The following is a 102,941-nucleotide window of genomic DNA, read 5'->3' as shown; positions in this document are numbered from 1 at the left end:
GCTTTGCTGGACCGCTGGACAACTGGACCAGTCGGATCCCACCGCTGCCACCAATCAATGTGACAAACCCAGACCTACTGGGATATGTCACACAGTTACACTAAGCTGCCACCAACCATTCCCTTTAAGAAGTCACACAGACCAGGGATGGATTTTTAAACAATAAAAAGAATAAGGTTTATTTAAATACACACAGGGAAAAATAAACAATCAGGTGAATAAGATAAAGTAACGTGGCTTATTCTCACTCATACAAGCATACAGTTTGGTTCACCCAGAACCCTTAACTTGAAGCACAGACCCTGAACCTATCAGTTCTGGCTAACCAACAGACACCTGAACCTATCAGGTTGGTACTCTGACACACAGAAGTACCCTGTCTGACACACAGACTCCCACAACAGCTTCTTCTTCCCAGCTGCTGCTTCGTCACATCCCAGTGTCTCACAGTGTCTCAGCATCTCCTATCTTCACCACCCACGCTTCACATATTTATACAGTACAGCCCCTCCTCCTGATGTCCCGCCTTCCACTCCCCATAGGATGGAACTTTCCCTCCAAACCCATGACAGACAGGTAACATCAGTGCTGTATGTAACACTCCGTTCTCTTGTGATTCTTCCTACAGCTGATCGCATACCGAAATCTACACTGGTCTTACTCTTCCTCTCTTCCCCTGTGTTGGTCTTATGACTATAAACACCTCAATATGGCTCCCAAGCTGGAAAGCTTCAGGGCCTAGCTAGGCCTAGTTCCACCTAACGTCCCCTTCAGAAAGGAAGTTGCTTCCCTGGTAGGCGGGAACTTCCTTTCTGGACAGGAAACTAGGCACAGCGAGATCCAGTTAGGCCACGAACCCTTCCAAGCTTAGGCCTTTCTCAAAGATGAGCTACATTTCGGTGTCCGACGGTTGGGAAGAACCGCCGGGACGGATAATGACGGGCTTTGTAATGCCAATGAAATGAAATAAAATAAATTCCAAAAATCTGATGCCTGGGGGGTCTTCAAATATTCGATGGATGGGTCAAAAGAAGACAGAGCCAAGTTGTGTCCTGTTTTCTCCACAGGGCCAGTGGGTAGAAATTTTAGGGGAGTAGATTTCGGCTAAACCCCGGTAGAAAACATTTCCTTAACGACGAGTCCTATTGGATAGGAGACCAGACCACCTTGGGAAGCGATCAAATTCTTCTGTGAAGGAATTTTAACAGAGCCTGGGTCGTGGTTGAAAGATGGTTTGCACTGAACAGGGGGTTGGAGTAGATGACCTCAAGGACACCCTCCCGACTTCCATTGGATGAATTCTCAGCGGTTCCAATTTCTGTCTCTCTCTCTCTCTCTTTTAAATGTGCGAATCTGGGTCTGTGCAGCTTCCCAACAGCTTACTGTCCTGCGAGTTCCATTCCACCTCTCACCGAAGATCCTGTGTACATGGATAAGCCGCCGCCGAGGCGGACACTGTGGGGGAGGCCGCTGCAAGGCACCCCAAGATTGCTTGGTGTGCAGGATGTGTGCTGGGAGGGGGAGAGGCAGAGGGGGCACCCCTTCTCAACTGAAGGACCTGAAAGAAGCAGAGGCAATGATGACCCCCCCGGGTGCACCCCCAAAGACTCATTAATTTATTTGTTTCTCTAAGCACACCTTTCCGGTAGTGACCCCAAGGCACAGACAGCAGGACCCTCCTATCCACTGGGTCCGTATCCGCTGATTCACTTATCCAAGGTCTGACAATATTAAAAATATTACATGAAAAATCCTAGAAATACATACTGTATTTCTAAAGGCGAAGTTACCAGAACTGGCTACTAGAGGGAGCCAGAGACCATGTTATGTATTATTAACCTAGTCCTTGCTATAATCTGCGTTTTTCAGGAAGACGTATTTAGACTGAATATCAGGAAAAACCTATCAACTGTTAGCGCAATATGACAACAGAACCCATGATCCCTTCAGCCTCCATGATTCCATGATTCTGTAATTCCAAAAGGAGGAGAGATACGAAGGACAGTGACCTCCTGACATCAGTCAGATAGCGAAACAGGGTGAGCGACGGGTGCTGGATCAGAATTCAGCTCCCTAAATCACTTCAAATTTGAACAAACAAGTTTGTAGTCCTTGTGAATCCTCCCTTTTTTTGAATTACAAAGTTACTAGCCCTTACAGTACCAGACGTACTGTAGGTTGGAAAATACTGAAATATCTGTAGTCAGAAAGGGACCTGGCAGTATAATTCCCTTTGTGTTTACTCAGAAGTAAGCTCCGTTGTGTTCAACGAGAGGTGAGTGAGATAACTGAAGACAGGACTATAGAAGGAAGGAAGGAAGGAAGGAAAGAAAGAAAGAAAGAAAGAAAGAAAGAAAGAAAGAAAGAAAGAAAGAAAGAAAGAAAGAAAGAAAGAAAGAAAGAAAGAAAGAAAGAAAGAAAGAAAGAAAGAAAGACCTATTTCCACATCTGGATTTCAAACACTTCACACAGAATATGAGAATATTCTAGGTTTTGCCTGCAAGAGGCTACAATATTCTCCTCCAAGCACCATCCATTTGGGCTTCTTAAAATGCCTTCTCTTTTGCTTTGACAGAACTTGGCAAAAGGCAAGAGGTTGTAAACGGCGTTGTAAATGGCTTCCCTTCTCCTTGTGTAAATAAAGCAAATTTATCGGTTTGACCTCCCGGATCCTCTCCGGCGTGAGCTCCAGGGAAGCCCCTCCACCGGAGGAAAGGTCAAGAGGGTAACCCTTCTCAAGGGCCGATCGTGGGCCCCCCCTTCCCAAAGCCAGACGAGGAGAAGCCGGAGTGGCCATTGACGGGTCGAGACGAGGATGGGCCAGAAGTTTGTGAGAACACAAAGCTTGTGATAGAAGCTAACGGTAAGATTTTTCTTGCAGGGCTAGTCCTGTCCATCAGAGACGGGCAACTTTCCCTGGGTCTCTGGTGGCTATTTTCAGCCTGAACTGCACCCCCTGACATGTCCATTTTTTAAAAAATTAGATATTTGCAGGATCCTTAGTTAGTGAAGTTGTCCGAATTGTCTGAGGGGAAAGACCTGGTCTTTTATAACCTCCTGTTTTGTACAAGCTCCCCCAGAATTTACTTACATGATTGTCTCACTAAGTGATTCACCGGGCTGTTATAGGAGGAGTCCTCGCTAGAGATGGGCATGAACCGCCGAATTGGCAGATTGTGCTAGTTCGTTTTTCAGCCGAACAGACGTTCATTGTTTTCCTGCCCCGCCTCCTCTAGCAGGCGCCCACTCAGAGGGAACGCCTTGGCTGCCCTGCCCCGCCTCCTCTGTCAGGCGCCCACTCAGAGGGAACGCCTTGGCTGCCCTGCCCCGCCTCCTGTCAGGCGCCCACTCAGAGAGAACGCCTTGGCTGCCCTGCCCCGCCTCCTCTGTCAGGCGCCCACTCAGAGGGAATGCCTTGGCTGCCTTGCCCCGCCTCCTCTGTCAGGCGCCCACTCAGAGGGAACGCCTTGGCTGCCCTGCCCCGCCTCCTCTGTCAGGCGCCCACTCAGAGGGAACGCCTTGGCTGCCCTGCCCTGCCTCCTCTGTCAGGCGCCCACTCAGAGGGAACGCCTTGGCTGCCCTGCCCCGCCTCCTCTGTCAGGCGCCCACTCAGAGGGAACGCCTTGGCTGCCCTGCCCCGCCTCCTCCGGGCGCCACCACTGAGTGGGTGCCTGCCAGAGGAGGCGGGGCAGGGAAACACCGGACACCTGTTCAGACCAAAAAAAAAAAAAATGAACTGGTTTGGCGGTTTGTGCCCATATTTAGCAAGGACTGTTCCCAGTGAATCACTTAGAGTGGATTTTTGGCCATCAACTTTGTAGTGGTCTTGCTACATGCTAACATTTGAAGTTGTAACATGTTTAAAATTAGTTATAACTGTGTTTGACACTGGTAAGGCATTGTAATTCTAATTACCTGTATTCTATTTGATTCTTTTTGTATTTGCTACTTTAAGCAAAATATGTTGCGGAAAAGTAGCCTGCTTGTACATGGACTCTGATCATTAACATAAATAAATATTAGAGTTAGCTTTGGGTTGTCTTCAACTCTGCTTATGAATTTGCAGAGACTTTAATCTGATTTTGGAACTTTTAATCAATGACCTGCGCTATTTATTGTTAAACCGATGAAACTTTAATTGAGCTAATCTAGCCAGCCGGTGCGCTTTTCTTTTTTCTTTTCAAAAATAACTTTAGCACTTTCTATAATTGAAAACAAACGGCTGCTCAAATCAACCTCTTGCTACTGGCATCTATTAAAATGACAAGATATGCTGGGTTTTTTTGGAGGGTTTTTTTCCCTCCTTTTAAAAAAATGCATTTAATCCTATATAAATTGTGTCGCCAAAGAGCGCGGGGGGAGGAGCACGCACCCCCTCCTCCGCTCCTGCCCTGGCGAAAAGGAAATTGCATTAATATGGATTGTTTTAATTTTTTTTGCTTTAAAGAAAGCAAGCCTGACCCCGACTTCAAAAAAAGGAGTCATTAGGTTTCCTCCACCAATCACCCAAAAAAAAAGGCCGAAAGGGGACCTTATTGAAAAACCCGTTAATTTCTCAATGACTTACTGTTTCAGCTCTCTTTTTCGAAAAGTGTAAAGAGCCAGAGAGTTAATTCCAGGGACCCCTGCTGAAAGGAGGTATAAATCTTTGTAGGACTAAAGAAACTTTACCAGCGGCCCCCTCCTTACCCCCTCGCCCCCCACAGCCCACCTTCCCCTTTTCCCCACTTCCTCCGCAGCTCCGATCCGCTTTGATCCTAAAAAGGTCGTATTTCACCTTAAAAATACCAGCAATCACCAGAGCCGAGGAAGTGAGGTCCTGAGGGAGCCGGACTGTTGATTATGCTCTCCATATAATTATTTTTAACGCCCCCGCCGTGGAGCAGCAGCCTGGTGGGACGGCTGCCCCCCCCTCCATCCCAGCCTGGCTCCACTCCCGGTTGGAAAAGGACAGAGTGACCCGGGTTCAAGAGTGGGTTGCAATGAATCATAAGGGCCGGATCCTTGGGGTCCTTTACGCCTGAAGGCAAGCCTTCTCCCCAGTCCTCTCTCTCTCTCCCCCCCCCGACACAGCTGGATGGAGACTCCAGCCCTCAAAAGGCCTTAATCATACCAAGATGGCGCCCCCCCAGTTAAGAGGCAGTCTTTGGGGCTGGAGTCGGCCCAAAGCGGAGGTCAGAGGTCAGCCCCCCCCCAGCCTCCAGTTCCCCCTCGGCTGGTGGTAGGGAGCGCCCTCGGCCCCGTGAGAGTCCGATATTTTTAGGCACATCTGGGTCCACCACCTTGTCCTCCCACTCCTATATCTTGAAATTGGGCCCAAGATGGACGGATGCCTGGCCGGTTCTCGGAAGGTCTCCGCCGGGCTTAGCCCCACGGAAACGTCGAGTTATAAGGGATTCTCGAGGGTCATCTGGTCCAACTCCCCCTGTCCGGAGGTTCTTCCTCTCCGGGCGAGCTGAAATTAATTTTTTCCCCCCGACACATTCAATCCTCTAGTTCCGGGTCGGACCCTGTGGAGAACATCAAGGACACCAGATTCTAGCCCAGCATGTTTGTTTTGAAGTTTTCTGCTTCTCCTTTCCATCCCCGTCGAATCCCCTGCTCAAAGCAGGTGTCTCTAAATCCAAGCCGATCGGACGGAGGGTGGTCCGATGTTCTCTGGAAGGCCTCCAGCGTTGGTTTCGTCGTCGTACGGCTCTAACAGTTGAGACGTTTTTTCCTGATATTCAGCTGAAATCGGACTTCCTGGCGCTTGAGCCCACTCTGACGTGTCCTGAAATCTGGGATAATATCGACAGAGGAAAAAATCATGTTTTTTCCACCACAAAGTCTTTTATGCCTTCAGATGGGTACAAGGGGAGTATAGCTTGGAAATACAGTTAAGTGTTAAGTTTAAAAATAGAGGGTTGTACGGAAAGCCGACGCGGTGGACACCCGCAGACACGCTGGCTGCCGTCTTCATTCCAGGCGAGCTTTATTTTTGATCAAATTCACGCGCTAACGAAAACTGCCAATAAAAATGCAATACGCCAGTGCTAGTAAAGGAAATTCGTGATTGTCAGCAACTGGAAACAATTCCAGCCAGAGAGTCTGGAAGAGAGAAACGGAGCAAATCCCATTTTAATCTGCTGCCGGTGGGTCGTTTCCTGCACACTGCCATTATTTCGAGTGGTGAGGAGTTGTGTGTGTGTGTGTGTGTTTGTGTGTGTGTGTGTGTGTGTGTGTGTGTGTGTGTGTGTGTGTGTGTGTGTGTGTGTGTGTGTGTGTGTGTGTGAGAGAGAGAGAGAGAGAGAGAGAGTTTGGGGCCTGTTCCACGATTTTGTGCACCAACCTTTAAAAGAGATGTTTAAAAAGTACGCATAAAAGTGATATGTACTTTTTAAACATCTCTTTTAAAGGCTCAACATTTTATTTGTCCGTTACTCGGTATCTGCTTTGAGTTGGTATAAAACTGTCCTCTAGACTCATACAGGAAATTTCTCCCAATTAGTCATGACGGCCCATTGCAGCTTCCAGGATCAAAGAGATCGTACCAGTAGATAAAGTTCCTTTTGGAAGGGGAAATAACAAGGGAGGGGGATGATGGACTCCATCCTGCTTTCTAAGAAACAGAATGCTGGAGTAGGTAGTCTTTGGGTCTCCTCCTGTTCTTAATTGAGGGTCAGATTGTGTGATTGAAAATTACAGCATTTTTAGAATCATAGAACGGTGGAGTCGGAAGGGACCCTGGAGGCCATCCAGTCCAACCCCCCTGCTCTGTGCAGGAATACAAATCCAAGCAGATCGGACAGAGGGTGGTCTAGTTTTCACTTGAAGGCCTCCAACATTTTAACCCGATGGGTTAAAAAAAAACACTTTTGTTTATCCTTACTTGAATCTTCCTCAAGTCTTCACACTTCAAATTAGATTCCTTCCCCCCACTTTTTATTTCCTCCTGGTAGTCAGGAGAGAAATACAGACTCCATTTACCAGTTGGATTACTCAGCCATGGGAGCCTGGAAGAAAGACGTCCCTAGAGGGATAATCTTTTAAGGTTGACCTCTCTGTAGAGTTTTTTCTTGGCATGCCAACGGGCCGTGGGTATTTCCTGGCACATCCGAGGGAGAATTCCAGGGCACAACAACTGGATTGTGTCAAATCCTGGAACCTTCCAGTGGGACTACAGCTCCCATAAACCACACCACCCAGCATGCTGGGAGTGGCAGCCGAACACCTCTGAAGGCCACTAGGTTTTGTCATGCTAGATGGACATATATTATAACTTGCCCGGAAGCGAGAGTGGCCCACTGGGAGGGTGATGATGGTTTGAGGGTGGGGGACCTGCAATTCAGGAAGGTTCGGTCCTCAGTAACATCGGCAGAACACCTTGCTCCGCGGATACCGATCCCGCGGATACAGGGGTCCTGAACCAGTATAATAAAAACTGAAGCAAAACGAGGCAACAAAACAAATAATAAAATCCATACTGGGGTGGTAGGTTTATGTTGCTATGCTAGAGCCAAATTACAGCCTCTTTAATCGAGCTTTGAAAGTAAAATGACATATTTAAGGAGTGAGTTTACCAACGTTACCCCAACCCGTGATTTTCTACAGCCAAGTGGGGATTTGAACCTGGGTGAGCGGCTTGCCCCTGGATGGGTGGGGGTCGACATCTAATAAAATCCACAAACTGCTCCTAATCCAATGAATTCTTCCTCTCTTCCACCCAAAACAAGTCATTTGGACCGAGGCTTCTCGGAAACCAGTGGAAAACCTTTCTCTTTTTTTATCCTTCCAGCTGGTCTGTGCAGGCCATTCCAGCAAGGGGTGGTCTGGTTTTTTTGGGGGGGGGAACTGGGTGCTATTCGCCCCACCCCAGCCGGGCTGGTCTACACAGAAGAAAAAAAAATACATTACAAATCCAACTTTTTTCAGGATCGGCCAGAGGGTTCCCTCCCTCCACTCCCCAGTAGGAAGTTTTTTTTTGTGTGTCCTCCCTCCAACCCCCCCCCCCCCCCGACGCGGATGCTCGTCTTTCACACGTGCTGGAGGGGAGGAGAGAGAAAGACAGAGAGGCTGAGAAGACGTCTTGCCGAGATCAAAACAACCACTTTTTTTGGGGGGGGGGGGAAAGAGAAGGGTTGGAGAGAAGACTCAGAGCGAGCGAGCGAGCGAGCAGCGCTTTCTCCAAAGAAACTTTCCTCTCGGGTTTAACCCTTTCCTTTCCCGAGGGAAGGAAAAAGAGAGAGAGAGAGAGAGAGAGAGAAGGAGGGAGGAGGAGGCTGGAAAAAAAAAGGAGGAAGGGAAGCCGGAGGGGGAGAGGAGGAGGAGGAGGAGGGGGGGTCTCCGCGACCCCCGAGGGGACGGCGGGGCCAGGAGTTCGGGGAAGCGCAGAGGGGGGGGCGGCGGCGTTGGTCCCGCTTCCGACGCCCAGACCAGGGGGAGGGGGGCCGGGCAGAGAGGCTGCGAGTCCGTCCGGGCAGGAGGAAGGCACGTCAGAAGCGGGCAACACGCGCGCCCGCCCGCCCGCCCGCCGGAGTTGCGGCGCCTTCCCTCGCCATCCCGAGCGCCCGCCTTCCCGGCCCCCCGACGTCGGATCGCGGAGCATCTCTGGATCTCTCTCTCTCTCTCTGTCCCCCTAATCGAGGGACCCCAGAAGTGGTGGGGGGTGGGGGTGGGGGTGGGTGTCGGCGCAGCTGGGCGCTGGGGCGGGGGCGGGAGGGGGCCTCCCTGGGGTCCTCGGAGGGCATGGAAGCGGTGGCGGCCTTCGGGCTGGACAAGCCCTTCGCGCCCACCCCGGTGCGGCTGCTGCCCGAGGCGCCGGCGGCGGAGAGCGCGCAAGGGCGGACCAACTTCAGCGTCAGCCACCTCCTGGATCTGGAGGAAGTCACCGGGGCGGCCGGCCTCGACGGGGACCCCGGAGCCGCCGCCGCCGGCCCCGAGGCCAGGGAAGGCGGCCGGGGCGCGCAGGAGCCCTCCGGCGCCAGCAGCGGCAGCGAAGGCGGCGCCCCGCGCGAAGGTGAGCCCCGGCGGCGGCGGCGGGATCCTGAAGGGTCCGGGGGTCGGGGGTCGGTGGGTGGGAGGCGGAAAACCAGCCTGCCCCCCCCCCCCCTTTGGCACCTCTGTGGCCCCTCTCTTCCCTTCCCCGGCCTTTGCGCGGGGGATCAGCCCCCCATAGGATCGGGCGCACGCGGCGCGCATCCCCGCCCGGCTGTATGGGGGTGGGTGGGGTGCGGGCCGGGACTGGGTGCCCAGGCTGGGAATGAGAAGGACGGGAAAGAGGATGATGCAGGCGAGGACGTGCGAGGTGGCGGCGGAATGGGAAGCCCCGGAGCGCGCGATCCTCTTCTGCCCTGGATGGCAGGCCGTGGGAGAGAACTGCTGGATCGCCCAGCGGCTTAGCGGGGAGTTCGATTCCCCCCCCCCATGGGTGTCTCCCTGACGGGGGCTGGACTGGATGATCCAGCTCTGCGGTTCTAAGAGGATGATGTTGTTGATGATGATGTGAAACATCCAAATCAGGGTTCAGTGATTTAGCTGGCTGGATCGCTCCGTGGTTTGGGTCTCTGGCTGGGGAGTCAGAGGTCGGGAGTTGGATACCCCTCCCCCCACTGGGCCTCCTCAAGAGGGGCTGGACTGGATGACCCCGAGGGTCCCTTCCGGCTCTGCCGTTCTAAGAGGATGATGAGAGAGATGAGAGCAGCATGGATCCCTTAATCCTAGAACACCTTGAACCGAAAGGGAACTTTATCCCAGCCGGTAAAACAGGTAAGAGCTACCAGGTAAAGGAAGGGCAGACCCTTCGCATCCAAAACTTGAGGATCGCCTTTTCGGTGCGTTTTCCTTTCTTTGGGGGACAAAGGCCTTCGGGGGGGGTGGCAGCTTGGGGGTCCGACCGGATCCCGTCTCCTTTTTCTTAAGACTAAAAGGAAGAGTTTTGAAGGGCTTCTGTCCTTCATTCGCGAAGCAATGAAGACTTCAGGCCTAAAATAATCTGTTTTTACCTTGTGTGTGCCTGAAAACCTGTTGCGTTGGTTGCTGGAGATGAAGAGGAAAATCCCAATCAATCAATCAATCAATCAATCAATCAATCAATCAATCAATCAATCAATCAATCAATCAATCAGCAAGCAAGCAAGCAAGCAAGCAAGCAAGCAAGCAAGCAAGCAAGCAAGCAAGGATGTCTCGGATCTTGGGGGAGCAGGCCCATCAAATTCATGGGGATTTGGCCCTTCATAAATGCTGTTGGTTCAGTGGGTCTACTCTAGCAGCCTCTCACGACACTGGCCAGCTAGGTTTCGGCAGGCATGATGGCCTCAGAACCCTAGGAGCATCCAAAGTGTGCTTTCACGCATGAAACACCGCCTGTGTTTTCCTGCTTGCCTGGGTGATTGGCTGGAATCTCCCTTCGAGGTGCGCTCTGCGGGTCCCTTTCCTGCTTCGTGCCTCGCATCGCCCTGCATGATGTGCAGCTGGGGTTTCGTCCTTATCTATAACTCTGCCTCGAACCTTTGACAAGCAAAGTGTGTCATTCGCTAGAAAAGCGATCGAAACGTCTCAGTGTGAACCAGACTCGGGACTCGTGATGGCAAAAATCGCCCAAAATTTAAAATTCAATCCGCTGTTTCCTGATTGATTGATTGATGATTGATTGGATTTCAATGTTGGTCACTGGTCAGGTTTCAACCGTGGGAAGATTGCCATCTGTTTTAGTCCCCTCCGTTGCCCTCTTGACATGCACGGGAGGTTGGGGGGAAGTGGGGTGATCCTCTGGTTGCCAACTGATCCTCAGTCGTTCTGAGGAAGAAACCAGGAATCGGAGGCGCTCCTCTTTTGTGCTTCTAGGGCTGGTTGTGTGTTCATATCGTCCATGGCTCGATTCACCAGTGCCGTTAGGGGTGAAAAGCAGGGAGCCCAGCCTCTGTGGATTTGGCTGGCTGCATGAAGAGGTATTCAAGCTGTCGGTGTTACAAAGATCTCTGTGTTACTTAGAAGCTTGCACACTTTCCCCAACTGACTCAGATGTTAAAGCCAGAGGTGGTGCAAAATGTGATGATAAAATGTTGCAAAATGTTTCTCACCCCCTTCTCTATCTATCTATCTATCTATCTATCTATCTATCTATCTATCTATCTATCTATCTATCTATCTATCTATCTATCTATCTATCTATCTATCTATCTATCTATCTATCTATCTATCTATCTATCTATCTATCTATCTATCTATCTATCTATCTATCTATCTATCCATCCTTCATGGTGTCATTCGTGAGGGTGAAGGAGCTAAAGACAACATCTTCCCCTTGGTGAAATGCAGTCTGTACGTTTAACGATAGTGATGATTGTTTAGAAGAAATGAATATCTTCTACAGACTGTGGGTAACTTCAGTATTAGATTAAATGTCATTAAAAACTGTATAAAGGATGTGTCCCCCACCCACCCACCAAGTGCTTTCATCGGTCCAAATCAAGACACACCAATTTGAAATACCTGCATTTTCATCATCCTACTTCACATCACCTCTGACTTTTAATATTATTTTCCTGGTGGAGTCCATGCCGACGTTCAGAGGCCAGACAAAGTAAGGTCGCTGCCTAAAACTGTGTCATAGGCTTCAGGGGCCCCACGGATCATGCATGTGTCCTCGTAAAATGGATTGGGGCCTTAGCCTGATGATGGGGGGGGTCATCATCCTTTTAGAGCTTGCAGCTCTGCTTCCTTTCAAAGGCAGAGACAGTGAAAGGGGAGAGCTTAGTTCTGTACTAAGAAGGAACTAACTGTTCTTAATACTCGTGCGGCTTGGAAGTAATGAGTTTGCCACGAGTTACTTTTGGGCAACAAGGGTGTAATGAAGTTACATTTCAAAAGGAATCCATTGAGCAGGGCCAGAGACACTCTTAAGTGCAATAAGGAACATTTTTCTCGTTACTTTCTTTTAAAGAGCATTTTGAGTCATTTCCCACCCATTTTGACACAAATATTTTAAGTTTCCTATTCATCCTCAAGAGTCCCTCCCCCCTTTTCCAAAAAAGTAACTTTTACATATAAAGAAATTCCTGAGGAGTTGACATTCTCCAGTTCTGAAGCGAGCAACGGCCGCGGATTCCTTTTCCGTCAAAGGAACAAATTACTTTTTGAAAGGAACTTTCCAAGCTCTGCTCTTTCTCTCAATCCTGGGGTGTCAACGCCATCTTCTCTTGATGCCTGGCTTTGATTCTGGAATGAAAGAGAACTTCATGCAGGCAGTTGTTCCACGCTTTCTATCTTTAGACATGGACGATCTGTAGATATGGGTGGATCATATTGTTTGCTGTTCCAAAGGGATAGCGTCGCCCCGTTTTTTTAGGGGGCGGTCTTGCTCGCATTTACACGAGTGTAACTCCCGTTGAATCGCATAGGATGGATGAAACATGCCCAGGGTGTAGGACCAACCTGAACTTCCTAGGGTGGCCCTCAAGGATGGAGAAGTCAAAGGACCATGTCCATAAACGGAGGGATCCTGGAATCATGGAAGGGGCCTTAAATGGCCTTGAGGCCAATCTCCTGCTCAAGTCAAATGATATTTTGTGCCTTCACTTATTTGAGGTGGTCATTTTCTCTTCCACGTGGAGTGTCGTTGGCTGACTATGCACGGATCTGATCTGTATTTCAAGCTGCTAATGAGAAGATCACGGCTTGATCGTGGTTGCCTGTTTTAATTTAATCCGCAAAGGAGACTGAATTGTCACACGTGATTTGAAACCAAGGTGGGGGGCGATTTCGCTCCTTCTCTAAGACCGCCTCCTCTCTCGTTTCTCATCCTCAACATCTATTCTTCTTGGTGTTTCAAGACACCGCGAAGCACCAGAAAAGGGCGTCTTCGTGTCCCTTAAATCCCAAGGTCAGCCACGAAAGTGACTAGATGAGAGAGTCTTCTGAATTAAACGCCCCAATTTTCATCTCCGAACATTATAGTATCCGAACAACTATTGTACGAATATTTGGTGTCAGTTAACCTCTACAAGTATTCGGCAGCTCACATCCTGATGGACCGTCTCGTTACCTCTGAGGGTCCCATAATTATAAGTGCAAAACCTATTTATGGGGTATGTCACCCTACTAAACATCTCTGAATATTGGCTGATGTATGTCAGATGTTTTTATTTTAACACCCAAATATTCTCTACTAAATATACGCGGAATTCGTGAGACGAAACCAGTAAGTTTCAAAGTTGGTGGTTTGGGTGTCTTCAGATTTATGGGGCGCTGAGTGTATATTTCAAGTTTGTGTGGGTCCCATCTCATCCGGGACTGAAGACCATTTATATTTGCCGATGTGCAATTTTGCAAAAAAAGAGGCCATATTGCATGCAGCAAGACCGTGTGGGAGGGGAGGGTGGTTTAAATTCTCCCCTCAACCAAATCCTCCTCAAGTAATTAGAGCAAGAAGAGAAAACTATGTCCAATAGCTGTGTTCCCCCCCCCTCCATCCCAAATGTAATTATCACAAGGGGGGAGCGATTTTACAGAGTTCTTGGCCGAGGTGGAAAGGTTTAAACTTCTCCGCCCCATGCAGGGTGGATTAAGTCACCTCTCACCCACAGCACTATTTAATTTAAAAAATATATACTGCAGTCCAGTGTGATCGCTAATTGTGATGTTAGTGTCATGTGTCGTTAAGGGCCTCAGGCATCATCCTGCAAATGAGGAGAAGATGGGGAAGCCGGGTTGCTCGCTCACAGCAGTAGGTGTACTTTGCGAAGACGTGCTGTGGAAAGATGACATAATTCGCACGAACGGTGCTGTGGAAAAGTTCGATTCTTCACGGAGCTTCAGCATCCTTAAAGCCTGAGAGCAGATTTATGTGTGATTATTTGGAGCGTACGAAACAGGACACGACGGACGACACCGTTTTCATGGAGAGCGCCGCGCTGCGTCGAGCGAAATACAGGATAATAAAAATACGAATTTGCTGCTTTCGTTTCCGAATAAAATGGAGCGCAACCAGAGAGGAAAATACCTGGCATATTTTGGTGGTAACTAGACAATGAGGGGCCAGCTTCTTCCTCTGAAAAGCAGTGCCTCTGTGCAGTTGGGCTGAGTGGGTACCGGCAAAGATTTTTCCTTTTTCTCTCTCCTTATGGGGATGAAGAACGGCTACTTGGATTTAGGAATGGCAGAAGTGGGACAGCTCGCTGCATAATTCTTTTAATGCAAAGCAAAAGGCGTTGATGCCAGCCTGCGGAGCAATAAAAGTCCATTCCATGCAGCCGCCCATATGTGGGGGGTGTGTGTTTGCAATTCCAAACACATTTTACCTGTCGTTAAGCGCCACTGATGGGAACAAGATGGGGCTTTACCTGGAAAAGCACTGCTGTGGAGTCTGTTTTACGAGATAGGCGGGCGAGAAATATCTGTGGGACCCATTTTGGGAAGCACTCAATCCTGGTGAGACACAACCAGTTTCCACAGATGGTTCCAAACTGCCATGGCAGAGCCCCCTTCTGCGGCCCTGGTAGCAAATTGCAAGATGCCCCCTTTCGTCAGATGTCGGGCGCTCAGTGTCGGGCAGGATCGTGTGGATCGCTCCGTGCCATTTTATACACCTCCGTCCGGAAGGAATCCCCTCTGAAATGAATCCGATTCCCTTCCGGATAAATGAGTCAAGATGCATATATTTTTTGTCCCTGGGCCCAGCGTTATCTGATGCAGAAGAAATTCACCGAAGATGCCAGGATATTGAGGCCTGGGCTTTCTGGAGGGGAAAGAAGGTGCCCATCTCGGCTGGACCAGATCGGAGGAGAGCCAGAAAGAAATGAAAACCATGCCTAAAAAACACATTTTCAGCACTTAGTTGGTTTAATCGATGGGTTTAATCTATTAAAACCCCACTTAACCTCTTCGCTTAATCTATTAAAAGCGTTTTCCTCTACTAAAACAGCGGCCACCGGCTGATACGTCCCCAGACTTGCTCGTTTATTTATTTTTTAAGATTTTAAATAAACTCCATTTTGCGTGCACATGCGTATAACCGCTGCAGACGCCATCGGATGCCCGAAGAGAGGCGTTTTCTGTCGTATAAGGCAGAAGGCCTTGTCCGGTTTTAGCTAAAACCCAAAATGTGCCGCTTTTCTCCATTAGTATCGTATGGGCTTACGTAGGGGTATAAGCATCATTGGGCCTGTTTGTTACTTTCTTCTGAGTAAATCTCTCAAAGCTTCCCCTTCCAAAGACCACCATCCTAAATGCAGTGATTAGGAATTGAGCCCCCCAGGAAGGCTGTGAAATTTGCAAATGAAGAAGTATTAGTTTACAGCGTGCTTAATTCATTAATAGAGTGAAATTCACTGGAGTAGCTGACAACTGGCCATTTATATGGACTACGACTATGGTTTGTTTATGTCTGTAGCAAAGAACGAGAGAGAGCACGTGGTATTTGGGACTGTATGCCAGCAAAGCACAGTTTAACCCGGGTGAAAAAGGGAGGTGCCCTGGTGCTGTTCAAAGAATTAATCATCATTTAAGATGTTGTTCTTCTGACCCTTTGCCAGGATCACCCCAATATAACCCTTTCCAACTTCATCAATCTGTGATGAAGGGGCCTCGAAGGCCATCAAGTCCAACCCCGTGCTCATTGTTTACCAAGCTTCCTTCCTGGGAAAATATAACCCAACTTCTCCTGTTTCCTCCCCCCTTTCTTTCTCTATAATCTCTCTCCTCCAGCACCATCCTTATTAGCAGGAAATTAAAAGCCTAGCTCATTCTTTAGAAGGAAGGCAAAGAAAGAAAGAAAGAAAGAAAGAAAGAAAGAAAGAAAGAAAGGAATAGAAAAGAAAAGAAAAGATAAATCTTTGCAATTAACACAAATGTCCCCAGATCTTCGGAACACTGCTATTCTATTGTGTGTGTTTTAAAAATTATTTTAGTTTTTCACCTGTAAAGCTATTTCTATGTCATTCTTCTGGGTTCTAGGAAAGGATTCCGACATGAGAAAGAATAGGATGGAACCTTAAAACTAGCTTACAGGAAACAATAAATGGCACTGAATTGATTTAGATTTATTATGGGATAGGCTGCAGTTTTACTTTTCAAAGGCTTGAGTCCTAGAGAGGAGGGGCGGGATCTGTTCTCACTCATCCAAGAGTGCAGGAAACGTACTAATGGGCTCAAGTGACAGGAAGCCAGATTTCGGCTGAATATCAGAAAAAAAAAATTCCTGACTGTTAGAGTAGTATGACAACGGAAATCATGACCTCGGGAGGTGGTGAGCGCTCCAACGCTGGAGGGCCTTCAAGAGAACACTGGACCAAAACATCTGTCCGATTTGCTTTGATGGGGATTTTTGCGTTGAGCAATTGGACTCGATCCAACTCCAAAATTCTGCGATTCTTTCTCCCCGTAAGGGAACCGAAGCAGCTGACGGGGAATTATAAAGCAGCATTGGCCAACATTGCTGCTGTTAATTCTTTCACATGCAGTGCCCTGGGATCTGTGAGATAAAGGTGCAGAAAATTCTTTTCTTATTTAAAATAAATAAATCACCCTTTCAAGCTTCAGTTATAATTATTGTTCCTCGCTTGCACATAATGCCCAGAATTACGAGTTGATCTCGACAGCTATGGCACCTTACAGACTGACAAATTTTATTTTATTTTTTTGCTGTCCAGCTTCCACGGACGGTTGGCCGGGTACAAACACGGCTAAGCCATCACCATTCCCCCCCCACCCCGCACCCCTGGAAATTATTATACAAGAGATGTTTTTCATAGTTATTTTGGTATTCTGGTAGGCTTTGGCCAGGACCCCAACACTTGCTTATTTGAAGGAAGGTTTGGAATTCCACCTTAGGTCAGAAATGCCGAACATGAGACAGGAGAAACTGATTCAACCCAAAATCCGTGACACTTTTTCCCGCCTATGGGAGGAAAGCCAGTTTTGCGAAATGGCCTCCTCTCAAACTTTGTTTGTCTAACTTAAGTTTTGATCTTTCAGCAAGCTTATTTAGGAGTAAGTTTCAGAGAACTCGGCCGGCCTTCTTTCCGTTTGGACATTCACAAGTTCTTTTTTTTCCTTGAAGCTTTCCACCGACCTCCTGTAAAAACGGCCGCTCTTTCTCGTGAAAGCAGCCATTTTGAATTTCTTAAAATTTGAAAAAGAGCTCAGAACAGGGCTTTTAACACCGTATTAAATATATGAGGGGTAGCTTTGAGGGTGTAGTCTTACAAGGGGTCCTTTAAAGCAGTGGCTCCCAACCTCGGGCCCCCCAGATGTTCTCGGACTACAATTCCCAGAAATCCTGGCCAGCACAGCCATTGGCGAAGGCTTATGGGAGTTTTAGTCCAGGAACATCTGGATGACCCAAGTTTGGGAACCACTGCTTGACACCAGGAGACTCCATCCTTGGGTTGGTACACGATGACCCCCCCAAAAAAACATGGTCTGGAGGATCATCTGAATCAAACAAACCAGGGTCTAGAGCAGAGGTTCCCAACGTTGGGTGCCCAGATGTTCTCGGACTATAAATCCCAGAAATCTTAGCCAGCACAGGTGTTGGTGAAGGCTTCTGGGAGTTTTGCCCAAGAACATCTGGGGAACCACTGCTTTAAAGTATGACTCCCTGCACAGACCCGTTGTACTGCTGGGAAAAAGATTTCAGCTAGATCCTTGGAGGTGCTTTCCAGATGGCAGCGGAAGAGCGCAAGTGTAACCACGGAGTACCTTATGGCCAGGGCAGGTGTTGAGTGCTTCAGGTGCAGAGCGTGCGGTGCTGAGGTACCCTCAGCCCAAGGAGACATTGGCCAACCAGGTGCTTGGAGAGGTCTTCTGGTTGTGCAGCAACGGGCTTGTTGCTCCTTAGGCACACAACTTCCTGCGGTGTCAGTTGTGTTCCCGCTTGGGCGACCAGTTGGCGTAGGGTGGGAACGGCATTGGAACATGGGCGTGGTTTGCTTCTGGTTTTCCGAAGGCTGCTTGAGAGCATGATTTGACCCAAAGTGATGGGTTTCAGGGTCCATGTGGACTTCTCAAATCCTCCCTACGCGCAAGGAGATGTTTTTCCTCTACCGTTTGAATGCTGCCCGAACTCCCCGTTCTGCAGAAAGATCCTGCACTCCCAAATGTTATTTCTGATTCATTATGGTTACTCTGACTTGTTTCGCTCCATCTTGCCTTTTGGGTTATGTTTAGGCACACATTTCTGGCATCGTGAAAAATCATGCAAAACATTGCCCGTAATTGGTTTTCTGACGATTACGGATGGAGTTTCTGAAGTGTAGACAAGCCATAAAGATCACAAACAGCCGTGTTAAAGTTGGTTTCACTTATAAAGTATCGAATACCCCATCATGAATGCAGCTGCGGAAGAACGCTCTTCGTAAATTTTGCTTTGAAAAAAAAGGGGCACTTATTTCTACTTTGCGACGGTTCACTTTAGCTTTACAGTGGTACCTCGCTAGACGACAACGCCGTAAAATGACAAATCCGCATGACAATGAGGTTTTGCCATCGCTAAAGCGATTCGCAAAACAGTCATTCCAATGGGGGATTTTTTGCTTGACGATGATTTGGTCCATGCTTCGCGAACCATTTGTTCGCAAGACGATGATTTTTACAGCTGATTGGCAGCTCCACAAAATGGCTTCCCTGTGTTCGCAGGACAGCCATTTTAACAGCTGATCGGCGCTCGCAAAATGGCTTCCCTATGGGCGATCTTTGCAGGACGACGAGGTATTTTCCCCATTGGAACGCATTAAACAGGTTTCAATGCATTGCAATGGGGAAACAGATTTCGCATGACGATGATTTCATTAAACAGCGATTTCTATGGAACGGATTATCATCGTCATGCAGGGCACCACTGTACGTTGGTTTCTGGGAATGGCACAAAATCTTTTACTTCCCCAAAATGTTCCTTCTAAGTTCTATTGGTGGAGGAAAGAGGACTCACAGCTAGAGTGGAAGATCTCATGAGCTACCAATCCCCCTCTATTTAGCACTGGTTAGGCCTCACCTTGAGTACTGTGTCCAGTTCTGGACACCACAATTGAAGAAGGATGCCGACAAACTGGACGGAGATCAGAGGAGGGCAACCCGGATGATGGGGTGGTGGTGGTGGTTTGGAAACCAAGCCCTAGGAAGAAAGATGGAAAGAACTGGGCATGTTTAGCCTCGGGAGGAGAAGAATGAGGGAGATAGGAGAGCCCTTTTCAAAGACTTGAAAAGTTGTCCTCCCGAGGAGGGGGCAGGATCTGTTCTTGATCATCGCAGAGTGCAGGACACGTCACAATGGGATCAAACCGCAAGAAGCCAGATTTCAGCCGATTGTCAGAAAAAAATCTTCTTAATGGTTAGAGCAGTACAACAATGGAAACCAGTGACCTCAGGGGGAGGTGGTGAGTGCTCCAGCCCTGGAGGCCTTCAAGAGAAATTTAGACAACCACCTGGCAGATATCTTTTGGTCTGGATTCCTTCCTCGATCCGCGGGTTGGACTAGATGGCCTTAGACGCCCCTTCCAACTCTGGTTGTGCAGCAACACACTTGTGCTCTCTAGGCACACAACATACTGCAGTATCAGTATTTTTTTCTCTCCCTTCCCTGTCGTGTCTTTCTGTTCTTTGACTAGAAGACTGTAAGGAGCCCTCCAGGGTTTACTGCTCTTGTTTCCTTATTGACATTTTTCTTGGAGTAGAAACGAGACTTTTTCGAATTGCGAAACTTCCGGGAAGCGTAAATATTTGTGGAGCTAAATAGTTGCGTCAAATATCTCTTAAATGTGCCATTCTAAGCTGAGTAAATGTAGACTATTGCCAGGGGAAACTCCCAGAATGAAGAATTATGGGATTTGTAGTCCAAAAAAAAATCTCATTCCTAGTCTTAAATTTTGGAAGAAAATCGCCCCAAACTTGCTATAAATGTTATCAGTCGTACACCGAGACAAACGACATGTATGCAACAACATGTATGTATTTCTTCTTAGAAATCTATGGCGATTTCTGAATTTGGGGGCGATTCGCCAGTTAGGCTGTCTGTTCTACACGTAAGAGCGAATCCGGTGAGATTTGGACCAGTTGATCAGTTTTGATTTCAATTCCCAACTGGATTTTGTTGAGGTTTTAATCAAGTTTACACACAGCAGATTAAGCATGAGTTTGAAAAACCTGCACAGATTCTGAATATTCAGATAAAAGAAGGTTCATTCGGTCCTAGTAAACTTTAACAATGTTTATTTAAGATCTGTTGAAGAAGAAGCTAACAATAATCGAATATTTGACTTGGTATAGACTTGGTTTGCGCCTGACAGACGTCTTAACGACAGTTTCGTAACAGATTCTTACCAGTTTCCTAATGGCTTCTTTATTAGAAACTGTTACGGACTAATATAACAAACAGACGAACAGACATTTAGTAGCAGACAAGCCCAAGAGGGAAAATAATCAACAAAGTCCCATAGGAACTGACACTTTATCTCTTGATTTTATTTATTTGTTTGCTCGTTTTATTTATAGGCCATCTTTCTCTGGATAAGAGAGAAAGAAACGATGTTAAAAGGAAGAGAATTCAAAACCTAGTAAGTTAAACATTAAAAAAAAAACCTATTAAACTATAGAGTTAACCCTCTAAGTGCCTATGGGCTGACACTAGACAGAATTGGATCCCTTATACGTGTTTTCTTAGGCGAACAGTACAGTGTATTCATCCTTATATGCTCATATAGACATGCATAATATTTGCATAATCTAAGAGAGTGAGGTCAGGATGCCTTTAGCAATTCTGAATGGGTAGACAGATGGACGGATCGCCTGGCTTAACTTTGTCTATGGGGCTTCTCGGTTGTCCGATCCCTGAGCCTCGGGTTGGGCCCACCGTAGTTTCCCCTTGACCCCCTTTTCTGGACCGTCTTAACCCAAAATGCCACGGGCCCGCATCGCTTATATTCCAGGCGTACCACCTATCCGGTCCGCGAGCGTTGCCAAAAGAGCGTTTGGACCTCGTCCGCTCTGGCCGTAATTGCAAGCAGATTTCATCGGGGAGAGCGAGCATTCTCTTTAAGCGCAAGAATACCTAACGAGAGGTTGCATGGCGCTGTAGATCTGGTTGCAATTATTAAGAGCAGAGCCACACGGCTCTTATCCGCATCCGAGGGGGCGGGAACGGGTGGGCGGGGGTGGAGGGGAACTCATGGATGTCTTGGAAAAAAAAGGAAATCGTACTGGAAAGCTAACCCACGCACTCCGATCCAGGAGCTGGCGTGGGGGAAGCTGCTATGGGGTGAAGATAATAATGGAACATGCAAGAGGCCAGACCTTAAGCCCTCTTTAGGAAGGTGTAAAGTCATGGACAGAAGGTTGGGTCTAATGGCCCGCCAAGCCTTGGATTGTATGATTCTGTCCATGGACAGTTCCTTGGATTGCAGGACGCACGGACAAGTTCGACCTAAGTCACACCAGCAACTTGACTGTTCCCCCCCCCCAAAGACTCAGACTTAACCCGTGACTTGGAACCCATTCACCTCTTCCTTTTTTTTCCTGGGGGGGGGGGAAGCTTGTTTTTAAGAGGGACTCAGTTTTAGAAACTGTCTCAGGACTTGGTAACAAAGACTCGAACTCAGGACTTCGTACCAAAGACTCGAATTCAGGACTTCATAGCAAAGACTCGAACTCGAGACTCGGACCGAAAGACCTGGCCCGCATTCCTGGTTCTCTCCCACGTTTCGATTGTTACCATGCCTTGTGGGGTAGATGGTGCCGAAGTGGTGCTGTCGGGGGACCCTCTCCGAGGTTTTTCTAGTTAGAAGGGACTCAGACCCAGTATACCATTTTCCTTTTACCAGGAGCTGGCTTTTCTCCTCCGAGCCAGAGCAGGGAATCAAACTCCCAAACTCCGGTTCTGCAGCTGGGTCCCAAACGCTCCGAACGAAGGAAAGGAGGAGGAGAAGCCCAGGGATTCCCACTAGGGCATGTTACCATAGCTCCCCAGGGAGAGGTCTAGACCCCCAAGGTCTAGCCGGCTTCATCTCCAGCAAGGGTAGGTCTTCTGTAAAGCTAACGGATCTTCATTGCCCGCTGAAGACCAAGCCACTCCAATTTGCACTATCGATTTGGGGAAGAAGCATTTCCATCACGTTGCCAAGTTGCCTTTCAAGCCGTTTCAGAGCAGCCAGTCTCAATAAACTAATTGTGTGCAGGGGAAGGAAGTAGCTCAGAATTATGGACCACAGAGGGAGGAGAGAACCTCCAAGCACCTCGCGATAACCAGTGGACTCGGACGTTTTGTTAACGTTTTAAGATCGTTTTATTGCTGGTTTGTATAGATTTCCGATTTAGAGCCCTCTTCACATCCTACAAGAGAGCGAGGTGGGGATTGGTTGTAAAAGCAATGCAAAAAAGCCAAAAATGTGCTATTTATAAATGCCTAAAACTCTCTATGGGCAGCTTACAACGTAATCATGAAGGCTACACATTGCCGCCCCCCCCCCCCCGGCAAGCTAGGTATTCAGCTGACCGACCTCGGAAGGCTGAGTGAACCTCAAACCGGCTACCGGAGCCGGCTGGGATCAAAGGCAGGCCGTGAGCAGAGTCTTCGCTGCAGTCCTGCAGTTTACAAGGCTCTCCTGCGACGCTGTCTGATGTCTTCTTTTTTTCATGTCTGGTTTGGACCTCGGCCAAGAAGAATCTCGCTGGAAATTACTTCTGGCCAAAGCTACTTAAGCCCGGGCTGAAAAATCTCCGGGTTTAATGTTTCAAAAAATTGTACACAGATTGCCTGGAATGAAAATCACGTTATCGAATACTCGCCGTTGATTAGCTTTCCAGCTTCGCAGCCTCAAACCGCAGCGGTTCACGTGGGTCAGGGCTGAGAGCTCAGGATTCTCTCCAGACATGCGCGCGCACACACACAGACACACACAGACACACACACACACACAGACACAGTGGCTTTGGTGATGGTCAGGGGTAGCTTGGCCTTAATCATCATCATCAAGAACAACAACTGCATGCATTAAAATGCACGATACATTTGGTTTTGAATTTTAGTATAGACCAGCCCTTTTCCAGTTGTTGTTGTTTTTGGCCACGGGTCTTTCTGGAATTCTTCTCAGGTTCCAGAACTCCCTCTCGAGCAAGGATGCACAACATGAACAGATCAAGAGGAAAAAACAGAATAGAAACGTTTGTGGTCTGTGGCCCCCATCGAATGTGCCACAAGGGAGAAAAGGGGCCCCTGTTGAGAATGGATGGTTTTAGACCAAGCATTCCCAAAACTAGGGGACACATTGAAGGAAGGAAGGAAGGAAGGAAGGAAGGATTATAGTCTTAGAGTTAGAAGGGGCCTCGAAGGCCATCCAGTCCAACCCCCTTGCTCAAGGCAGGGATCCCAATCCAAGCAGATCAGACAGACGGTGGTCCAATCTTCTCTTGAAAGCCTCCAGCGTTGAAGCGCTCACCATCTCCCAAGATTATGAGTTCCAGCGTCGCACTGCTCTAACAGTTAGGAAGTTTTTCCTAATATTCAGCCAACATCTGGCTTCCTGTCATCGGTTGCATGTCCTGCCCTCTGGCATGACCGAGAACAGATCCTGCCCCTCTTCTGCAGGACAGCCTTGCAAGTCTTTGAAAAGTGCTCTCTTATCCCCCCCCTCGGTCTTCTTTTCTCAAGGTTAAACAGGCCCAGTTTAAGAAGAAAGAAGACAGAAAGATAAAAATAGGTTTCTTCTCACAGAAGGAAAGTATTTCCATTCGCCCCTCTATTTCTGAGGAAAGCAAAAGAAAATAAAAAAAGCAGCTCCAGCAATCAAACTCTCCAGCCCTAGGTTTCCATTTCTTACCAAACTGCCGGCCATTAAAAAAAAAAAGCACCACGAGAGGGGGGAAATAAATTTTCTTCCTGAAGGTAAAACATGTAATTCTTCTCTCGATATGATTAAAAGAAACAGCGAGGGAGGGATTGATTTCAGCAGGTATAAATCAGCCGGAGGGCTTTTTTTGGGGACGGAGTCCAGGACTGGAGGGTTTCTTCCCGGCTGTGGGAGAAGCTGGTGATTATCCCGTCTCCTTTCCTTGGCCCAGACCAGGTCTGGAAGGAGCGATGGAGGGTTTTTTTTGGGGGGGGGGAGAGAGACAGGCTGTTTGTTAAAATGGAGAAATAAATCAAGGCCTGTTTTTTGGGGGGGAAGGGGAGCTTTCTGAAAGAGACACCGATCGATGTGGATAAAAGGGTACAGCGCATAATTTCTGTTTCCAAAACAAGGCACACATCCACGGCGCAGGCGGCCCTTCTCGGAGGGGCATCTGTGACTAATCAGGAGCCCCGAGAGTTTTCGTTTGAATCTCCAGTTTTAATTTACCCTTTGCTTAGCGATGTTGATAAAGAGACCTTATAATATTACATTTCCTATGGCCTGGGCGCTTGGCAGCAAATTAAATGTTATCCTTAAACATGAAATCAAGGAGACGCGGAGAGCGTCGGATCATACAAAGAGGCGGGGAAATGGTCCCCACCATAGAACGAGCATGTGAGGAAGGCGGGAGGCAGAGAACTTCATCGCCTCCAGAGAATTTCGAAACTGCTCCCTTAGTCAACGGAGGGCATGGTTACACTGACAATAAGAACTGCTTTTGAATCGGGTGTTGCGGAATTAAGATCCGTTTGAAGAATCCTGACTAAACGATGCGCGACCACGCCTCTGTTGTGTTGTTTTGTTTTGGCCACCGACTGAGTTGTTATGAAGAGGCCGGCGGTTTGTTGACGTGTTTGTTTAAATTAACACGCTTGTAAAAGCGATTCTTTATGAACCGCTCCGGGCGTTGAGAATGCTCGTTTTGTCTTCCATGCTGCCTTTGTGTGTGGGGTGATCGTGGGTTATATCACTGTAGCGCTATGTCATGTGGCTGGAAAGAGACAAGGGCCTATCAGGAGAAAGGTGATGAGCAGCACTCTCAAGGGTGGGTGCCCAAGGAGGAAGGCTGGGGGTCCTTCTCCCAGCTCTGTGGAGGGTGCTTTTTCTAAGTTCCATTCCCCCCCCCCCAAAAAAATCTTTGGGCCAGCTCGGCCTTGCCTTCCTGCCCCTTTCATCTCCTCCGGCCAAGGGTCCTCTCTCTGCTTCTTGCTCCGAGAGCAGTTACCCTTTGGCGCTGTAGCCCCCATCTGTGGGGAGCAAAGAGAGGGCCATAAAAAGAAATGAAACTACAATCTCTTTGGGCTGTTCTGTTTTAGGATCGCCATAAAAAGATACCGCTGCTAGTAAAAAAAAATGCTATGTGGGCTCTCCCTTCCTATCATCACGTCGTCTCCTCGAAAGAGGAAGCTTTCCAGATGGGGGGTGTGAAGGGGAGGGGGGCGGGCGAGGCTGCCAAAGACCCTCAGAGGTGGGGATCGAAACAAGGGGAGCTGGAATTCGAGTTTTGCTTCCCCTAAAACAGTCCTCCGTGGGAGAAGTCATGCGAGCGACTCTCCCTTGAGTCGTCGGAGGAACCGAACCTAACGGGGGACTTGGTTTGTTTGTTTTACGAGAGAGTTGTGTCCTCTGCTATCTTTCGTGCAAAGAGCTCATGGTGGTATAGAAGGATATGTACATTTGGTCCTCACAACAGTCCGGCGAGGTAGACCAGGCTGAGGTACCACCAAAGCATCGGCCCTCCTGCTGGGTTCTGTTTCCTTTGCTGGCTTCGGAAGCGCCACCGGACAATTAATAAGTGTATCAGCTACCTTTTTGCCCAGTTAACGGCCAGCGTACCTGGTGCAGCTACCATCAAACCTTCCCTAGTACATGCACAGAGGACGTAGACATGAGTGTGAATTTGCTCGTTCTTCTCCGCACTCACAAAGGACTCTGTTGGTGCAAAAAAAAAAAACTCCAAAAAACCCCCATCTTCTCAGATATATGAGCATATATGAGCATACGGTTTGTTTTACTGCTTAACTTATTATTTTTTTAATTCTCCTCTTTTAATATTGTGATCCGCTTTGGGTCCCTTTATCGGGAGAAAAGCAACCGATAAGTAAAACAAATAAATACACAAACACAACAAATAAATAAAGCCCACTGTCAGATATAAGAAAAAAGGTGTCAGTTACCATGAGACTCGTCTGCTGAAAAGTTAGTTTTTCTGTTAGGGCTGTCTGCTGCTAAGTGTCTGTTAATATGTTTGTTATTCGTCTGTAACGGTTATTAAAGAAGCCATTAGGAAACTGATAAGAATCTGTTAGGAAACTGTTGTAAGACGTCTGTCAGGCACAAGCCAAATCTGTATCGAGTCAAATATTTAATTGTGGTTAGCTTATTATGCAGCCAACAAACAAGTAAATAAAGAAAAAGAGGAGCCGGAACAAATAATGGAAATGAAATATTTTGTGCGGTAGGGGCTCCTCGGACTCCGGCACCCTCTCGATCAGAACATGTCTTCAAATTCCCCAATGTCAAGAGGTGCCCATTGTCCATCCTTGGGCATGAGTGCCCGAGGCCACAACTGCCGGCGGTGATTGGAAGCCAGCAAATCTCTCTCTGTTGCTCGATTTAATGAGACTGAAAAATTATAGTGCGGAAAGAGAACCCAACAGGCCGAGCGCCAAATCAAAAGCAGAAAAGGCCTGGCATGGGTGGCTGATATCTTGTTCTCTCTCCGAACAATGAAATAACCCTGGTGTATAAAAAACTTACAAGGGGAGGGGGCTTGAAGGGGGGAAGTGGAGGTCCCCAAAGCTTATTCACCTCCTTTCATTAGACTAACAAATAATGCTTAACACAAACCATCTGTTGAGTAACAGACCTGGCTGCTCTCGAGAAGATAAAACAGAAGGGTAATTTTAGCCAGGGGGAAACTCTCATCTAAAACCTTTTCAAACAGTGCCCGTTACTTTAGGGTCTCTTGGGAGGTGGGTTTGATGTTGGGGGGGGGGGGTTGGAGGACCAGGGATGGGGAGGGGAATGTGTGTGTGTGTGTGTAGGGAATTCGGCCTCGCTGAGAAGTTTGTACCTGGATAACGTGGCTGACATCTGGAAATGCTTCGGCAAGCTTAGTGGGAAGACCGATCCTATACAAGGGGCTGAGGTCCCGATCCTAAAAGTTCCACTCAAAACTGAACCAGCAGGCATTGTTTTTTTGTTTTTAAATACCTGTAAGAGGGATATTATGGACCTTATTTGGAGATGCAGATAAAGCTGGTCGTCCGAACCATAGGTGTCTAATCAATGATCCTGTATGTTTGAATGAGAATAGAATAAAATGACGGCTTTGTGGTTGTAGATTATTATTGTTCAAAAACACCGAACGCAATTAATTAAAATGATGAAAACATTGACTGGTATTATATAACAGATACAAGTTGTTGTTGCCATCGTCGTCATTATGATTAATTTAAAATTGATTTCAGTTATTTATTTTATTAGTTTAAAATAGTTTTTACCATGTCGTTTCTGAAGCCCAGGCGGCTTACAGAATTAGAAAGACCATTTTAAAAAGCTCGAAACAGTGAGCATAGAAATATCGAAAAAGAACGAAACAAGTATTACATTTAAAACAGTAAATACTGTAAAATCAAAACTAAAAATATGGTTTATGGCAAACACTATTTTAATAGCGAACGCTACACATGGCATGGTCTCCGGCCCCCTCTAGTGGCCAGTTCTGGTCACTTCATCTTTAGAAATATATATTTCTAGGATTTTTCTTTTAATATTTCTAATATTTTCATGGCTAAGTGAATCAGCAGATATTGATCTCGTGGCTATGGGGACCTTACTAGTCAGTGTTGTCCTTAAAATATGGTGCACCAAACTGGGCCCATTTCTTTCGATGTGCTCTGACTAACATGGAATAGGGTACAAATTTTACTAATGATTTAAAAGTACAGTGGTGCCTCGCATAGTGAGGTTAATTCGTTCCGGATTAACCTTCGCTATGCTGAAGCATCGTTGAAGGGGGCAGGGAATTCCATTGGAACGCATTAAACATGGTTTAATGCGTTCCAAATGGGCCAAATACTCACCGTTCAGCGATGCTTCTTAATGGCCGGCAGCCATTTTCGCGCCCTCGCCTTGCTTAACGAGGGCGCGAAAACGCTGCGCGCGGCCATTTTGGGCCATTTCTGGGCTTCCGGCGGCCATTTTGGCCACCGAACAGCTGATTGTCGGGCTTCGTTTTGCGAAGATCGGTAAGCGAAATGCTTACCGGTCTTCGCAAAGCGAATTTTGCTCTAATAGAAAAACGTTGAGTGATCGCATTAGCGATCTGAAAAAACGGATCGCTATGCGATTTCGTCGTTATACGGTGCGCTCGTTAAGTAAGGCACCACTGTATAAGAAGTTTCCTATTGGACAATGCAGGTCTTATGACACCAAACTCTCCTAAACTGTTTAGGGCTTTGTAGACCAAACCCCACTGTATTTACCATTTCTTGGGGTTGGGGGCCAGACATGGGTCCTGATCTTTATTCTGTGACTTGTGTATCTCTGGCATTCCTGGAGAAGAGAAAGAAGAGTCGTGAGATGGACGGACAGCCTTAAGGAAGCCACAGGCTTGAGTTTGCAAGAACTGAGCAGGGCTATTCTGGACGGGACTTCTTGGAGGTGGCTTATTCATCGGGTTGCCGTGAGTCGGAAGTGACTAGGTGGCTGGGTCAGTGCCAAAGGAGAGAAAAGATAGTGCTGGAAGATGTGACTCTCAGGGCAGGGAAAAACAAAGGGGCGTTTTGGAGAGCGCTCGTCCACAGGGCCACTGTGAGTCAGAGGGGACTTGACAGCACACAACAGCAACAACAAACCATTCTGAAACAAACGTTCTCAAAATACACAATCGCAATCATATGTGCCTTAGGGGTGGTGTGATTTCCAAACAACAACAACAACCCACAACTCCTGTATTATTTCAAACAGCTATAGAAGCACAATTTTGAGAATCTGGCTTAGCAAAGCAAACTTGGAGTATGGTCTTCTCATCAGAGAAGACGCGCCCCTGAATTCTAGAGATTTCTACGCTGACCACAACCGTTCTCAATTGATTTATTTCTAAGATTATTTGTACAATGTATTTTTACAAGCGAGGAGCCCGGCCTTCCTAACACCAGCAGCAGCCTGGCATCCAGTTCACATCCCACTCCAGAATAAACATACAATACACGATCTGGTTTATTAAACGCAGCCGCTTTTCCTCGTAGGATGTGGAATGTTCCTCTTCAGGAGATGTGTCAGCTTTCAAACAATCCAGCTAACAATTTAAAATATATATATATATATTAAGGGTTTGTTCGAAAGGTGGTGCTGGAGGAGAGCTTTGCAGATACGACGGCCTGGCAGAAAGACGAACCAGTGGGTGCTCGATCAAATTGAGACGGGATCATCTCTGGAGGCAAAAAATGTCGAGGCTGAGGCTGTTCTTACTTTGGGCACTTCTTTTCTCAAGGCTAAACCGGCCCAGTTCTTTCCGTCTTTCCTCCTAGGGCTCGGTTTCCCGTCCCCTGATCATCCTTCTTGCCCTCCTCTGAACTTGTTCCAAGTTGTTGTTATCCTTAAAGTGCGGTGTCTGGAACAGTGTGTTCGAGTTCAGGCTCGATGTGATCTAGCAGCCACGGGTTCGTCTTTCTGGCCGTCCGTCGCATCCGCAAAGCTCTCCTCCAGCACTACTTTTTGAACAAATCCGTTTCCTCTCGCCCACGGCAGCTTTTTCCTTTTTCTGCCCAGCCTTCCCACCTGTACAATCTTTTACTAGCAACCTTCAAAAGGAGGCCTTTGAGCCTTAGAAGGCATGTTTTGTTGCTTGCTCTCCACCCCCCCCCCCCCGTGTGCCACAAACGAGAATAATACATGTTGGCACTTTTGGAAGGCAACGCTTGTCGATATGAGCTGAAAAATAACCGGTCCCCTTGCCTCTCGTTTCTAGTCTTCTCCTTTTTAAAAGGGTGGTGATAGTCAAGAGGATTGAAAAATAAGAAAGCAGTTTTTCAGCTGAGGCCGCAGCAGTCATGGGGAAGAGAATTGTACGAGTCTATTAAAGTTTCTCTCTCTCTCTCTCTCTCTCTCTCTCAAGTGAAGTCTGTGGCTTCGGCCGGCGCCAGCCTCTCGCACTGAACCAGATGTGCAGAGGCGCCATCCCTCCCAGCAACCGAATCTGGGTTTTCGGCAGGCCTCACACGCAAGGAGAACTGGAATGCACGTGGAAAGCCATGGGTCTGCTGGCGGGGAGGGGGGGGGAAGAGGCTCTTCCTCCCACGAAGTGCATGGCAGCTGAACTTGGGTTTTTTTTAAAAGTAAAAGACTCCAGGGGAAGAAAGGAATGGGGTGAGAGAGAGAGAAAGAGAGAGGAAAACAGTGGTTTTGTCATCACAGACCAAACCTCTGCAAAGTTAGTCTCTGGACTACAGTTCCCAGAATCCCACAAAAACCAGGGGGGATTCTGGGATTTTTAATTGGGCTACTCCGGGAGTCATCCAGATAACGTATTTCGTTCTAGGGAGTTCCCAGAACTGGCCATGAGAGGGAGCCAGAGGCCAGGCTCTGTACGTATAGCGTTCGGTAGAGAAATGTATTTCCACGATATCATTCCCAAAACTTGCCACGAGAGGGAGACAGAGAGCAGGCGATGTATGGAGTAGCTATTAAAATAGGGTTTGCTACCATCCGCGTTTTTCAGCATCCGCGAAGGGGGCTTGGAAATGACCCCCTGCAGATAAACAGCTGCATGGAGCTGAATCCCAGTGAGCCCAGGAATCAAACCTAACTGGGGTCTTGACGTTTCTGCAGTGCAGTTGCCCACGTAAATGGAGAATATACATATATGCATGTAATAGAGCTAAGGAAAAGATGCAAAATGCTTCTGCCATTCTTCAATGCTGTTTCCTCTTGCTCAAGCCGGCTCAGTTTTTCAACAGCGTGCACCGCCGCCTCTTCAAGGTACAGCCTGCCCCCCCCCTTCCCGCCACCCATTTCCTGTGAGGGTCGGATGCAAAAAAAAAGGCTTCCACTTCAGCCGCCTCTTGACAGTTTGAATGGATCTGAAGGAAAACTGAGAGGCCAGTTAAATGTTTTCAGATGGGGCACTTCAGAGGAAGCAGGTCACCTCGTGTTAGCTTTGCTCGTGGCCCTCCTTGGCCGACTCCTTTGGCCTTTTAAAATGTCATTTATTTATTTTTTAAAAAAACCCTTTTTTTTGCATTTTCTGAACCCCTTTCAGAAGGGGCAAAAAGAAATCAGCCAAAATGTTTCAAAGTTCTCATGGCCTCCTGGGAAGTTGGAAAGGGACGTATATATATTAAAAATATTTATATCTATCTATCGATCGATCGATAGATAGAAGGAAAAGGGGAAATCGCTGGTTTAGTCAATGAAGCGAGCTATCTGTTGTCCACGATGGATGATTTGGGGGGAAAATGTCTTTCCCCCCCCTCTTTTTATTGTTGGTTTTAGAGGACCCCATTTCTCCTCAATTATTTCAGACTTTTGACTCATCCATGCCCTTCATCATTTGAGCAGCGTGCTCTAAGACTGCAGACTTGGAGTTGCGCACGAAAACGTAATGTCGGGAACGTCGGTACGGAAAGCAAGGATGATGGGCAAGTCTTTGGGTCGAAATCCCAAGTCCCGGGTTCAAGTCTTTGGGACCTGGGGGGGAAAACCCTTTCAGATGTATGTAGTCACTTTTGGTTGAGAAATAATAGCGTCTCTTGAACGTGATGATGATGAAGGAAGTAGCTAGGCAGGGTGAAGCTCTTTGGGACCTCCAAGGCATTATGGGCCTGGTAGTTTCCTGAGAGGCGCACTGTATGAAGAATAATAAGTAGGGAGACTACCAAGGCTATAATGCCATGCAGCTCCCATGGAATTTAGCTCTACCCGGCCACTTTCTCCCTCTTTAGCATGTCTAAGAGTAGTTGTTATTTTCCAACTGAAAGTGATTACAAACACCTGACTTTTTAAGATGTATTTGGCTAAAAAGTCCTCAGAATTTTGATTCGAGCTGCTCTCGAGAATATCGGCCATTATCTGTTCATAATAAACATTCCCCCCTCCCCCAAAAAATCAGGTTGTTTGAAGATATGGTGGAAATGGCAAAAAGGAGAGGGTTGTTTGTTTTTACCTTATAAAAGGAATGAAAATATTTCATGAAAATATTTATAACAAAGGCAGCACACAAGGAGCCAAGCACCTCGATGCTAAGACAATTTTAACAAGCCTCTCCCAAAAGACAACAAGAGAGTCGAGAATTTAGCAGGCGCACGGCCCTGCCCTGCCCAATAAGACATGCGGAGCATGCACAGTTTTGTGGGTCGGTTTTCTGTTTTTGCATATCTGTTAAAGAAATCTCAGGAGATGACTGGCTCTTTCTTAAAACCGGGGAAACGAATTTTGCACCGTGCTTTTTTGCTTTTAAAGCAATCTCTGAGCAGAAATTCGCTTGTCCTTCCAAATGTTTGTTCCTTCGAATTTTTGTGGGAGGCGGCCCTGTCATGTCTGTGGCAGGAAAAGAAAATAGACAGCACGCTTGTGGCACCTTGGACAAGAAACAGGATTTATTTGGTATCCCCATTTCCTGGAATGCAGCCCAGTTACTCCGACGGATTTGACTGGCTGCAGTCCTAGAAAAGTTATGCCCAATCAGACCTGTTAATCTGTGAGAGCCAGCGTACCATAGTGGATGGAGGGCCAGAGACAGAACCCAAGAGACTTGAGTTCAAATTTCCCCGTGGAAACTCATGGGGGTGAAATAGTGGTAATGAGCCCCTCCTTAAACATCTCACGCATCTCGAAAACCTTATTAGGTCACCCGACATCAGAAGTGATTTGATGGCATTAAACACAAACTCTTTCAAACAACACAAGACCCCCTTGATAGTTTTCCTTCTTTGCAGTGGGCTTCTCCCATCAAAAAACAGATGTGGAAAATAGACAGTAAGACCCCTGTATCTGTGGGATCAATATCCACGGTTTCACTTATCCACGTGACCTGAAAATGTTAAAAATATTTGAAACCACGCGTCATGGGGGAAAGCCACAGTTGACGTCACGTTTTGTTCCGCGTGTTCCTTCCTAAGGACAGCTAGAGAGGGATTCGATCGGAGCTGGAAAAGTGAAGGGAGATCTTATATTTGTTTTCCCCTGCAACCGTGGTCATACCCTCATCCCTCTCCCCTGTCCAGTCAGGGAGGTTCGCCCCTGCCACAAATCCAGCCACGCGACAGTGGCTTGACTGTCTCCCTTTTTGTTGCCACCGCCACCGAGAAAGCTCCCGGCTAGCCGGCCCGGAAGGCCACTTCCTGTCTGCACAGGAAGCTAGGCCTAGGCTAGGCCACCATGTTTTCCCAGCTAGGCCTTTCCTCCAGGCGAGCCATAGTGAGGTGCCTGTCAGCATGGGCCTGCCAGAAGAAGCTCGTTGGATGGAGAAGGATGGGATGTGTGGCCCTCCAAAATATCTGGAAGCCCCACATCTAATGAGGACTGTGGGTGCAAACCACGGCTGCACCCTCGCCCTGTCCTTTTCCCTGGGAATGGAAGGAGCTCCCCATTGCTTTCTTCTTGGCGTCTCCCTCATTTCCTGAGTGATCATCCCACCCACCTCCTATCTTTTAAAAGCCAACAGAAGTTATAAAGACGAGAGAGAGAGAGAGAGAGCACGCCTCCCTTGGCTTCCCTCTGAGTAAAAAAGCATGGCCTTCCACGATACGCCATGTGGCGTAGAGAGAGAAAGACGGAGCACCGCTTCCCACGCAGAACAGACTCTTCCGTACACATCTGCTGCCCATCCAGAGAGATTTCGCCAGTTTGGCTTCGTTCACAGACAACGTGTTTGTTTATTTATTTATTTATTTATTTTGAGGGGGGTAAAAAATTCTTTTCTAATTTTAAATCTCTCTGAAACACGCAGAGCAGACGGCGCAAATGCTGCCAAACGAAGGCGGGTCGCAATTAAACCCAGGCGGCAGGGCGATTTGTCTTCTTCTTGCAGGAAGCTCGGGCGGGACGAGTTGCGAGCGGTTGAAACGGAGGGCAGAACAGATTAATAGCAAAAGAGAAGCATGAAAGCCATCGCCTCCCATGTAGACCACAAAAGGGATCATGTTTTTACTGACTTACTTATGTACTAAGGACCTAATCACATGGACTATCTGATTCATTTCTGTTTCCTCCTTTTTTATGTCAATATATTCGTACCTATAGTCACGTGGTAGATATACCGCTGGGCCTGTTCACATGGCTGTCAGTTCAATAGGTGTTTTTTTTTTTGCTATTTGTACCATTTTTGTAGGCCAGAGGTCCCCAACCCCCGGTCCGTGGCCTGGTGCCGGACCGCGCTGCGGAGACCTCTCCCCACACATGCACCCCTGCACAGCCCATTTGTGCCTGTGCGCGAGCATGCCCGCACGAGTGCTGCGCCACCCTTTACGCATGCGCACGAGTGCGGGGGTGTGCCCCGCCTTCCTCAGCCGGTCCACGGGGCTAAAAAGGTTGGGGACCGCTGCTGTAGGCGTCACGAGCTATCTCGTATAAATCCGTTCATTTTTCTGTCCTATTTCTGCGTCCTCACAGCCCTGAACGCTTCATTTTTAAAAAATTGCAAGCGATATATCGCTAAAGTGGCATATACATGCCATTTTCCTGTCACTTCCAATTGTTAGTCGACGTGCCACCTGGTGGGATATGCCACTAGACAAATTACAATGAAGAGTAACTTTCTCGGTAAAAACTGCCAAGAACTTTTGGGCTTTTAACTTCCTCCCACTGGTACCAACCTGATGATGTGGCATTTTGATCCACGAAATCTCATCAGTGGTTATGATGATTTTTTTTTAGTGGTTTATTAAGGCACCACCTGCTTTTTTGCATAGATAAATGTAGGGCAGCATTAAAAACAACTTGAACTGTGGTTGAAAAGATTTCTGGGGACCCAAAGTTGGGAACCACCGCTGTAAAGAAAGTTATTGTTTCTGCGTCAGGAAACGGTCTCTGGAGCCTCCCGCTGGCTACGGCCGAGTGCGAATTTGTTAAATCCTCATCAAGATCCGTGAAGTGCGGTTTGATTTTTCTAATCCAGGCCGCTGAGATCAAATGGGGATTCCACGTGCTAAAGATGCACATTCATTAATAAAACCTATTTATTTGCTTAGGGATGTCTACTGCCCCGGGGTCACATTTACCTAATGGTTATTTGCAACCAAAACAGACCCGTGTCTTTAGATTCTTTGAGGGAGAACGTTCGAAGGGAGGGGCCTTTATTTTTCTTGGGAAGAATTTACAGCAAATGCCCTCCGGGCTATTCAGCCTCTTCCGTTATACGGGATAAGGTGAAACTTGGAAAGGAATTGACGAGGAGCAGGAAAAAGGTCCCCATAAGTAAGAACTGACTCAACAGCATGTTGTCAAGAGGTTTTAGAGAGGAGGAAACTTATCAGAGAGAGCAGGGGAATGGATCGCGAGAACCAGCTATACTGACAGAAGTCAAAATCGTTGGCTTCCTCGTAGGGGATGATTGTAAATCTTGAGCTTGAGCGCCCTTGGCATATACTTGTGGTCTTCACAGAAGCAACTGGCAGACCTCTGTGGGAAACAGGATGTTGCTTGCCCTGATTGAGCCTTGGAGGTCTTCCTGTGCTCGGTATTGTTATGTGCTTCCAACTCGGAGCCCTTAATATTCGTTCGTTCGTTCATTCGTTCATTCGTTCATTCAATGTATAGACTGCCCCATTAGCGCAATGAGGTCCTTACACTCATGGACACAGGCACGCACTTTCCCACATACAACTTAATGCTAGTGGCTTGAGCGTCACCTCTGCGCGAAAGAATTCGTGAACAAGAAAAGGAGAGATGGTTCGTTTTTTGGCCGAACCGGTGTTTCGGCGCTTCCCAGCCCTGCCTCCTCTGGCAGGCGTCCACTCACAGGCCGTGTCCTGCCTCCCCTGTTCTGCCTCCTTCAGGCGCTGCCTCTGAGTGGGTGCCCGCCCGAGGAGGCGGGGCTAGGAAGCGCCAGAAACCGATTCGGCCAGGAAGCAAATCGGCGCGAACCAACAAACCAGCCATTCGCGCCCATCTCTATTTACATCTGTTTTGTGCAAAAAGGATGCTCAAAACTGCTAGCATGAGCCGTGCATGGGGAAGGGTGCGCATGTGTCATGCGTGCGGGTGCGCATGCCTGTCTGTGCGAACGGCAGCCCCTGAAAGGTCAGATTCAGGTGAAGCATTTGAACCCTCTCGCAAAGCACCCCAACGTCCCGCCATAAGGCCGTTCTCCAGGGGGTCCCACCACATCAGAGGCCCTCCCGTTTGACGCACAGCAGAAGAATCCAGGGCGATTCTGCTCCCAGTCAAAGACCTGGCATAAAAGTATTCCTCGTTTCAAAAAACCGTTCTAAAATAAAGATTTCTCCACCCCCCGCCATTAAGGAACAAATGGGAGCCAGATGGGTTGCATGGCAGAAAAGTCACTGTATAATATTTCAGCGGGGAATGTAAACGAACGAGAGTTTGCAGTTCTGCTCCGAGAGCATCGTGTCGTGCTCTCTGCGTGTGTCGGGCCACTGGCCAAAGTCTCCGGGCCTTGCTGCCATTTCTGAGGTCTCCAGGCGCAACCCCCATGTGCCAGGGTGTGCGGCGGTTTGAGAAAACGGCATTTATGAGATAGCCAGGTGGTATCAGAGCTCATGCATTCAGTTGTGAGGATGTATCTGCAGGATCGCTCGGTGGTTTAGGTCTCCGGCTGCAGAGCCAGAAATCGGGAATCTGAATCCACCTTTTGGCCTCTCTGACAAGGGTCAGACTTGGTGATTTATAGGATCCCATCTAGCTCTGCTGTTCTAAGATTATGATGATGTGAAACATACAAATTAGTAATTTAGCTAGCTGGATAGCTCCGTCGTTTAGATCTCTGGCTGTGGAGCGAGAGGGTTGGGAGTTCGATTCCCCCACGGTGCTTCCTTGACGGGGCTGGACTGGATGATCTCATAGGGTCCCTTCCAGTTCTCTGCTGTTTGGAGGTTATTATTATTATTATATAGCTCGATTCTGTACATGGGCATGGAAAGCCGGGTGGAATCGCCTTCTCTTTGGCCTCCGGCCACGGAACGGGCGGGTGCTGGAGGCCGGTTTCTGACCGTTCTTCTTGGTTGTCTCTCTCTCTCCCGCGAACAGGCGAGAGTTCGAGTCCCGCCCGCAGCTCCGCCAAGCGGAAGAAGAAGCAACGAAGGAACCGTACCACCTTCAACAGCAGCCAGCTCCAGGCGCTGGAGAGGGTGTTCGAGAGGACGCACTACCCAGACGCCTTCGTCCGGGAGGAGCTGGCGCGGCGCGTGAGCCTGAGCGAGGCCAGAGTACAGGTGAGTGCCAGGGTCGCAACCGCCCCACAAGCTGCGAGTTCGAATCCCCCGCGGTGTGTGCCCCCTGGGAGAAGAGCCAGCCTGGGTGGCCCTGGTCCAGTGGCACCATCACAGGGATTTCTCCCTCCCAGGAGAAGGGAAGGGTCCACCACTTAAAAAAAACAACACACCCAAATTCTTACCTGCTTCCTCTCCGCCAGGTATGGTTTCAGAACCGGAGGGCCAAATTCCGCCGTAACGAAAGAGCCATGCTCGCCAACCGGTCGGCGTCCCTGCTCAAGTCCTACAGTCAGGATGCGGCCATTGAGCAACCAATGGCACCCCGGCCTACGACTCTGAGCCCAGACTACCTGTCTTGGTCAACCTCCTCCCCGTACAGGTGAGTATCTATCGACCCCTATCGTTCTTTCGTAGCTCCTGTACGCTGGAGCGAGCAGATCGGCGGTTACGTTATGGTGCTGACTTTTTATTTCACCTATTTATTTTCCCACTGGAATCCCGAAGCTTTTTTGCATCGATGATCTTGGGTCGGAAGGTGATGAAAACTGAGGGACAGTAAAAATGTTATGCGACTTTTCAGTATCATTAGAAAGCTTATGCAAATGTGCATCGGAGGTGAGCGATACCATTCGGTGTTTAAACTGGATCGTCCTAAAAACATTTCAAGTATGGCTATTTCAATTACTTTCTTTAGTAATACTCTCCATTTCAAAGTATTGGTTTGTCATCGATGTGTCCATAATTACTGATCATTGCAAATGGCCAGTTTTATAATTTGCCAGTCTAAACGGATTGACTGATTGACGTTAACGATGCTAGTTTCCATATGAAAGTCAAAATAAAATCAAAAGACGGGCAAGGTATTAGCTAAAGAATATATTTTTCTAGGGAGCAAGGGAAGAGTCGACCCCTCTAAAAGCAGAACGTGTCACTCTACATTGGAGAAAACAAAATTTACAGGTATAAAAAGATGCTGACTCCCCCAAAGGAGTCATACATATATAAGTTTCAGGAACTGCAAAGTTGTAGACAAGGTGGAATCCAATATATGCAATCTCCTTGAATATACGGACCTTATATAAGTAACAAAATCAATATACATAAAACTGTTTCGGCATCTGGTTTGTCCAGCAACATACTTAGAACCCGAAAGGCTTATCCGAACAGCGTTCCAAGCGATCTCTTTCCTCTCCTTCACTTGTTTTCCACACGTTATAAAACAGGGCTTGATTCTGTTTATTTCCTGAAGATTTTTAAGTCTATTCTTTGGGGTATACTGCCCTCGCACGGCGGCTCCCGAGATTGCAGAACGGGACAAATTAAAGTGGAACACAGCATAATATGTGGCTTGTGTTAATGAAGGCTGCAACTGAACAATATGCATATCTAGTCAACGGTTAGAAAGCCAGTAAAAATTCAAAGACTACTTATCTACAGAGCAGACAAAGACTGTATAGCAAGAGACACCAACAGAAAAAGGAGACAGCAAAAGAGAAAAAGATATTATACACTTGACTCACAGTGACAATGAGGTATTGAATTCACGCCTTCCCAAACTTTACAAACATCTGGCTTAGCTGCCCCGCAACACAGCTACTGCCAAAGGAACTGCTAATATTTTCGAAATCAAATACGGTAGGAAACCGCCCCCCCCCCCAATATCCATGGAGGATCAGTTTCAAGCCCCTCGCGGATGCTGAAAAATGTGGATTGTAGCAAACACCACGCATAGCGTGGTCTCTGGCTCCATAGAGTGGCCGGTTCTGGTAATGAGAGAATAAAAAATCGATTACGCCAGCGAATTCTGTCCATCGCATGGCCCTCTGGCTTATTCTAGTGGCCTGTTCGGGCAACTTCGTCTTTAGAAATATATAGTTCTAGAATTTTTAAAAAGCGTTTTCAATATTTTTAGACCGTGGATAAGCAAACCAGTGGATACCGATCCCGTGGATACGGGGGTCCGGCTGTATTTATTGTAACGTGTGCAATGTACAAGTAAGACTCAAGACTTTCTCTCTCTATCTATCTATCTCTCTTTCTTTGACAGCAACACAGTGCCTTCCTATACCAACAACAGCCCAGCGACACCCACCCAGGGGGTCAACATGGCCAACAGCATCGCCAGCCTACGTCTCAAAGCCAAAGAGTTCAGCCTTCATCAGAACCAGGTGCCCACCGTGAACTGATATGGGGGGGCTGTGCGGAACACGCGGCCCTCCCTCTTTTTCCTTAAGTGCCTCAATCCGTGTTTCTCCGTTTCCGACAAATAGCACGGCCTACGACCAACGGAACAACCTCTTGCGTTTCTTGCACCAGCAATTTCGAAGCCATCGCCCGCGCCCGTCCTCTTCCTCTCCTCCGTACGCCTTCTCAGAGACATGGGCTGCAAAACTCATGCCCCGTTTCCACGGGAGGAGACCCGAAAATCTCACCCCTTCGGGACTAAAACGAAACTTTTTTTTACTTTGACATTTACGTATAAAGCTCGCGGTCTCGGATGAAGGCAAGCTTTTAATCTAGAATCGCCGGCTTCTAAGGATAACCGACAGCGGTGCAAGTTTGATTTTAAAATCCAAGGGCTACTCAATGCTCAAAAACTCAGCCCGGAAATGTAACCGAATGGCTCCGGTCATTTCTCTTTTCCTCTTGCTATTACGATTGTTCGACCATCGTGCTGACGCTGGCGAAACATCGACCAGCATTTTAAGAAAGAATGGTTTAAAAATGTAAAAGGGGGGGAAGGGGAAACGGCGGTCCCTCTGGCAGCCGAAATCCACAGAAAGCCGAACTCAAAACGATGGCAGCATCCACGTCCATGAAACCACCCCGAATTGAATCGGTTTGGGAGAAGCCGAGGTGTTTTAAAAAGCCCCCACTGGCCGGTTGGGAAAAAAAAACTCGCCCGTGTGAATCGTTTTCGCCCTCGCGTTGGGTGAACGATCAACTCTAAATTGATCGAAGTGACGTTGAAATGTGGTTCTTATTGCCAGTGCGAATGGGAGTTTTTTCGTTTCCTTTGGGAACCCTCTGTATCGGGAGGTGGGGGTGGATTTTGAAATATATATTTTAAAAATCTGGTTTGGGATGTTTAAGCTTCCGCTTCCCATGCACAAGGGTCCTGATCCACGGTTGTGGGCCATGTGCGCTGACTGTGGAGTAAACAAAATAAAAGAATTTTAAATTTGTAATGTCTGTATCGTCTTAATTCGTAGAAGACCTCCTGAGAAATGAGGGAGTAGCCTGCTAGCCGTGTGTGTGTGTGTGTGTGTGTGTGTGTGTGTGTGTGTGTGTGTGTGTGTGTGTGTCTGTCTGTCTGTCTGTCTGTCTGTCTGTCTGTCTGTCTGTCTGTCTTTCAAAGTTAACAAGATGTTGACCGGTTCCTCTCCACCAGTGAGTTTTCAAGGCTGAGTGGGGATTCGAACTCAAGCCTTCTGAGTCCTAGTGAGTTACTCTCTCCAACTACACCACCCTGGGACCCATTCTGCTTCCCTTTGCAACAAATCCAACCCAACCTGGAAGAGTCAACCCGAGAAAGTTATCTCTCAACACATGGAAAAGTTGGCGGCCTGTTCAGGCAATGGAAGAGGACAGCCGCCGACGGAGGGCAGCTTTCAAGCTGGCAACAAAGGATGGGATTCTTCAAGGCTTTGGACTACAAATCCCATTGTTCTCCATGCTGGGAGTTCTACCTGACTTATAGGTGGTGCACCTGGGAGAAAAGATGTAATTCAGAAGGTGTGGAGGCCCAGTTAGTCACCCTCAACAGAAGACCTTGTCTGGGGGGGGGGGGAACCATTTTCGAGGAGGATGGACCCCGGGACGGTGGCCATTCCTTGGAATGGGCTGGATGGAGCCCCACGAGAAAGGGCTCCAGAGTACCTGCCATGGGGAGGGTCAGCCGGGGGGGGGAACAGAACAGAGGGACAGGGGATGTTCTGTTTCCCAGTCTCTAGGGGAGACGGCAGTAAGCAAAGAACGCAGGGGCCTCGAATCCGTTTTTTGGATCACGGAAAGCGTGGTCGTCCGCTATCGGTTGGCCCTCGGAGGTCAGAGAGAAGAAGGGGGGGCTTTCCGCTTTGAGCGCCATGGCGGTCCTAATGTGTCTCTTGTAAGCAGTAGGGTGATCTAGGTCAAGCCGGGGTCCTGTTGCTAGGATGAGCACATTATGGGGGTCTTGGGGGGGACCCACATTGATGTCCCCAGAAGCCTCTGTAGGATTGCACGTCCTCCCCCCAAATGATGCAGGATAAGGCCATCAATGGGCAGAGGTACACCTCCCGTTTGGAAGAATGTATTTCGGGCCATGATATATAGAGAGTGGGATACAACTATTCTGATATCGGAGAGACGGACTCCCGTCCACTGCATCACCGGCACCATGAAGCAGTGGCTTCGGGAGCGACCAGAGCCATTGATGACTACAAGAACTTTCTCAAAGCAATGAGTGAGTATCTGGGGGGGGGGGCACAGGGTGAGGGTAGGGCCCTCCCACTCGCTTGCTGATCCTCCATGTTCCAAAGCAGTCTACCTCCGAACCCAAGACTCAGGAAACAAACAGGAGGAGGAGATGGAAGGCCTTCTCAGCAGCCCCTGGTTGGTTGTGATCGGGGGGGGGGGATGCTCAGAAAGGGCGGTGTGTAATATTTTAGGAAAACGGATTTAAGTATGATAAGATATGGAAGCAGTGGGTGTATAGATGATTTTAAGGGGGTAAAATGTTGGATAAGTATGTTATGTCTCGGCTGCCGGGAAATAAATATGTGATAAGTGAGGTATGATTTGGGGGTTCTATATTGCCTTTCAGCCACACCGAAATGGGGTCCCAGTCCCCTCTCGGCTACGGATAATCACGGGGATGGGCGCAGACGGGCCAAGCCATTTCTTAAATGTGTCTTCAAAGCCCTACGAGGGTCACCGTAAGTGAATTGCAACTGGACAGCGCAAAAAAAGAACAAGAAACAGAATTTGGGTTCGGGGGGGTCTACACAGTGCTGAAATGTGGACTTTAATGGGTTTCAGGAGAGCCTAAGATGGGGGCTCAAAGAATGAATCAACAAAAGAAGGAAGCATTTCCCCCTGTGCCAAAAGAAAAGAGGGTATCTCCCACAATTAAGGGCACCCCGCAGACGTGCAACCGGACCTCAAGGCTGAAGACGGCGTCTCCTTCATGACGTGACACTTTTGTTGAGCATGGGGTGGACCGGTCCTGAGGTTCCATCTGTCCTTCTAACCCCAAAGGGGTCCTTTTCGCCCTCCCCCCTCCCCCCCGAGCCAACGCGGCCAGATGTTCACATAGCAGATGTTCACGGTTTCATCCTGGGGCGGGGAGTGAAGCACCACGGGGGGGGGTCACAAACATCGCAGCGAGAAAAATCGAGAGTCCGTTCCACCTCCTTTGAAGGAAGGTCTTGCCTGCCCAAATTCCTCTCCAGCCAGGTGAGGAATGGGATCGAGAGGCGTCACCACCAGCGTCTGAGGACCTTGAAGAGGATCTGTAGGGCCATCGAGAAGCAAGGCAGCTGGGCCACGGAGTAGGCCACGGAGCGTGTGGGGGCTCGCAGCTTCAGGAGGTAAGCCACGGTATGGACGATCCGGCCAAAGAAGAAGACCAGGAAGTGGATCTGTGCAACGTCTGGATCGGGGCCTAGCAAGGAGTAGACGGCTCCGAGAAACAGGAATGGATAGATGTTCTCCATATCATTGCGATGAGCCCTGTGCAGGGGGGGGGGAAGGGGGGAAACGGGGACACAGATCCAGGAGGGTTATTCCAAAGAACTACGGTCAGCATTAGCTTACAATGAAAAGATACCAAAATTTCCTTGTGAAGAAATAAATCTCACAATTTTTCAATTTTTTTCCCCATGCCTCTTTGCACAATTTGTGGGTCTTTTAGGTTGGTCTGTAGAGTAGAAGCCTCATATACATGAGAGATTGGTTCCTAGCCCCCTGCAGATGCTGATAACCGCAGATAATAGTGAATGCTATACACTGCATGTTAAAAGGAAAAAGAACAATCCAGAAAAAAAAGCATTTTAACCACGTATTACCAAAACCGGCCACTAGAAGGAGCCAGAGATCATGCTATGTATTCCAAAAACAAGAATACATCGTGTGGTCTCTGGCCCCCTCTAGTGACCATTTTTGGTAAATACATTCTGAACATATGCATTTCTACTTTTTTCCTTTTAATATTTGATATTTTCGAATGAAACCACAGACACCAATCCCGCAGATACAGAAGCCTCACTGTACTAGTATTGCTTCAGTACAGAGTCTCCAATTTGTTCTGTCCTGATCTGCTTCTTGTCGCTTTGATGTTGTTTTTTTTTTTTTTTTTTTGCAAATAGCTGAAATAGGTTTAAAGTTGGCAGAAAAGAGAACTGTCCTGCCTCTCAAGACTATGCACAGCAGCTGGACACTTCTCCGCCGCGGAACAATTGAAAGGAAAGTTCCACCGAGACAAGATAAAAATTCCAGAACAAGCCCACACACATCTGGAGACGACGGCCGCCACGCTGCGGGTCTAGCTGGCAAGCATGACACGTTTTTATGGCATTTTGATCATCAAAAAACCCTCCAGGTGTGTGTTGAGGGATAAGACTCTGGAGACACACCCAGACACGGTCCTGAGACAGGCCTGGCTTCCGTGCGCCACCATCAGAGGAGACAGAAGTTCACCCTGTTGATTCATCAGACTGCGTTGATCAAGTCTAGGGAACTTCTCTTGGCATCCTCTGGAAGCTGCAACTTCCACTTTGGACTGTCTATGGTTGGGTCTTCTCCTTGGCATCTGGGAGGGCCCATTCTCCCCACACCTGGACTTCCAGAGGTGTATGCAAGTAGACCCCTCCCTTACGTCCAAGGAAACCCCATCCAAGGAACGCCTGCCCAGAGCATAGGGTGGGGAACTCAATTGGCTCGAACAAGCCCGCAAGCCATTTATTGTGTTGGGAAGAGCTGTCTCAATGTTGTGTTTTTTTCGAAAGGGAGATCGCGGGGGGGGGGGTGAGAGCCTAATGCATTGTGACGCCATTGAGGGAAGAGATGTCTGCGGTCCAGACGAGGAGGAACGTGGGGGGAAGGAAAGGAAGCCACAGCTGGTTCTTATCCCTCCGTCCTCGTTCACAAGAGGCAAGAAGTACGGAAACATGTGCATGGCGCAAAGGTGGCCGCAGCAAAGCATGGCCCGGCTGCTCTCATTTATGTCTGCGCACACCTTGGCGATATCCCAGAAGCTGTTAATGGGAGTTTGCGTAAACAAGCGAAAGCTGCTAAAGGTGACCTCTCGGTTGCAACCACATCCGGCCCTCACCGCAGACACGGCTTGAAGGGCGTGGGGGGGGGGGGGAAGGATCGTGGCCGGCCAGATGATGCGCTTTGAAAACCAAAAGAGACGTCTAATGTCAGAGCAGGGGTTGTCTTGTGGAAACTTTTCTTCTAGGGCGCACAGTCCAGATAATAAACGCAACCGAAATAGGACATCAGGGAAGAAGGAAGCCGTTGGGCATCCGGAGATCCTTGCTTCCAGGCCCTGCACCAGAGGAAAGTGCTCTGTCCGTCTACGGTCTTCGTAACATCCACACAATGCACAGACGGAAACTTGAGGTACCACATCTCCGCCTTCCTGTTGGGTGATGTTCATGCGCTGGGTTGTCCAAAAGCCAATTCCGGCCCAACACCTTCTGTTGCGGTCAACAATTCCATCGCCTCTGCATCTCTTGACAGACGTCCAAGGGATTAGCAGCGGCGGCCTCTAAAAGGCACATGGGTCCCTTCAAGGACCGACAGAAGAGAACGCGCCCGTCCGGAAAGAGGCCGTGTAATTCCTCTGCTTACATTCCAGAGCTGGTTTGCTTGCTTGAGGCAAACAGCGAGCTGTAAATCTCTCCACCCCGGTGCAGTTTCCCCTCTGTTTAAGACTTTCTCCTCCATTTATGACCTCTGGCTACCGAGATTCAAAGCCAGAGGGAACAATCTGCATTATCATGAGTTTTTTTCTTTTTAAAATGAGGACTTTTTCCCCTTCAGGATGGCCGAATCGTACCACCTGGGCACTCGGACACCACGGTGTTTCGGACGCTCAGGCGGTTTCCTTCTGCCAACAGCTCAGAAAAAATCAAGAAAAGGACTCTCAAATTCACCTTTTTACAAGTAGCTTCAACTCAACGACTTGTACAACTTTTCCCCCCAAACTTTTTCGACTCCTGGCCCCCTTGACTTACTATAGTATGTCTAAAGTGGAAGTTATCAGAACCAGCCACGAGAGGGAGTCTCTCTCTCTCTCTCTCTCTCACTAGCCATTCACTAGAGAAATATACAGTATTTCCACAATGTCATTATCAGAACTGGTAATCAGAGAGACCCAGCCTTCGCTATTGGCCATCGTGTTTGCTGTAATCTGTGTTTTTCAGCATCCACGGGGTAGCGAGGGACCGATCATCCCTTGCAGATATGGGGGTCCAGCTGTACTTGCATTTTATGTTCCCTGAAACAGAGAACGGGGGGAAAACACCAGAATATTAGAGTTGTTTCCATGTCTGGACTTTCAGCGAGATCTTACTTATGTTTATAGAGAAGTAAGGTTGCCATCATAACAACGGCGCGCCCTTTATCCAGGTAATGCACCAATGAATGGAAGCTGCCTTAAACATGCCAAGCTCACCACCAAAATGGAAAAAAAGAGAGGCACCCATAATAAAAATTGTGAAAGTTTTAGTCATTTGGTTAACAGATGGATGATTCATCCCTTAATAACTTTTCAGAGCTGGTTGACAACACTCGATAAGACCCAGGACAGGCTTGCTATGTCATGAACCGAAGCCCATGGAGGTGCGCTGTTCTCCTCCCTGTTATGCCAGCCGTCCAAGACAATTACCAGCCGGCACAGGAATGGCTCTACGTGGCTTTCTAGTACATGCTAGGGATATGTCGTTTGGGGTTTAGGACTACAAATCTCATAATTATCCATGCTGAGAGCTCCACCGGACAAACCCAGAAATGACAGAGCCAGAGGGAGTCCAATTTCCTGGAGGCAGGTGGGACGGAAGTGAAGGGAAGGAAGGAAGGAAGGGAGGGAGGAAGGAAGGAAGGAAGGAAGGAGAAGGAAGGAAGGAAGGAAGGAAGGAGTTGATGATGGATAGAAGGAAGGAAGGAAGGAGCTGATGATGGATAGAAGGAAGGAAGGAAGGAGCTGATGATGGATAGAAGGAAGGAAGGAAGGAGCTGATGATGGATAGAAGGAAGGAAGGAAGGAAGGAAGGAAGGAAGGAAGGAAGGAAGGAAGGAGCAGATGATGGATAGAAGGAAGGAAGGAAGGAAGGAGCTGATGATGGATAGAAGGAAGGAAGGAAGGAAGGAAGGAAGGAAGGAAGGAAGGAAGGAAGGAAGGAAGGAAGGAAGGAAGGAAGGAAGGAAGGAAGGAAGGAAGGAAGGAAGGAAGGAAGGAAGGAAGGAAGGAAGGAAGGAAGGGAGGGAGGGAGGGAGGGAGGGAGGATAGGAGGAAGGGAGGGAGGGAGGGAGGGAGGAAGGAAGGAAGGAAGGAAGGAAGGAAGGAAGGAAGGAAGGAAGGAAGGAAGGAAGGAAGGAGAAGGAAGGAAGGAAGGAAGGAAGGAGTTGATGATGGATAGAAGGAAGGAAGGAAGGAGCTGATGATGGATAGCAGGAAGGAAGGAAGGAAGGAAGGAAGGAAGGAGCAGATGATGGATAGAAGGAAGGAAGGAAGGAAGGAGCTGATGATGGATAGAAGGAAGGAAGGAAGGAGCTGATGATGGATAGAAGGAAGGAAGGAAGGAAGGAAGGAAGGAAGGAAGGAAGGAAGGAGCAGATGATGGATAGAAGGAAGGAAGGAAGGAAGGAAGGAAGGAAGGAAGGAAGGAAGGAAGGAAGGAAGGAAGGAAGGAAGGAAGGAAGGAAGGAAGGAAGGAAGGAGCTGATGATGGATAGATGGATAGAAGGAAGGAGCTGATGATGGATGGAAGGAAGGAAGGAAGGAAGGAAGGAAGGAGCTGATGATGGATAGAAGGAAGGAAGGCCTAGCTTCCTGTTCAGAAAGGAAGTTGCCCCACTGCTACATGGGAGCTTTCTTTTAGGAAAGGAAAATATTTCCTTCCTTACTTCCTCCAGATATCTACTATTCTGGCCTGGCCACCAGATGGGGTAAAGCTAGGCCTATGCAGGGCCCCCTAAGCCTTCTCGACTAGGCCTTTTCTCCAGGTGAGCTAAAATAAGGCCTAGATCATAGTACAGAAAATGGCACATACTGTACTTTGACTCTGCTTTCTGCTACACATGTCACCGCTGTCACCACGTGAAAGGATAAACCGAGCAAAAGCTGCAGGCTCAGACATAACGGATCCACCAGTCTGCTTCTCCTTCCCTCTCCCCCACGAAGCCCTGGGGCTTCTAAAACTGAGCATTCCTCAACATTTCCCTCATAATCCACCATATGCAAACCATCTCCTCTTGGTTAATCCTGGAACTTCATTTTTTTTTTTCATTTTTATGGAACGATTGCTTCAAAAATTGCACAATGCAGGAAACGGCTGATTTCATGGTCTCTCGAACCTTCGGCTCCAGCTCGTCTCCGTCAAAACCTAACTGTAATTGAACCAGACAGGAATTCAGCTGGTCCGCCCTGTGCAAATTAATTCCCAAATTAATCACATCCTTCTCGGAGAAAAAGGCTATCTTCTCTTTTCTGAGAAGTAGATGGTTTTCTTGGGCAATCAAGTACAGTACATAATATACACAGAATTGATCACCTTGTTCTAATTTCTTTGGTGGTTTGCATCGTCAAAGCTACGTTTTTTCCAGTAGGGATGTATGGAAGTGAGAGCTGGACCATAAAGAAAGCTGACCACTGAAGAACTGATGCTTTTGAATTGTGGTGTTGGAGGAGGCTCTTGAGAGTCCCCTGGACTGCAAGGAGAACAAACCTATCCGTTCTGAAGGAAATCAACCCTGAGTGCTCCCTGGAAGGACAGATCCGGAAGCTGAGGCTCCAATCCTTTGGCCATCTCATGAGAAGAGAAGTCTCCCTGGAAAAGACCCTGATGTTGGGAAAATGTGAGGGCAAGAGGAGAAGGGGACGACAGAAGACGAGATGGCTGGACAGGATCATCGAAGCTCCCAACATGAACCTGACCCAACTCCGGGAGGCAGTGGAAGACAGGAGGGCCTGGCGTGCTCTGGTCCATAAAGGGGTCACGAAGAGTCGGACACGACTTGACAACTAAACAACAACAACAAATTGGTCCTGACTTGACGGCACACTGGAGAGGGCTACAGTCACCCCTGCTGGTTGCTCATCCAAAGCAAGGATTTTGTGTCACATTTTTAGACAAGGCAAGACTCCATGAAAGCTACAGATGTTTGTGAAAGTGATTCGCAGGAGAAGCGAATACGTTAAAACATGGCTGACCTGAGACATCGTTCCACGTCGGGGTCTTCTCTGTGGTACTGGAGCCCTCCGTGCCTGAGAGCATCCTCAGGATTGGCAAACACCTGGAGGAAAAGCAGAATGAGTCTAGAGCGCCATCCGTGGAACGGCTTGCACCGCCACCTCTGTTGCTTGAAGTGACAGAGCCCGGAACAGCTTCGCTGCAATCATTCTTGCAGAGTCCTCGGGAACGAGGACGGGCCTGAAGGAAGCCAGGCTGCCAAGCTAGCTTTCTGCATGCATGGAGTTCCTACCTCACCTGCCATGTTGGGGAAACCAAGAGTCGTATAGCTTCCCCTACTTCCAGCATGGAGCACTAGTATAATGACGCCACGCAACCTGTGGACCCCCAAGTGTTCTCTGGCTATAACTCCCACCCTTCTTTCCCGTGCTTCCTGGGGACGATGGGGATGGTAGTTCAACCGCCCCTATAAAAGCATCTGCTGTTCGTACAAACCAAGTTTGGAGTCCCAACCATGTCAGAGAGTGTCCGACTGCCCTCGGCACCCAAATGTTATTAATTGTTAAATGCAATGTTACCCCACCCCTCTTCACCTCTGCAAGATTTTGAGATCTTTTCTGTGCTGCCTTCCTCCAGTGTTTGTCGCTGCTCTGGGGGGGGGGGGGATTCAGTTAATTATTTCATCACTATCATTACCTTAGAACTGCATAGCTAGAAGGGGTCCTCTAGATCATCTAGTCTGGCCCCTGTCAAGAAGGCCCAGGGGGTGGGATTCAAACTCCCAACCTCTGGCTCCACAGAGGGAGACCTAAACCACTGAGCTATCCAGTCCCCTTCATGCCAGCATCTCCCATTGCGCCTTACTATTGCTGCTCACCTACCTGCAATAACAAGGGACTTTCTATGCTGTTGTAAAGACACACTGACCCTTTTTTTAAAAGTGGGAGGAAGAGCACAAGGCTTTCTCCTTAGGAGACAGGGTAGCTACCGGGATCTGTGTGCTTGTTCCACACGTTTACAACTACTTATCAAAACATAAGCATCCGTACATGTATTTTTTTTTAAATTCACAAACTGAACCTTCGAACCCAAACAAACAAGTAGTATTAAAGTGGTTTGGCTTTTTTTTTTGACTTCTGCCGGGCAAAGGACATGGTCATACCTTTCCCCCAAACTCAATTTCCTCTGTTGCTCTTTAGTTTCCCACGACAGCCTAGAGCAAGTTCGCCTTCTGGACTCCCCCCCCACCAACACGTTGGGTCAACAAATAACTTTCCTTGCCCTTCACACTTCACAGCCGCTGTACAGTACATGCATTTCCCGGTCTTGGAGATTTCTAGAGTGGCTTCTTCTTCGGAACATAGCTTGCAAAGCCACCTCCAAACAAATCAGAAGACCAGAAACTCAAGGACGACATCTGTACAAAACATCTGTTTATACACACGCACCTTCCCGCGCCCCCCCCCAAAATCACTGACAAATTTGGAGCCCAGCCCTCCCAAGGATTTTCAATCTGCGAAGAACCTCTCTTTCAGTGCCCATTAAAAAGAAATTGACCGCCTACCTTTTTCCGGAGCCTCACTTGCCCTGTAATGATGGCCACGGCGTACATTTTTAGAACGAGGAGCGTGCCGTAGAAGATGAAAGCGGTAAAGGCTTCGTTCTCCATCATCGTCCCAGACCGGGGGAGCAGAAGGGTGTTTACTTTGTTCAACCGATCTCTGAAGCTTGACTTCCTTAAGAGGTCTGAAGCTGGTGAATGATAAAATCTGGCAATAAAAAAAAAGGGGCCGGATTACCAGGAGATCTGGTGATTAATGCTTGGAAAGGCGCTCACTATCCGGTCCTAACTAGGAGGAGAGCCACTGTGTGTGCAGTTTCTCAGAACTGAATTTCTGCTGCCTCAAACAGAGGCTGCCAGCAATAAAGCCAGAATCACATTCAACATTCTGCTCTGTCCAGTTCCTTTTCCTGCTACGGGCAAAATCTACGGCTCAAGGAACAAAGCCCATGGGGCTCCCTTAGAGCAGCTGATTTGAAAACTATTTGCTCTCTTAGAGCACTCTGTCCTGCAGTAGAAGAACATTGGACTATCGGCCCGTCTGCAATTTCAGGATGAAATCCACAGGCGCCGTGGGGCTGATCCGAAATGCAAGAGCTGGTGCTCTCGGACCCACTGCGGCCTCAGCAGTTACTTTAATACAACAGCGCTAATGCAGCTGCTAATTCGCTTTGGAGAGCTCAAAGAACAGCTGGAGAGCTCGGGGCTGGGGTCTCCGGCTGAAGAGCCAGAGGGTTGGGGGTTCGATCCCCCCGTGGTTCCTCCTGGGCTGGACGCCATGACCCAGAGGGTCCCCTTTTTCCAGCTCTGCTGTTTTTCGATGATCTTTCCTGAGTTTACTCCTGAGAGAGACGTGGCCGGCAAAATCCATCTTGCCGTAAACGTTGGGACTTTAAATTCTTCACACTGGTACAAGCCTGAAGATCTTGACTCACAAAAGCTTGCGTATTTTTGGATGATTTCTCTAGCTGTTGGCCAACGCGTGGACCCACACGAAGGCAGGTGGTCCACAGTTAGCGTTTGTCCCTCGGCACATCGAGAAAACGGTGCTTCAGCCGAAGGCGATACTCAGAGGAGGTGCCCGGCCCTGGAGGCTTAAGCCAGAATTCGTGCCTGCCCGATCATGTTTTGTTCACATGCCTATTGTGTACCTTAACAACCCCTTTCAGACTGGGCGAACGGCTCGGTTGGCTGACTCCCCAGTATGCCACAAGCAGGCCTTTCCCCACCTGTACAAATCTCTTTAAAAGGGTTCACCTGGAGGACACGGGTTTCTTCTCGCACCTGGGACACGCGATATTACCTCCCCCCCCCCCATCCATGCAGTCGAAGCAAAGAGGAGCGGGTTCAATCGCAGGTGTGTGCAGTGTGAAGGGTTTGGCATGGTAGACAAAGAAAACACAATGGAGGCCAAAGTGTTGTTGTGTCGTCCCCCCCCCCCACACCCCCATGGGTTTACACATTGAGCCACTATGAGGCCGGGATTCCAATGACTTAGAAGTTGAAAGCCAACCTTGACACGAAACTAAGGCAACGCAACCGCTTGACCGCGTGGGGAGGAAGTCATAAAAACCCAAGGAAAACATTACACACACACAAGGGGTTGAGTTGCGACGTTCTGGTGAGCCAAGGAAGAACTCACCGCACAGTCGTGGGGGTGTGTGACGAACACATTTCTTCAAACCTTCCCAATTCAATTGGGACTTTTTCTAAAAAGTCTAGCTCGAGGTCAAAAGTTCCCTTTCCGGGTGACCTCTGGATGCTGTGCGAACACATCTGGCAGGGATTCTGACTTCCAACACAGCTTGAATTTGAGTCAAATTCTAAACCTCACAAACCAGACTTGTTTAAAAGTTGGGGTCAGCCACGTCCTCTTTCGCGGACCACAGTCCTCTCTTGGGAGGTGTTCTCTTTGAAGGATTCAAACAATAAACGAAACAAAAGGAGGGAAAAAAACCCCAACCCCGTATACAGTAAGATTCCCCCTATCCACGGGATCATTATCCACTGATTTACATATCCACTGGCTGAAAACACTAAATAAAAAAAAACACCCCAGACCTGCCTATTTATATATATTTTCAGGGTGTATTTATCAGAAATGGCCACTAGGGGGAGCCAGAGACCACACTGTATAATGTTCGCTATTTCCACGTTTTTCAGCATCCATGGGTTGGGGGCTTGGAACCGATCCCCAAGTTTACCCTAGGGAGGGGTCCACCAAAGAATTATTCCTGAGGGGTTTTGCCAGTTTGAGCTCTCAACCCTGGGGTAATCCTTTCTTCTTGAACCACAACCCCAGCAAAAAAGAATTAAAACAAGCATTCTAACAAAACTGCTAAAGAAAAATAGGTAGAGGGGGTAAGCCTATGGGACTCTCCTCCCTGCCGCACCGGGGCCCTTAGCATCACACTTACCACAACAGCTGCAATATCTGCCGGGGGAGCATCATCCTCTCTCCTTTTCTCTGCTTCTGTGGCTACCACCACAAATTCCCAACACCCCCCACCTGATGCAAATATATTCTGCTGAAGGGGAAACAGGGCTGATCCTGATTAGAATAGGATGCTGACAGGTGACCTTCCCCACCGGCTAATCCCACAAAGCAGGAGGGGCTTTGCTGCCCGGCCCATAATTTAGTTTTAAAACGAGGGAGAGATGACTTGTTTCGGACCCACAAAATTCAGAATCTGGGTATCTTCCTTGCAAGGAATTGAATCTCTCGTGTCTTTAGCTCCAGAGCTTGGTGGGGGGGCATTTTGCAGCCCTGGGATTCGGCTATAATCTTATTTACATTTATTTATTTAAAATATTTTTACCCTGCCTTTCTCCTCGAAAAGGACCCAAGGTGGCTTAGATTTCCCAAATGAATCTGGAATAAATGCTAAAAAGCCCTAGCAAACACTTCTTGGCCTGGGAGGGAGGGATTAAAGAAACACAACACCCACATTTGACATTATGGCCCAGACGAGGTGTGCATGCGAAGGGTGTTAAATCGTGCACGTTCAGAAGATCTGGTAGTAAACAGGACATTTCTGCATTATATTTGAAAGAGACACAACATGTTGAAGAAGAAGAGCGATGAATACAAGCGCAGGGCGCCAGCTTAACAAAAGGTGATGTGAATGGATTAAAAAAGGGTCCTTTTTAAAAGCAACAAAACACACACACAGACAACAAAACTGTTGTCCACCCAAACAAACCTTGATTTGGTTCAAAGAATGTATTTTTTTTCTTCTGAAATCACAAGGGTATTTGTAGGATGCACCCCTTTGATACTAGTTGCACTGCTATGTTCATTCACACTTTTTCATTCATTTAAAAATCTGTTTACTTTCTCCTGAAAAAGGCCTGACATCATTAAAAAGACAGCATTTAGCTCTGGCGGGGGTAAGCAGACAAATACAAACACACCTGGGAAAGTGGTGGGACTGAGAAAAGATGATGATGATGATGATGATGATGATGATGATGAAAAATTTAAAAATTACATTTATAATTATAAAACTACTATAAGTGCACAAGTAAAACATGTACTACTGCAATATAATAACAACAATAATAATTATTGTAACGATCAGTAAGATAAAGTGATAAATATATAATATATAATGGTTAGAATTGTACTTATAAGAAATATAATTATTATGGATTGCATTCTATATTTGCACTCCTTTATTTTACTGATTTCGTTACAGTAGTTATAATTCCGACAATTACTGTAACGGAAGCAGCGCCCCGAAGGAGTCACGTGGCACTGCGGGAGCCTTCGCGCCCTGACCCAAGATGGCGGCCAGCAGAGCGTGCGGGGAAGGGAAGGGCGGAAGAGCTTCCCGGCCGGGCGGAAGTCTCTGCCGCGGCCACTTCCGGCCTTCCCGTCCGCCCCGGCCAGGAGGGAGAGGGTCTCTCGGCGCCTCTCTCTCGCTGGCTCGCGCTCTTCGTGTGCGCGTGCGCGGTCCGTCCGCTCGGCCATGCGGGCGCCGGAGGGGCCGCGGGTGGCGGGGCGGGCGCGGAAGCCGGGGTCCCCGCCGTGGCTGCTGCTGCTGGCGGTGGTGCTGGTGTCGTCCTCGTCTCCGTGGCCGGGGGTCTGCGAGGCGCTGGAGCCCATAAGCGTGGGCCTGGCCGTCGGGGCCGCCTCGGCGCTGACCGGCTTCCTCTCCTGGCCCCGATTCTACTGCCGCTTCCTCGAGTGCTGCCCCGGCGAGCAGGAGGAGGACCGGCCCAACGGAACCGGTACCGGCAGGCAAGCAGGACTACAAACCCCAGCATCCCCACCCACCCGCTCAGGCTGGGCGGGGGGAGCCCCAGACACCCCACCCCACATACACACACAGCTTTCCACTGGGGGAATACCACTCCCATGCTCCCCAGCCAGCTGGGGTGAGGGGAGTCCCAGCCCCATTCCACCCCGGGGGCTCGAACCCAAGACCCTGGTGCCCACCAGATGGGAACCAGTCTCTTCCCCCCCACCACCACCACATTGCTAGATCCCTTGTAGGGTCTTGTCTGTAGTGGGACCGCGGTATCCGTAGGGGGGTTCAGCAGGGGACCCCCTACTCTAATGTAGACCAGCCAGATCCAAGGTAGATGATTGGGGCTTCTCGGGTGGGAGGAGGGGGAGATGCCACCCCAAGAAGGAAAAAGCCTCCTCCCTCCTTTTCCACCTGCTTCAGACAGCCTTTTTCTCCTCTGGTTCCCACTCCCCCCACCCTTTTTCCCCAGCCCTCCAGCAGAACCTGGACGAGAAGCTCTTCGGGCAGCACCTGGCCAAGGAGGTGGTCCTCAAGGCGGTGACCGGCTTCGTCAACAACCCGAGCCCCAAGAAGCCCCTGGCCCTCTCGCTGCACGGCTGGGCCGGCACCGGCAAGAACTTCGTCAGCCAGATCCTGGCCGAGAACATCCACAAGCTGGGGCTGAGGAGCCGGTTCGTCCACCTCTTCCTCGCCACCCTCCATTTCCCCCACGACCACCACCTTCAGCTGTATCAGGTGAGCGGGGGGGGGGGGGGGAGCGAAGCCTCCTGACGTCCAGCCAGCCAGAGATTTTTTTTGATTCATGCACTACATTCCCCAGGCAGGAAAGGGAAGGAAGAGGTGGCCTGGCTGGGGTTCCATGGGACCTGCAAGGCATTACAGGCCTGGTGGTCTCCCTCCTTATTCTGTTCCCTAGCGGTGCCTCTGAAGGGCAAAGATTCCAAAAATCCCATGCCTAGGGCCTCGTTTTGTGCCTGTTTTACAAATGGGCAAAGCGATGCTGGCTATTTTGCCCCCCACCCCACCCCTGGAACCCTTTACTCCGATATGGCTGGACCTTGCTGCTCATACATTTGAATTTTGATGGCTTCATTTAGTTTGACGCATTATTTTTGTTGCACGTGGCTTTCTTCTAGACATCGTCTCAAATATCCATTGCTCATTTTTGTTATGAAATGTTTTCCCCATGCCCGTAGCTAGTTTGGAAGTTCATCTCGCAGTGCGTATCTCATCAAGAAATCTTGTTTTAATTTTGGCAAGCTTAACTCTTCAGCAAATGGGTATATGTTTTATTATTCTCTCTTATGATAGCAAACTGAATAATCCTGGATAAATCGGGACCATTCTCTTTCGGCCTCCTTACCTAGGGGGAAAAATTATCCTCGGGTGATGATGAATGCTGGAGCCCTTAAGAGGCTGATTCTTTAGCGTCTTGTTCTGATTCAGGACCAGTTGCAGAAGTGGATCCGGGGGAACGTGAGCGCTTGCGCCAGGTCGGTCTTTATCTTTGATGAAATGGACAAGCTGCACCCGGGGCTGATTGATGCGATCAAGCCGTTCCTTGACTACTATGAGCACATTGATGGCGTATCCTACCGAAAAGCCATCTTTGTCTTTCTCAGGTGAGTGGTTCCTGTCGTCGACCCAAAGCTACCTGGGCCTCTTAAAACACAGTTTGCTGTATAGTAGGACATCCATATCCTGTGGATGCCAGAAAATTTGGATTATCGCAAATGCTATAAGAGTCAGTGCTATACGTAGCATACTGGTGGCACTGAAGAATAGGAGAACTCGTACGCTATGGAGCGGAAAGAGCATTCAACAACTGTAGAAACCGTGGAGAAGAGCAGAATCACAAGTAACGTGGACACCAGGGTTTTAAATACCAGCCTTTCTTCTTCTTCTGCCTTTTAACAGTAATGCAGGGGGTGATCTCATCACTAAAGTGGCTTTAGATTTCTGGAGGAGAGGACAGAGCAGGGAAGAGATCCAGCTGAAAGATCTAGAACCGGTGTTATCGGTGGGCATTTTCAACAATAAGCACAGTAAGTGATTTTACTTCCCCGTTTTCTCTTCAAGAAGCACAATGTTTTTGCTTTCTACATTGAAGAGGAAGTCTGGATGTATTTTTGTAAGCTTGGAATTTTTTTTTTTAAAAAATAACAAATCCCACAATTTCCCATTCATAGAGATCCACCAGGCAGGCATGTCCATGTGGCTCGCCTGGCAGAAAGGCCAAAGTTGTAAGGCTTTGTGGCTAGCTGGGCCTAGCTGTATAACCAGCTAGCCGGCAGCTTCCTTTCTGAACAGGAAGTTAGGCCTAGTAAGGCCAGAGAAACTTCCTTTCTCCCAGGTGAGCCACATTTAAGTATCTCCCTGTTGCCTGGATCTCCAAGAACAGAGAATTACAGGATTTGTCGTCTCAAGGAAATCTGAAAATCTTGTCCCTGGTAGAAACCTCTCCCTCTCGAAATGGTGGGCCCGTGTGGCTTGTAAAATAAAAACTCCGCTGCTGAAGTATACCACTGAAGCCAAGAAACCTTATTGCAGCCAATCCTGGCGCATTCAGGTAGTGAGTTCGAGGTTGACTGCCTTCTATCCTTCCCAGGTTGGCTAAATAAGTACACAACTTGCGGGGGGGCAGGTTAATTTTTAGCACAATTATGTTTTAAACTGCCCTGGGAATGCTCTAAGCATTGTGAGGTGGTATGTAAGTCGAAATAACAACACCACACCTCTTCCTCAGCCCTTCTAACCTCAATCCTGTTGTTTGCAGGTGGTCTCTGGCACAGCAGCCTCATTGACCGGAACCTCATTGATTATTTTGTGCCTTTTCTACCCCTGGAGTACAAACACGTGAAGATGTGCATTCGGGCAGAGATCAAGTCCCGCGGCGATCCTATCGATGAAACCATCGTCCAAATGGTAGCGGACGAGATGACGTTTTTCCCAAAAGACGAACGGATCTTTTCCGACAAAGGCTGCAAGACAGTACAGGCCAAACTGGACTTCTATTGAGCTTATCTGATATATTTTTTTAATACTCTAACCCGGGAAGCAAGAAGGGGACACATTTTTGAAGCCATCTCCTCTCCTTCCTTGAAGCACTTTTAACTCTTAAAAAAAATCATAATCTGTGGACATGCACTTTTTAAGTTTTCGGGAACATCTAAGAGTTTGGAGGGGTTATGAATGCTTTTCTCATAGTATTTTTCCCCCCTACATGTGCACCGTCAGCAAAAGATTGTTGTACTTGCTCTGTGGGTGAATCTGTACAAATACAGTAGGACCTCCATATCCGTGAGAAATTGGTTCCAACGCCCCCTGCGGATTCCAAAAAATGCCGATTATAGCAAACACTATTTTACTAGCAAACACAGTCTGTCTCCTTCTAATGGCCAGTACTGATAACTTCAAAAATATATATTTCTAGGATTTTTCTTTTAAAATTTTCAGATTGTGAATAAACAAATCAGTGGATAATGATCCCGCAGATAAGGGGGTCCTACTGTATAACACCTCTGATTAGATTTTGCCTGCAGAGTATTGGAATTGAGTTGAAACGTTTTTTTCCTTTCTCTGTTTTCAACTAAGACTTACCTAAATTCTGTTACGTGATCCCTCTTCCCACCTCTTTTAGAAGGGGGTCAACAGGGGATAAGAATGCCTTCGGTTGTATTATTTTAGGTTGTACCACGGGACTAATTCTATGTGTAGGTCACCACTTCCATAGAAGCATGGGGTTGGAAGGGGGACCCTTAAGGCCATCGAGTCCAACCCCCTGCTCAAGGCAGGAATCCGAGTCCAAGCAGAGCTGGCCCAAAGGGTGCTCCAGTTTTCTCCAGGGTTGGGAGTCCTCGCCACCACCTCCCAAGGTCATGGATCCCATTGTCCTACTGCTCTAACAGTTGAGATCCCCCCCCCCGCTCCCCCAGATCTTCAGCCTAAATCTGGCTTCCATTCACGGAAGAGTGGGCCCTCAGGACTTCTGATCTGCTGCACTTCCTGCTCTAAAGGCAAGGGTGGAGTTGAGACGAGCATCTGGGTCATGGATTCTAATTCTGCCTCCTTGGTGAGCCAATCTTGCTCCCAACGCTGCAATCCTCAAGGTGGGTTTCCTTGAATGTGGATTTCCACGTTCCTCTTGGGTGAACAGGCAGGTTTCCAAGAATTTGAGCAGTTGATTCTTGATTCACTGTTACAGTACCTCTAAAATTTAGGTCATTGTTCTAGCAGAGCATGAAATATAATTTGATTCTTGGTTTTACTCTTATGGCTCGCCTGTCTTTTTGATATATGTACCAAGGAAGAGTGTTACGGCATCTACCATAACGAACTTTCTGTAGCTTCAGGTAAAGAGATGGATAACTTAAATTTGTCAGCCTTGGCCAGCGGGACCGACAAGGACGGGTGGCGAAAGTTGGCACCAAAGATTGGATGACTTCTAAGTACCCTTCCCCACATTTCTAAGTCCCACGGATAAGAGGGAAAGAGGGCTTTTTAAAAAGCACCAAAGAACTCACAATATTGCTGATGTGAGACATTTCATACAGCGGTTCTTGAAAAAAAATCTGAAGCCGGGGGGGGGGGGGCTCCATTCCTGTCTGCCCAGAATGGAATTTGTAGTCTGGCAGTAATTTGAGGATATCAGGTTTGCCACTGGTAGCATAAAGAAACAGCGTATTGGCAGATACACGAACCACAAGGGTTTTTCTGAATATGAAATGTTAAAGAGACTGGGTCCTTGAAAATGATTTCTTTTTTTCCAAATTTCTCTTGAATTTCAAAGACTTGATTGCAGGTTGTTGCTCAGAATTCTGTTGTCCGTTCCCCCCCCCCCCCCCGCCCATGTTGTCTAAATTCCTGCTCCAGTCGTCTGAATGCAAGAAATATTTTCTGGTTATAAATATCCGCTACAATAAACGATTTTCATGTTTCCTTGTCACTACGTGTTCAGAAATCGTACAGCAGTTTCCCAACATTTCTGTTCAGCTGTATTAAATGCCTTGGATAGCAACCTTCTCTAGGAGATGCAAGATGTTCTTTTCTTCATCCAAAAGCCATTTGTTAATACATTAGGACCCCTGTATCCGTGGGGGATTGGTTCCAAGTGCGCACGCCCCTGCAGAGGATGTAAAATTCAGATTATAGGGAACACTATGCATAGTGTAGTCTCTGGCTCTCTCTAATGGCCAGTTCTGGGAATTTTTAACATTCTTAATGTATTCGGACTTAATACAGGCCATGGGACCATCCATGAAAACACTATCTGGGGGAAGAAGGTAACCTAAATCTTTTCCACCAAGGACAGGAGGATTGGGGTCAGTCCACTGAAGAGATACAAGACCAGAAGCCAATGAATGCCAACAGGGCACTGTGGAAAAGCTGGAATGTGTTCTGAAGAGGACAACCAAGATTGGTCAAGGCTTTGTAGACAAAGTCCCTTGAGAATGGGTCGACGGAACTGAATTAAGACCGGGGGGGGGGGGGAATGACGTTATCACAAAGTCAGATATTTGAAAGGTGGCTACATGGAGCAAGTTTATTTTCTGTAGAACCCATAACAACGGAAAAAGGAGATCAACTATGAAGGACGTCCGGACAACAAAATGACTTCCCTCGTGGACGGCTGCACTGGAGGTTTCATGATGGGCCACCTTGCTAGGCGTATTTCATTTTATGTTCGTACATTCAGGTACCTTATGTCAAGCCCAAGTTAAAACTCCCTATCAAGAACGGGACAAAAGATATTAAATAGGGCCATCACGTGCCTTTCATCGAGGGCCATCCTCGGCCAAGGGGGAGTGATGGGAGAGCAGAAGTCTTGAAATAAATAGGTGATACCAGAGGTTACAGACTGGAAGCTAAAAGCTTGAGACCAGCTTGCTTATTTCGCCTCCAGCTCTGCATTCTTTGCAAACAGTTCTGTCCTCTGATGGATGCATGGATGTAAGTTACTTTCATGGGCTTTTCCAGACAGATCCAGAACGTTTTCTTAGGAACGGTATGAGGATTTGAGGTATAATGTCAGGCCAAATTTAAATGTAGCTTGGAAAGTTTTTTGGGGGGTGAGGAATCCTTTTTACATCTGCATGGTGTTTGTTCCTTTCTCTTCTCGTTCCCAGAGATTACACTTAGTACCTTAAAAAGACTGACCCATAAACATGAAAAAGAGCAGGTCATTCGGCTCCCGTGAATGGGTCTTTAGTAAAAATCATCATGCTTTAGTTCACTGCTTAGAGAAACAAGCTCGCCAGCATCAATGTCTTTAACACTTCTTGCAGACAGAAGCTGCTTTATCAAGTATTTTCAACGACGGAAGTCTCCTTTGAACCAAGCGGTTCAGGGAGTGGATTTAAAACTAAATAGCAAAACTCGGCTCAGTTCTGTACAACAGGATCCCAGTAACTAGCTATAGCAGCAGATTTGCAGAATAGATACAGAACCAGTGCGAGATGCATCCAGAATAGAAGATTTGTCACCCTTTTAAAGAATGATGCTTAACATGATTGGATAAGGGTGAGCTGCCTTGAGTCCCCATACATAGGAAAATACGGAGTGCAAATAAAAGGGAGGGAAGGAAGAAGGAAGGAGCTGATGATGGACAGAAGAAAAAAGAAAGAAAAGAAAGAAAGGAAAGAAAGGAAAGGAAAGAAAGGAAAGAAAAAAGGAAGAAAGAAAGAAAAAAAGAAAGAAAACTTGATGAGGGAGGGAGGGAGGAAGGAAAAATCCAGTTCGGCCACAGTAAAACAGCCTTCCATGGTATCTTTGCTAACTGGTCTCCTGAAGGATACCTTCCCTAAGCTTCTAAGAAGCAACCACACACTTCAGTTCCCGATTTGAGAGCCCCTGTATTTACACCATCCCCTGCTAGAATACCTGGAAACAATCCACAAGAGCATTCGTGTTTAAAGAAACCTATGCACCATTTCCTATGCAACCAAGAGAATTCCTTCATTTCTTACAAAAAAATCAAAAAGAATCAAGTTATTTCCATGGAAAAGGAAGCATCTTATCTGAAGAAACACATACGAAGAGACCGTCTCCTAAGCAATTCTGCATCTGGGAAACACGCCTGGACGTCGAGACGTTTCCAAGTCCAAGAACCGCGAAATGGTAGAATTTGGAACGGACTGTGCCACATTTAGAGCTTACCTTTCCAAACGAAGTGCCAGTTTTATAATTTAAGGTGATATCGCTCTTGCCAACCCAGTGGATTTGATCCTAGTTCCTTATTTTAAAATGTATTTCAAGAAAAAAAATTACAAAAAACCCCACTATTCTTTTTTTTTCCAAGTTCTGTGATTGGGCTCAAATTCTTTGAAAAAAATCCAGATTATAAAAACGTCACTAGTCATAGTAGAAATCCAGCTTTGTGCAGACAGTCTTGCAACCTTTGTCCGAGTAGATCCTCTCCTCCTTCGGGAAGTAGGTCATTTCGTCGGCGACCCGAGTCACAATCTCTTCATCCACCGTGTACCCCCGGGATTCGAGTTCCACCCGGATGCACATTTTCACGTGTCTGTACTCCAGAGGCAAGAAAGGGACAAAGTAGTCGATGAGGTTCCGGTCGATGAGGCTGCTGTGCCAAAAGCCACCTGGAAAAAAAAGCGGAGTGGGGGGGGTAGGCAAGAAGGGTCCCGTTAGGCAGGACAGCCGCAGAGAAACATCTCAAAACTGGAGAAGCTGTTGTGAACCTGGGCTGACGCGCTTTGTTGTAATTAGTTCCACCAGGAGATCAACTTAAGTTTGCAAAGTATTCGGGGGGGGGAGCGATGGCATGGGTGGAAATCCACTATTACAAACTGGGCCTTCTCTGTGGTGGCCGCCACCTTATGAAGCTCTTTTCTTGCAGAAATAAAACATGCCCTGACCCTCCTTGGCTTTGGGGGGAAAAAAAGAAGGACCTGGCTGTTTACTCAGGCCTTCCATATTCCTGCCCTGGTTTAATTGAATTAAGCTGTTTTGTTTCTCTCTAATTTTGATGACCCACACTTTTAGGGTTGACTGACTGGTCTGTGGCCATCCTTTAGTAGATGAGTACAGATTTTATTTTAAGTTCGGATTTGTTGGCTTTCCTGTTTAAAGTTTATTTGTTGATTATTGCTGACTTTTAGTTTACATTGTGGATGGTCTTTTTGTAAGAGCCCAGCGTAGTGGCCTGGCCACTAGATGGGTGAGGTAAAATCCGAATTAAATAAATAGTAGAATCATAGAATAAGAAATTCGGAACGGGCCTCGAAGGCCATTGAGTCTAACCTTTTGCTCAACGCGGGAACCCAAATCAAAGCAGATCTGACCGAGGGTGGTCCAACTTTCTCTTGAAGGCCTCCAGTGTTGGAGCACTGCTCACCTCCTCATGAGGTCATGGGTCTCGTGGTCGTACCGCTCTAACAGTTAGGAACTTTTTTCTGATATTCAGCCTAAATCTGGCTTCCTGTTGTTTGAGCCCATGATGATGTGTTTTGCACTCTGACATGACTGCCCCTCCTCTATATGCAAAAAAATCATGAATGAAGCCAGCAGGACTCACTGTTTTTGTTGTTGAAAACAGACACAGACACGGCCGTCTCCACATCCCGGAGTTGCAGGTCTTCCCTTCTCTTTCCTTTCTTCCAGAAGTCAAGGGTCACTTCAGTTATTTTTTCAGCTCCTGCATTGCTGGGAAAACAAAGGAAGGGACTATCAAAAAGAGATTAACTTAGAAAGAAAGAAAGAAAGAAAGAAAGAAAGAAAGAAAGAAAGAAAGAAAGAAAGAAAGAAAGAAAGAAAGAAAGAAAGAAAGAAAGAAAGAAAAGCAAGCAAGCAAGCAAGCAAGCAAGCAAGCAAGCAAGCAAGCAAAAATACACATAGCAGAACATTGCATAGCGAGGCTAGAAGAAAAAAATCCCAGCTGTCTAATGGTACTAGTAAATATATTTAAAGTAGGATCCCTCTATCTGGAAGCAATCAATTCCTGGCCCCACCTCCCCATGGATACTGCAAAAGATGATTGATAGCGAATGCTATTGTAATAGTCCCTGAAAATAAGACAGGGTCTTATATTAAATTTTGCTCCAAAAACGCGTTAGGGCTTATTTTCAGGGTATTTTTTTCCCCATGTAAAATCTACATTTATTCAAATACAATCGTATCATCTTCTTCTGGTTGGTGCACAAGGGTGGAGGGCGGGGTTTCACTTCACTGGGGCTTATTTGGGGGGTAGGGTTTACATTATGAGCGTCCTGAAAAATCATACTACGGCTTATTTTTGAGTTAGGTCTCATTTTTGGGGAAACAGGGTAGCATGGTCTCTGGCTCCTTCTCGTGGCCAGTTATAATAACTTCACCTTCAGAAATATATATTTATGGGATTTTTCTTTTAATATTTTCAGACCATGGAGAAATGATTCCACGGATACTCATCCCACAGATAGCAGGATTCTCCGATATGCTTTTGGCTACAAGTTCATATTCTGGCTCACGACTGGAATAGGTTTGACTAACCTGAGGAAGATGAAAATGGCTTTCCGATACGACACACCGTCCAACTCTTCGTAGTAGTCAAGGAAAGGTTTGATAGAATCGATGAGTCCTGCGTGCATTTTATCCATCTCGTCAAATATGAAGATGGACCTCCCACAGGTGCTCACATTGCCCCGGATCCATGTTTGCAACTGGTCCTAGAATAATGTTTTTAGAGCAAGCATTCCATTTATTTGTTAAAATTATCCTGGTCGCACATTTCCATGCACGCTTTGGCAGAATCTTAGCCGAGAGCTTCAGTGGGCTTCTGGCTAAGGCCTGCCAAGCATCTGACAACTGGGGGTAGCAAATGGGGGCCAGCAAAGGGATTCTGGGAGGTGAAATATGACAGGCCCATTGGGATAAAAACAGCACAAAATATTCTCCTATGTACTGCTCCAGGCACACAGTCTTTCAGCTGCTTTACAAGTTTGCAAATGTGCATAGCCCCATGCCATCTGCCTGAGCATTCGGTACATTACAATTTGATTGCCTTTCCATGACTACAAAACAAGATCGTGTCTCAAAGTTTAGAACAGAAAGGAGCCTCCCCTCGCTTCCTGAGAAATGTAGGACAGTAGGACCCCCCAAATGTGCGGGGCATTAGTCCCAAGTCCCCCTATGGATGCTGGAAAACGTAGATTATAGTGAATGCTATTAAAATAGTGAAAACTCAACATAGCATGGTCTCTGGCTCCCTCTCATGGAAAGTTCTGGTAAAACCATCATTAAATAGATACTGTATATTGGGGGGATTTTTAAAAAACATTTCCAGACTGTGGATAAATGCATCAGCAGATACTGATCCTGCGGATAAGGAGGTCCTACTATATATAACAAAAAAACCCTCCACTTCTCTTCCTCCAGAAGAGAATCAGTAGTGAGCAGATTTTTTTTTGGCCAAGTAAACAGATCTAAGTCCAGTTTTCCAGATAGCTGTGAGTAGCAGCTACAATATTTGAACACACTACACGCAAAAGGCACATCACATCATGCGTTTACCTTGTAGTGGGTAACGTTCTGCCGATGAGGGAAATGCAAGGTAGACACGAACTGATGCACATATTTGCTGTTGAGACCTTCTTTGTAAATACTCTCCGCAATGATTTTGCTGACAAAATTTTTGCCCGTGCCTGTCCACCCATGTAAGGAAAGGGTCAGCGGCTTCTTCGGGTCTGAATTGTTCAAAAACCCAGTGACGGCTTTCACTATCACTTTTGTGACTAGATGTTGTCCGAAGACCTTCTTCTCCAGATCTGCCTGAAGTGCTGGAGCGGGAAGAGAATACAGGATCGGATAAATGGGAACAGAGCATGATAGGAATCTAACAACCTTCTCTGTAAAGCTATATAAGCTTTTAGCCTACCACTTTGGGGGTGGTCCTAAAGAGCTATATAAAAACACCAGCGCATGTCATAGCTACATTTTTAGAAGAGGTGGCCATGTTAAATCATAGTATCAGGGAGTAAGAACGGGGCCTGTAAGGCCATCCAGTCCAACCCCCAGCTCAAGGCAGGAATCTCAATCCAAGCAGACCGAGGGTGGTCCAGTTGAAGGCCTCCAGTGCTGGAGTGCCCACCACCGCCACCCGAGGTCATGGGTCCTGTTGTCATCCTGCTCTAACAGTCAGGAAGTTTTTCTTGAGGTTCAGCCTAAATCTGGCCTCCTGTCACTTGAGCCCATTATTTGCGCCGAACATCAGGAAAAAAATTTCAAACGTGCCCTGCACTACGACCTGCCATTATTCAAATGCACAAGAATAAACAAATAATTTAACAGGTCCAGGGCTGATGCACGTGGCCCCCTTTGAATGAATCTTTGCACCACCCAAGAAGGATGATGCTTTTGCTGTACAAAGATATTAAAAGTGAACTCCACTGTGTGTGTGTTTGGTTTCCAAAGGCAAAGGGCCTTTCAGGAGCGACCTTTGCTCCTTCACTCCCTCCCAGGCTTCCTTCATTCCCCTACTTCCCCCCCAATACACACACACACACACAACCACCAAGGGCTGGTCATCCTTCCTATGGGGGAAAGCAAGGGGGCTGCCGGCCTCCCACACCTGGAGCCCCACTGAGGAGGGTCTGCAAAAGGAGCCCTCCTCCCAATAAATGCTCCCTGGCCATGGCAGGCAACAACACACATAAACACACACACACACACACAAACAGGGCGACAAAAGTCACGGATGACATGAGTGCAGAACCTCCGGGGGTGGGTGGGGTTGAGGTCAGGAGTTCGAATCCTCCCCAACCCTCTTTGCCTCCTTTGCAAGGGTCCCCAGGGTCCCTTCCAGCTCAGCAGCTCTAGGAGGAGGAGGATGACGCCGGGCGCCCTTTGCCCCTCCAGCACCCTTGGCAACCCTTCCTGCCACACCTACTGAGAGGGGGGGCCCTTCTGGGTGGCTAGCCTCCCCTCTTTTTTCTCCACATGCCAGGCAACGACACCCCCCCCCGCCTCCCCCCGTCCCTCGCACCCGGGGGTTCAGCCCCACCCACCCCCGCACCTACGGGAGATGGGATCTGTAGTCCAACTCCTCCCTCCCCCCCTCCACCCAACAAGCTCCCTTCTGGGGACGTGGGTTGATCTTCCACGACAAGGCCCCCACTGGGAAGGAAGGGGGAAGATGGGAGTTGTAGTCCGCCTTCTCTTTCTCTCTTTCAAGGCTGCCTCCTTGGGGGGGGGGTTTAAAGGGGAGGGTCGGTCGAGCGGGTGACGTCACGGCGGCCCCCTCCTCACCTGCCCTCCCTTCACCTGCCCCTCCCTCCCCCCCCCGGTCCCTCCGGCCTACCTGCCCCGCTGCTTCCGGGGGCCTGTCCGGGCCTCTCGAGGCGGCAGCACTCGGCGAAGTAGCAGTAGAGCCGCGGGTAGGAGAGGAGGCCCGTGAGGGCGGAGGCGGCGGCGCCGGCCAAGGCCAGGCCCAGGCTGACGGGCTCCACCGCCTGCGCCCCGGGCGCCGCCAGCCGCCACAGCACCCAGGCCAGGCCCAGCAACGCCCCGCGCTCGCCCGGCAGCACCTTCATGGCAGGCGCCCCCGAGGAGGAGGAGGAGGAGGAGGAGGAGGAGGAGGAGGGAGCCCCGAGGCTCGCCTCAGCCTCCGCCGCCTTCTTTCCTCCCCTCACGGAGACCGCTTCCGGCGCCCCGAGGCCGCTTCCGGCGCCGCCATTTTGGGAAAGGGGCGCCGGGGAGGGCGGGGCTTCGCTCTCTCTCTCGGTTCCGCGCAGGCGCAGAAGGGCTTCCCCGCGCCAGGGCGACCTCAGGCGTGCCTGGACTACCGCTCCCAGAAATCCTGGCCAGGACAACAGTGGCAAAGGCTCCTGGGAGTCGTAGTCCAAGAACGCCCGGGTTTCCCCAGACTGGGAGACACTGCTCTGGATGGACCGCGGTTCAGATGATCCTCCAGGCCAGGGTTTGGAGGGTCATCGTCGTGAACCAACCCAAGGAGGGAGTCTCCTGGGGCCAATCAGGGGCTCCCTGCCTGGGATCCCCCAGGTGTTCTTGGACTACAACTCCCAGAAGCCTTTGCCACCCTTTGTGCTGGCTGGACTTTAGGGCTTAAAGGGGGGCACGGGATCACAGCCTTGTGGAATACACGTGTGTGTGTGTGTGTGTGTGTGTGTGTGTGTGTGTGTGTGTGTGTGTGTGTGCGCGCGCGCATGCGCATGCATGTGTGCACTTTGCAAATGTTGTAAGCCACTTTACCTCCCCTTGAGAAAGCAAGTGGGGTATAAATCTTTTCAAAGGGAGTCAGGACTCAAAGGCAAGGAACAAGATGTCTTGTGTTTGGCTTTTGCATATTCTGTGTCGTTACATTTAATTCAAATGAAAGGATTGAATTTCCAAAGGCATAATCAAGTTGCATTTCAAAAGTAACATATGTGCAAGCATGTTACCTTTTTTGATGGAAAACTTTTTCTATTTCCTTACACATTTTTCCAAGCATCACACCCTGCTGAATCCTAAGTTTAAAGAAAATGAGCCAAAAGGAAACAATAGCAAATGAATTACAGCAGGGCCCCTGAATTTGTGGGGGGAACGATTCCAAGTCGCCCTGCAGATTCTGAAAAACACGGGTTATAACGAATGCTACACACAGAATGGTCGCCGACTCCCTTGACTCACCGGTTCTGGTAAAGATAATATAGAAATATATGTTTCTAGGACTTTTCTTTTAATGTTTTCAGATCGTGGATAAGTGAATCAGCAGATACCGATCCCGCAGACAAAAAGGGTCCACTGTACTTTAACAGTGAGTTAAATAAACATTGCTTTCTAAGAACTTTGCCACTTCAAAAACAACAACAAACTGCACACACACTACTGCAAAGTAAGTTATCCAGGTTTTAATAGAATTATGTTCCAGTTTCACACACACTGTACTGAACACCCCCTTTCCTTGCATTATAGATATTTCTCCCATGGGAGAAAGGGTGAGGGCCTTTTGTCCAGAGAGGCCGATTATGGGTTGTACATTCACAAGGGCTTGCATCCAAATTCTTTCTGAGCACGGCAAATACAGAAGATGGGAAGAAGTGGTCAGGACATCAAAATCTGAGCAGGTGCCCGCTGGAAAGAGGCAGCGATAGGAAGCGCCAAACATCTGTTCGGCTGCGTCCCCTTCTCTGTCTGACACTGAAAACATGGACTGGGTTGTTATGTCTCCTGTCATGTTTTTTTAAAAAAATGACTGTCAAACTTTTCCCTGGACATCGAGGGTATAATCTTCTGGTTCTCTGCAACATCTGGAAGAAAAGGAGAATCTCCCCATGCGGCTCTCTTCGGAATCACTCGGCGCGCAACGGATAATGTCTACCGTGATTTCCTAATGAAAGGCCGTTTGCTTCTGACACATTTGCTGGTCTCATCGCTACACGAAAGGATTTCAGCCTCTCTTTGGCCAACCTCTCCCCTAATACTAAAAACTGAAGTCACGCAGGCTGCAAATTAAAACTGCAAACAGAAATGTTTGTAACACACTTACCCCGCCCCCCTCCCCCGAGAGAGAGAAAGAAAGAAAATAAGGAACACTCAACACACGGTTTCTGCTCTTTCTCCCGGGGAGGGGGGTGCACACAGAGAAGACCGTCCAAAACGATATGGCGCACAGTTCGGTACTGTCCTACGTGCGGTTCAAGGTCTGGAAGATGCGTGAGATTTGTAACATGACGGGCCCGGTTTCTGGATCGTTCATCCACTGGGTGCTGTTTAAAGGGTTTTCCAACATGTCTTCAAAGGCTGCCAGAGAAAAGAAGGTGTGGGGGAGAAACGCTCCATTACCGACCGGCTCTGAGCAGAAAAATTGTCCTCCTTCGTCATGGTTAAAGGTGATGGGAGAAGGCTCGGAGAGTCAATCGGAACAACTAAAGCAGTCGTCCCTGGTCTTTTGGGAGGCGCAACTCCCTTTCGTAATAGCCAAGTGACCTGTGACCCCACTGACATATTTGCATATTTGCCTTAAAAAGCATTTTTTAATAAAGCCACCTCTTCTCAGAAAGCAGAGGCTTTTTTCTCCCCAAAGAGTCTTTCTCTCATATATGCACACTAAATGCTTCAAAATATAGGGTTTCCTGAGCGCATGCAGATTTCCCCCGTAGCAACACCACTTACCGAGTAGCGTTTTCGGATTGGTGAGTCCCAACTGTACGACGGGGTTTTCTAGGATAGCTTGGAAGAGAGGGCTGGCGGGGTCAATTCCCTTCTCTAAATCCTCTGGGGTAGGTTTCCGGTCTCCTAGCAGCCATTCACACTATAAAAAGTCAGAAATAATAATAATAATAGTAATATCCTCCTCATCCTCATCTTAATGCTACAGAGCTGGAAGGGTCCCTCGAGGTCATCTAGTCCAGCCCCTTTCAAGGAGACCCAGTGGGGGAATTGAACTCCCAGCCTCAGGCTTCACAGCCAGAGAACTGAACCACTAATGTTAATCACTTGAGAAGTTTCTAACAGTTTAAATACACATGAAGAAACCATCTGAGGGGAGATTTTCTCTACTTGTACCGAGAACTGAAAAGTGATTCTTTTTTAGGATTTGTACTGCTCTCCCATAAAACAGGAATGTTAATTCCGACACACAAAAGCTTTCACGCTGTTTATAAACTGCCCCATGTGCTAAAAGAATCTCAAACGAAGAAAGAGCCAGAGTCGCTTGACTTCATGGCGCAGGGGTTAAACTGCCGCACGGGAAAAGACCATCGTGCTGAGAAAAGTTCAAGGCAGGAGGAAAAGAGGAGGACGTAATGGGAGATGGATTAATTCCATATAGGAACCACCATCTTTGGTTTGCAAGACCTGAGAAGGGACTTCTTGGGGGTGAATAATTCATAAGGTCACTAATAGATGGAATCCAGTTGACGGCAAAGAATGACGACAATCCTCCCAAGTCATCTTTAAGTTTGGTCCCGTTACAACCATGCCGAGCGCTCACCGCTGCGTTCTGTTGATTGTTGTTCACCCTGAGGGCATCCACAACTTCTCGTTCATCGAAGCCCATCTCCATCAAGGCGATGACAGCCTAAAACCAGAAGCACAGAGCTGCTTACGGAGGGCAGGGGACAGATTCTAAGGCAAGCTACTTCCTCCTGGCCGACTCAGAAAGATCTGCAGAACGCAACGTCCAGCATCCAAACCCTGCACCATCGTAAGTGTAAATAGCCCACATTTTCAGCGGCAGGGAAATATAAATGCACATCGGGTTTCAAAGTACATTTAAAGGTTTAAATGCAGATCGGATAAGAATCTGAATATCTAGACCTGCCTGTTTTGTTTCTAGCCAAAATCAGGCCCTCTTCTACCCCACTCACTTCAGTGGGAAGAGTTCATTACACATCCATTAAGTCTCTCTCAATCTCTTCAGAGAAACCCAAACCAGCGTTGGATCAAGTAAACATACGTGAAGAACTGCTTCCGTAAAACCAGGTGCCACCAAAAAATGCAAGTAGCCCATTTAGCGAGAAGATGACACAGCCAGATCCTTCAAGCCCCACTGCATAAAATCTACATTCTCGCGCACGTGTGCGTAAAGTGGAGGCATACCCTTGGATCGGGACGAAACTCTCTTTTCCTGCGTATCTTTTTGAATATTTCCGTCAGTTCGTCCTTGGTCTCCTCTTTGACGGCTTCCGGGCGAGCAGCCTCCGCCGCCGGTTGGACTGATGATGCTCCCGCTTCTGCGCCGTCTTCTGCCGAGAACTGACCTGGCAGGGGGGCATCAACGGTGGGGTCATCCGCATGTTCAATCAGCCATTCCATGGCCTGAGTCACGGACATGCTGCATGACGAAGGTCACAGGTCAATAAGGGGCACCGCACATCTGGACGGAGACAAGAGACCGGGAGAAACGGCCTCGCGCTAAGTTTCCAGCAGCAGCAGGAGGCAAGAGCTGTGATGATCATACTGCGCCAAGAAGGTCTCGGACGGTGAAACGGGAGTAAGCAAGGCAAAACGGGGATAGTTCCACCCGAGGGACTGTGCTCGGAGGGCACCAAGGGATGAATGAATTGCAAATATAGTATTACCATAGTATCCGTGGGGGAGATGGGTTCCAAGCCCCCAACCCCGCGGAGGCTGGAAAACATGGAAGTATCAAATACTTTGTATTGCACGGTCTCTTGTTCCCAGTGGTGGCCAGTTCAGGAAAAATATACTCTGGAAATTTGTATAAATATGTATTTTTGTGATGGGGTCCTTTAGTATTTTCTGGCAGTGGATAAGTGAATCAGCGGATATTGATCCTCCGGAATAGGCAGGTGCTCCTCTATAAGAAGGGTTCTAAGGCCAAAAACACGGGCCTCTCCTTGCACACCCTGCTCTTATTCATCAACGGCCCCTACTGGAATCCTTAGGGGAGAACCACAGCTCCGGCTTCTATCGTTGCGTTTTAACAAGGAGAACTCGGGAAGAGTCAGGCGCTCAACGTGAGGCCGCCTCTGGGACCGGCCAGGAATGACCCGACACCCACCCCACGGTACCTACTGGTTTAAGCGAAGGGCTTTGACCGCGCGGCTCTCGGGAAATCCCATCTCTGTCAGCTGCCGCAAGGCGATCTCATCCACCCGGTCATCCTCGTCTTCGTCCAGCATGGCTAGAGACAAATAAATAAATAAGTAAAGAAGGAACCAGCCAAGCAAGCAAACCAAAGGGATCAGTGCCCGATTGCTCGTGGATCCTTAATAGCTTGGGGTTCTTTTCTTTAACCAACAGAAAAGGGGGGAGTGACAATACAGAACATGCACTAATCCAGAGGGTGATGGGTCCTGTATTCCACAGTCAATGGGGCAAAGCCCTACCATCCCCATGAACCTGTCCAGGTCTTGCTAAACTCCAAAATGGGAAATCCCCAGAAACCTCACCTGCACCACCCACTCCAAGTCCCTTCCACAAAGGAGTCTGGAGTATAGACCAGGATTTCAGGCAGGAGAGAGACTTTTTAAAGACTTGAAAGGCGGTCCTACAGAGGAGGGGCAGGACCTGTTCCCCATCATCCCCGAGGGCAGGAGACGCAAGAATGGGCTTAAGCGACAAGAAACTAGGTTTCGGTTGAATATCAGGAGGAAAAAAAAAATTCTTAACTGTTAGAGCAGTACGACAACGGAACCCATGATCTCAAGGGGAGAGGGTGGTGAGCGCTCCAACCGCTGGAGGCCTTCAAAATAAAGTTGGACCACCCTCTGTCAGACATGCTTTCATTTTCCTGCCTTGAGCTGGGTGGGTTGGACTCAATGTCCAACTCCATTATTCTATGTTTTGATCATCATAAACACAGTTAAGTACACTTACATACCATTTGCCTTCTTAAACAGTTCAACTGCATCTGGGTTCAGTGCCAGCAGCTTCTGGGCAACTTCTATGAGCGACACTAAAATCTTCCGAAGTTCTGTTTGGAACTAACAGGGGGGAAAAAAAAGGAAAGTCCTATTTTTCTTATTTAAAAGCCATTCTCTTGTAGAGTCAGACACAATTCTGGAAAGGGAGACCTCCATTTGTCTCTTAACTGCCTCTGAAGCACGGAAAGATAACTCACATCTCTCATATTGTGATGAGCCACGCTGCGATCGACGCTGTGAGACGGGAGACTGGTGGTGGCTTTCAGGATGGCTTCTTTGTCTGGCGCCTTCTGCTCCTGCTTCCGCTAGAACGAGAAAAGGACGCGCCTCGCGTCAACCGAGAGAGGAGCACATTTCACCTAGAAAGGGGTACGGCTGGATCTAAAGTCTGTCACGATCCCCTGAAGAAAGACCTCTGAGATGACAACAGGAGTTGAGACTTGAATACAAGCCTGAATTAATATTTCACAACTTTTTGCCTGCATGCAAGGAGAAGATGATTCCCAGGCGATCTCTAGCCCAGATCTTAGGCGACTGCGTTGATCTTGGAATCCTTTTCTACCATTCTTCAAGCCAGATTCAGGCTGAATATTAGGGGGAAACTTCTCAACTGTTAGAGCAGTATGACAACGGAACCCATGACCTCAAGGGGAGGTGGTGAGCGCTCCAACGCTGGAGGCCTTCAAGAGAACGTTGGACCACCGTGCATCAGATCAGCTTTGATTTGGATTCCTGGATTGAGCAGGGGGTTGAACTCGATAGCCCTTCCCACTCCATGATTCTAGGCTTGGATTCTATGCCCAGAAATATACTGTATTTTTTGCTCCATAAGACGCACCTTTCCATAAGGCGCACCAATTTTTTAGGAGAAGAACACAGGAAAATATAATCTGTTTTCTTTGCTCCATAAGACGCACAGACTTTCCACCCCGTTTGTGGGGGAAAAGTGTGTCTTATGGTGCGAAAAATACGGTATGCCCTGCCTTCTAGCTGACATTGTGAGGTTTGCACAGAACAAGCTTCTGCTCTTTTCCCAACCTTGCAAGATCACCGCCCCTAATCATCTTGGCTATTTGCCAATTTTACACAGAGCGATGCGTGAGCCACTGGCAGTTCTCTGTGAACACCCTACGTTATCAGGAAGAGAAGACAGGCAGGAGGCTAAATATAGGCCCTACGGAGTCACAACACGCACCACCCAAAATAGCCACAAGCTTACAACACAGAGGCTGTCAGGACAGGGGCCAAATGTCCCGTCGCTGCCTCCCAACTGTCCTCTAGCTGAGTGCAGATTTTTTGTTTTGGTCAATGCACTTTGCGACAGGACAAGAAACATGGAGAGTTATTTCCCAAGCCTTCTTCCAAAAGTCAGCCAAGAAACACAGGCAGGATACGCTACCACCAGTTGTGGGATAGGCCCCTTCCACCACAGCTTCAGTTCCACTCCACCTCTGTAGACTCCATCACACTGACTTTTCTACAGGGGGAAAGTGGAGTAAAAGAGATCGCAGGCTAAGGCAATCCACGCCAGGAGAGATTGTCTCTAGAGAGAAAGCGAGGAGCACCTAAGGTTTTGTCAATGTCAAACTTAACAGCGGCAGAGCTGGAAGGGACCCACGAGATCATCCAGCCCAACCCCTGTCAAGGAGGCACCCTTGGGGGAATCGAACTCCCAAACTACCTAAGCCACTGAGTTATCCAGCAGTTCCTCTTCCCATAAGTTACAGCACCCATGCATCAGCTCAGACCTCAGCACAGAGCTGATACCAGTGGTTCCCAAACCTGAGGCCCCCAGATGTTCTTGGACCAAAACTCCAAGAAACCTTCACCTCTAGCTGGGCTGGCCAGGATTTCTGGGAGTTGTAGTCCGAGAGCATCTAGAACCCCTGTTCTAGACACTGCCCAGGATGGCTAGAACCAGGAAGAACCACTTCCCGTGCCCGTTGGACTCACTTTCTCCTCGGCAGAAACATCGGACATTTTGGGAGGGGCGGGCGGCGCTCTTTTCTTCACCAGCACCAGAACATCTGGAAGAGAGAGAAAGAGAGAAAGAGAGATAAGGATCAAAACAGAAGCAAGGTGGCATGTCTGTAGATGTCACACAATTAAAATGGGAGAAAAGGCTGTTAAAGGATGGGAAACATGTCTTAGCCCATTAAGCCACTCAGTGGGAACAGAACCGCCGCCTTCTGGTTACAAGAATCAAGCTGGGCCGCGGGGCAATCGGTCCACCCTATCTCGGGGACCATTTCTTTCTACGAAGGCTACGAGAATAGTACCTCGGTCTTGAACATTCTCCTCCGAGACCGTTTTGGTATCTGTCAGGACCTTCTCGGAAGCCGCGTGGATCAATTTATGGTGCGTGATGCATTTGGGGTCTTCCAAACTCCCGGGCGCACACTGCAGAGGAAATAATTTTTACGGTGGCTAAAGAATAAGCAAAAAACCCCACACCTTTCATTTTGCAAAAGCTGGACACCTTTCATGAACTGATTTCCAACAGAAAGGTTTGTGAGTGACTTTGGAGACGCTTGATAGCAATAGGCAGCTTCCATTTTCAGACAGAAATAACAGTACGACCTCCCTATCTGCCGAGTCACTTCTCCACTGCCTGGAAATACTACATAAAAACCCACAGAAATGCATATTTAGATATCTCAAAGTAGCCAGTGTGGGTCTTTCCTGCACAACTTTGAGAGGTAGGACAGAGGGAGGGAACCCCCCACCCCAAGTTCACTCAGCCAGCTTCATTACCCTCGCCGGCTTGTTTTTAATATTGCAAGCTGCCTTTGGGGCTTCCTGGGCAGAAAAGTGGGTATAATATACAACAAGCCTTGTGGCGCAGGGATTAAACGGCACTATTGCTGTGAAGACTCTGCTCGCGGCTGGAGTTCAATCCCCATGGGCTCAGCCCGCCATCCTTCCAAGGTTGGGAAACGGAGTACCTAGCTTGCTGGGGAGGGGAGGCGAGGTCTAGCCTGCATAATTAAATTGCAAAACCATCCAGAGAAAGCTTTAAGAGCTGTGGGGTGGTCTATAAGCAGCACACATTTGCTTTTATAATATAATATACTAAAGTGTAGTATCATATCGCATAATGTACCACAGCATAATATAGTACATGATGATGTAGTACAATATGGTATAGCATAAAAGACCACAATATAGCCTATTAATATAGTATATTATATTTTATTTATTTAATTTATACCCTGCCTATCTGGTCATTGCAACCACTCTCTTTATATATTATACCGTATAGCCTATGGGAGCATCACATAGTTCAATAGAATACAATACAGCCTATTATAGTATAATACCGCTTAATATTAGTATACATAGTACAATACAACGTATAATATAGCACAGTATACTGCAATGTGTATTATAATGTAGGTGATTATAGTACTATACCATAGCATAGTATGCCTTAGAAGTATTGTATAGCACAATGCAGCAAGAGGATTAAGAGCCAGTGCAATGTATATTATAATACAAGAGGGGCGATTATAGTATTAAGGTACCCCAAAAGAGAGAGAGAGAGACCCCCCCCCGCAAAGGGAGGGTCGGAGGGTCTCCTCCTCCTCCTCGGACCTCTTATTATTCCCCCTTACCCACTCTGGGGTTGGGGGGTTGCCCTCCCCTCCCTTTCTTCCCCTCCCCCCAGGGGTTGCCCTCCCTTCCCCCTTTCTTCCCCTCCCCCCAGGGGTTGCCCTCCCCTCCCCCTAGGGGTTGCCCTCCCCTCCCCCTTTCTTCCCCTCCCCCCAGGGGTTGCCCTCCCCTCCCCCTTTCTTCCCCTCCCCCCAGGGGTTGCCCTCCCCTCCCCCTTTCTTCCCCTCCCCCCAGGGGTTGCCCTCCCCTCCCCCCAGGGGTTGCCCTCCCCTCCCCCTTTCTTCCCCTCCCCCCAGGGGTTGCCCTCCCCTCCCCCCAGGGGTTGCCCTCCCCTCCCCCTTTCTTCCCCTCCCCCCAGGGGTTGCCCTCCCCTCCCCCCAGGGGTTGCCCTCCCCTCCCCCTTTCTTCCCCTCCCCCCAGGGGTTGCCCTCCCCTCCCCCCTTCTTCCCCTCCCCCCCCCCAAACTATCTCCTTGCTCGCTCACGTGCTTGAGGCAGCGCTCCTTGAGGCGCTCGACGGCCGTGTCCTCGGGGACCTCTTCCAGCCACTCGGCCCCGTCCAGGGCGCAGATCCGGAGCCGCAGCACCTTCGCCGCGAAGATCTTCTCCTCCTGCACGAACATCGCCCGCCCGGCCGGAAGGAGAAGGAAGAAGGAGAGAAAGAAGGGAGAGCCGGGCCTCCCGCCTGCCGCTCACCCTCCTTCCCTCCCTCGCCGGCTGGGCCTGGCCTGGCCTGCTCCGTCTCCCCCTCGCTGGGCTAGGCCTAACTTCCGGTCTGCGCCGGAAGTGGGGGGGAGAAAATAGTCCCTCGCGGGGCATGCCGGGAGCTGCAGTTCCTGCGCCCACAGACTTCGGAGATAGAAAACCCCTCCCTAGAAAGGGGGGGTGACTTCCGAGTCCCTCCCTTCCCCCCCCCACAATAGTGGTCCATCATCTTCCGGGGTGGGTGGGTTTCGAGCCCTTCCCTGTTCCTCCTTTTGGGGGGGGCGTTTCCACCCCCCTTGAGAAGGAAGAAGGGCAACCCGCTCCCCTTCCTTTCCTCATGGGTGTCCTCCCCCCCCAAAAAAATAAATACATGGAGCAGAAAGACTGAAACACTCCCCTCATGTGGCTCTTTGGTCCCCGAGGAAACATCTTCTCTCCCCCCCACCCCACCTCTCCATGTTCTTCTTCATCATCCTCTTAGGACAGCCAAGCTGGAAAAGGGGACCCTGGGGATCATCCAGCCCAACCCACCTCAAGGAAGGCACCGTGGTGGAGGATTCGAACTCCCAGCCTCTGGCTGGTCTAAAACCACTGAACTAACCAGGAGCTCATTAAGAATCGTCGTCATCCGCTTAGAGCTGGAAAAGGGGGTCCTGCGGGGTCATCCAGTCCAGCCCCTCTCCAGGAGGCCCCGTGGGGGAATCGAACTCCCAACCCTCTGGCTCCCCTAAGCTAACCAGTCGGCGGAACGATTGAACCCCCTTTTGGATGTTTTACATCCTCATCACGGAACGGCAGAGCTGGAAAGGGGACCCCGGTGGGTCATCCAGTCCAGCCCCTGACCAGGAGGCCCCGTGGGGGGGGAATCGAACTCCCAACCTCTAAACCACAGAGCTATCCAGCCGTTTACAAACAGGAGCCTTGTAGTAGCATCGTATTCTTTATTTCTTAAGATCGAGTTCGGTGGTTTTCAACCGTCGGCGCTTTCGATGCCGTTTGTCGTGCTGCGAATGGACCTCGGAAGGCCATCAAAGTCAAACCGGTTCCATGAATCCAACCTTACTTGATGTCCGCTTCCCACATTTCGTGCGGGTCTTTCCTCTTTTTTTAAACTTCTGTGCTCATCAGCTATAAGACATCATCTTTTTAGCATCCAACTACTTCCGTTTCTACTGCCTAGCAGAACAACAGAAACTGATTTCCCCCTTGTGTTGTGCGAATGACCAAATCTTAAAAGTCGATTTATTTAAAGGATGCTTAAAGGTAGTTCTTATTGCCCCGGTGACGGTGGCCGTCTTCACTCAAAACCAAACCAGACCCCCAAAAATCCGTTCCCATTCCCGACTCGTCCTAAGAACAGATGCAAACATTGGAGCAAAGTGGCTTAAATTCCTGTCCTTAACGAGACGCTCGTGCGCGTTAGTCGGAAAAAATAACCGACGGACAAGAGGAAGGCAGAGTTTTATTTCCTTTATTATTTTGTAAATGTGAATTTTACAAAGCATCCATTAATGATCATATTTTTAAATGGATTTTCTTTTTTCCATTAGATGAAGACAGCTAATGACCACATTTTTTCAAACTCTTGGGATGGGGGAAAAATGGATATTTTAAAGTCTCCCCACACTATTGTTTCATATGTTACATTAAGGGATCAGTATCGTCAGGCATGGCTTTAAAATAACAGTCTTCTGCTAGATGAGAAATGGCACGTATATTAACAAAACAGAGAAGGAGTAACTTTTGTGTAGCTGAAACATTAACTCAGCAGCACTGTGAAATCTCTCCTTTTCCACCGGGATTATTATTATTTTAACAGTCATGAATTACAGTACTACAGAATACTTCAATACATATGTTCCTAAGAACAATCTTGTTCTTTTAAGACTTCTCTTAGACGATGCCAAGGAGCAACACCTTATTTGACTCAAGCGCTGCCCAAAAGGTTCAAGTTAAAAATATGTATACATTTCTGCTTAGACTATGTCTTTATAATTTTTTTTTGTCTCTTAAAAATACTATTGCAAGTTTTGACTCCCCGTATCCCCGCCCCCCCGCCCGCCCCCCCCCACCAACTCCCTCTTCATTTCATACAATTAAGTCAAAAAAGTGCAAAAAAGATATGGTGGAAGAAATTTGACGGGAACATCGTAAAGGGCTTCAGCCTGAGGGTTTCAGAAATATGGGCAGGATTTCTTGGATTTTTGGACTGCAACTCCCGCAAAGTCTTCATTCAGTGAGATTCGGCAGATCGAAATTCGCAGACACCTAACTTTGGCTCACCTGGGAGATAGGCCTTAACCGGAAGGCATCGAGGCCGAGCTAGGCCACGTTCTGTCCATGCATCTTGTGATGGTTGGCCTCAAAGCCTTCCAGATTAAGTCTTTCTCCCAGGTGAGCCACATTTCGGGGTCTGCCTGTCAAGCAGAACTCCCAGAAGGGAGAATTATGGGATTTGTAGTCCAAAACCAAAAATGAATAAAAAAAAATCCCATCTCTATTCAGAAATGTAATCACTTTAACTCCCCCAAACCCAGTCCCCCCCTTTGCCTCTCCACCGCTGAAATTTTTTTAGCGGCGAGTGGGAAACAGAAATGCACGTTCAGTCCTGACAGGATCATGACCGCTCACATGTCCAGTTGCTTTCCGCAATCCTGGCTCTCACAGCAGCGATTATGGGATGATGCCTAGGAACCACACGTGCCCACCCACCCTCTGCGCTCTGACGGCGTCTCTGAAAACGGCATCGCAGAACCGGTTGAGTTCTCAGGGTTTAACCCCGAGAGTTGTCGGCTGTGGAGGAAAGTAGCCCAGATCATGGTGGGAAATGAAACCCGACTTTTCCCCCGGGGGGTTGGTCCGTTTTAAAAAATTAATGTTGCATTGAAAGAAATTCCAACTCGGAGCATATCCTCCTAAGCTAACCCAGAGATCCATGGGGAAGAGGGTGAAAGAAACCAATGTCATTAAGAAAGTATTATATATTCAGAGGCAAGGTTTGCTAACGCTTGTCCAAACGTTTGCCAAGGCAAATGACAACATCAGGCAGAGAAAGAAGTCAAGTGATTTCTCTACACTTCCCTGCTCCTGTCCATATCTTGAATAACATTGACTTCTATATACAGTAGGACTCCCCCTATCCACGGGATCAGTTATCCACTGATTCACTTATCTGCGGGATGAAACTATTAAATAAAACCCTCCAGAAACACCTATTTATATGTATTTCCAGGGTGTATTTTCTAGAACTGGCCACTTAAGGGAGCCAGAGATCATGCAAAGTCTAGCGTTGGATGCTTGCATGTTTTTCAGCATCGACAGAGGGGCAGTTTGGAAACAATCCCACGCAGATACTGAACCAACGAACTGCTGGTTTGTGCCCATCTGGAATCCAAATCAAAGTCCGTCTTGCAAACGGTTGCCTCTCATGATAATGGAGAAGATAACGGACTTTAGTGCTGCCCTCAACCCCATTCCCTGCCCCAAGCTGGGGAAGGCTACCCCGAACGAGAGTTTTCAGGCTGACGAAACAAATTTCTAAACCCGAATTTCCGAATCAATACACAGCACAGTCTTTGGTGGTGTGCGGTCGGTTTTTTGGGGGGTGATTTTTTTTGCTTGTTTTTTTAAAAAAGACATACCCAGGATCACGTCAAAGATTTGAAGCCCAAATTAAAGCCTATTTTAGTCAGGGCAAGGAAGGAAGAGAGATCGAAAGATCTCAACCGGCGGAACGGAGGACAAGGATATGGCTTCACGCGGTCCAACCTTTGCCGTCCAGATTAGATTCCAGAGTCTACTCCAAATTGTGGTGTTCGGAGGGGAGGGGGGAAGTCCTGGTTTCGAACCCCCGATAAAAGCCATGCTAAGCTACCAGGCAACATGGAGGGACGTTCCAATCTGGAAAAAGAGGAAGGTCTAAATTCCCTGTTCTATAACGTGGCAACCATAAAGTCCAACCAGGGTTTCGGTTTTTACACATTTATCGTCTTTAGAAAGGTGCGTGAGATATAATATACACATATAATATTGCTAACAGTCAAGCATTAAGAATAAAGGTGCAGACATACCATAAATACTCTGAGGTTTTTCCCCCCCACCTTACATCAGGTCTAAAGGGACGCCTTTTACATTTCACATTCTGCATGATCAAGAGTCAGGAAGCAGCCCCCTCCAAAAAAAAAAGCTCGCCACGTCGCTCGTGTTCCTGTAAACCAAGGAAGGGGAACCAGATCCGAGGGGATTTGGGGCGGAGTTCCTTCCGATCTCGTTCGCTTTCGTTTCCGCTTCTCAAAAGGCTTAAGGCACTCCGGGGAGCCCGATTCTGATGGGCTTCATTCTCACGTTACATTCTTTATTTTGCCCGAGGACTTTAGGGTAAAACATTCTTCTTTACCGTTTGGAAGGATACAATCATGAACCACAGGTTATCTCGGAAGTACAGTAGGACCTCCCCTTATCCGCAGGATCAGTATCCACTGAGTCACTTCACCATAGCCTGAAAAGTTTGAAAAATATTAAAAGAAAAAAAATGCCCAGAAATATAGGTTTCGAATGAGGAAGTTACCAGAATTGGCCACAAGAGGGAGCCAGAGACCATGCTATGTATTGTGTTTACTATTAAAATAGTGTTTGCTACAATCCGCGTTTTTCGGTATCCGCAGACGGGGGCTGGGACTGATTCCCATGGATACGGGGGTCCTACTGTACACCATTCATATCCTCCACACACTAGATTGTTGTAGTGCAAAATGTTAGCCCTCATCTAGAAGACCAGGAAATCCCCACCCCCACCCCAAATGAACCCTTTACATTTTCAAGCTTACGTAGAGTTCTCTCTCTCTCTCTCTCTCTCTCTCTAATTATAAAGTAAAATACAAATAAAACAGACAAGCAAACAAACAAACAAACCAAACTGAAAAGAAAGTGTACATGAAATTGTGCTTGGTATAAAAATATATTCTAATTGTGCAACATGACAATCTCTTCGGATTCTCTCCTAAGCCGTTCAAGTATTTATTTATTTTTGCCCTGCTAGTTCAATCAACGAGACTCCCAGGACAGCGGGTGTGGTTGGGCGCATTGCTTTTGGTAGGGTATTTCATTTGGAAAACACACACACACACAAAAATCAACTACAGTAGGACCCTCACATCCACAGGTTCAGAATCTGCCGATTTACTTATCCACGGTCTGAAAATATTAAATATACTAAAAAAAATAAATCCTAGAAATAGATTTATCAAGATGAAGTTGCCAGAACTGGCCACGAGAGGGAGCCAGAGACCAGGCTATGTATAAGATCCACTATAATCTGCATTTTTCAGCATCTCCCGGTGGGCTTGGAACCAGTCCCCCATGGATACAGGAGTCCTACTGTATTGCTAAAAACAATAGTTTTCTTGTAAGTGAAAACATTCAGGCAGATGTTCCTTGCTCCCAACAATGTTGGCAAGTAGTGGCAGATCCGCTGAAGAACCCCAGCTGTCACAATCACTTTCTAAATCCAACCAATAGAAAGTACGTATCGTATTTTTCCGTGTATAAGACTCCCCCATGTATAAGACGCCCCCCACTTTTCTAATCCAAAATTAAGAAATCTAAGTGGAGCTTAACAAGTGTAGGGAGAAAGGGATCAAGGCGCTGCAGGATCGCTTTGATCCCTGCTTTCCCCTCCACTTGTTTTCGTTCTCTCCTCAGCTTACTTCCGTGTATAAGACGACCCTCAATTCTTAGTATAAAGGTTTTAGACACAAGTATAGTCTTATACACGGAAAAATACGGTACATAGCTGCTCCCTACGTTCACCGCAAATCGTGTCACAACATGCACGGTCACAAACACAACGTGTCGCCTGCCCTTGTCTCAACAGAACGCTAGATGTTCACGCCACTCCAATGGGGGGGCTTTCCTCCTACCTACTGGGGGCTCCGTTCTAGAACTGAGGAGTAACCAACCTCTGAAAATGCACAGCCACCCTTTTCCAAACAGGGACCCAACGGGTGCGCCAATCGGCTTTGGAACAAGATAAAGGCTTCCTGCCTGCTTGTTTTCAAAGGAAATGATGGGCGATGGCGGTGCGCGTTGCGGATTTGACGTGGGCCAAAGCCATCCCAACATTTTGTTCCAGAAGAGTCATTTTGGAATGTTTTGTGCATCTCTCTCTCTCACACACACACACACACACTCACACGTACAATGAATCTTAGGTATTCTTCAGAAAACGTCTGCAACCCACCACCGACTCTGGACCATACAAGGTGCGTTGTGAGCCTGCCATCAACACAACGCTGCAGGAAGGAATTGTTCTGACTAAGAGGGGTCGAGGACTGGCCTTTCAAAACATGCCGGAAAGACTGGCTGACTCTGGAGGCAGCCCGGGGACCGGAGATCCCCCGATCCCTTAAACCCGGGACCCAACGGAAAGGAAGAAAACAATGCAAAAGGTAGAGGAAAACCAGGCAGCGCCGGCGACGCTGAGTGCAAACCCAACAAACGGGATGGCAATTCTCGAACGCCAACTGTAGGCGAGGAGTCTGAACGAGGGAAGCTTGGGAGGGGGATATACAGTGCGATTTCAGCCTTTCTCTCTGAGCTAAAGATCTGGGTCTCAGGCAACTATTGTGGGTCCCGTGAGAAGCGCCGCTCATGGAGACCGGGTTTTCGATGAAGTCATTTTTGCAAGCACATGGGCCTCTCGATGCCCCGTCTGTCCACAATTAAAACAGAAGATCCAAGCATGGGAGTTGTGCAAAGCACAAAAGAGAACCCAACAGTACGACTACCATAGTTTCAGGATTTTCCCTTTGCATTCCTCTCGTCTTCTCTTGCACCTCCCTGTCTCCTAGGTAGCCCCCTTCCAAAATAATAATAATAATAATAATAATAAAAGGACCCAGCCTGCATCTTCCTGCTTAGGAAATGGAGCGAAATATTGGAATGGAAAAGAGGGTGGTGGTTAGTGAAGGCTGGAGATAGTGTTTCGCTCTTGTGGAATTGCAAAAAGGGGAGGGGAGAGAAACTACAGTCCTCTATACTGACCTTGGGTACAGTAGGACCCCCTTATCCGCAGATTTACTTATTCACAGTCTGAAAATACTTGACATATTAAAAGAAAAAAACTTAAAAATATACTTTTCTCAAGATGAAGTTATTAGAACGGGCCCCCAAGAGGCAGCCAGAGGCCATGCGATATATAGCTTTCGCTATTAAACTAGCGTTTGCTATATAATCCACAATCCACATTTTTTTTAGCATCTGCAAGGGGGGCCTTGGAACCGATCCCCTTTGGATATGGGGGGCCCTACTGTGTTTTTTTCGAGAGAGAGTGTTTTTCTGTTGTTGTTGTTGTTCCCCATACATCGCTTGCCTTAGACCTGGGGTTGCGTACAGTCTAATGAATGTGATGTTTTCCTTCATAAACCTTAAAACACAAGCAGAATAAAAATCACATTTTTCTCAGGCAACAGTAGCAGTTCAGTAGGTAAATGTTTTGATCACATTTCTTTTTTTTCTCTTGTATTAATAATGCATGCAAGCAGCTTTAGTAGTATAGATCCCAAGAACGTCAGTCGCCCCCCAACGTTACCCTCGCTCGCTCTCATAAAGTCCCTCCGTAGGCGCCGTCCGGTCGTCGGCCGGGCGTTTCCGGCCGGCTGCTGGAACCGGACCCTTGATCGAAAGGCTCTGCGGTGTTCGGGGTCTCGGAAGCCAACGCTTCGGGGCCGGCCGACTCCTGGATGACGGAGTTGCCTCCCTCGGCGCCGTCGCTCGGCTCAAACAACTGGCTAGCTCCGTTGCTTTGATCCGCAGAGACGGGGTTAGTTCTGAGAGCCACGATCGTTCCAGCCTCGCCCCTCCTTTCTGCATAGATGCGTTGTTCAAACATTTGACCAGCGGAAGCCTGGAATTCGGGGTCCAGGGGGACGCCGCTGGGGGTGGAGCCCATGACGGAGCGATACATCTCCATCCCTTCCGGCAGCATGGACTTGATCTTTGGGAGCCAACGCTTACGGACCCGGCGGGCGTTCGTGCACATGTCGGCCGCGATGACGTTCATCTCGCTTTCCTTGAAGCTCGGGGCAAAATTTTGACAATACACTGCGGAAACAGAGAGGGTGTTTAGCGTCGTTTGGGTGGGTGGGGGGTCTGCAGCGCGGAGCACCTTAGTTTAAGAAGGACACGGAGGAACTGGGTTGTGGGTGAGGAAGAGTTTGCTCAGGCTGGCCAGAAACCAGGTTTTGTGACAGACCTAACCTGAACATGGAAGAGTCAAGGCAGGTATGAAACCATCCATCTATTGACTAGGCTCTCAAATCCACTTCACAGACAAAGCCACACATTCAGGGAAATATTAAGCGGCATCTGCAGTCTTCTCCAACCCCCCCCCCCCCGAAAGAAATACAGGTCTACCAAACCCATCAAAAAGCCCTGTCTCCTCTTTTTTTCTTTCACCCTTCCCTTTAAGAACCACCCTTTCTAGCACGCCAGTGCCCGTAAAAGACTCCGCAAACACCCAGATTTTGAAGGCAGAGACTTTTTTTTTAAAAAAAGGAGATTTCTTTTTGTTTTCTTGAAAAAAAACAACAACAAAAACAGTAAAATAACCCCCGCTGTGCTTGGTCCACCTCGGGTGGGAGGGGGGAAGCTCTTCTTCCTCCTCCTCCTCCTACTTACATTTCACAGCGTTCAGGACTCGGCTGTCCAGCGGCTTTCGGCTCGGATCGCTGGTCGAAGACCGGATCCCCGTCCCGCAGCTGTTGGCCAACGTGTTCCTGTTCCAGGAGCAAAGCAGGAAAACAGACCGTTCTACATCATCATCATCATCATCGTCGTTGTCGTTGTTTTTTATTATTATTATTATTATTATTATTATTATTATTATTATTATTATTATTATTATTATTATTATTATTATTATTATTATTATTATTAGTAGTAGTAGTAGTAGTAGTAGTAGTAGTAGTAGTAGTAGTAGTAGTAGTAGTAGTAGTAGTAGTAGTAGTATTTTTTACAGTAGCAGTCCGTAACCTTGGGAGATTGGTTTCAAATCTCCCTACAGATGCTGAAAAAACGTGAATTAGAACAAATGATATCCATAGCATGGTCTCTGGCCTCCTCTAGTGACCAGTTCTGGTAACTTCACCTTTAGAAATCTGCATTTCTAGGGTTTTCCCTTTTAAAGTTTTAAATATTTTCAGACCGTGGATAAGTGAATCAGTGGATACTGGTCCCGCAGATAAGGGGGCCATACTATATTTATTTAAGGTACCTGTGTGGGCCACACTTAAAGCTGGGCCGAGCCTTATTCCCTTTCTACACCTTCTCTGGAAGGGATGGGCAGGGTATCCCAGGTTAAGGGGTCTTTACTGCTAACTCGGATTCTCTTGGCTGCCTGAATATGCACGGAAGACGAGAGGTGCTTTCGTCATACCTGTCAAAGAAGGTTGCCAGGAGGCGTCGGAGGAGGACTTTATGCTTCACACCCGCACACAGATGACAGTTCATCAGCTGCCCTCGGGTGATGTAAACACCGGAGCCTAGGGGAGAGGAAAAGAAAAGGAGAAATCGCCCTCGGACAGCAAGTTGGAGGAAGGAGAACGGACATTATTTCCTTCAGGCCATTTGGAGTTTGAGCCAGTCAGAAAAAGCAAAAACTGGAAACAGTTTTTGGAAAGCAGCCGGATCCTCATTTTTTTTCTGACGAGTCCAGTCATTGACCAGCGGAGAATGATTCCAGAGAAGGACTCGCCGAAATATTCCAGCATTCCAAAGTCATTCACTCCGACAGACTGTTTGTTTGTTTGTCCATGACATTTATATACCGCCCCATTAGGGCACGGCACTATTCTAAGCGGCTTACAACATAGCAATAAAACATCTGGAATAGACATCAAAATCCAATCATTCAGTTAAATAAAACCAAACTGCAGCCAATATAGAAGAGGCGTATTCTCTAAGTGCAAGAACGGGACAATGCAATAAACACACAAATGCTTCGGGCCACCTGACAGACAACTGCATCTATTAGCTTACAAAAAAAATTGAACAATCAGAAGCAGAAGTTGGAGAAGCTCTATTCTCCTTACAAAAACAAGATCAGGGGGGCATTCAAGGATAATGCTGGTTCGAAATAGAAAAAAACTAATTGTTTTGGATAATGGAACTGAAATAATATCAATGCGAAAAGCAAGTTATCGGCAAGCAAAGAGGAAAACCTGCATCTATTTGACAATTTAAGAAGTCAGAACGGAAGAAGGTGGTTCCCAGACCCAAACGCCTGTCCGGAGACGAGGCTGTGATACTATTTACCTGCAACAAGTTCAAGTTTTTCTCCAGGATCTCCTTCTGAGTAGAGTTTTGGATGGCACCGATATCCAATTTGGCTGATGAGACTGGCCGGGAGGGCAACCAGGTCGCGGCGAATGAGGACACAGGACCGGCTCTCCAAGGGGCCCTGCTCCGGCTTCTCGGGAGGCCCTGGCGGTGGGGGGGGGGGAGACAGCAAGGAAGGAGAGCATTAGCGAGACACTAAGGGGGTGTGTGCGCCGGAAAATCCCTCATCCTCCTAGGCAACTCACCGCTGAAAGTGTGACGAGGATTTCTATGACATGTCACATTTTTTCCTGCAGCTTATGTTTGGACTTATAAGTGGGTCTGGACAGGGGGAGGATTTCTATGACATGTCACACTTTCTCCGCAACTTAACCTTGAACCCGCGAGCAAATTTAAATATGACATGTCATAGAAATCATCTCCCTTGTGATGAGCAAGTACGGACATGCCTCTTTTTCTAAAAAGGACAAGGTGTGACACCCCCTCTGACCCCTCTAGTGCCACGTATGATGCCAAGCAACAGGATTTCAGCCATGGTGTCCTAACAGAAGCATCCACTCTCTCTCCCTCACACACACACACACACCGATCGGGTGTTTACTTTTGCCAAGCAGCCATGTTAAGGGACTCGGGGTTTACGGAAAGTCTCTCTGACGTCACACATGCAGAGTTGTTAACCCCTTACAAGGCAGGATAACTCCCCCCAGGCTCTCCGTGCAGCAGCCGACAACTAAAATAATAAAGGCTCAATAGGGATTTAATGAGCCTGCTCTGTAAATCCAATTGATTCCAATGGCTCTACTCTAACTGCTCTAACAACTAGGCTGGAGTCAACTGCAGGAGGCCCATCAGAATCCATGGACCTTATGGAGGATCCCCACTGATTCGAGCGATCTACACTAGTGCAATTTACTGTGCTAAGCCGCAGGATTTTGGCCGGCGGGTCTCCGCTTATGTCCACCTGCTCAGCTGTTCCTCACTGAGATGGGCCGAGGAAACAATGAAACAGATCTTGACCGCCGAGCGCTGTGAGCCAGAACGAACACCCGCCCCGCGCTCTGCGCTTGAGAAAGGAAGTTTTCTCATCCGCAAACTTTTTGGTTTGGAAGAGGGGGACGAACTCTTACTGCTGCTTTCCGAGAACGGAAACATCTCATTCCACCCATAAAAAGGTCGGAAGACCCTACCCGGCCAGCAGAAAAAGGCGCACCTGAAAAAAATATAAACCTTTCGAGGGAACGATTTCTCATTTCCCAGCCCGATCAAAACCTGCAGGCGAAGAACTTAGGCAATGAGTTCGGAGTGAAGATTTTGAAAAAAAAAGAAAAAGACAATCAGCGGCATGGTGGCAGCGGTGGGATTGTTACCTGCATAGCCCCCGGTCGACTTGATGTACATCTGCCCGTACTGGTCTTCCGCCATGGTGTCGTAGGCTTCATCATCTTCTTCATCTTCCTCGTTGTGGTAGGATGTAGGGCTGTCGGTGGTGGGAAGGCTGCTGGCTCCAGGGCTCGTCCGCTCCCCTGGGGCATACTGAGCTTGCGGGATGTTCGGGATGAGGGTGGCGAGGTTGGGCACCCCGTAGTAGGAGACCCGGGACAGCTTCATAGGGGTCATGCCCGATGAGCTCCCCCCGGCCGAGTCCCGAAGGCTGACCTCCAGGGACCTCTTGGAGGGCTGGAGTTCCAGGTTCTCGTGTTTGACCCGGGTGAGAAGCGGGATGGGCATAGACGGGGACAGGGCGTAGGGCACCGAAGCCGGCTGCAGAGGGTTGCTGGGGCTCTGGGGCTCTGAGTTCGGGTCTTCGATCATCGCCGTCTGAGAGTCACAGTGCGGGGAGCTCACTTTGAACATCAGGTCCGTCCCTTTCTCCACGATGTGCTGGATCTGGAGGAAACCCGCTGTATACATCACCACCAGCTGCTCGCTGGCGGCCATGGTCAGCTTCCCGGTGTAGCAAAAGGAGAGGATCTGTTGGAAGCAAGCCGGGGGCACGGATCCTGGCAGCTCAAAGGCGCTCTTGCTATTCCCACTGAACAGGTCTCTAAAATACAGGCTGCTGGCCGCCAGGACGGCCCGGTGGGCCTTGAAGGCCTGCCCTTTGACCACGATGGAGACATCGCAGTAGAGTCCCAGAAGCCTCTGCTCGTTCAGGGAGCCCAAGACCGTGTTCCCAAAATTGGGGATTTCTATGTGCAGCATCTGTGACATGGCTCAGCAAAAAATCCTTACACATTCAATGCGTCAGCATCCGAAGGAGGGCACATCTGTGGGGTGGGGGGGGGGAGAAGAGAGAAGCTGGGGATGAAGAGGGAGATCGGGAACAGACAGGCCAAAAGGGGAGAAAAAAAACATGCAATAAAAAAAAGAGCATCTCCTGCAAAACTGAAGTGTCAGGCGTTCTGCGGGTGCTCCCCGTTCGAAACAGACTGGAATGGAAACTCCACCCCATCCATGCAGCACAAAGCAAACCAAAATGGTCCCGCATCAGACCAGCAGGAGAGCTCCCCGTACAAAGTCCTCACGGGAGGAGAAGGAACGCAGCCGGATGTCTTTGCAATAAGAAGGTGGGGGGGGAAGCTGACAGCGGCCTCATTTTATTCCAACAGCCGTAAGTCGCCATCAGGAGGCGGCTGCCCCCGTCTCGAGGCATCCCAAATGGGGTGGCTTTGGAAGGGGGGGTAAACCGTCATTCGAAAGCCACCGGACACCCAACGGAGAACCGAACTGGGCTGGGCCATGACAACAATGGGGACAGAAAAGACACTTCCAAAATGCGGCAAGTTCTCCCTCGGACTTTGAAGTTTTTCCCGCCCATCCCAAGTGGGGTAGTAAACAACGGGACTGCAGAATCGCTCCTTCGAAATATCTAACGCGGAGGACGGCTGGGGGAGAGGGAGGGACCCTCTGCAGACCCGGCCGGGACCCCTCTTCCGGAAAGTCTCTTTTAAGTTTTTATCCCGCTTCTGTTTGGGGTGGGGGGGCCCCGAAAGGAAGGCTGGGCTCCGGCGGTCCTCCCAGGGGCCAGCCGGAGAGGTGGAAAAGGGCTGACCTCCACGTAAAGAGGCCTCCTCTTAAAAAAAAAAACACCTGCCCCAAGCCCCAGACTTTGCATCAAAACTGCAGCAAGAGAGCACGGCCGCTGTTTTAAGATCCTCTGGGAAGCATCGTGTCGTGAACCCCTGCCATTCCAGAGGGACAGAACCCCCAGCAAACGGGCAAAGTGGGGGGGGGGGAGAGAAGAAGAAGAAATCTCCTGAGCCAGCAAAGAAAAAATCCCAGCAAAGACATTTCTGGAGCATCATCAACACCCCTTTTAGCCAATTTGGGAGGGGTGGCGGGTGGAGGAAAACATGGAAGAGGTGTCTCCCCCCCCCCGGGTCCAAGGGAGCAGCACTTCCGCGGCACTGCAGAAAAGGATACGGCTTTTAAACGCCCGACAATTGGTTTTTCCCTCTCTCTCTCGCCGCCCTCCCTCTCTCTCCCCCCCCCCAGCTTTGTGCTAAAACACAAAGTCCATCTTACTCCAGGACTTCAGCTGGTCCCAGTTTTGGGAAAAGGGTCAGATGTGAAGAAAAGTGGAGCTTTCTTTTTTTTTGCCTTCCTCACTCCCCCCCCTCCTTCTCTGCAAACCCAAGACTCAGAAAGGGGGGGGGGGAAGTAACTACACAATGGACTGCTCTGTTCGGGTGTCCCCCCCCCCTCCCTCTCTCCTACACAGGCATCCTTTCTGAAAAAGCTTCAAGTCTGGCACGCGGGGGGGGGGGTCTGTCTCAGTGCACCTGCCTTTTTGCGGGCCCGACTCCATCGGGGCAGGGGTCTGCTTGTTTGCACCCCCTGGCCACCTTCCCCTCTCTCTCCTCCCCCCAAAAAGCCCACCCCATGGGGACCTACCTTAAATGGGGCGAGATTCCCCCAGGAAGGCTCTCCTCCTCCTCCTCTTCCTCTCCTCTCTCTTTCCCACGACACGGAAATGCAGCAGAGAAAAGGTGCAGAAAAGGGGGGGGGGGTTGTCTTGCGTGCTGTCCTGGTGGGGAACACCCCGGGGTCCGGTCCTTCCAGCCGAAGTCAAATCTTTGCACCCCCCGGAGCCGCCGAAAGCATCCTTATGAACCGGGCCAGCTTAACATTCAGAGAGCCTTTTCTGCGATGATGAATAAGGGGACCTGCAGCCAAAGCCAGTTTCAAAGGGAAGCCAGGGGTTGGATGATTGGGGGGGGGGGAAGAGAGAGAGAGAGAAAAGGAAGAGAAAGAAAGACGAGGGAGGGAGGGGAGGGGGAGAAAAAACCATTAAAAAGAAGAAGGATCCGTGCCAGAGGAATGTCCACAGTGTTGGTACAAGACAGACTTTTGATGACTCACGGTAATCTAAACAAAGATGGCAGAAATACTGTACTGTATTGCTGATGAAATGCTGAGCGCTGCCACCCGGGCCGGGGGGGGGGGAGACGGGGCTTTTGAATTTATGGTGCAGTTTTGCATATGAATCGCCCCGCTGTAAACCGCCTCCCCTCTGCCGTGCAGCGAGCATCCCCGGGTGTCAAAAGCATTCAAAGTATTCCAAACAGTCTGCAGAGCTTGGCGCAGTCGCTCCTCTGGGGTGGAAAGCCGATCGGAGGCACCCGAGCCAGCTCGGCCAGTGTGGGGAGAGACCAGGGCAGAGGGATTTCCACCACCAACACACAGACACACACACAGACACACACACACACACAAAAGACAGATACCTGTCAACCTTTCCAACAGAAGAAACCACAATGATCAAGGAAGGCAAACACAAACACACTCGCACCCAGTTCCCAGGATAAACAACTGCCCGGCTGACAACTTGCCGGAGAGCTCAGCGATTTACAGGCTAGGAGTTTGAATCCCGCCCCCCCCTCACTGCACCTCCTTGAGAGAGGCTGGACTAGATGATCTACAGGGTCCCTTCCAGCTCTGCTGTGCTAAAGAGGATGGCGACGATTAGGGGGAGGGTTTCTATGACGTGTCACACTTTCTCTGCCACCTATACGTGAAGCCACAAGCAAGTTGAAGTATGTTGGTGAGCCATCCGGCCTTTCTCACCATATGACTCATGTCCAAACCCTCTTATGATTTCAAACACAGTCTGCAGGAAAAAAAATATGAGATGTCATAGAAATCCTCTTCCTAATGATGACCATCATGATGATAAAAGTCCAGATTAGGGTTCAGGGATTTGTTTGGCTGGATCGTCCAGTGGTTTAGCTCTCTGGCTGCGGAGCAAGAGGTTGGGGGTTCGATTCCCCCACTGGGCCTTCTTGAGAGGGGCTGGACTGGATGATCCTTTAGGATCTCTTCCAACGGTGCAGATCAAAGGTGCAGATTAAAATCTATCCAATGCCACAGATGGAGGTACAAATCCGGGTTCTGGGGCCAGCTCTGAACCCGACTTGCAGGGCCCTTAATTCCTCGAGTAGGGTTACCGTTCCTAGAGCCGTTCGACCTGGCAGCCGTGACTCATACCTTAATTACATCCCATTTTGATTACAGTAATGTACTTTACACAGGGCAACCTTTGAAGAGTGTTTAATTCTTAAGGCACCCAAAGACGTTCCATAGAACTTTTCCACACAGCAAGATACAAAACAAAAGAAAACCGAAGAAAGAAATATCAAAACGGGGGGGAACATGGTTGAAAAATGGACTTCTGTCTTCCCTTGATAATGGTCGGAAAGTATTGTCACTTGCAACAAAACCACGAACCACCAGACTTTGTATAAAACAAAGCTGGGATGATTTGCATGATCCCTTCCTGTGCTTTTCGCAAAACAAAGCTGGGATGATTTGCATGGCCTCTTCTTATGTCTTTTTCTTTTTTTCTTTTCTGCAGACTGGAAAAGAAGGACCAAGCTATTGCTGAGCCGGCAAATGTAGACAGCGAACGTCCTATATTTTGAATCTAGTTTCAATTGCCTGTTTTGAATGAAGCAAAGCATTCTGCTTACGTGCTGCCCCACAGTATTTACAGCTCTCTCTGGGCAGTTTACAGTTTAACAATGCAGGCCACACATTAAAGGAGAAAATGAAATTACAATTGAAACAAAACGGATGGTATGGGAGTCATCTCTGCCTGATGAGGGAGATAAAAGTAAGCTTGTGGGATCTTAATTGTCATGCTTTCACCGTAAGAGCATGAGGAGAAACTAGAACCTCTTAAATGGAATATACACGAAGAATTATTGGATCCAGCAGAACCTGGACCTCAAGTGATCCAGAAGGCCAAATCCCCAGATAATTTTGAAGCCACAGTGGCCACATGGGAACTGATGAACGTGATCAAGGGACTGAGTGCGAGAGGCCCGCGACCCCACAGGTAAGGTGTGAAAGAGCGTATGGGATTCAAAATGGAAGATGCTCGGCATTGAGGGAGAGCCGACGCTCCGGTGGTCATCAAAGCTGGAGGATGAAATGAATTTGGCTGGACCTTTCCGTTGCCTGAACAGGATGGAGATTTCTATAGCTTTGGCAACTTCTCTCTCGGAGTCCAAGCATATGGACTGGACTCTAGGCTATCGAGGAAAGCTTTGACTTTCAGACCAAACTTCTTTACAGTGTTATGCGCTTTTTTTTCTTTTAAAGGATAACTGGATCGCACAGCTGTCTCTTTGCAGAGCGAGGGTCCCTCACCGTTTGGGCGCTGATGGTCCTGGACTATAATTCCAAGGAATCGTATCATTTATATAATGTAATCCAACCTTCTGGGACGAAACCGGCTTGAACATGAACCTTCTTCTCCCACGAAAGATGCAAGGCCTACGTTGTCATTTCTGCAAAATCACCCGTCGGTTTCAACACTCATTATAACAACACGAGAGAGAGAGAGAAACGCAAACAATACTAAGCACTGTTATTTCCACTGCTCTGCTGTGGGGGAATTTTCTCGGAATTCTCTAAGCTTGGCCGATTCGGTTGTCAGAAACATGGCTGCCGATGGGACAAGACGGCAAGCAGAAAGGAGACCCGGAACAACGGGGTCGACACCCCGTTCAACCCTAAAGAGCGTGGCTTCTTGTGGCCGCTCAATGCCTCGTAAGGTGGGGTTGATGGCGTTTATCTCCGACCCTCCGAAGCCCCCCACTTTCAGTACGTTGCTCTGTGAGTCGTCGGCATGAAAGGACACCAGAGGTGCAAGCAAGCCAACAAAACCCATCGCTCCCTGCCTCGTTGATTTAGGAACTCGTCCGTTCTTATTTAAAAATCACCGCATCTCATCTTAGCAGGATGTCTTATGGGAACGGTCTTAGGACACACAAACACACCTAAGAGGGAGGTAGGCCAGTCATTTCACACAGTAAATAACATCCTCTTTTTCTAATAAAAAGGAAATTCAGCAAATCTTTTAAGGAAGAGAAGAGAGCAATTAACGGGTTAAGGGGTTCACGGATAAAGGAGCCCATCTCTCGGTTCCACCTGCCCCCGGCTGGATGGATTTAGAAGGATCGCGATCAAAAGAACCAAGGACAGAAAGCTAGCAAACAAGCACTTAAGATAAGGGATCGTTTGGTTCCTGGACATTTGACGCCAAAACTGTGGTCTTGCATGCGTACGATTCTCAGCACAGGTTAGACACTTAGTCAGATGGGAGTTGTAGTCCAGAACAACTACAGAACAGCACGTTGGAGAAAATTGTTCTCAATGGGATGCTGGGGAGGGGGGGGAGAGAAAGCAAGCAAACCCAGGACAATGGGGAAGGACGTTGGCCACCCAACCCAACAAAATACAGAATGCTAGAATCATGGAGTTGGAAGGGGTCTCTGAGGCCATCCAGTCTGACCCTCTGCTCAAGGCAGGAACCGAACTCAAAGCAGATCCAACTGATGGTCCAATTTTCTCTTGAATGTTTCCAGCGTTGGAGCGCTCACCACCTCCCCCTGAGGTCGTGGGTTCCATTGTCGTACTCCTCTAACAGTTGAGATGTTTTTCCTGATATTCAGCCGAAATCTGGCTTCCTGTCGCTGGAGCCCGTTATTGCATGTCCTGCACTCTGGGAAGATCAAGGACAGATCCTGCCCCTCCTCTGTAGGACCACCTTTCAAGTCTTTGAAAAGTGCTACCGTATCTCCTCTCGGTCTTCTTTCCTCAAGGCCAAACACGCCCAGTTCTTTCAGTCTTTCCTCCTTGGGCTCAGTTTCCATTCCCTGGATCATCCTTGTCACCCTCCTCTGAACTATATAATGTAACTGGATATCACCCCAGTCTAGGATCCTTCGTGGATCAAGTTAGGCAGGAAAGGTCCTAAAAGGAACGCAATGTATTTGAATGCAACGATTTTCACTCCGCGATGAGTTTCCATGCTTGAGTGAGGATTCAAACCCAGATCTCCAGAGTCCCAACCCTCCACTCTACCCACTACACCACCTTGGGAATCCAACATATTTCAAAGCAGCGATTTTCATTCCTCTAGATGGCAGCAAAAGACCACGAATACTCCTGGTTTACATAAAAGGCACTTCACGGAAACCAGACACCCTTTCTGCACAGTCTCGTGTCTTGGAACAGGTCTTGTAAACTCTTGTGCAGGGTGTTTTCGAGTCAGTGCATAATTATTTAAAAGAACGTCTGTTTCCACTTATGTGGGCAATGGCAGAGAATAAATATAGAATCCTTGGGAGCACCAATTAAGAAGAAAAAGCCATTCGCGTTGGCGGGATGCATACGGCAGGATGGATGTCAAGCAGATAAAACATCAGATGTTGGCAGACGCCAACGATAACGAATCCTAGAACGAAGGAGCCGGAAGGGGCCTCCAAAGGTCATCAAGACCCACCCCCTGCTCAAGGCAGGGATTCAAATCCAAGCAGATCAGACAGATGGTTTTCTCCAGGGTTGGAGCGCTCACCACCTCGCTGGTTCATGGGTTCTGGCGTCGTACTGCTCTAACAGTTGAGAGGCTACCCTATCTTCCCCTCTGTCTTCGTTTCCCACGCCTTAGTAACAGCAACGGTTCGTTTTTTTGAAAAGAGCAAACAAGGGGGAAGAATTAAACACAGAGAGTTGTAAAGAAAAGCACAGGCTTCATGGCGTTGAATCTGGAAAACTAGGCAGAGCATGGATACTCACATAGAATACTCAAGAGAGGGCCTCTTCCAGGAAAATATTGACAAACTGAGTGGGGAGGTCATCTTTTCACCCTGAAAAATAGGATTCAAAAATCAGAAAACAGTAGGACCTCAATATCCATGAGGGGTGGGGTGGGGGAATCGGTTCCAACTGCCGATGCTGAAAAACGCGGAAGAATCGAACGCTAGACATTGCATGGTCTCTGTCTCCCACTAGTGGCCAGTTCTGTTAAATACGCCCTAGGAATACATATAAATAGGTATTTCGGGGTGGTTGGGTTTGTTTTGTATTTTCAGAGAACGAATATGTGAATCAGTGGATACTGATCCCGCGGATAGTAGGGTCCTTCTGTATAGCAATCCTTTTTCAGCAGGTCCAACTGAAACAGCTTGTAGTGGTGGGAAGCTTTATGAGTTCGGTTCCAAGCCAATGAGTGAATCAGTGGGTCCTGATCCTGTGAATAGCGGAGTCAGACTGTATAGCGGTCTTGACTAAGAGGCATTGATGGCTCTAACCTCCACCGATTTATCCAGTTTCTTTTAAAGCCATTCAAGTTGGCGGCCCCAAAAAATATTTCAACAGAACCGGTGGCCGTCGCCGTGGCTGAACGCAGCCCCCATTTTCTGTGGGTCCCCGGCCTTTAGCAAACAGTGCCATGCAAATAATGTCTCTGCCCTGCTTTTTCCACGGCCCGAGAGTTAAAAACAGAATAAAGTCTCCAATAAAAAGTAAATAATTCCAGGATGTGTTATTTGTTCTTTTTTGTATATATATATAAAAAAGCATCAAATCTTTTGATGAAGCACATCATCTACATGAATAAATAAAAGGTAGGGTGACCTAGAAAATAGACTGCCTGGCTTTCTCCTCCTTCAGAAATAATTTCCTTCAACTGCAAATTTCAATCGGGAAGAAAATTGAGCCACTCAAAAGAAAAGCAGTGGTATCTTGGGAAAGGATGAAAATTAGGGGAAATCCTCCATCATCCTCCATTCTGTGAGTTCTACCTCACAGAGAAGACACCCTACAGACAACTAAATGCTGCTCGCCTGGGAGAAAGGCCTTAAGTGGACGGTTTTAAGGCCTAGCTCGGCCTGACTTCCTGTTCTGAAAGAAAACTCCCAGCTAGCATTGGGGCAGGAACAGGAAGTTAGGCCTAGCTACAGTTCTTGCTGATGAAGAATACATAGCATGGTCTTTGGCTCTCTCTAGTGGCCAGTCCTGGTAATACAAGGTGAAAATACATATTTCTGGATTTTTTCTTTTACCATGCTATGTAGAGCAGACATTATTATCTGTGGTTTTCAGCATTGATGGTTTTTTGGAACTATTGTATGTCCTTTCTATCCTTCCTCTTGACAAAATACTCATTTGGGGCCGAAGACCTAGGCACCAGCATTTTTAAGGGATGGGGTTTCATCGTAAGTTGCGACGACACTCTCTATGTCTTGTGTTGACCGGATGTGAGGGGAACAGGCCAAGACTGGGAAGAAAGGATGCACATTCACATGGTCAAAGAATATTCGGTGTGTGGCAGTCAGGCTCTGGGTTTGAATCCCTACGAATATAAATCACATCGCCCATGGACACATTGGTAAACAATGATTGCAACAGTCAATAAAATATCCTTCTCATCTCAGATTATTTCCACAGAAATCAGCTGCACGGCAGAACACAATGTCGCCTACATTTTACTAATCCTTAACAAATTTATGCATGGTCCCCGAAACATCTACATATGTTTTTTTTTCTCTCTCCCTGATTTCCCTTTAACAATATACTTTTTTTTTAGAAGCAGACAGAGTCTTGGCTTATGAATCACAATTCCAGGCAAATGAGCAGTTGTAACTGACGGGCTGCGATAGGCCTTGAAGGAAGCTGAGAAGCATATTTTGCAAATGATCTCACTGGAAAGAGAGAGAGAGAGAGAGGGAAAAATGGGCAAAGCGCTCGGTTTGCTACAGAAACGCTCGTCAAAATCCTTGTCACTCAGGAAACGAGGATGAGAAAAAATCGGGGGAGATCCAGACTCCACTGAGCCTGTTTATTAAGCACCGTCTTGATGTTCACCCAAAGCAAAATCCGGATCATAAGGGACGATGGAGGCGAAATCCAGGTATTACGTTTACCAACGGTAAACTCACAGAAACAATTTGCCCCCCTTTTTTCTGCTCCAGTCTGTCATCATCCTTCTTCAAATGTGGTGTCCGGAATTGGACACAGGACTCCAGAGGAGGTGGCCTAACCGGTGCCGAATAGAGGGGGACCAGTACCCACGGATAGGTAACGTAACACTCAGATAATAAACCATAAAATAGGAACTGCTTCGACAGGGAAAAAAATAAAAGCAATTCTGTTTACTAAATCCAACCTCCGCGTCTCTTTAATATTTCAGCCAGCGAAGGTAAAAGCCTATCGCGGCCCGTCCATTACTCAGGTCACAAGACAAAACCTTGGCAAGGAGCCGGGGCATCCATCCGCACCACGGTGCACAAAAAGGCCTTCTGGAAAGCAGGAAACAGACAAGCCTTCCGATTACCGAAGCAGCGTGTAAGGGAGACGTCATTTTTAAGTGCTCCTGTACTTGGCTAGGGCTGCAGAGCTGCTCACGTACCAGAGTCCAGAATGTACTCCACCGGCCCGTTTGGCTTCTTAACGGAAACCAGGCTATTTGGAGAAGTCCTTTGGGACCCCAGATCACCACCATCACCACCAGCATCCTCTCAGAACTGCAGAACCGGAAGGGACCCTATGAGATCATCCAGTCCAGCCCCATGGGGGATTCAAACTCCCAACCACCGGCTCCGCAGCCGGAGACCTCAATCCTCTCCGTGAGCCATGCGTTTTTAACCAAGCGTGTTCGGGAACCCAGAAAGGACAGAGAAAAACACGAATTCGATTTAGACACCCAGCAGCGCATACTCTCGGCCCACTGCAAAAATCAACCTTCACTTCCGCGTCTTGCGATTTTTCTTCTCGGTAGGCGTACGGCAGTTGTTTCCGAACTAAAAGCAAAACAGCGTCCGCCAGATACCGACGAGCCCCTTTCACCTAGCAAAGATTCAGCAGGAAATACACACACATACCCCGTATCCGCGGGATCGGTATCCGCTGATTCGCTTTAAGGAGCAGTTTGACCCGTTCCCCTCCCCCAGTGAGTTTCCGATGGCCCAGCAGGGATCTGAACCCTGCTCTCCAGAGTCCTAGCCGGCCACGCTATCCACGACACCACATGGGGGGGGGAATCAAATCTATATCTTACCCGTGTATTGAACTGGATAATACTAGATGAAAACCTAGAGGGTTTTTTGTTTTGTTTTAGCCACGGAGAAGCAGAGGCAAAACTAAGGACGTGTTCTCCCCCCCCCCTTTGACAGGAACAAGCTCAACAAATACCTATTATGCGCCACCACCGAGCACAATGGCCCCTTTCAAGAAGGAGAGAGAAAGCGCTGCTGGGAGAGGCATAATTCAGCAGCCAGGAGAAATCCAAGCAAATAAACACACACCACGAGAAGGAGGAATCTGTGGGCCTCTTTTTAGCTTTCTCCTCCATGCTCGGCTGGCTCTCCACGTCTCTGGGGCCAAAAAAGCAGCACGTCGGGGTGGCTCTTTGTGCAGGAAAGAAGGAAGGGTCCCGGATCCCCTAAAAAATAAAAATTAAAAAATGGAATTAATGGTGGGGCTTTGCAAGAGTAGCCAACGGGAAAGGTTTTAAGCAAGGCAGGTGGGTCTCGGTCTCCCGAATGGGGGACACGAGAGGGGTGCCCCCCCGTGGTCCTCCTCCCGAATCGGGGTGACGGGGTGGGTGGGTGGAGCAGCCAAAGCCACGAAATTGTAGGAGAATGGGGGTGGGAAGGGGCTGGTGGGGCATCACTCTAATAGTCTTAAAATTAAACCTCTCATTCCCCCCCCCCCCGAGCCCAAAAATGACATTTTTCTTAAGACCTTTCTCTCCCTTTGCCTTAGTTGACTGGCCATCACAGAAGAGTTGTTTTTGAACAGATTGTGGCACAAGTTTTTAAACCGAACAAATTAATAAATGAATGAATAAACAAACAAACAAACCTGGAGTACTGGATCTGCTTGGCATTCGCAAGACAACACTTGTTTATATTTTTTTTAAAAAAATGTTTTATGCACTTATTTGATTTTTTTTATATACCACCCCCCCCCCGGGCCAAAGGCCAGTCAGGGTACGTTCGCAGCGTAAAAAAAAAAAACCACACACACACAACGGTAATAAAATAATCCTAAAATAATCCTAACGCCGTGTAGCGGAACTCGAAATAAAGCCCAAATAGGCAAAAAAAAAAACCATTTGAAAATCCAAGTTGGTGGTTGTATATAAAAACAATGTTACAAGTTGGCGGTTGTATATAAAAGCAATATATATTAGCTATTGTTGTAACTATTCTTTTGTAACTATTATTTTATATATATATATAGTTTACATCCTGATACATTTGGGGGGCTTTTAATGACGGTCTTTTTAACAACGAGTCCCTTTGGGAAGAAAGGCGGGGTGCAAGTAAGTAAGTAAGTAAGTAAGTAAGTAAGTAAGTAAGTAAGTAAGTAAGTAAGTAAAAATAAAATTAAACTAGGAAGCCACATTAGAGAGGGGGAAAGAAAGGAAAGTGGGCCAAGGTGGCGTGGAAGGCACCCTAGGGAGGGAAAGAGGGAGGAAGAGGGCCGCAGATGATGCTCTCCATCATCCCTACAAGGTCGCATCCTTTCCCAGGTGCAGGACAAGGCCAAGATGAGCGCTGGGGACCTCCTCAGCTCCCCCCCTGCCCGCCCGGAATTTAAATGGCTCTAATCAAGGTATTGGGTTCCCTGGTGTGTGTGTGTGTGTGTGTGTGTGTGTGTGGTGGTTGGAGGCATGGATTCTGGAGGGCCCTGGGTTCGAATCCCCGCTGGGTCCCAGAAACTCACCACGGGGGGGGATGCATGGAAGTGGGGGGAGCCCCACTTGCCCCCACAGCCCTGGGGTGTGTATGTGTGTGTTTTTGTGTGTCCCTGGACTTTAGGGCACAGAGTGGGGCACCCCAAAGGGAGGGCAGGGGGTCCAGGTTTGAGGGGCTGCCCCCCCACCAGTCCCAAACCTGGACACCCTCCACAACCCCCTGTTCACACACACACACACACACACACACACACACACACACAAATACACAAATACACACACACACACACACAAACGCCCAAGGCCCAGCTCGTTCCTTGCCAAAAGGAACTTCTGCAAGGGCCGATTGGGGGGGGGGTGTCTCCTCTGTTGCTGGAGGGGGGCCTTCCTAATATTCCCCCCCCCCGCCCGACAAAGAAAACCGTGGAGGGGGTGGAAAGGAAGGAAAAAGCCCCCACCCCACCGCCAAGGGCTTGCAGGCAGGGAGGGGGATCCCAAAAGGAAGTAGGGGGGGGGGGTCCCGGAGTCTTCTTGGGGGGGGAAGCCTTCCCGGTCCTTTGGGGGGTGGTGTGAGGGGGGGCTCCTCCCTCCCTCCCCCGGGGAAGAGAAGGGTCCCGGTGGGGTGGGGGGTGGGGGGAGCTAGGGAGAGAGAGACACCCCCCTCCCCTCCCCTCCCCAGCTGGAGGGGGCGCATTGAGCGGGCCGGGGGGGGCGCGATCCCCGCCGGTGGGGGGGTCATACCTCCTCTCCGGGTGCGGCGATCCCTCCGGCGGCTCCTCCCGGCCCGGTGGCAGGAAGTGATTCTGGAGGAGGAGGAGGAGGAGGAGGAGGAAGTAAAGGGGGAGGGAGGGAGAGGAGGGGGGGAAGAAGTAAACAAGGGGGGGCAGTCCCTGGGGCTTTTTTGGGGGGGAGATTGTCCTTGCAAGGCTTGGCTTGCAGGCGGCAGGGAAGGCTCCCCCCCCCCCCCAGCCAGTCAGAGATTTCTGCCCCTACTCTCCCCCCCCAGGCAGTGATGGGGGGGGAGCAGGACCCCTAAGGCATTGAAGACCTGGCCACACCCCCCCCCCGAGGGATTTCACCTGTGCCCCCTCCCCGGTCATCACTCCACCCCCTCCCACCCAGGGTACCATCCAGATGTTCTTGGACTACCACTCTCCGAATCCCCAGCCAGCACAGCTGGGGGGTGGATGGGGGGTGAAGGCCTTCTGGGAGTGGCAGTCCAAGAACATCTGGATGGCCGCTGGTCCAGAAGGAAGATTGGCTCCGGATAAGAGATGGGACCCCCCCCACCCCCCCATGAAAGAATCCACAAGGTGGAAGCTGACAAGGGCTGAGCCCTGGGGAGGGGGGTGGCCGCTGGACAGCCCATCCGGACCCAAGAGTTTCCCAAAACAAGTGCGAGGTTTAAAAGCCTGGCTTGACCAGATCCACACACACACACACAACACAACAAACACACACAACACACACACACACACACACACACACACACACACACACACACAC

At 48.5% G+C, this 102,941-nt stretch overlaps 6 protein-coding genes across 13 annotated transcripts; 2 read left to right on the top strand and 4 right to left on the bottom strand.

Annotated features, from left to right (window-relative positions):
* Nucleotides 1-8,691: 8,691 nt before the first annotated feature.
* On the top strand, nt 8,692-40,439 carry PRRX2 (paired related homeobox 2). Its single transcript, XM_072984723.2, has 4 exons — nt 8,692-8,998; nt 37,071-37,255; nt 37,456-37,634; nt 39,303-40,439. Exons 1-4 carry the CDS (start codon nt 8,728-8,730, stop codon nt 39,439-39,441), a joined length of 774 nt encoding a protein of 257 aa, XP_072840824.2. The 5' UTR covers nt 8,692-8,727; the 3' UTR covers nt 39,442-40,439.
* A 1,780-nt stretch (nt 40,440-42,219) lies between these two features.
* Nucleotides 42,220-50,352, bottom strand: PTGES (prostaglandin E synthase). Its single transcript, XM_078382722.1, has 3 exons — nt 50,219-50,352; nt 48,675-48,757; nt 42,220-42,967 (listed from the first exon to the last, which is right to left on the bottom strand). Exons 1-3 carry the CDS (start codon nt 50,324-50,326, stop codon nt 42,715-42,717), a joined length of 444 nt encoding a protein of 147 aa, XP_078238848.1. The 5' UTR covers nt 50,327-50,352; the 3' UTR covers nt 42,220-42,714.
* Nucleotides 50,288-67,180, bottom strand: LOC110079615 (torsin-1A-like). 4 transcript variants are annotated; one of them, XM_078382720.1, is made up of 5 exons: nt 66,761-67,180; nt 64,975-65,240; nt 63,955-64,130; nt 63,002-63,129; nt 50,288-50,423 (listed from the first exon to the last, which is right to left on the bottom strand). In XM_078382720.1, the coding sequence occupies exons 1-5, from the start codon at nt 66,990-66,992 to the stop codon at nt 50,392-50,394; spliced, it is 834 nt and encodes a 277-aa protein (XP_078238846.1). In that variant the 5' UTR covers nt 66,993-67,180; the 3' UTR covers nt 50,288-50,391. The 4 variants fall into 4 exon arrangements, with proteins under 4 accessions (XP_078238846.1, XP_078238847.1, XP_078238845.1 ...); XM_078382721.1 differs by lacking the exon at nt 50,288-50,423 and adding an exon at nt 55,693-56,427; XM_078382719.1 differs by lacking the exon at nt 50,288-50,423 and adding an exon at nt 55,693-56,169.
* LOC110079614 (torsin-1B) lies at nt 54,187-59,413 on the top strand. The gene is made up of 5 exons (XM_020794826.3): nt 54,187-54,448; nt 54,938-55,203; nt 55,915-56,090; nt 56,386-56,513; nt 57,245-59,413. The coding sequence occupies exons 1-5, from the start codon at nt 54,187-54,189 to the stop codon at nt 57,484-57,486; spliced, it is 1,074 nt and encodes a 357-aa protein (XP_020650485.3). The 3' UTR covers nt 57,487-59,413.
* Nucleotides 67,181-68,297: 1,117 nt separating the features above from the next.
* On the bottom strand, nt 68,298-77,171 carry UBAC1 (UBA domain containing 1). The gene is made up of 10 exons (XM_072984595.2): nt 76,891-77,171; nt 75,074-75,194; nt 74,748-74,821; nt 72,992-73,099; nt 72,752-72,854; nt 71,944-72,052; nt 71,005-71,239; nt 70,397-70,483; nt 69,577-69,715; nt 68,298-69,204 (listed from the first exon to the last, which is right to left on the bottom strand). The coding sequence occupies exons 1-10, from the start codon at nt 77,026-77,028 to the stop codon at nt 69,089-69,091; spliced, it is 1,230 nt and encodes a 409-aa protein (XP_072840696.2). The 5' UTR covers nt 77,029-77,171; the 3' UTR covers nt 68,298-69,088.
* A 6,625-nt stretch (nt 77,172-83,796) lies between these two features.
* Nucleotides 83,797-102,274, bottom strand: NACC2 (NACC family member 2). 5 transcript variants are annotated; one of them, XM_072985206.2, is made up of 9 exons: nt 102,177-102,274; nt 100,039-100,175; nt 96,530-96,600; nt 91,340-91,611; nt 88,813-89,712; nt 87,422-87,589; nt 86,544-86,649; nt 85,787-85,884; nt 83,797-85,210 (listed from the first exon to the last, which is right to left on the bottom strand). In XM_072985206.2, exons 5-9 carry the CDS (start codon nt 89,654-89,656, stop codon nt 84,711-84,713), a joined length of 1,716 nt encoding a protein of 571 aa, XP_072841307.2. In that variant the 5' UTR covers nt 89,657-89,712; nt 91,340-91,611; nt 96,530-96,600; nt 100,039-100,175; nt 102,177-102,274; the 3' UTR covers nt 83,797-84,710. The 5 variants fall into 5 exon arrangements, with proteins under 5 accessions (XP_072841307.2, XP_072841309.2, XP_072841308.2 ...); XM_072985208.2 differs by lacking the exon at nt 96,530-96,600; XM_072985207.2 differs by lacking the exon at nt 100,039-100,175 and having other exon boundaries at nt 102,177-102,270.
* Between the last annotated feature and the right edge of the window lie 667 nt (nt 102,275-102,941).

The sequence above is a fragment of the Pogona vitticeps genome, chromosome ZW-PAR (genome assembly GCF_051106095.1).
Source record: "Pogona vitticeps strain Pit_001003342236 chromosome ZW-PAR, PviZW2.1, whole genome shotgun sequence".
NCBI lineage: Eukaryota > Metazoa > Chordata > Lepidosauria > Squamata > Agamidae > Pogona > Pogona vitticeps.
This window is presented reverse-complemented; position numbering and strand designations above follow the sequence as displayed.

Bases quoted from the DNA above. Each gene is read 5' to 3' on its own strand.
- PTGES (XM_078382722.1), bottom strand. From the start codon at position 50,326: ATGATGGAGAACGAAGCCTTTACCGCTTTCATCTTCTACGGCACGCTC. The intron at 48,758-50,218 runs GTAGGCGGTCAA...CTTTTCCTCCAG, and splicing joins AAGTGAGGCTCCGGAAAAAG to GTGTTTGCCAATCCTGAGGA. The intron at 42,968-48,674 runs GTCAGCCATGTT...CCCCCTGCACAG, and splicing joins GACGTGGAACGATGTCTCAG to GGCTCATCGCAATGATATGG.
- LOC110079615 (XM_072984722.2), bottom strand. From the start codon at position 66,992: ATGAAGGTGCTGCCGGGCGAGCGCGGGGCGTTGCTGGGCCTGGCCTGG. The intron at 64,131-64,974 runs GTAAACGCATGA...ACATTATTCTAG, and splicing joins AGAACGTTACCCACTACAAG to GACCAGTTGCAAACATGGAT. The intron at 63,130-63,954 runs GTTAGTCAAACC...TTGTTTTCCCAG, and splicing joins GCCATTTTCATCTTCCTCAG to CAATGCAGGAGCTGAAAAAA.
- LOC110079614 (XM_020794826.3), top strand. From the start codon at position 54,187: ATGCGGGCGCCGGAGGGGCCGCGGGTGGCGGGGCGGGCGCGGAAGCCG. The intron at 56,091-56,385 runs GTGAGTGGTTCC...GCCTTTTAACAG, and splicing joins GCCATCTTTGTCTTTCTCAG to TAATGCAGGGGGTGATCTCA. The intron at 56,514-57,244 runs GTAAGTGATTTT...TGTTGTTTGCAG, and splicing joins CATTTTCAACAATAAGCACA to GTGGTCTCTGGCACAGCAGC.
- NACC2 (XM_072985206.2), bottom strand. From the start codon at position 89,656: ATGTCACAGATGCTGCACATAGAAATCCCCAATTTTGGGAACACGGTC. The intron at 87,590-88,812 runs GTAACAATCCCA...CCCCACCGCCAG, and splicing joins GTCGACCGGGGGCTATGCAG to GGCCTCCCGAGAAGCCGGAG. The intron at 85,885-86,543 runs GTATGACGAAAG...CTCCTGGAACAG, and splicing joins CTGGCAACCTTCTTTGACAG to GAACACGTTGGCCAACAGCT.
- PRRX2 (XM_072984723.2), top strand. From the start codon at position 8,728: ATGGAAGCGGTGGCGGCCTTCGGGCTGGACAAGCCCTTCGCGCCCACC. The intron at 37,256-37,455 runs GTGAGTGCCAGG...CCTCTCCGCCAG, and splicing joins TGAGCGAGGCCAGAGTACAG to GTATGGTTTCAGAACCGGAG. The intron at 37,635-39,302 runs GTGAGTATCTAT...TTTCTTTGACAG, and splicing joins TCAACCTCCTCCCCGTACAG to CAACACAGTGCCTTCCTATA.
- UBAC1 (XM_072984595.2), bottom strand. From the start codon at position 77,028: ATGTTCGTGCAGGAGGAGAAGATCTTCGCGGCGAAGGTGCTGCGGCTC. The intron at 72,053-72,751 runs GTATGTAAGTGT...ATTTGTCTCTAG, and splicing joins ACTGTTTAAGAAGGCAAATG to CCATGCTGGACGAAGACGAG. The intron at 70,484-71,004 runs GTATGCCTCCAC...TTCTGGTTTTAG, and splicing joins AGTTTCGTCCCGATCCAAGG to GCTGTCATCGCCTTGATGGA.